Genomic DNA, 144179 nt, shown 5'->3' on the forward strand with positions numbered 1-144179 from the left:
TGTTTCTCAAAGAGTTGGTTTTACTGACCATAGGAACATCTGTCACGGAGTAAAGGGTTTTACTGTATTCATGTATATCTGTGACCATCAGGGTTGACACATGGGGGTAAGTATCTGTATAAACACAGGTTCTGTCCTAACACTGGTCAGAAGATGCTGAGCTGTAAATTAAACAGAGATGATTGATCACGTCCAGGCTTTTGATCCTTCAATGCGTTAGAAAATGATCAACTTTCACTATGATATAGAAGCTTTTCTTCCATGAAGCAAACCATTAATGACCACTTACTGTACCAGTAGCTGACTGTCCGGGACCTAAACTGAACGCATTGATTGTGCTTGATACACCAGGATGCAACATTCTGAATAAAGTCAATTGTAGCAATCCACGTCTGGACAGAGGTAACCTGACCTACATGTGAACTTAACTCCCTCCTTTGAAGAACCCCTACGTCTCTTTCAGTCCCCAGAGATAAGGGACCCTGAATCTTTCTCCACAACAGGAGACTGGCTTCTATCACCACAGGCACCAATTGACGCCAACATCTCAAAGGTCCATATCAAAGAATAAAATATAAAATAAAATGTAATGCCATAAAATGTGGAATGTGCTCATCAAGAGAACAAGAGACTTCATTTGGACACAGGTTCTGGTTCAGATGCACCAGAACTTTCAACTTCCATGAAACTGATGCCATTGTATTCTGTGGACAATATGTTTTCATTTGGTATTAGATTGGTTTCTGTGTGATGTTCAATGCCTGATCTACAGATTTGCCAGGAAATTCCTAAAGTTACAAAGGGACTTCAACTCATCACCATGCTTTTCTTTGTGTGTAGGCACAAAGTTGAAATAGAGAGACTCACCTTCTTTACTTCTTTTAATCTGTGCAACATACACATGGACTATTTCCACCAGCTACAATTCGGTATCCTCATTATTGTATCACATTTTTAAGTGTTACAATTGTCTAATTAGTAATGTCCAGATTAGGTCATTTATAATTTGATTTTGCTTGCATTTATTATTCGTGTATGTTTAGTGTTTACTGGGTGTTGCATAAGACAAGACCAGGCATCATGAATAACATTTAATTTGTTACAGCGTTGTAAGGGACCACATATAAGACCTTAATATTCTATGCATTTAATGTTGCTGTTTAACCATTCTGACTTCTCTGCTTATTTGAGTATCAAAGTGATCATTACATGTTTATTGCGTTATGGTGTGATGGAACTTTGAGCTTGATGAAAAGAGGAAAGCTTAGTTATCCCAGATTTAGGAGCGATCCAAATCAAATAGTTTGATTCCTGATCTAAAAGAGGTGGAACTCTTCACCACTGGTTGAAGTCATTTCTCCGCCCTGCAGTGACCACTGCCCCAGAGGTATTTAAACCAGTGACACCCTAGTGAAATCGGACTTCCCTCTATCTTCAAACTTCTTTCACTTTTTCTTTTTGCGTCGCATTACTTTTCTTTAATTTTCCTTTGTTCTTAAATTTTGTAAACCTAAGTTAAACTTAGAAAGACGAACGAACAACGATTTTTGTAACGTTAGAAAGTCATCAAGAAACTCAGCGAAACTGAAACTATTACAACCAGTCCTTAATTGACTCGCTATTTTTGATCGAACTAATTAAATTGGATTCCAGCCCGTTTCCCCTTTGGGCTAGTTTAAGTAGCGCTGACGCTTTTAAACACCTTGGAAAGTCCAGCATGGCCGACTGTTACTTCGGTGAACCCAAGCCGTCATCATCACCACGGGCGACGATTCCTGGCCCAGAGGCCGTGGCACCTGGACCAGAGAGGGCACGTCTGCTCAACCAACCGGTAACGGGAGACGCTGCACAGCGGCTACAGCTCTAAACTAAGGCAAGACGAACATCTCTGATCCTCTGAGAAGTCTGGTGTTTCTCAAAGCGCTAACATTGAACATTCCAAATTCATTAGTTATCCTTAGATTTGAACTAGTTAGAGACAAATACTCTTTTTACTTGATCAAAGCCATCACACACTCAGGTCTTGACCATTCTTTGGGTCTTCACTCATTGATTCATTCACTGTTCATCATCTCATTCTGATCGTTCTCTCATTTTCTGTTCTGTTTATTAGAGTATTTCCATATTATGTTATTCATATATCCAGTAGTGTTAGATTAATAAAACGTTAAAAGGAATCTGGTTTTGTGTGCATTGTTCTTCAGATTTAAGCAGAGGTCACTGAACCGCGACAAGAATTCACGGCATAAGAGACTGATTTGGTTTTATCACAAGAAAGTGGTTATTGTTGTTCATAACTGGTAACTCATTGAATTGATATCTGGCTTTGACTAGATTGATACAAGCGTGGTTTCAGCTTTAAAACAAACCTGGTGCCCCAACTTCAAGGTATATTAATGTTTTGCATTAATATCAAACTATTAATAATTTGAATCTGCTACACAATGTTTGGCTTTACACTCAACCACAGCCCAAGTTTAATCACATCTGTCACCACATACCAACAGACAGCTGTCAAATGCATGACTCAGGAGACACACATGTAAGGAAAATTCACAGATGGCTGTAGAGTTCAGGAAATGTCATTAAATGGACAGTTGAGTTACACAACAGGAAACGTGCTGAGCATCATCCGCACACAGTGTTGGGATTTTGACTCCAGACAGTACATAATCATTTAGATGAAGATGATGTGTGTCACTCAGGAAAGCAATACTTAGGACCGCTTTCACATTTGTTGATCTCTGACAGTCTGCATCAAAACAAAAACCTACAAACACTGGTTCAGTTCATCATCTTTCCGTTTGCGACGCTCACACCAGTACTGGGGTATCTTTTCTCGCTGAGCGTCTCCATGCTGGCCTGTCTGATCAGGTCGGGGAATAGACTCTTCACGCTTGATTGCTGCACTTGCCTGTTGCTGCCTTGATGCTTTGCTCCTCGTGCCCTTCAACGCCCTCCTGCTCTTAATCAGCAATGGCAGTGTCGACCTCTGAATCCAGATCAGTGTCTTTAAGTGCGCAGCAGTTTGTGGAATACTCAATCTCCTCAACGCACGGAGGCTCGTCGTCTTCAAAGCAGCTAGATGTGGGGAGAGGAGAAATGTGTTAAGTGCTGCTACTGTCTTCTTGTTTTTTCTGTTCATGCTATGATCCCAGATTTCACTGGTGTTTTATCTCTCTCTCTGCCACGTTTCCTGCCATGTAAAATAAGAATTTTTTTTACTACAGTAAAGACAGATCACCAGCTGGTCTCACTTTAAGTCCTCGTCAAGGAAACGCTAAATTAACACATCCCAGATTTGAATGAAAAAAATATTTTTATTTAATACTTTGTTTTCATAGTGTGCTGACAACAAAAATCATGATGTCCCAGATATGCTCATATGGATTCGGGTCTGGGAAATGGGCAGGCCAGTCCATAGCATATGTGCCTCCATCCTGCAGGAACTGCTGACATACTCCAGCCACATGAGGTCTAGCATTGTCTTGCATTAGAAGGAACCCAAGGCCAACTGCACCGGCATCTGGTTCTGACAAGGAGTCTGAGGATCTCACCTCGGTACCTAATGGCAGTCAGGCCATTACGGTATTAGGACAATTAAACACAGCAGAGTGGAATTATAACAGGCAGCTACTGTACCATTCAGACAAAGTGCAGCTGCATTTAAAGCGACACTCTCAGAGCAGAGCTCAACGTGGTCCTCTGACAGCAGGGGACCAAGATTGCAGGTGCCAGCCCAGCTATGAGTCACTGCTGACCAGGACTGGGCTTAGTGAGAGAATGTCATCTGGTGCTGAGTGCATGAGACAGACATAAACCCACAGAGGGAGCAAGTATCTTCTGTGGTGCAGCCCTACATGCACACTAAGCCCTAGTTAAGATTGCATAAACATCTAATAGATCTTGAGCACGCGTCCCAGAACCCAACTGTCAACAACTGGTCTGAGAAAGATTCTTCTGTTCTGCCCATGTTACTTATGGTGACCTAGTGAAGCCATGCTTTTAAATTGTCCCGTGCGTAGCTTTTTTAAACCCACTGTATGTTCCCATTCCTTACCTACTGTAGTGTTTAGGCTTATGTTTAGATTTCCTTAATAAAGGTTGTACCATCCACTTTTTGCCAGCTCCCTGGGCCCCCTGGGATGCTGTTTAACAAACACAAACTGTATTTTGTTAAATTCCCAGAGAAGAAAAATACAGGACATCCTAGGAAAATGTTTAGTGAGGAAAAGGTGTTCAGAATTTTTTAAAGCACTGTTACCTTTGGTTTTTCCAGTGTAAATGTGACAAATGTGACATTTGACACCGTAGTTGGCAAAAATTGCCTTTGTGCTTTTATTATCCATCACAGTCATAATGTGCTCTGTAGCTGGTTAGGTTGAACACTAAACATTCCTTGACAAACAACTATTCTCTTGTGACCTGTCGTACAGTATATCAAGACATCTTATGTTCTGTTTGATTGCCTCATGGTTTATGAGTCTTCTCTGTCTTTTACATCCTGGACTCTGGTTTGCTCATATCTGATTCCTCACCAGACCCAAGGCTGTAAAACTGAGTGCATCTTGTCTTTAAGGCTTGGTGTTCCTTCCTCTCCGATAACAAGACGCCAATGGTGTGAGAATGTAAACGTTCACACACACACACACAGCAACAGAGATGAGGTGGTACAAACTATTTGAATGGACCAAAGAGACATTACACACGACCAGGAAAAGGGAAAAAAAGGGCAGAGGATCGTTGGCTCTTTGCATCACACCTTCGTGGTGAATGCACTGATCTCCCCAGCTGGTTTTTGGTTTGTTGATGTGCACGATCAACATCCATGTTTTTGATTTGCTTTCCCCATTATTCTTATTTTCATAATAAATTACACAAAAAACAACTCTCTCATCAGCCTCCTAATGGGAAATTTCCACCACTTTCACTGATTCAATGTACTGTATTTACTAAAATTTTAGTAATTAATAATAATTTTAGTTGAGTAAGTAATAAATAATAAATGTTACTTGAGTAAGCAGTAAATGTTACACCCACTGGCCCCTTTTCTTTGGATCTGCAAAGCGCAGCAGTCCGGTCCCACTGAAATGTCAGCTGCCCGTTTGTCCAGTGGTCCACCTGCCATGCAGGAGGTTCATAGAAAAACTCTCCAGCAACATTTCTGATGGTCATTTCCCACCAAAGAGCTACAGGAGTGTGTGGCAGCTGCTACATGTGGTAGAGGGAAGTCATAACAGGTAAACTCGCTGTTCCCCAGCACACGTCATCCTTACGGGATCCCCCGCTTTGTGTCTTACGGATTCCACTTCCAGATGTTATCTCTTAGCACCTTACCTGTGCAATTTGTATAATAAACCTACTTTATGAGACTCATTTGTTTTTTGTAGCTTTTGGGTTTTGGCTATAATAAAAATGTGACCCTACCATTAATTACTCCTTTTTGCAGTAAGCAAATGTGCTTGGTGACACACAACCATGATCTAATTTCTATGTAAACAAACAGCAATCTTTACAGTATGTTTCTGTGGGTTGAGTATGGCAAATAACAGTAAAATGATGGAGAGCACTTTAGGATGAACAAGACAGACTACACCAAAAAAATGGAGAAGCAAGCAGTCACACGTCAGTGTCAGCAGCACAAATTCTTATTATCTCTGTGATTAAGCTCCTCTCATTCATGTCTGAATGGTCGATGACAGTTTATGAATAATGTGGCTTGGCTGTTCTGACAAGCATGCAGCACACCTCAAAGCAGACAACGAAGCACAAAGGCTGAGGACAGAATGATGAACCAGTGCAGAAACTGTGTTTCAGCGCCACCACTGAGGCCATTTCATTGCTGTCTGGAAATTTGTAGAAGATGAAGGTTAAACTATCACTGTAGGCATTTTATGAGCCTTCTTTTCCTTTCCTTAGTCTGTACAGTAGGTGTCACTCAGTGTCCCCGTTTGTATGTTCCAGACAGACCTACTGGACGAAGCCAAACCAAGAATAAGTTGGTTGGACTTTTAAGCATGTGCAGCACCACTGCACATACTGTAGTCCTGGACCTGATGAAGTTCACCTCCTGGGATGCCAGACAGTGACTGACAAAGCATCAGCAGGCAATTCCCTGAGACCGGAATGTATACTGTAGCTTTCAGGGCTCTTAACTTACTTGTGAGAAGCGTGGTCAAATTCCACGTGCTTGATGAGTCTTGTGCTGTAAACAGCCTTTGTGTCTTTTATCAATGACAGTAGACTGTGGCAGAACTTAGCCCCCATCTCCTGCATTTCTCTGGTTCCTGTCTGTAGGCCCTGGAGGTGCGCAGAAGACGTAAGAACAACAACACTAGTGAATCCATTAGAAAGGGTATAAAATCTAATACTTCATTGCAGAGAAATTACTTTTCCACAATGTATAGAAAAATGTGTGCAAGGTTTACATGTGGATTAAGAATAGAGACCCTGCCTCTTTTTCCAAGAAATAAATCTAGATAACATACAGTATACTGTGCCAGTTTCTTCTTACAGTATGTCCCAAAAACTCTTCATATGCCTAGCAATTATGATGTTGTTTGCTCATAAAACCCTAAGGTTTAAGGCCTGTGTCTTAAACCTTGCCTTGTAAAGTGCCTTGAGAAAGAACTTTGTTGTGATTTCTCACTATATAAATAAAATACAGTTGAATTAAATTGAATTGTATATTTAAGAGCTCAGGCAGTATGAGGCAGGTCATCACTTTTTACAGACACAGTATATATAATAATAATAATAATTCAGTAAAATACTGTAAATTGGATTATCACCTCACCTCCTGACTTGTTACTAAATACTAGTTTAAAAATTGTGTTTTATCACACATCACAATGGCAAACACTGAGCTACAGACATGAGGCCAGAAAACAAAGATCTACTGTATATATCTATTTGCTCATCACGGGGCATATTTCACACACTTTGTATATGCCTTGGTCACAGCCATTGTAGGTACTCTCCATGGTGTAACTTCTCAGCACACCTATCTCCCTCCACACAACCACCCTGGCTGTGGCAGAGCGAGACTTTTCCACCTGGAAATTCAAAACCAGATGTTCAGTTATTTTTAGAAAAAATGAAATATCAAAAGTACATACAAAGGGAAATCATAGTTAAAACACTGAAAGAGAATATATAAACACTAATTATTAGACTTGTGAAAACAATGAGAGGGATGTTTTTGTTAATATCATCAATCAATATATCAATATTTTATACTTGTAACGTAAATATAGGTGTTTCGCAGGACAGCTGGGTGAAACAGCGATCACACACACTTGACGAATTGAATATATCAATATCAATAATAATCATGGACATTGGGATTAACACGTTGGGTGATTGTATGCCAATAGTGACTACAGTATAACAAAAACATTCATTGATATTGTAGTTGACAGTAATCAACAAATATTGATCAGTGACAAAGTTAATTATTCCAATGAATGTGTGATGGTTAAAATTTGTTATTAATATTTGTCCCTACCAAATAGTTGCAGCTGTTGATTGAAAAGGATGGTGCAATACGATCCAAGATCTTTGCAAGAGTCTAGAGAAAGACAGACATAAATAGATTTGAATAGGTGTTAGAGAACAAAGACACATTGGCTTGTTCATTTGTCTGGTTTCACAACCCTAACTGCATTTAACCCACAGGCAACCAGAGCTATTTCTTTTTAAAGGACACTTAAATGGACCAAGTGGAAGAAATCTGCTATATGTGGTGTATGTCTCACTCTATATCCAGGGTCTTCCTTCAGTCCCACTGTGTCAACAGTAGAACCGGACTGCCACAGAGTTTCTTTGACACTACAGCCATACAGGAAAACATTCTTCTTTCTAGAGTGACCGTGGTAGTCACAGAAAATCTAGAAGACATTCAAGAGATACAAACAGAAGTTGACAAGGCTACAATAAGCATTTGTTATGATGTAGAGGCTGTGAATGATGGAACTATTGATGGGCTTTGTGTGCTGACTTTTTTCTCTGTCTTTTACAAGCTACTGTGGTTATTTACTCATTTTTATTAAGTGTCAGTCTGGATGTTAATGCTTTGCTCACACAGAACCAAGTTCTTACAACTTTCACCATTGGTTGCTTTATATAAATGTTAACTGTTGAAGATTACCTTAATAGCAGAGTGATATCTGAGACTGACTCAGACTTGAGATCAGGGAAAATGACTGATTCATACTGACCCGTAGCCTTGTTCTCATACTACTGTATATTTGTCATATGTAAAGTATGAAAAAAATGTATAATTAGCTAAGTGTAGTTTAGCAGTAAATTGGGTGTCTTTAGTGTTTTTAACAATGAAACTGGATTGCAATATGTTTCAATCATAGTAAATCTGTATTTGAATGACATTGTAGTGGGGGTCTATCCTGGTAACTCACCAGAGGAGTCCGTCCTATACTGTTGAGGTAGTACAGAAAGCCCTTGGTGTGATAGATGGTAGGACTGAGGATAGGATCCGGTTTGCACCACTGGCGATTAAGGTCCTTACCATTTAGATCACAGCGATTCCTGAAGAGACACATTGATCCTAGATTCTTTAACTGGTTGCAAACAATAAGGACATAAGTGTGTATAGTAAGGGAACCACAAGAGGAATGCTAATCAGATATGAATTTGGCAAACTGCAACTAACTCCAAGAGAAACTCTAAATATACACATAAACATACTGTACAGTATGTGCAGTACTACACACAGGACCATTGGGCAGGACAAAGGTAAGTTTTACTAACCTGAACTAATCTGTTAGCGCAAACAAGTGTCACGATCCGCCACACAATGGACACAGTTTATTCCCAACCAAACTCAAAACACTCCTGTAAACTAAACACAATACACCAGGAGGCAAAACATAACGTGGCTAACATAGGCAACCTGGGCCTGAACAAACATAGAGCTAGCAACATGGGATACTTCGAGAAAGCTAGCAACATGGTATGCATCAAACGGAGCAGCATGGCATAAATCCAACAGAGAGATACTGCAAGACATGAATCCATAGACAGGGGCCCTTGCACGTCTAATATGCCGAGCAACGCGTGACTAATGTGGCAACTTTACCCATAGATAGTTCATGTCCATAGTGCCAAACAATGGCGGTGGCAATGAGGACGAAAGGTCCAATTCAGCAGCTGACCTGACATGACAGACCTGACATGAGCAACATGGAGAGATGAGGTGACAATGACCCAGCACAGAGTGCTGTGCTGCAGGAATCTTTAAAGGGAGGCAGAGGGAAAGCAAAGAGATTGGACTGATTGCCAGGAGTCTACAGAGGAAGAGAGAGGGAGTGGGCATGGTGCAAGGCGTGGCATGGTGAGGGAGAAGGTGTGGTCCAGGGTAAAAACAGGATGGCTGGTAGAGCCAGCCCAGGGGCCTGAAAACAAGCTGTAAAATCATTCACATTAAGTGTGAGGACTGCCGCGGCGTGTGACGTCATACAGCTGGCCGTCCAACCTGCAGTCCAGTCCAGGCATCCTGAAGCTTTCTTTATGATGTCCGGGGACTTTAATCACACCAGCCTCGACAAGTCACTTCCTACATTCACCCAGTTTGTGAGCTGTCCTACCACAGGTAAGAAGACACTGGATCTGATGTATGCTAATGTTAAGGATGCCTACTCTTCCAATGCCCCCCCTCTGGGATAGTCATCCCTAACAACAAACCATGGGTCACTCGTGACATCAAAGACACCCCGAATGAAAAGAAGAAGGCATTCAGGTCAGGTGACAGGGAGGCAGCTAGGAGAGTCCAGAGAGAGCTGTCAGTCAAAATCAGGGAGGGGAAGGAGGCTCACAGGAGGAAACTGGAACACAGACTTCAGAGCGATAACATCAGGGAAGTGTGAAGGGGGAAGGGGGCCATCACTGGCTACAAGTCCTGCAGCCAGGTGACTGAGGTGTCTGTGGACAGGGCTAACGGACCTAATGACTTCTTTAACAGATTTCAGGTTGGGCCTCTAAACCCCCCACTGGCCTCGATATCCCCCCTTCACATCACCTATACACTCACAGCAGCTTAGGTGAGAAATGAGCTGAACAAGCTTCATCTGCAGGACCTGATGGAATCAGCCCATGGGTGCTGAAAGTCTGTGCTCCTGTTATGGGAAAAAATGTTTCTTCCTTATTCTAGGCAGTTATTATATGATTTATGACTTATGTTCTGCAATTAATATCTTGTGTTTTGTCTTCCATCTGTTTTATGTATTTGACATTTCACCTAGATTGTTTAATAGTTGTCTCTGCCTGATGGACTCTGGACTCTAGCTCTCAAAGCCAAGGCCGGGAATGTTGTGTCTCAGTCTGTTGAGACTTGGCGCTCCTTCCTGTCTGATATTCATACGTCGGTGATGCAGGTGTGACAATGTAAACATCTCCACAAAAACGGCGACAGGGATGAGACGGTGCATCAGTCTGATTGGGCCACACTGACGTTCCAACGTAGTTGGACAGAGAGGTTAAAAGGCAGAAGCAACTTGAGGATCGTGGGCTCTTTGCATCACACCTTCGTGTTGTATGCACTGATCTCCCCAGCTGTTTTTTGATTTGTGTGTGTTTTTGATTCGCTTTCCCCATTATTTTTATTTCCCCATTATTTTTATTTTCCTTTATTTTTATTTTCCTTTATTTTTATAATAAATCATCTCTCATCTGCCTCTTCATGAAAAATTCCCACCACAGCTCCCTAGTTATGTGGTGTCCTCCAACACATCTTCAACCTGAGCCTGCAGCTGGAGAGAGGTTGGGTGGAAAAAGTCATGCTTTGTGCCAGTGAATAAGACGCCACGTCCCAGAGTCCTCAACGACTGCAGACCCGTGGCTCTGACCTCTCACATCATAAAGGCTTTTGAGAGGCTGGTCCTGGACTCCCTGTTCAGAACTTCTCTGATGACTCTGCTACTGTGGGATGTATCCAGGGTGGTGACGTCACAGAGTACCAGGAAGTGGTGAACAGGTTTGTGGACATGTTGACAGAACCACCTCCAACTGAACATGAGTAAATGTAAAGAGCTGGTGATTGACTTCAGGAAACCTGTGAGTGCTGTCACCCCTCTCACTGTTAAAAATGAAGAGGTGTTGACTTAGTACAATTACCTGGGAGTGTACTTGGACAACAAACTGGACTGGAAAAAGCTGTGTCCTCAGCTGTGAACAAGAAGGCTCAGAGCAGGATGTACTTCCTGAGGATGCTCAGGTCCTTTAACGTCTGCAGCTCCATGCTGAGGATGTTCTATGAGTCTGTGGGTCCAGTGTTTTAGGCTGTGGTCTGTGGGGCAGCAGCATGAATGTAGCAGACAGTAACAGACTGGACAAAGTGATCAGGAGGGCTGGTTCTGTTCTGGGGTGGAGCTGGACCCCCTACATGCTGTAGCTGAGAGGAGGATGCTGGTCCAACTCCTCTCCATAGACGACACCTCCACCCCCACACAGTGTGTGGCTGGACAGAGGAGCACCTTCAGCCACAGCTGATAGGTATTAGATTCTCCATAGAACGCCACCAGAGAACCTTCCTACCGGTGCCAGCAGCCTGTACAACTGCTCCTCTGTAAGGGTTGATCTTAATCCATGCAATAACGTTTATAATAAAAGTTAGTAATTTTATGTAATTAGACAATACTAATTAGACTTGATGTGAGTTTGTGTAGATGTGTTAGCATTCTATTTTTAAGCTCCCGTCCTTTTTTTGAATCTTGAATCTAAATACTTCCTGCCACACAAGAGACAGACAATTATCCTATTATCCAATTATTAACAAGTAAAGACTCCTGGTAGGGTGACAACGTTCACCTCCAGTCAATTAGTCAGAGTCTGTGAACAACTGGATTTGAGATAAATGAACATGCAAAGAACCCCTCTTTGGCAGCAAGAATGATTATCAAGTCAAATGGTCACATGTTTGACAGAGAGAGTTTTTGTGTTGTATTGCGCAATTTTATAATTCACATTTTTTTTCTTTAGTTTAATCTTAATTAGATGTAATATTAGCACCATGTGTTTGTGAACTAAAAGCTACAGCTACACAGTGATGTCATAGTTTTGTACGGTGACTCTGATAGAATTCGGGAATAGGAAACCAGCTTTTCAAAGATTTGAAGGTTCAGAGGATACTTTGGCTCATGTCTGTGTCTACCACAACTTACTCCAAGTCGCGCTTTCCTAGAAGCAATTACGAGCTCAGCGAACAAGCCAGTGGGACAATAAACCTGTGTTCTTCCATGATGCTATTGATTTGCTCTCCTCTGCTTCTGTCTCTGCCTTCTCACATGACATTGTCTCACTCTCATCTCTCTGCTGTGGCCTCAGCATCAGCTCTGTCCCAAGGCAGCACACACACAAACACAGGGATGTAACACATCTTAACCTCTTCGTAAACTTTTTTTTCCCACATTGTTTGCTTCCTTCCGCCCAACACTGAATCTGCCTGCTCTCAGGCGTGTTTAACTGACACACACTGTGTGTATTTACTTGTGGTGACTATATAAGCAGTGAGTGACATGGGGAATTATTTGACACTGTAGGGTTGATTCCAATATACTGTTCACATTAACTTGGATTAGGAGGAGGTCCTATTTTATTCTCACCAGGTGTAGACCAGACAGTGTTTCTTTGTTTGGGTTTATGCACGTTAACTTAAACTATGCCCTTGTCATGCATTATGGTCAGTAGAGTACTGTGCTGGTCATTGACTGTTGTGTTGTTTTTCAGTGAATGGTAAAAAGAAATGAACCACATGTTTAAAATTCTAGCTACAGTAATTCTGGAGCAATATTAGTTAACCCCTTTTCTCAAAAATCCTTCAAGTAGTGCTCAAACAGCTAGAATGTGACCACACATGTAGGAACAACCTATATCAAGAGGTTAACACTTACATGCCATTGATGACTCCATCTGGATTGAGCATGGGTATGATTTTAAATATAAAGGCCTCCCTCAGACTTTGGGCCACTGGGTCATTGCTGCACAGAAATTCCAGGGTGCCCTTCATTACCCAGCTGGCATTAGATTCACCAGGATGGACACGGCCGGTCAGCAGGATACATGGACGATTACCTAAAGAAGGGCACAGACTATTTATACTGATCCGATCAGCTAAACAGACAAACAGAACTGGGAGCATTGGTTCTCTGATTGTCAGCCATCATTCAGTTATTCAGGTCTTTAATTAAAGCTGTGCTGATAGCGTGCTTTACATAAATGACCAATAATCATAGAAGTAAACCCTCATTAGTGCAATTAGAGAACTACAGACATTCCTATTTATTATAACACTCATTTGGTGTTAACAGAATTACACAGGTATATTTTTTCTAACCATTAAGAAACTGAAATGAAAAGTATTTTGTTGTTTGTCCATCTGTGTGACCTGCTTGTTTTAGACTCTGAGGTCTGCTACTTTGTATATGCATATCTTATCTAATCAATGAGGCTCTGAGAATCATGTTAATGCTGACAAGCTGTCACTGTATCATAAAGCATCACGTACTGTAACGATCCTGCAGTTTCACTTCCATCTGTTTAACAACAGTATTGTACTGTGTCGTAACTGCGTTCAGCAAACTCCTTCAATGGTGATATAGTTGACTCGGTTCACAGTTATTTAACTTACAGGGTAGAAGTAGAAGTACTATGTGTGACAACAGCATTGTAACCCATATTCTGGTACCTTTAGGCCATGTATGGAATGCTAAATTAGATTATGTTCAATAATTAAAGGTTTTGCTGAGGAGCTGTAATGGCACAAGAAGTCTTGTTTTATTAGAGTAGAAGACAAGAGAGCATCGTGAAGAGCACAAGACACAAACTACAGTACCTTAGAAATGGACCAGCTTTGGAATGTTCCATCAAAAAAGGTAAAAGTATGTCACGCTGCTGCCTTAAAACTACTGACAAGGCTGAAATGAGTATTCTTGTCTTCATACAGCTGAAGCAGCCCGAAACATACAAACAAACACACACACACATATCCTTGTACCTAAATGGAAGTAAGGACCTCTTTTGACATACACTGTAATGCCTTCCCAAAACTCTATTCTAACTTCAGCCCTAAAAATCAGATCTTAACCCTCAAACAGCCCCCCACCACCCACACACACACTCACGGAGCTGGTGCATGTCTTTCCAGGCCTTCTTGGCAGGGTAAGCTGTTATAGTGACTACTGGACACATGTTTCCAGCCAAACTTCCACAGAGATTCTGTTGCCGAAAATACGTAGTGGCAGGATCGACTGACTGCTGAAGCACTTTCAGGTGAACCTCGAAGAGACAAGAAATATAATGCATACATGCATGTACAGTACATAATTCACCAAAATTACCTCTAGTGTTGGTTCTAGTGTTGGAGCACTAAAAAGTAAAAATTAGCTAAAGAAGGAAACAGATGATGAGTTGCCTGAAATATTGCCTGATGTTATTCAATACAAAACAAATTTGAGTTTGTTAAGCTGCATGAGCCTTTATTTATCTGACTGAAGGAGAGATTTTCAGTGGTTTCACTGGTTAACTATTTTAACATAATTCACGGTAACTGTAAGCAGCAATGGGCCATGATTTTCAACTTGAACAAATGATGTGAGAGAGTTCAGAGAATATTCCTAAAGACTAAAGAGACCTAATCCATTATACGTTCACAATATGGATTATTGTTAAACAATTCAATGACTACGTAAAAAATGACAGTGTGTAAAATAAAACAATCACAATAGAGATGAAATGAAAATAGAAATGTACGGCTTCATCTGACACACTCCAGTGGTGGGTTGTGTTGGTGCTTGAGCACCCTGACTGTGATGGCGGTTTAGTTGTGGTTGGGGCCGAATTTTGATTATTGTGATTGTGACTGTTTAGGAACGAGTATTTATTCCCTTAATTTTCCTACGGTCCCTCGTCGGATCGTCGTCATTACTACAGGATTGCCGACCAGGGCCGCCCTACCTTGTTTTCGTTGGTGAAGTTAGAGACATTCAATTCAATTCAATTTTATTTATATAGCGCCAAATCACAACACAAGTTATTTCAAGGCACTCTACAAAGTAAGGTTTAAAACCTCACACAACTAAACCCAACAAATCCCACATACAGCAAGCATTTAATTTGACAGCAACAGTGGAGAGGAAAAACTCCCTCTCTAATGAGGAAGAAACCTCCAGCAGAACCAGACTGGATGTGGGCGGCCATCTGCCTCGACCGGTTGGGGTGAGAGGATAGAGAGAGAGAAAAGCACAGCAACAGCAACAAACAACAACAAGCAACAACAGAGCACAGGCAGGATGGTAGGACCAGGGACTGGATGCAGGCAGGATGGTTGGATCCACAGCTGCCCATCACAGACACCAAACTTTGAGTCCTATGATACCTGTAGGTGAGGACAGAGAGTGGGGGGGAGAGAGAGAGAGAGAAAGGGAGAGAAGCACAACTACTGAAGAGAAAGAGACAAGGTTAGTTAAACATGGGACAATGATGGGAGGTTATTGGAACGAAGTGGTAGAAGGAAACAGAGGAGTTCAGTGTACAAATTAAGTCCCTCAGCAGTCTATGTCTATTGCAGCTTAACTAAGAGATGGTTCCTGTGACTAACAATCATTGCAAGTGACCTGAACCATCTCTAACTATAAGCTTTATCAAAAAGGAAGGTTTTAAGCCTGGTCTTAAAGGTGGAGAGTGTGTCAGCTTCTCGAACCTGAAGAGGGAGCTGGTTCCAGAGGAGAGGAGCTTGGAGCTAAAAGCTCTGCCCCCTGTTCTACATTTAAACACTCTAGGAACCACAAGTAGCCCAGCGCTCTGAGAACGGAGTGTTCTGCTGGGAGCATAAGGAACTATAAAGTCTTTAAGATAAGAAGGAGCTTTATCATTGAGTACTTTGTAGGTGAGTAGGAGAATTTTAAATTCTATCCTACATTTTACAGGCAGCCAGTGCAGAGAAGCTAATGTAGGAGAAATGTGATCTCTCTTTCTAAGTCCTGTCAGAACTCTGGCTGCAGCATTTTGAATAAGCTGTAGGCTTTTTAAGGAGCTGTTAGGACATCCTATGAGTAAGGAGTTACAGTAGTCCAGCCTAGAGGTAACAAATGCATAGAGACATCAACAAGTTTTTCCGTGAGTTATTTCGCCGGGTTTGCTGTGTGGCCAGTGCTCATGATTTTCAGTGTGCTTGGACACGGAGAGTTCTAAAGACATTTATGGATTTTTGTTGGTGGGATTATTAGTCTGGTCGTTGGTGATCTGGATGTCCAATGCCCAGGACATATAAAGAAGATTGCATAGGTGAACGGGTAATGAGTGATTGTGCTACTGCGCTAGTCAGGGGGCGTTGCATGTTTTGTTTAATTCATAGAGCCAAGTGTGGAGTCCGTTCGTCAGATATTGCTCTGCGAAGAAAAATCCGGACAGGAACCCATCCACTGTTACCCTGCTGGACGCTACCCAGCAGCGGCCTCAGCCTCAACCATCTGACCTGCTTCATTTACCGGAACACATATCCTTCGCCATAACCTCCTCCACTGGTTCATACCGCATCATTCTACTCCGACAAACCCAATAACCGCACCCACTTCCTAACTTGTGCTTCAGTTATCCGTAAATTATACTATTATTTGTCTTAATATGCCTGCAATCAATCTCTGGGCTAATCACGTATCCCTTTTTTTCCCTAGTGGAGACGCGGCGTCATGGACATACTCGTTACGTACTATTTTGCTTTTGTTAATCTTTAAATAAATTTTGTTAAGAAAAAACGAGTCGATTCTGCAGACTATTCTTGGAGCCATTACTCGAGCTTGAACCGCTTGCTGAGCAAATTCTGACAGAACGATCCGACCAATATGGACTCCACAGAATCGACTTGTGAGACGTGGCGTGCGCGCGTTGAAAGCGTGATAGATGCGCAAAGAAATGGGCTAATTCAAAAGACTTGGTCATTCGATCAGTTGAACGCGAACGTCTCTCAGCTGTTACTGGCTTTCCAGCCAGCGCCAGTAGATCCTGCAGCTATTCCACTTGCGCAATCTCCCCCTCGCATTCAGCGTTTGGGTTCGGAGCCCCGGTTGCCTCCACCGGCACGTTATAGCGGTGAACCGGGCGTCAGCCGATTGTTTATCACTCAGTGTGAAATACAGATCGAATTACAACCTTCTGCCTTCCCTACTGAGTTGTCTAAAGTAGCGTATGTGTTATCCCTGTTAGGAGGTCGGGCGGCGGTTTGTGGTACAGCAGCCTGGAGGGGACGTAAGCCGTATTGTCAGAATTTGAGATTTTTTGGCGAACAATTAACACAGATTTTTGACCCTGTCAGACCTCAGACAGGGTCTCTTTACGGCCTGGCGTCCAGCAAAGAGAGAGACTCTTGCCAGGGAGCTCCACTTGGAGACCGAACCACTGAAAAGACCCCTCCAAGTGAGGTCTTTGAACCACACTACGCTGCATGTAGTTTGCAATGTAACTACATCTTTGTCTCCCTGGAGAACCACCATTAGCGAGCCACATTTTATGTCATGAATTCAGCAGATCCTCCTCTGGTCCTGGGAATACCATGGTTACAACTCCATAACCCTCAGATCGACTGGGTTTCTGGGAAGGTGTTGGGTTGGAGTGGAGAGTATCATGCTTCCTGCCTACGCTCTGCCCAGAAGCTCTGGAGCTCCATCGCACCCGAGGAGGCCTATCCTGATCTGTCTAAAGTCCCTGTCATTTATCAGGACTTGAAGGAGGTTTTTAACAAGGTCCGAGTGGTGGGTCTTCCTCCACACCGGCCGTATGACTGGGCTATTGACCTGATTCCTGGTTTGTCTCCCCCCCGTGGGCGTCTGTTTTCCCTTTCAGGACCTGAGCAGGAGAGTATGGAAGCTTATATTCAGGAGTCACTGGCAGCAGGTATTATCAGACCCTCAACTTCCCCGGCAGGGGCAGGCTTTTTTTGTGGATAAAAAAGAAGGGGGGGGGGGGGGGGGGGGGTCAGGCCATGTATAGACTACAGTTGTATGAATGAGATAACTATAAAGAACAGGTATCCTCTACCATTGATTGCCTCGGCTTTCGAGCTTTTGAAGGGGGCTAATATCTTTACTAAGCTCGACCTCCGCAACACTTATCATTGAATCCGGATCAGGGTGAGGGATGAATGGAAAACTGCTTTTAACACTCCAGCTGGACATTTCGAATATTTGGTGATGCCATTTGGGGTTGACTAATGCCCACGGCATTTTCCAGAACATGGTAAACGATGTTTTGGGGGATATGCTTAGTAGATTAGTTTTTTTTCTATCTGGATGACATATTAATCTTTTTACTCAGGGGCCGAACATATTCAGCATGTCATGGCTGTACTCAAGAGGTTGCTACAGAACCAACTGTTCATCAAAGCCGAAAAGTGTGAGTTTCACGTGACGACCACTTCCTTTTTAGGTTTCGTGTTAGGTTCGTGATCCGGCCTGAAAGAATTTCCATGGATCCCGACAAGGTTAGGGTGGTCAAGGAGTAGCCGGAACCTGAGTACAGGAAGCAGCTGCAACGTAAGCATCCATTTACAGTGTTAACCGATCCCAAAAACCTGGAGTATCTGAAATCTGCCAAAAAACTTAACTCCAGACAGGCCAGATGGGCTATTTTCTTCGAGAGGTCTTCTTTTAAGCTCTCTTTCAGACCAGGAAACCAGAATAACAAAGCAGATGCCTTATCTCGTCTTCATGTTCCGGCAGACAAGACCAAGGGGACAAAGTTCATCTTACCTGGTTCGGTCAGGTTGGGAGCGGCTCGTACAGAGTTGGAGGAGGAGGTTCTTCAGGCCAATCACGGTAGTGAAGCACTGGCTACCTGTCCTGACCGATGCCTGTTTGTTCCTCCAGCTATGCCATGCATTCCGGTTGATGGTGCATCCAGGAACTGCACGCACTCTTAAGGTGGTCCTCCAATGCTTCTGGTGGCCCTCCATCAGAACCGATGTCAGGCGGTATGTGGCTGCATGTCCTACCTGTTCAAGAGTAAAGTCTGAACATCATGCCCCGGCAGGGGCTGGACCCTGGTCCCATTTGTCTATGGATTCTGTCACTGGACTGCCCGAGTCTAAGGGCAACATTGCTGTGCTGACGGTGGTGTATCATTTCTCCAAGATGCTGCATTTTGTTGCCCTGGCCAAGTTACCTTCTGCACCAGAGACTGCTAAACTCATGATCGGACAAGGGTCTGCAGTTCACAACAAAGTTTTGGGCGGAGTTCTGTAAGTTGTTGGGCATCACTGTCAGTCTGTCCTCTAGTTTTCATCCACAGTCAAATGGTCAGACTGAGAGGCTGAATCAGTAACTTGAGGTGGGCCTACGCGCACTGTGTGCAGACATTCTTGCCACATGGGCGGATAACCTGTCCTGGGTTGAATACGCCCATAACTCGTTACCCACGACCTCCACGGGTCTTTCCCCCTTCCATGTGGTCTATGGGTTTCAACCCCCATTGTTCGAGCCACAGTGGATCGAAGCTATGGTCCCTTCTGCTGTGGCGGCGGTACATGCTGTCATGTAGTTTGGCGGAAGGCCAGACGGGCTCTGATGTCGGCGCTCTCCTCGTGTGCGCACCAGGCCAATCGTAGGCGACGGCTGGCTCCTGTGTATAGACCTGGGCAGAAGGTGTGGTTGGCTACACAGGACATTCCGCTAAAAGTAGAATGCCCCAAGTTGGCCCCGCGGTTTATCGGACCTTTCCCTGTCAGCAAGGTTGTGAATGCTGCGTCGGTTAGACTTCAGTTACCTCGATCCCTGAAGGTGCACCCTACGTTCCATGTTTCTCGGTTGAAGCCCGTGCATTCTAGTTCTTTGCTGTTATCCATAAGTTATCCTATTATTTTTCCTAATCTGCCTGCAATCAATCTCGGGGCTAATCACGTATCCCTTTTCTGACCTAGTGGAGATGCGGCGTAATGGATGTACTCGCGTGGACATTTCCTTTTGTTAATCGTTAAATAAATTTTGTCAAGAAAATCTAAGTCGATTCTGCAGACTATTCTAGGAGCCATCACTCGAGCTTGAACCGCTCGCTGAGCAAATTGTAACACTGACATTGCATAGACAAACAAAACATTTAGATAAAAAGGAGAGTGAGATGTTTTTTAAATGTACAGTATCACTTACACTACTAATTTCCAAAAAGAATTAAATGTCCAACTAAATGATAAACATATCTTCCTCAAATGATGACAAATGATGGATAAAACCATCAAACCAAAAGTTTTCTATGTTTACAAAATACACTGAAGTTGCTGAATACACTGAAAAGTCAGATAAATAAAGGCCACCGTTGTTTTAGGCTCTAGATAGAGTAGCACCTAACAGAAAGGCATGTACCTGTAGAGCAGAATATGTGTAGGGGTAGTGGTAGGCCAGGTAGCACACATCCTCAGTGTGTTTGAAGCTAACCGTAAACGTCAGTGTGTAAAAAGTTGCTCTTTGTCTGCCTCGAACTGGGCAAAAGTGGTTTCTGCAGGATGCAGTAAATGGTCAGTCAGCTTTTGCATGAACCACACTGGTACAATGCAATTAGGCACAGCAATGACATTTTTAGACTGCACTCCTTCTTAATGAGTCTGGTTGTTGTCTCGTTTACAGTTTATTCTGTTTGTCAAGTATTTTCCATACCTGAAATAACAGATTTCAGTTCCAGCCCTCACCCAGTGTGGTCGACCCTCCAAAGCTTCCTTAACAGAGTAGAGCACTGGCTGCATTCCTGCAGCACACACACACACACACACACACACACACACACACACACACACACACACACACACACACACACACACACACACACACACACAGAACAAAAGCAATAAAATGAAATTTAAATCATCAGTAGATATTAGACCTGTGCCAGAGAACGGGAATGTGCTGTCCACAATGAAATCAGGTTAGACCCATACAGCAGGTGGGTGCAGAACCACACAGAGCTTTAAAACAACCGAAGCAATGACTTGATGGGACTGGTGTTACGCTCTGGAACAAGAAATGGCTTTAGCAGCAGCTGAGTTCTGTCATCTATTAGTTGCATGTAAAAAAGGCCTCTGCCCATTTCATTATGTCTATCTAATTTAATTTTTCATATATGAAAATCTGAGATTGTGCGATGGCATCTGTGTGTCAACTTGTCCAGCCATACATAGCTGTGTATGTTTACGATAAATATGAAAGGATGCTGTATCTCCTGATAGCATACAGATATTAAAAGTCCAAAAAATGATCCACCAAATACCATTTTAAAAAGTGTTTAATAATTTGAAATCTAGCACTATCATATTTAGCTGCATTGTAGTATGGAAGTGACGGCCACATTAGCACTACTGGTGCTTAGTCAAAAGTGATGATGGTCCAGTTAATCAATTTGTGAATTCATCATAGCTTTCATTTTAACTTCTGTTTGTGAGCACTGGGACAGTTAGCAGTCCTTTGTTTGGAAGTTAGTAACACCATATAATTATACTGTACATCATGCATCAGCGGAAGATAATAAATGTAAAAGACACAAGACTTCTCACCGTAGTTGAACTGACTGTTGCTCTTCTCACAGTTGATTACATTGAAACGATAAGGGGTGTCTGCCACCATGTTACTGACTTCAAAGTAAAACCACTGAGTGTGCTGGGAGCAGTTAGCATCTGCGTTCAATATGAGGTCATATTCATATCTGGACAAGAGTGAAGAAAAGAGATGTTGATGTGGTTTTATACTGTAAGTGGGGAGTTTAGTTTGTTACAGCTGTGTTGAAGTAATACTGTACCAAAGTGTGAGTCAGTACCTGCGGACCTGCACAGCCTTCCTCAGGTTCCCACATTCAAACTTGGAGAAGAACTTCAAGGAATCGCACCGTGACTCAACACTGACAGAAAGACAGAAATGCGAATCAATTGGAGGCCACCTGTGTCGTCTTCCTGGACAGTAACTTTACTAAAGATGTTGTGGCCAAGCAAGTTCTGGAAAGTTCTTGTAAGGCCCATTGTTTTGGTTCTGAAGGAACCAGCTGTTAAAAACCGTACACAGTATATATATAATAGGTTTTAGGTTCTCCAGCTTACTTTCCTTTCTCTCCAGCCAATTCAGGTTTCTTAGCTTTGCATATTTATATTCAGTGAAAAAGTTTTTACAAAATAATTAAAGTAACGTAAGAGTCTGCTTAGGCACTTGCCATGAGGTGATGTACTACACACAATGTAGTTCACTTACCTGCTGTCTTCCAAGTCAAAGACTACTTCGTTTATGAGGTCAGCAAGATTCAGGAAACGTTGGATATCTTGGAACACTTTCTGCCTGTTAAAAAAAGCAGACGTTGGCAGTCAGCCATGTTCCCACATGAATTAAATGGATAACAAATGCATACTAATAAATATATACAGTACATTTACAAGCACTTGACTAGTTTTCCACGTCAGATCAAGGTATGGGCAAATGGACAATGTGCATAAACAGCCAGACAGCAGGTTTGTTTAACATTCATAAATGTTTTCAAAGAAAAGTGACAAGCCTTTATATCACCTACAAACAGAGTGTTAAGAATCCACTTAAAGATGAGATGATAAGTTGCCCATAAAGATGTGGAAGCTAAAGCTTTATTGACCATTAAAAACTAGCAAAAAAAGTAACCGGAAAAGTAGACACACTAAAAGGCTGAACAGGAAATGTGTTTAAATAAACAGAATGCTAATAAACAGAGATTAGAACTGACTGAAAATCACTGCACAGCAGGAAACTAACTAAACACATTTGATAAAGAAGAAAAACATGCAACACCAGCTAATTAAAATACAAACTCACTAACTAATACAATCAAATGCTGACTTACAGTGCCTCCACAAACACTGTCTTTTTTAAAGCTTTAACCTGTAAACCTGCAGCTAAGATGGCGCCTGCATGTGGTCTGTTGTTTGTGATGGGACACACCTCTGTATGTTGGCTTTGCGTGGGGGCATTGGTTCACATCCAGGTGGTGGAAGATGACCCCAAAAATCAGGGAATGCCAAGACGTTGAATCCTGGAATAGATTTAGTTTTGGTGGCTGTGCTACAGTACAGCTTGGGTTCGTGGTGGAGGATGCGGGGTCCATGTTTTTCCAACAGTCTGTCTATGGTTGTTGAGTAATGGGATTCTTCTTCTGGTCCCTCCACCTCATCGTCCTGCCCATGCTTTCTTTGACCTGGGGAGCCATCCTTATCCCTACGTATGAGAAAAAAGTTCAACTTCAGGAATCATATATTTTTGTTTCACCTTGTTTATGCTGTAACTAGCCTCTCGCTACCCATGCTCAGTCCATGTTTAGCCCTACCTTGGCCTTGTTTGTTCATGCCATGCCTTAGTTCCATGTTTAACGTTTTTCCTAGCCTTTGTTTATCTTATTTTAGTGAACATAGTTTTGTTTATTCATTGTTTTGTTATCTAGTATTTTCGTCCTCCTTGTTTGTTTTGGTTAATACCTTGTGTGCTTAGAGGAGTGTTTTTGATTTGTCATTTAATACGGATCTGGCCTATGCTTGTGCTCCTTTAATTTGACCAACTCCAAACTTTTTTTGTGTTACTCACAAAGACCCTGTACTGTAAGTAACTCTGGCACAATGATGGCGCGTCTGACTCCACATCAGAAGGTTGCGTGTTTAAAATCCTGTCACAGTCATCATATCAACTCACGTTATAAGTTGTTTATGATGTGAGCTCATTGTGTCAGTTTGTTTATGATGTTTAATCTCTTACTTGCCTATCACTATGCTTGTGCTACTTTAAATTTACCCTACTCCAAACATTTTTTAATGTACTCACATAGACTCTGTGGGGCAAATGTAGCACATCTGACTCCAGATCAGAAAGATGTGTGTTCAACTCACATACAGTAAGGGAAACTGTTAACTCATTTCATTATTTCTTGAATATTTGAGTTCATCACATCAAGGTCAGTTTCTTTGATGGTAAATATTTTATTTGTCAAGCACTATGCATGTGCTCTTTGACAGATCCAGATCAGAAGGTTGTGTGTTTAAATCATGTAAGGGTCACTATGTTAAACTTTATTTCATACCTTCATTACAAATTATAGACACTGAGAAAAGCTTTGTGCGAACACACTAGAGAAATTCAGCTTACGTTGCTGCTCTAACCATGGTCCTAATGCTGGGGCTGGTGCTGAGGGCGCTGCTCTGACTGTCCACATCACAGGCCTCTATCTGGGAAGTATCTGAGCACAAGGGAGAAGAAAAGAGCCTCTGACTGCTAAAGCAATCTCTAAAACAAATGTCATAGCAGTTGTTCCATACGGTTCCTGTATACATGAAAAGGTAGAAGGAAAAGACCAAAGCGTCACATTGGTCCATGCTGAGTACTAACATTTACTCACCTGTGTATGTTCTGGAGGCCGCTGTATCAGTGTGAGAGCTCAGAGAGGAAGTGGATGAATTGCTGCTCCGCCTCCTGCTTCTAGAGGAGAGTAGACTGTGGAGCAGCATATCTTCTTCATAAAGTAGTGATGATGAGGATGAACTCTCCTCTGACTCTGAACTCAGATCCAGTTCCTAGGAGACACACGCTGGTTTACAGTTGTTTGAGGTTTGCTTTGAGGTTCATTTGTCTTTAGTGCCAGAACTACACTTTTATGTTTCATGCTTTGTGCAATGATGAACTTGTGATCATTCATAACACAAGGTGGCCCTCCTACTGTACAGTATGTGGCTGCTTAACTGCTGATAGTCTTCTTACACCCACACATAAACACACGTGTACCTGGAAGTCATGAGACAGTTCAGGACAGAGGAAGCTGTAATATGGCAGCAGGTACTTTGGTCTGTCTGGATCAGGACGACTGAGAAGTTTATTCAGGTCAGTCTCCAAGTCTTCATCCTGGAGAGAGACGCGCGTACAATCATACTGATGAAATTCAGCTCACTCTGGTATACAGTAAATGTGTGTTGAAACGCTCTCCACTCCAGCATAATGGAATAATATTTACACTACACAATGAACTGTATTACTACAATGTTGTATGACGTGCTTGTTTCAAGCGACCGCCGGTGCATGGCAGCTGCTGGCATCAGTGTGTGAATGAGAAGTAATGTAAAGCACTGTGGATCCTGAAAGGGTGGTTAAAGCGCTATATAAGTATGGACCCTTTATCATTTGTGTAATGTAAAACATTTTATGTTTTAGTCTGACAAACATTGACAGTGATGCTAGAAGCAGGCCAGCCCCTAATTCTGTTTTACAGCATATACTGTATTGGCCTTAAGGGGCTCCTTCACAATTTCACGTCCTGATGCTTTGATTTGGTGTAGCGTCTTGAGAGAAGCATCAAGAATCTGTGTGAACTTGTTCCAGACCCTTTATTTATACCGGAACCAGAAACTTGTAGGAAGACACATAACAAACACTGGGATGACTGGAGTACCTGGGGCGCAACCAGGTATGACCCAGAACCAGACAACAGTCCAAAGAGGTGCCTATGGGTGGACGAACCTCCAGAATACAGCCAGTCATTTCCCACTGGATATTTACTGCTACAAAGACATAAATGGAACTTTGGGACATCAGTTTCATTTCATATACTATGCAGTATATGACTTTAGAAGAAAACATGTGAACATTCATTTGTCCTGTTAAAACAGCGAATGTTCAAAGATAATGTATAAACTGTCAACATTTTAATTCTAGTATGCAGATCAAAATACTTGGCCTCTTGTAGTTTACACCACTTCACCCTGCTATCGTAACACATCTTCTGGTGAAAGGGGCTACACGGAAGGCAACAGTCTGAGTGAGGACTGAGGAGCAGGTTTTAAAACACACATGCATGAATATTGAGCCACACACTTACATAGTCTCTGCTGTCTGTGTTCTGATTATTTTCATCATCTTCATCACTGTCCTTGCCGCTTTCATCTATAACCACACAATGCAAGTATGTCCAGCTGCTAAAGGATGTGTGCAATTAAACAGTGAGAAATGAAAGACAAGATTCTGTAAAACTTCAACAATTAGGGTGGTATCTTTCAATTTCAGTCTAAGATTTATTCCTCATGGTTGGTGGTCACCAAACCCCAATGTTTAAAGCAGTAACTACTACAGTATGACAGTAGTGTTTGCTTAGACTTGAAGTAAAACACAATATACTACTGTACCCAGTGCCGCATCCACATCAGCCATGCCATTTGACTTTCCAGGCAGGGGGAACGTGTATGCAGACAGATCTGATGGAAGTGGTAGCGGTGTTCTAGGAAGACACTTCCTCATCAGCTGCATAGAGGGCTCCACTAGAGATTCCAAACATTTACTCAACAAACAAGTCTGCACACAAAGACACAAAGTACATGGAAGCGTCACACAAATACATATATAACCAGCTGTTTACATTGTACAAAACAGGCATGAACACGAATTGAAACAGCTGTCAAAGTAACTCCCCCCGGCCTACAGCTTCTGCTGGACTCCAGGCTGAACTCAGGGCTAAAAGTATTAATGGGGTAGAAGTGATAGAGTGGGAGACCAACAACCTGTCCCCAGGGGTTTCCCGAAACTGCAACTTAGTGCCTCTGAGGATGAAGTACATCATCTATCCACAGGGAAAGGGAGGGGCACAATGGACAGAATTTCCTGTTCCAGACTTCTTGGAATAATCATCCTATAACATTCACCTGGACTCTGGATTTGTTATAAAAAGACTTTTTGCTGGTTGGTATTTGTTACAGCATCTAAGTTTGTTTTAAGTTTTCCACCTCCATCATTGTTCGTTTATTAAGAGAACACTTCGTTAGTATGTACTTTGTAAGTTTGCTATATTCCTTTGTTTAGTCACGTTTCTGCCTATGTCCCATATTTATAAAAAATGGTTTATTAAACAAATGACGTGAACTTTACCTGTGTAGTTTGATACAGCAGTGCAAGGCCTCCCTCTGTTATGAAAGCCTGTCTGCCTGCAGTAATGTGGGTGAGTTTATGGAGGCAGCACAGCAGCACGTGGCAGATTGCTGTGGCAACATGCTGAGTGTCCTTGCTGTGCCAGTCCTTGTACAGCTGTAAAAGGCCAGAGATGTAACCCTTCGACACCACTGAGCGGACATTGGCCTCTGTGAGGGAGACGGACGAACATGGAGGGGGGGTATCAGTAGGTTCACATCTTTGATCCATCTCCTGTTCACGATCTACTTCAATAATGGCTGATTGGACACAATGTGGACTGAGCAAATCCACATGAAGCCTGAACTTCTCTGCTCCATGCACAGAGAACACATCCGATTTACAATAATGGTCTGGTGTTATTCACTTCCTTACATTTGAAATTTTGAAGGGAATTTTGTGCTTGTGAATCACAAAGACACTGTTTTGGTGATTTGTGAAGTGAAGGCAGCGCTAAACGTTCACCTCTTTGCTGATAAGACTGTCATTCTTTTGGGTATTCGGTATAATATCAGCTCACCTTTCTGCCACTGTATGAGCAAGCATGTCAACAATCAGCGAGTGCTTCCAGAAGAGCTGGAAACTCGGGCAAATGTGGACAAATTTATTGAGAGCTAGTGAAGGCTCCAGACTAAACAGAGTCTACACCCATATAGTGTATGTGATGTATTTGTCCCTGTCACGCTGTTGGTCCTGTTTCTTTGTCAGTGAGCATTACACCCTGGCTTGTTGGCTCCTCTACTGAGCAGTGATTGTGAAGTCTAGTTGTTCCAGTTTTGATTGTTTGTATTTCAATTTGTTAGTTCCTGCAGCCTTTTTATGTATGAATTTCTTGTGTGTCATGTGGGTCGTCTATTTGGGCCCTCTGCCTTGTCTGTCTGTCTACTGTTGAGCTGGCCTAGTGCTTTTAAAATTCTCAGTAAGGCATTCCGTCTGTCTGCTGGCCTCTAGTGGCCAAGATATTTCCTAGTCTGTCCTTCAGGGGTTTACAGGGATTGTACAAAGTGTAGATCATCATGAAGAAATATTGTTGCATTGAAATATTTCAGATTTCCCAAAAGTTCTAAAAAGTGCATAAATGCTTGTGCATGGCAAAGGTGCAGTAATGACAGATGGAGAATCTGTAAGTCTGACAATGTGAAACGGCATTATGCTAATTCAATACATTCTTTTTTTACACTTAATAATCCATAAGAGAGATACTGACATTTACTAAAGACAAGTTTTAAATCTTTACTGTACTAACTAACATCAGCACATTTCACTGACAGGCTCCATGCGCTAATAAAATATGAAATTTTGATCCCACTCGTTTTCTCGTTTGGTTTCTTGAGACAGATTTTAATCAGGTCACACACAACCACGGTCACTTTAGATGATAAAAACCATAGCTAACAACTGAGAGCTCTTCACAGGCCACAAGCTCAAGGACACATACTGCATTCACTGTCTGCAGCTGAGGATGAAAAAGAATAAATTAGTGCTTCGCCCTACTGGAGAAAAGAGCATGCGGCACTGGTCCAGAGAGAGGGATTTATGGAAAAAAGTTCAACATGCATGCATATGCACGTACACATATACATTCATACATATGTATATGCAGATGTACATGCATACTGTCTGTGCATATTCACATCTAACAGGTGCTTGGAAGAGCCAGAGAAATAGAAACAAAATACAACAATGACCCCTGCAGGAAATATTGTTGTACTACAATACAGTACCTGAATCTGTAACTGAGTTACTTCACAATGCATGCTAAATGCTTGGACAAACATGAAAAATATTTGACATCTGTTATTTACATTCAGTGTGCTTGTGTGTTTATGAATGTGTCTGAGAATATTTGACACTATGTCTCACACAACTTAGGGTTCAGTGTAGAGAAATGAACTATCAATGCTATGATTGGTGGTTAAGAGGCAGAGAAGTCCCCCACTGCTGACCTAACTACATGTAAGCAGCTTGTGACAGTTTTCCATTTGCTGTAGTGTCTCGCTGAATCGTTTTTTCTGCAGCTTCGCTTTGGTTTTGAATGTCACTATGATCATCTCCTCATAGCCATCAATACAACAGTAATCACAGTGTGACAGAAAGAGGTTTTACAAAGCCAAAGCTACCACAGGAAATGATAAAGGTCAAAACTTACTTGTGCCCAGCAGAGCAGAAAAAGCATGAATGGCTGCCCTGGAAAAAACAGAGGAAGCAGTTAGCAGCTCCTGCACTTTGGTTACCACACTTTAAAATTCAAACTAAGGGTGCATGTGACATAATGGTGCATACAAATGGCTGTGGCATCAGTTTATTCTTAGGCATTAAAAACCACTGTACACCATGTTAATGTATGATGATGTCTGCAGGTCACCATGAAGCAACTCATTTGTAGGAATATGATTCTACACAAAATGAAATATAGCAGCCTCTCCCCCATGTTTGTTTAGCTCTTTACTCAACTGGCAGACTGAAATGTAATATAAAAGCATTATAAACTTCCTGCAAGCCTCAAAGACCATGTTTTACTGTGACTGACTTTTCATTTATGTCCCACACAAGCTCAGACTTGCAACAATTTGGAAAAAAAAAAGTTTGAAGATGTGCTGCAGTCCATCAGTCACCAGTGACGGATTAACTGCTGCTGACAGTTTAGAATATGGTTAGATTTAGTTGTACAGCTCTGGATAGTCTCACTGGCTACTTTAGAAGTATGGCTAGGAGCCAACCAGCATAGCTATACGTGTATAAATCAGTGTGACGGACGTCTGAGAGCCTTTCACACTTATGGGAAATAGCATATCTCTATCTAAAAATTCTAAGGTGACAATTCTAAAATAATATTAAAAGTAACAGCTAGCTTTGACTTCTGCAATCCCACAGTCCTCTAATTGTCAACACACCCGCTTGAAAAAGATACACAATATTTAGCCAGAGGGCTAAAAATTTATGAAGTTGCAGAGTCTGATTCCCTCCACCCCCCGGGGAGCTTCATGTTCACTCGTGGTTGATCAGGGGCTGATATTTCTGGAATAAGTCCAGGCAGAGAGGCCAAGACTCCGGGTCCTCTTAGCACGCCCCACTGGGTATACCAGAGGCCGCTGGTTATTTGAGCTGAATGCTATTAGTTCTGACAGAGACTGATGGGATGAGGACACATGACCCTGCAGGAGCAGGGTGGAGACTTAGTGTCTATGCACAAGTTAAGGAAAAACAAGACGATGTTTGGATTTAAAAATGATGCTTCTTTGAGATAAAAATACATGCGCATGCTGTATTCATGCAGCATGTGGCAAGAAACCCAGGTCTTCATAGCAGTGAAGTATTAAAGTACAGATGCATATATGGAGGGAGTTTAATGCCTTATCATTACTAATCACTAAATAAATTAAGCAAATTATGAATGAATACATTTATTCAAAAAGAAAAATATGAATATGAACACAAGTGTTTAAATGTATAAATAAATTAATTAATAAACTGAGTGCTTACAGCATAGCAGCCAAATACTGCTTGGTGGAGCATTTGGAAAGATAACCACAACTTCCCTGAGATAAACCTACCACCACCAACATCCATATACAGTCGTAGCACTTAAAAGTGTCAGCCTTTACCGCAATCAGCTTTTATTTTCACCTTGTTTTTACCGCGTTGGTGCGTGTGTTACGTCTTTTTGGCCTATAGGTGGCGACTATGCACACTAGCCCCTATGACGCTGTACTAAGATCCTGTTATATGGACCCACGTACAGTAATGTGACAATGCTTTGGTGGTGTAATGGTTCGTTATTGTTTAACAGTCTTGACCTGTCAGTTTCTTTGTTTTTCGGGTTCGAATCTCGGTGGAAGCAGAAGTTGTAATTACTGGGAGAGCGTTCCACAGACTAGGTGCAGCTGAGCGAATTGTTCGATTCTTTGAGTTTTGTCTTCGACTAAATAAGTGTAAAACAGTCCTTATTACTAATGCAAATTCAATATATGCAGAACAACCTGCTGCATTAATGAGTCTGAGATCTGCACCCTGGCGTTCTGGCATACCATAGAGAGAGTTTAATACAATTTATTTATTTTTATTATATAATATCCTCTACAAGTTAGCAGTGGTAGTCTGCCAGACTTGTGTTAAATAACATAAGAAGAGTGTTTAAAAAAAAGTGAAGTGAAAGGTTTTGGCGTCCCACAGCCTACGGGTGCAGTGATCACCAGCCCGGTCTCCCATGGAGCCTTTTCTTTGTCTCAGAGCTAAAGTATTTCACACCTATTGACAGAGTGGTGACAATATGTTAATGTCTCTGCCAATACGGAGTAGGGGGAAGGGATGTGAAGTTTGCTTTAGCGATTAAATCAATATCAGACGCCGTGTTTACGACGCAGAGCGAGTTCCAAATCCACTGTGTCGCCTGTGTAATAAAGGTTTGTTTATCTGCAGATATTGTGATTAATGTCATTCCGGTAAAATGTTGGAGCTTCCATTTAAAGAACATTGGCTATATCTTACGGGTCTAATTGTTCTCACAAACACCTTAAAATGGTCAAAGTGGTTTATGCTGCAGAGCAGAAGGAGTTATTTTGGTTTCCATCCAGTATAACCGTTAACATTTGAAAACACACGCATTTCTGATTCCTAGCCCAGCCTTGTTATCTTGTACCGTGTTTTTGCCCACCGACACCGATCCTGTCTAGCCCTTGCCTGTTTTGTACGCCTTGGCCTTAGATCCAGTCTGATAACGACCGTGCTTGCTTACTGACGACGATCCTGCCTCTGACGGAACGATACTGTAATCCTGAGCCTTTGTTATTAAACCTTGCCTGTCCCCAACACCGATTCTGCCTGATCCTTTGTACTGCCACGTATTGACCACCTGTGTATGACCCTGCCTGATCTGGACTCTCTGTTTTGGAATAAACTCTCATTTTCTATCCTCAAGCTGGTCTGTGCTGTGCATGTGGGTCTGTGCATCTACAACGCCCTGACAGAACAATCTGGCCAGAAATGGACCCAGCCAGCATCAAGAGTCTCCGCGCCGCACTCTCCGTTCTGGAACAACGGCTCAGTGAACAGGAAGAGAAGACAAACTCTGCACTCCAGAAACTGGCGGAGTGTGCGCTCCGTCAGGAGAACGCGGTGGCAGGACTCGTGGAGGCGGTTGGACGCCTCGCTCCAGGAACCCCTGTTCCCACTCCAGCACCAAACGCACGCCTCGGGGCGCCTACTCGCTTCTCCGGTGAGTCCGGCGACTGCCGGGCATTCCTCACGCAATGTGAGATTCATTATGAATTACATTCCCCCACGTTCCCCATGGAGAGAGTCAAGGTGGCGTACGCTGTCTCGCACCTGGCCAGGGAAGCGGAGGCTTTGGCAACTGCCGAATGGCAGAATGGTTCATCCTGCATGTCGTCATTTAGAGCCTTTGCTGACGCGATCTGAATGCCTTGATCGCGCTGGCCATCCAGATCGACCGAAGACTAGGGAGTAGTGAGCGAGAGCACTGCGGAGAGGGAGGATCGAGGGAACCGCACCAAGGCAGAACGGAAAGCTCCATAAAAGGTCAGTGTGACGTTGATGGGTCCTTAGCCTCGCGGACCTCAGGAGGGGCTCAGCCACCGGAGGAACCCATGCAGCTGGGCCGCGCTCGACTCTCCGACTCAGAGAAGCGGCGACGCCGCTCCCAGGGCTTATGTTTATACTGTGGACAGACCGGACATTTCGCAGTTAAATGTCCACTAAAAGATCAGGCTTACCATGAGCACGGAGGATCGTGGTGAGCCTAGACATGTTTGGAAGCGCCTCTGCCCGTTCGCTACCTACAGTCACGCTTTCGTCGGGTGCTCGCTCTCTCCAGCAGGCAGTCCTCATAGACTCAGGGGCCGTGCAGCCTGATGGACGCCAGGCTTGTGGAGTAGATGGGCATCACCACCTCCCCACTCGCAGCTCCGGTGGAGACAGCGGCACTGGATGGTCATAAGCTTTGGAGAGTGACCCACCACATGGAGGCCATAACCATGGAATTTGCGGATGGCCATGTGGAACGCATCCATTTTCTGGTGGTAGAGGCATGCTATCACCCGGTGGTGTTGGGTCACACATGGCTCCGAAGACACAACCCCAGGCTGGACTGAAGAGGTGGTGAGGTAAGCGAGTGGGACACGGACTGCAGGAGTACCTGTTTTAAGCCCTTGGTGAAGGCAGAGGATCCACCGGCCGGAACGGATCAGGAGAAGGTGGACCTGACAGGGGTTCCGGCGTGTTACCATGACCTCGCCTCCGTGTTCAGTAAGTCCAAGGCCATGTCCCTGCCGCCACATAGAAACTATGACTGTGCCATCAATCTGCGGCCCAGATCCACTCCCCCCAAGGGGAGATTATTCCAGCTCGCCCCGGCAGAAAGACAGGCGATGAGGGAATACCCGGACTCTGCTCTGGCTACAGGTATCATCCGGCCTTCTTCATCCCCCGCGGGGGCGGGGTTTTTCTTTGTCTGGAAAAAAGATGGCACCCTCCGACCGTGCATTAACTACCGCGGGCTCAACGACATCACCATTCGGGACTCGTACCCTCTTCCTCTTCTCCACTCCGCTTTTGAGCTGCTATCAGGCGGCAAGTGGTTCACGAAGCTGGATCTACGGAACGCATACCACTTGGTCCGAATCCGAGAGGGGGACGAGTGGAAGACAGCGTTCAACACCCCAAATGGCCACTACGAGTATCTGGTGATGCCATTTGGCCTCACCAACGCTCCCGCCGTCTTCCAGGCCTTTGTCAATGAGGTGTTGGGCCCAATGATTAACCGGTTTGTTTTTGTTTACCTAGACGATATCTTGATCTTCTCCAGCACAGAGGAGGAACACAAGAACCATGTCCGCCAGGTCCTAAAGAAGTTACTGGAGCACCGACTCTTTGTTAAGGCAGAAAAATATGACTTTCATGTTGACACCGTGTCATTCCTAGGTTTTATTGTGTCCCAGGGCCGGTTCCAAATGGACCCGGCCAAAACCAAGGCAGTGGAGATTCACCACCGCACCCGTGCTTCGCATGCCAGATCCAGCGTGCCAATTCGTGGTTGAGGTTGACGCCTCGGATTCAGGGGTTGGCGCGGTGCTGTCACAGCGTGACCCAGCCGAAGGTAGGCTTCAACCCTGTGCATTCATGTCCCGTAAGCTATCTTCGGCTGAGCGAAACTATGACATTGGGAACCGGGAGCTGCTGGCAGTAAAAAACGCGCTTGAGGAATGGAGACACTGGCTAGAGGGGGCAGCACAGCCGTTTTTGGTCTATACCGACCACAAAAACCTCAAGTATATTAAGACAGCCAAGAGGCTAAACTCCCGCCAGGCCCGCTGGGCGCTGTTCTTCAGCCGGTTCCACTTCCACCTGTCGTACCGCCCTGGATCCAAGAACACAAAACCGGATGCCCTGTCTCGGCTCCACGATCACCTGGACGCCCCAGTGGAACCAGATCACATATTGCCGGCAGGCTGCCTGGTCTGGTGGTCTCCCCAGACCACCTGCATGTCCCCCCAACCGTCTGTTTGTTTCCCCAGGTCTGAGAGGCGAAGTGATCCACTGTGCCCACGCTTCGACCGTCAGCTGCCACCCCGGGGAACCCTGCACCACGTTCAGCGTGGGCAAGCGATTCTGGTGGCCTTCCATGAAGTCAGATGTCCGGGAGTACGTGGCCGGGTGCCCCACGTGCTCGATGCACAAACCGTCCCACCAACGCCCCGCCAGGGTCCTGCGACCTTTACCAGTCCTTCATCGGCCGTGGTCGCATGTGGCAATGGACTTGGTGGTCATGACGGTGGTGGATCGGTTTTCTAAATGTGCACATTTCATCCCTCTACCCAAGCTCCCCTCAGCCTAACAGACGGCCCAGGCCATAATGGACCATGTCTTCCGCCTTCATGGTTTCCCTCAGGACATAGTGTCCGACCGCGGACCCCAGTTCGTGTCCCGGTTCTGAAGGGAATTCTGCACACTCCTGGGGGCCGAGGTTAGCCTTTCCACAGGGTACCACCCTGAGACCAACGGGCAAACTTTGTGGTTTCCATCATTGGAGAGGGAGGTCCACGTCCCATCGGCCCACGCTGTGTTGCGGCAATGCCGGCAGACGTGGCTCCGAGCCCGGAGGATAGAGGGCAGCAGATCACAAGCGGCCTCCGGAGCCCACGTATGCGGTGGGCGACCAGGTTTGGCTGTCGACCAAGGACCTGCGGCTCCAGGGGTCATCACGTCCATGAGAGTACACCTCACCTTCCACGTCAGCCGGCTCAAGCCCCACCGTTCCTGTCCTCTGGTCCCACCAACTCAGCTTCCGCCTCCGCCCCGGGTAGTGGATGGTCACCCGGTCTGCACAGTGCGGGAGACAGTATCTGGTGGACTGGGAGGGCTACGGGGCAGATGAGAGGTCCTGGGTCCCCGCTCGGGACATCTTGGACCACTCGCTCGTCTGGGACTTCCATCGGGCGCACCCAGAGGCCCCTGCCCCGGACGGGCTCCGCCAGGACACTTAGGCGGCGACAGGGGCGACACCTAGATCCGGTCCCTCCTCCTGAACCACCCTTCACCCGCCCTGGTTGGAGGGCCGGGGCTGTTTATTAAAAATGTATTGATATAATTGTTATAACATTGTTATAACAAGTTGCAACAATTAATTAGTGGTGAATATGGTGAATATAAAAAAAAACATACAAAACAGATCTTTAATAAATTTGAACAAAGATGCAGTATGCAGAGGTGATTCTCTGTGGGTGCATCATCTACTGCAAATATGGAACCATAGAGCAAGATAATGACCTGACCAAAATGACAAAATTGTGCGCTTTATTGCGAAATCTTACCTCTTATCTTAAGTAAGTAAATCAAGCACAAGCTGTATTGTTAGGAGGCTAGATCAAAGCAGGAGCCCAAGGTTGCTGTTGATAAGCAATCCTTCTCTTTTCCAATATTTTTCAAGCATGCAAGTCACAAGTGTGAAATTATACATACTTAATAGTGTGCAGGTGTTTGGTAGTATAGTGTGGGATGAGAGAAAAGATGACATCCAGTCCATGGTTTTCTCCTATTAGGTTTGCTGTAGAAACTGCAAGAAGAACATATACTGAAAAAAGTTGAGAAGGATAACTCAATAACGATAACAAAGGAGTGCTCTGCAAAATAACAGTCTTAAAGCAAGAACCTAAAATCCTCCATTCTGTTTCAGTATCCTTAAAACTTTGAGTGTGATTTCATTTCTGATGATGCTAGTTCCATCCAGCTATCCATTTTCAACCGCTAATCCGGGGCCGAGTCGTGGGGGCAGGAGTCTGAGCAAAGAGTTCCAGACTTTCCAGCTCTCTGGTGGGACCCCAAAATGTTCCCAGGCCAGCCGAGAGACTATGTCTCTGGCCTGGGAAGAGCTCCTCACCATATCTCTAAAAAAAACATTGTGGTTTTCGGCCTGGTCCTGGAATGCTGGACCAGCTTTATACCCTCAGCAGGGTGTTTGGAGCAGGAGTAGGAGCATTGGTTCGCATTGCAGGCAGTAAGTCAGACCTGTTCCAGGTGCATGTTGGACTTTGGCAGAGCTGCCCTTTGTCACCGGTTCTGTTCATTATTTTTAGAGGGTCAAGTTTCTGTAACTTTAACCAGCATGACCACAAAACACTGCAGTTCTTACAACAGTAACACTGAGGTCACTACAGGTAAGTATACTGTACTGTCAATTTAAAGTTTTGAAAAGCATCTTCATTTTGTGTTTACTATCTCCAAAACCTATTTTGCCCTAAGAATCCTTTCAATAATGTTGTCTCTCAAGGCAGAACCTCTGCAGTCATCCACATATTACTATTATTTTATTCATCAGTTCTTTTCTCTCGATTTAGTTCTGTTTTTCTACTGCCCCTATCTTGCCCACTGCACTGTATGTCTTGATTGATGTTAAAGCTTTTTCAGTTTTGATTATGTGAATAATTTTACAGAACAGAGCACAGAAGAAATTAAATAATTAGCATTATAAAAAATGCATCCCATTAGCTGCTGTATTTGACATCCAGCAATTAATTTAATATCTTTTTCAGCTTGTGCACCACATGTTGATGCTGACACAAAGACATATACTGGCTTTTCTTTACTTAATAAAATTTACTGCTACTTTACTGACATCTAGTGGATTAGCTTTGCTGGGGCTGATTTGATTCATACGTAGCCCCACAGTGTATGACAGTACCTGAAGAGGAGAACACCTGGATCGCCCACAGGCAGGCTGCAGCCCTCATGTCATCTTTGACATTGTGCCTAAGCAGATTCAGAGTAAGCAAAACAGCTCCAGCCTCCTCTGCCTTCATGCCAATACGACAGTCTGCACAAACAGAAATAGACAAAATATTCATCAATCTGCAAAACCATGCAGTTATTGTGTGTGTATATATATAAATCCTGACCTCTGTATCCAACCTTAGCCAGCAACTGTAGCAGTGGAAGCAGAACAGTGTAGTTAGGACTGAAACTTCGGCCAAATTTAACCAGTGCAGTCAGCAAGGCCTCGCTACCACCTTTACTGATCATATAGTGGAAGCGACGATCTGTACCTGCACAGAGATGAAAAAATAATGAAGTCAAAAACTGCAAACAAAGTCAGTTATCATGCTATTAGTCATTATCAGTCTGTACAAGTGATTGAAATGTTACTCATTACTGATAACTGGACTTGACAATGGCTTCAATAAAAGCCACATTAAAGAAGCTCCGCCAGTTCAAGGAAATGCCTACAGAAGTGGGGACCAGTACCTGTACAGGCGGGCTAAAAACAGATTGACAAAAGAGATCAAGGCAACCAAAAAGGGGCTACTGTGAGAATCTGCAGAACAGCTTATTAATCAACTTCAGGAAACCACTTCCATACCCTGTAGCTAGCTGTCATAGATCCAGCATTTTGGTCATGTGTGTACTTAGTTTCCAGTCTTATTTTGGTATTTCCTGTCTTGTCTCCTGCCGGCCTTAGTTCTTGTTTACTTACCTAGTCATGTGTCACCACTTCCTGTTTTATTTTGGTATCATTTCCGTTTTTGTTCTGTTCCGCTCAACTAGTCATGTGATTTCACCACCTGCCTTCCATTAGTCATTAGTTGATTACTTGTACCCCTGCACTTACGTCCTTGGTTTGCCAGATTGTTTGTTTATTCACCCGTCAACTCTCCAGCGTCATTATCTAGTCTTTCCTGTGTACCGGTTCTAGTTCCTGTTTTTTGACCTTACCTTGCCTTGCCTGTTCCCTCGATTCTGGTTCTTGACTCTGCCTAGTGTGTATGACCTTAGCCTGGAGATTGATCACCGTTGTTGTCTGATCCTTGTCTGTACTGGTGCCTTCATCCCGGCCTATCTGTATACCGACTTTTGCCTGCCTGACCATAGAGATGGCGAAATCGAAGCCTTATGAATCACTGAGCAACTATGACACAGTTGGGCTGAAATCGACACATTGCTCGACACCATCACGACACAGTCAGAACAACGACATCTGCTGGTTGTGCATGAGAACTGCTTGAGCAGACTGACCATCAAACCCTCTCTGATACGTGGTTGTTCAGGATCACAGTCTATGTTTTATTGTCAAATAAAACTTATTTAATCAAAGGTGTGTAATTGTGTTTCTCTCTGGATAATAATGTATAAGTAGCCTTGATGTGGCAAACATGTTTGATGTCCAATGTTATTAGAGCTGTATTTGTTTTTCTGCAACTCTGTTTATTATTACAGTGAGGAGACATGTTTGTCAGTTAGTTTAATCAGAGACCTTTATTTCATTTTATTTTTCCACAGAACATGACTTTAATCACATTCTCACCACCTCTCCAGCTTTGGAGAATAGCCGTTTGCACGGCACTGATGTCTGACTAATAAAGATATTTGTATTGGAATTGCGACTTGTCAAAATGTAGTTTTAGTCTTTAATTACATTTTGAACTTGTCATCAATACATTACAGAATGTAATGTGAAACCTGTCCATCTTATAGATCATCTATCATCTTATAGATCATCTATCATCTTATACAGTAGATCATCTGCGGACCGCTTGCCACGTTTGTAAAGCTCTGACATATTAAAACAACCGTCCGTTCAAACTGCACTTATGCCGCTCGGCAGTCACGTGACGTACCGACACCTCTCGCTCTCATTGGTAACGTGATTCGGAACGCGCTCGAGATTCTGCTTGACGACACTTCCGCTTCAAAAGATAGACGCTGAGTCGAGTGGGAGGTCTCGAGTTGAACATCTCTACCTGACCACGATCCTGAATAAAATCTCACCTACCAGAGTTCATGCAAGCTGTGCGTGTGGGTCCTTCACCTTGAACCGTGACACTAGCAAGGAGATTAAAAATAAGAATGCTAACAAAGATACACAACTCTCATCTAGTTTGTAGTTAAAGTTTTATTACAGATGTCATTGCACAAATGAAGATCAACATTTACAGAGAGGGAGTATTGTACAGGCTGATGGACACCGGTAGGAAGGATCTCTGGTTGCGTCATATAATACTGATCTTCCTCTGGCTAAAGGTGCTCCTCTGTCCAGCCAGAACACTGTGTATAGAGTGGGAGGTGTTGTTTAGGATAGTTAGGAGTTTGACCAGTATCCTCCTCTCAGCGACAGCATGTATGGGGTCCAGCTCCACCCCCAAAACAGAACCAGCCTTCCTGATCCAGTCTGTTACTGTCCGCTACATTCATGCTGCTGCCGCATCAGACCACAGCGTAAAACACAACACTGGCCACCACAGACTCATCATCATCCCCAGCATGGAGCTGCAGATGTAAATGACCTGAGCCTCCTCACAAAGTACATCCTGCTCTGAGCCTTCTTGTACACAGCTGAGGAGTTCTTTTTCCAGTCCAGTTTATTTCCAGTATTTCCAGTCCAGTTAAGTACACTCCTAGTTGTTTGTACTCATTAACAACCTCCAGCTCTTCCTTTTTAATAGTGAGAGTGGTGAAAGGACTTCCAGATTTCCTAAAGTCCATCACCAGCTCCTTAGTTTTACTGATGTTCAGTTGGAGGTGATTCTGTCCACATAAGTCCACAAACCTGTTCACCACTCCCTGATACTCTGTGATGTCACCACCCTGGATACATCCTACAATTTCAGAGTCATCAGAGAACTTCTGTAGATGACAGGACTCTGAATTGTACCTGAAGTCTGAGGTCTACAGGGTGAAGAGGAAGGGAGACAAGGCTGTCCCCTGTAGAGCACCTGTGCTGCAGACCAAGGTGTCAGACACACAGTTCTGCAGGCAGACGTACTGGGGGCAGTTGGTGAGGTAGTTCATGGATCATGGACTTTTATATAGTTCATATTTCACAACACCACTATTAAAAATAGGTTTCATACGTCTAACCTCTCCAGACCCGTCAGGCACCATGCTGGCATCGCCGTAGGCACTGGATCCAGACGGCCACCTCTGGTGGAGTGGCGCTGACGTGTGGTTGACTGGTTCTCCTCACGGTGCTCACTCTCACTGTTCCATAATCTTCGGTCCACTCTAATGGCCAAGGCAAAGAGGGAGTTGAGGTCCGTCGGATAGCTCATGCAGTGCCAGGCTGTTGTTAATGCGACAAGAAAGCGCCTGGAGAAACATGTTACACAGAACAGTGGAATTCCATCCAATTCCAGTAGCTAGTGGCCGAAACTCCACAAGGGCATGCACGCAAACCGTTGTTCCATTGCCCAGGACTCGGCATTTCCGGTTAGATGCGAGATGACGTAGACCAATTTGGACCGCGATAAGCGGGAGCATGTTGTTCAAATTGGATTTCACGCTGAGTGATGAAGGTTTAACAATCGCCTGACTCACCGGAGAGCCAAGATGGGCATGCGGAGCAGGAACCGTCGGCACTGGTGTGGCGTAATAGAGGCAACGGTTGCTGCTGGTGTCCCTGGTGTGAGCTGTGTGAACCACGTCACCTGCTCGCTGAGCGCGCCATCATGGCGCCGTGGCATGCCGCGTAGCGAGCTAGCTCCAGTAGAAGGATTGGCTTGAGGATGGCTGGGCCCATTGTTGGTCAGATTGTCCTGTCAAGGCGAGCAAAGTTGTAGAACCCAAAATCACAGCACGAGGCAAACGCCTATGAGGTTTTAATATCAACAGGATAGTCAGACAGGCAGTGGTTGGTACACAAGCTGGCAAAACAATTTGCGACATCGGCAGCTGCCATTAGAAAAATACAGCTTTTTCAACACATGCCACGGCATCTCCGTAAAATGCCACGGCATCTAAGGAACATGCCACGGGTCTACGGCATATACCTGTCACGGACTCAAGGCAGCGGACCCACACGCACAGCGGAGACAAGGCTCAGTGCACAACAGGGTTTATTCACGCTCGTGGTCAGGCAGGCAAGGGTCGGTACACAGATCAGGCAGGTTCAGTACAGACAGGGTCTAGACAAGCGGTGGTCAAGGCAGGCTAGGGTCAAACTCACGGCACGGCAGGATCAGAGATGAGACGAGAATCTGGGTCAGGAGAAGCGAGGTCATACACAGGTTCACGATCATGAGAATAACGCTGGATTGCTGGCTGATACACAAAGACAATCTGGCAAGGTGCAGGGCTGAGGGGTGGTGCTTAAATACTGAGTGAAGATGATGGCTGGATAGTTAGCAGGTGAGTAATTAGTAACAGGGCACAGGTGCGTCAAACTAAAACCGGAGGTAAAGCTGGAACTGAAAACATGGGCACTGAACAGGAAGTGGTACAAAATAAAACCGGAAATGATTGAGTGCAGTTGCTAAATGACCTGGACTGTGACAATACCACGGCATCTGTGGCACATACGGGCAATGGGCAAAATTACGTATTTACTGGTGTATTAAGACAGCGTTTTTACAATTACTCGGACACTGGGTCCATGCCTTAAACCTTCTAACCCATTTGCTTTGGAAGCCTATTTAAGCCCTATTGATGAATTAGGAGCCGATTTGGCTTATTCAATGGTTGTAGTTCCTAAATAGTAAGAGTTACAATATTGACCTTGGCGTCATTGGAAAGGAAACTCCTTCTAATTTTCAGAAAAAGAAACAGACTTTGTTAGAGTCATACAGGAGAAAAATAAAAGAAACACAACCCTGAAATAACTTTTTGATAAACGCTCGCCTGGATGAATATCTCCCTGGTGACTGGTAGCAGGACTAAAAAACATTTATATATGAAGAAATAAATCAAATAGTGTTAAAAACAATATATGGAACTTTTTGAAATTAAATTTATGATTCGCCCCCCCCCAAAAAAACGCCTGGGCGGGTTGGAGATCATTGGCTAGAGGTTGCCTTGGTTACCCCATACAAGGGCATTTTCCACCTGGTTTGGTCTAGATAGAAGCGAGAATCTTGCTGCCTCCATCTTGAATCCTCTGTACTAGCTTCGGTTTTAAATTTAGCGAGTTATGGCTCACAGAAGTGGAAAAAAAGTTCAGGAGTTGGAGCAGAACACTTGCAGTTTTTACGGACCATTGTGGATATACCATGTGTTTTGGACCGGTATGCTTTATTGGATTACATTCGCTGGGACAAAATGAGAGCACACACAATGTGAATGAGTGATGTTTTGAGCTCAGAAGTCGTCAAAAGTACGTGATGGAAAATGTATGGATTTATGGTTATTGTTTTTTGATTGTTTGGTGACTGCGCTGTGATTGTTGTAGCTGGAAATGGTATATATCGTTGGAAAGACAAGAGTCTAGAGGGTGCCCAACTTTTTTGGAACAAACATCTACTGTCAGTGTGCCGAGATCCACCAGACCAACTACAAAGCCAATCACTACTCATATACAGTAGTGATACATACTTACATATTTATGTTATGCATGAAATAAAATTGGAAAGTAGTCTCTAATATTCCATATATATTAAAACATAGTTTAATTCAAGTTACATTGAAGCTATTTCTCTACTTTAGTGGGACCTTTGGCACTGGGAGGAGGCAGCTAGTTTCTCATAGTTAGGGCAGTAGGAGCTGGTTGCAAGCCATAAGCAGGCAGCAAAGTGGTCATCAGTCATTACAGATCTGTACTTTGACTTGATGAAATGCATGTGAGAGAAAGCACACTCACAGATGTGAGACAACAAATGGAAAACACAGATAGTTAGCAACAGGCTTCAATGGATGCAAAATCAGTAAAGCGTCTGTCAAATTCTAACAAGATGCTCTGAACTTGCTCCTCATAACGTGAAGTGTCAATCTGTGCAAACACTTTGCCTTAACTCTGAAGTTCTGCCTGCATGTGAGGGTCACAGTGTTGCGGCCTATTTGAAAGCAGTTGTAGCTTTCAAATAGGCTGCGTTCACTGAACTGTTCACTGAACTTATCATGTGCATTACATGTTTATCTTTACCCTGCAGCTCCAAATTAAAATAAATGTTCAATTCAATTCAATTTTATTTATATAGCGCCAAATCACAACAAAGCTATCTCAAGGCGCTTTACAAAGGTTTAAGACCTCACACAACTAAACCCAACAAATCCTACATACAGCAAGCATTTAATTTGACAGAAACAGTGGAGAGGAAAAACTCCCTCTCTAACGAGGAAGAAACCTCCAGCAAAACCAGGCTGGATGTGGGCGGCCATCTGCCTTGACCGGTTGGGGTGAGGGGATAGAGAGAGAGAAAAGCACAGCAACAACAAATGTAAAGTCAGTGAGATCAGTCAAGAATGCTAAATCCAGTAGCCACTGTGGTCCTCTATCTGCGTATATTCTGCATGTTTAGAAAGTTTAAGAAATTCTTTGATTTAGCCGGGAAATCTGTGCCATAGCTTTTGTGCAGAGTCTTGAAACGCTCCAAATTGCCCTTCTTTTGTAAGGCCACGCTGACATTGCAAATAAGAAAGATGGACCTCAATTTTGAAACAAAAAAGTAATCCTCTTCCCATTCCGAATGAAAATGATATGTTTTCATTTTTTAGGCTTCTGCCATAGTTGCGATTTACTCTGCTGAAGTCGCAGCTGTCTCCACACTTAAACAGTGAGTTCCTGCTAATAACGTAAGGTGCATCTGTCAGTAAATATCGAAAATACTTTACAACCAATAAAAACCTTTAAAAGTTAAATCTCGTTACTCCATTGGACTTTCAAACAAAACCTCATAGTTCCTTGCAGTTTCGGCATACGCTACAGCACATCACTGCTCGTATTAAGTGATCTTGTAAGGTTAAGTAAATTACTTTAATAAAATAAGTACAGCGTTTTGTTTACTCATTTTTTTAAACTTGATATGTAATGTAATTGCAGTCCGAGATGTGGAAACGGTAAAGAGAGAAAGGGTATATCAGAAGGCAATTGACTCGCACGATCGACTGAAATGATGTCTGCGATCGACAGGTTGATCGTGAACGACAGGTTGGGCACCCCTGGTCTAAGCTTTTCAATGGTGTGCAGCTTGTGTGACTGAGGTTTAGCAGCTGGACTGTACACAAATCATAACCCATGGGTACTAATGCCATTAAGTAGCAAAGTTCCAAACGAAACTTAAGGAATCTTTTTTGTGGCATAGGCGTAAGGATTATGCTTATATTTAGGCTACGTGTGTAGCCAGCTGTGCAATAACCGTGACTGTCTTAAGTATGGTTTACTCAGTGTGTGTTCACCAATTAGTGTCAAAAAGGCCCCAAAGAACACCCTCTACTGACATGCTTAATAATAATAATAATAAAATACAGGTTCAGCTTATAACAACAAAGTTTTACTGTTTATTAAATATTAAACCATTAAATGATATACTATGATATAATATTACGCCATATTGTGATGGACAGCTTTGCTTTAAAAAGAGGGGTATATATAAAATATATATCTTCTTGATTAATGGTTTATTTAATGTTTTATTTAGCTAATCCCAAATATGTGTGATGTTGCTGTGTTGGTGGACAGGTTAAGTTTCTGCTTTAGGGGGGAGGTAAGGGGAGCAACCAGCTGCTGAAACCAAGTAAATCTGTTAGGTAAACAATCGGAGCAAAATAAATAAGTAGGGATGTACCTTAGGCAGACACATTCATAACTAAACAACCGTTGTACTGTGGTTTACCTTGCAGATTAATACTAATACCAATAATAGTCTTAAGGTATGTGCACATACTCATACAAACATATACACATCATATACATACACATATGCATTGTTATACATATCCCATACTACTTAATAAAAGTCATGACATACAATACCACAATTTCCATATTCACACATTATTGCAGAGCTGCAGCAGCCGCAGAGACAGCACCCGAGGTGAGAGTGGGCCACCGTGGGTCAACGTTGTCCGCCCCATGAGAACCAAAGGCAAACACTCCCCCCGGTGGAAGGGTCGGCCTGAAAGAGTGGAGCCCGAGGCCCACTAAGAGACGCCCCCGCGCCCAGAGTGGGGCCAACCCCTAGTCAACCACCCCTACACGAGCGGAGCGGGGCCGACCCCATCGGCTCAACCATATCTCCTGGCACCACACCGGGCCCGCAGCACAAGGCCAGCAATTGGTGGGGGTCAGCAGAAAAGAGACCACCCAGGCAGACGGTCCTCTTCCCCCGGGCGGAAAACCGCCCATTCTAACCGCACCACACACATACAGACTCACACAAACACAGATGCATACACCTACCCACACACATACACCATAAACTCTCTTACAACAAACTAGTCAATTGTACGTGAACCCATGCACTCTCAGATACATTCTCGCACCCACACCATTAGCTTGATCTCATTCATGGGGAGGGTAGGACTCCGGCCTGCCGCCCATGTGGCCCCAGGCAGGGATCGCAGCTCCTCCCGAGCCCCGCCCAACTCCCCCAACTCGGGAGCAGCAGAGGGCAGCGGAAAAGGCACCCCAGAACCCTGCGACCCAGCTTGGACGTGAGTGTGTGGAACTAGAGTGCACTGACAGTGGGTGACACCTCCAGTAGCACAACCGCTGGCTGACGGTGTGTCCCCCGGACAGTTACCCCCCCCCCACCCTAAATGTCTTTTTGCAGGTAAAACCCTTTGGGCGAGGCCACAACTGGCCTCAGCCCCATGCCCCAGTGAAAGAGCCCACCCCCGGCCCTAAATGTATGTATATGTGGCTAAGTATGAGGAACTTTGGGAGATCGCCAATTCTCCGAGGGGTCCAGCCGACAGAGCCATCAATGTGAAGGCTCCGTCCATTGCCCCCACCCCCGGAGGGAGCTCCCAGATTCCTGGATGAGCGTGTATGACTAATGCAATTAAAACTGCAGAGCATCACACTTGGGAGGGACGAAACCACTTTCCGGTAGCCCACCGGGCAGGACGCCCCTTGCAGACCTAAGTGGATGAATGTGGAAAAATGTAGTTGGGAAGCAGAGCACCAGGGTCCGCAGAGCCAGGTTCCAGCCTCTCACAACCCCCAACCAAGAAGACACAACCGAGACCCAGGGACCGCAGTACTACTGCCCAGGCACCACTCGCAGCACAGCCAGAGCCATCCTCACCCTTCTTTCACACTTACCCATTCTCTCGCTCAAGTGTGCCCATGCTCGCCCCATGTAGTGCTACACTCAAACCTTTACACATACTCTGCGGTTGTGCATTGAGGGCCAACCTACACCCAGGGCTCAATGAAGGTAGAAAAAGGGACTTTAATAAATGCTTTGGTCAAAAAAAAACAGAAACCCAACTATGACACTTTCTTAAGGAAAAGAAGTGGAATGTTATGCAATGGCCAAGTCAATTACCTGACCTGAATCCGACTGAGCATGCGTTTCACTTGCTGAAGACAAAACTGAAGGGAAAATGCCCCAAGAATAAGCAGGAACTGAAGACAATTGCATTGGAGGCGTGGCAGAGCATCGCCAGGGATGAAACCCAGCGTCTGGTGATGTCTATGCGTTCCAAACTTCAGCCTGTAATTGACTGCAAAGGATTTGCAACCAAGTATTAAAAAAATGAAAGTTTGATTTATGATTTTTATTCTGTTCCATTACTTTTGGTCCCTTACCATAGCACATATGCAAACTGTTGTCATTCCTACACCGTTCACCTGATTTGGATGTAAATACCCTGAAATTAAAGCTGACAGTCTGCAGTTCAAGCACATTTTGTCCATTTGAAATCCATTGTGGTAGTGTATGGAGCTAAAAATGTTGGAATTGTGAGGATGTCCCAATATTTATGGACCTGACTGTATATGAATAACGATGACCCTACTACCCATGTATAAAAAGAGCACGAGTTTCAAATTGGCTGAATAGACAGTGATATAATTCAATATATATAACATAACATGAAAAGTTTTATTTTAAAACTGTTTTAAGTGAAACAAACAGAGGTTTTGAAGAGATACAATACTCCTGCTAGCTCAGTCAATTGATTTACTGATCAGAAGCTGCAACACTTGTGTCATGTACAGATGCAGGTCATATAAATTAGAATATCAACAAAAAGTTGATTTATTTCACTAATTCAATCAAAAAGTGAAACTTGTTTATTATAATAATTCATAACACAGACTGATATATTTCAGATATTTACTTGTAATTATGATTACAACTAAAAACTAAGAAAACCCCCAAATTCTGTATCTCAGAAAACCCTGTAGAGGACTGTGAAAAAAAAGCCATTCAAAAATGTTGGGGGAGATTTACCAAGAGTGGACTGTAGCTGGAGTCAGTGCTTCAAGAACCACTACGCACAGATGTATGCAAGACATGCATTTCAGCTGTCACATTCCTTGTGTCAAGCCACTTTAGAACAGTGTCAGAAGCATCTCACGTAGGCTAAAGACAAAAAGGACTGGAATGCTGCTGAGTGCTCCAAAGTTATGTTCTCTGATGAATTGGAAATCAGGGTCCCAGAGTCTGGAGGAAGAAAGGAGAGGCACAAAATCCACGTTGCTTAAGGTCCAGTGTAAAGTTTCACAGTATGTGGGCTCTGTTGGGTTTAGTTGTGTAAGGTCTTAAACCTTATTTTGTAAAGTGCCTTGAGATAACTTTGTCATGATTTGGCGCTATATAAATAAAATTGAATTGAATTAATATTCAAATTTTCTGAGATACTAAAGTTAGGGTTTTCGTTAGTTGTGAATTATAATTAACCACAATTAAAGAAATAAACATTTGAAATATCAGTCTGTGTGCAATAAATGAATATAATATAAAGGTTTTGATTTATGAATGGAATTAGTAAAATAAATTATCTTTTTAATGTGTTCTTGTAAAATATTTAGCTGGACTGTATGAGCTAATTATTGCTGGAACATCACATCCATTTTAAGAGTGAAGGACCTTTATTTTGTTAGTTTGGTCTGGTATTCTTTGAACAAACAGTACAATGATAAACACAGCAGTACTAGCTTAGCCTAGCTAACTACTAGCTAACGTGCAAAATAGTTGCGTATGTGTACAGTACATATAAATCGTGAGAACAAACAAATGTAGCTATTGCGGTAAATGTCCGTGAACCAATCCACATAACAATCAAAATAACTGTTGACTATCAACGGATCGTCTATCCCCTTTCTTCACGCAGATCCGAAAGTTAACGATCAGTGAAACTCACAACATTACGTACCTATGGCAACTGTTTTCTAGGACCCCTTTACTGTCCTGTGAGATGCCTGACTTAAAAAAAAAACTAAGACGTTGGTATACAACAATAATAACTAGAAAAATAGGAAAATGAAGAACGAATGCTTCCATGCTGCATGTATTGCTGATGAATTGCTGAAAGTAGCTAAAAATAGGGCTATTAAAGCTAAAGATTTGGATGGGTGCTCGTATTTTGAAAGGATTCAAAGGAAGTGTCTGATTAATTACTAAACATTCAAACAGTGTAATGAACTAATAAGTAATATGCATGACCTGCTACACTGAGCATCAGGAGTTTGAGTCAAAGCTGCAGCTGCGCTGTTGTCTTGGAGACAAAAAAGCACACTTCTCCTTGAGAAGCTGATTGTTTTGATATTTGAATGGTTTCTGTAGCTAAACATATGGGGGACTAGTTAGATGCAGAAAAACGTACAGAATAATAATAACTAGATGAAGCATTTACATAGGAAAATGCACAGTGAATGCTGCCATGCTGAAAGTATTCCTGGAGAATTGCGGAAAGTAGCTGAAACACTTAAGACAGTAACAGTAAAAGAGTCTTAACTAGTGATAATAAACCAGTTGAAAGCAGAAATACTGCTATTTTTAGCTAAGAATTTGGATTGGTGCTTTTATTTTGAAAGGATCTTAAGAAAGCCCATGCAGATAATTGCAAAACAGTGAAGTATAATAGATCAATTGACTACTCACAATACACCAGTTGAAAGCAGAAATACTGCTATATTTAGCTAAAGATTTAAATTGGTGGTCTTCTTTTAAAAAGACAAGGACAAAACGTGCAGGTAATATTACTAAACTATTGTCACGTCTACGAGTCACATCCTGTTTTATTGCATAGCAGTTCGGTTTCCTGTCACTTCTCATTAGTTCCAGCCTTACTTCCGGTCCTCATTAGTCACACCTGCTCCGTATCAGTAATCACCCACCGTGTACTTAAGCACCATCAGTCCCAGAACACCTTGCCAGATCGTTGTATGCTAGACATCACTTTCCAGCACTTAGTCATCCTGCCCGCGCGTTTCCTGATCCTGTTTGTTTCCTGATCCTGACTCTCGCCTGCTCCTGACCTGTACTGTTGCTTGGAAAGCTCTAGAACACCAAACCTGACCGCCCGACTACGAGACAGCCTACTCCTGAACGGTACTGTAATCTGTGTCCTCCCGTTACCGAAACTCTGCCTGTCCTTGGATCTGAACCAGCCTTCCCCATCTGTACCGAAGGCCCGCCATCTACTGTGTATGACCCGGACCGTCTGTGATATCGAATACTGAATTAAACTGTTAAACTCTACCTTCTGCCTGTGGTCTCTGTGCTGTGCATGTGGGTCCGCGCTCTGCCAAAACCTGACAACTATAAAGTAGTCTCATTAAATAGTCATATTTAACCAGTCAAACTTTTATTTTTATATTTATATTTATATTTTAAAGTATTTGGAAAAGGTGTGTGGACAATTGATGAACGCTAAAACAGTGTTATTAGTTAGCAGCCATTACCCATTTAGAAGCATAAAAATGACTACAAAAGCTGATAAATTAAATTGGTGCTTTTATTTTGAAAGGATTTTAAGGAAGCCTGTGCAGGTAATTGCTAAACAATAAAGTAGTCTTATTAACTAGTCCATATAAACTAGTTGAAAGCAGAAATATTGTAATTTTTAGCTTAAGATCTGAATTGGTGCTTTTATTTTGAAAGGATTTGAAGGAAGCCTGTGCAGGTAATTGCTAAACAGTTTATTAGTCTAATTAAGTAGTCATAATAAACTAGCTGAAAGCACAAATATTGCTATATAGATTAGGATTGGGGCTTTTATTTCATAAGCTATTTTATTTCATAAGCTATTGAGCACACACAGCTGTGTGTGCTCAATAGCTTATGAAATAAAATAGTGCTAAACTGTGCTAAACTGTAAAAGTTTAAGTCTCATAAACTAGTCACAATTACCCATTCAAAAGCAAAAATATTGCTGTTAAACCTAAACATTCGGATTGGCGCTTTTATTTTGAGAGGATTTAGAGGAAGTTTGTGATTAATTACTGATTGATTAACAATCAAACCATTTAATGAACTAATCAGTAATATGCATAGACCTGCTTTGCAGCATTCACTGTAATGTATTGATGACATGTATTTTTAATGTATTTATGACAAGTTTAAAATGTAATTAATGACTACAACTACATTTTGACAAGTCACAATTCTAATAAAAATATCTTTATTAGTCAGACATCAGTGCCCTGCAAACGGCTCTTCTCCAAAGCTGGAGAGGTAGTAAGAAGGTGATTAAAGTCATGTTCTGTGGAAACGTTTTTAAAATAAGTCTTGATTTAACTAAATGATAAACATGTTCCCTCAATGTAGTAATAAAAAAAGTTGTTAAGCACCAAAATATAGCTCTAATAACATCTGACTATCAAACATATTTACCATATCAAGGCTACTGATGTATTATTAATATCCACAGAGAAACACAACTACACACCTTTGATTAAATAAGTTTTATTTGACAATAAAACAGGGACTGTGATCCTGAACAACCATGTATCAGCGAGGGTTGGATGGTCAGTTTGCTCTGATGCAGTTCTTACACACAATCAGCAGATGTCGTTGTTCTGACTGTGTCCTATGGGGTCGGGCAATGTGTCGATTTCAACCCAACTGTGTCACAGTTGCTCAGTGATTCATAAGGCTTCGATTTCGCCATCTCATGGTCTAGGCAGACGTTGAGAGCGCAGCAAGAGAGTCCAATAGCAAAAGGTAAGGTCGAGTCGATGGCAAGAGCAAAGTTCGGTAACCCAGGCAAGTGTAGAATGACATGGGTTATAAATACTGAGAATTAGTGTCTGAATACATTACTAAATGTTGTTTGAGGAGTTCTGTTTAATATCGATATGAAGAGATGCAGCAAACACTATATCTGACCATTTTCCAAATGTAGTCTATAAAGCCAAAGATGTTCAGAGGCATGTTCTCCAGCTGTGCTACACTCAGAGAAGAAGTCGCTGGACCCGACCTCCTCATATCAGCTGCTCCAAAGAGGCGCAGGTATCACGTCTTATTTGCATACTAAGCGACACAGTCCAAGCTTGTCCTGTCAGTCAAGCCAGGCAGCAGATCTACACACACACCTCCAGGTCTAATATTCTTTAGCTTGAGAAGGTGTAATAAGGAAACTTTTACCATAAAACATAAACATTATCAGATGTGCTGTAAGTGACAAAACACTGCTTTATGAGCTTACCAGCTGAAAGAAGCTCATCCAGGACTTTGAGGACATTTAAGGTGCTTTCCACATCTCCTGCATTCTGCAAAGACAAACATTTAAGAACATGAAATTATCTGATAAGATTATCTTACCTAAAAATATTGCAGAGCCTCAGTCAGAATCCTTTTCCACCAGCCTTTTAATAGGCCACATTTGGCAGTATTTACCACAACCGGGTCATACATGCATTTAGACATATAGGTTTACATGTGCCTATCTGGTGTCTCAATTTTTCCACATGTTGAACGTTCACTCTGTCCTGATGACTGGCTTTCTGCTCCTTATCAATGTTTAAAATAGTCTTAGTGTATCTTAATATCTGCTGGTGCAGTCATCTAAAATATATGGCTGATTAAATTCTGCAGTTTCGACAAAAATCTCTTGGTGTGGCCAGACATGTCCCTCATTAAAGCATGTTGTATGAAGATCTCCTCCACTGGCCAACTATGTGACTGATATAAATAGCTTAAAGTGCTGCATACAGACAGCCTGTGTAGGTGGCCAACAATCTGCCTATTTACAGAGCGAGACAAACAGTTCAGAGCTGTGTTGATCTACTGTAATAAGAGACTGTTGCTAAACAGAGGTACAGTGAGGGAAACAAGTATCTGATCCCCGGCTGGTTTTGGAGATTTGCCCACTAAAAAATGAGTCTATAATTTTAATGGTAGGTTTTCTGCAACAGTGACAAGCAGGGGAACACAAAAAATACAGAATAGTGCATTTCAAAAAAGTTATAGTTCAGAAATAAGTACTTGACTCCGTCACAAAACATAACTTAGTACTCGGTGAGGAAACCGTTGTTGTCCATTACAAGTCCAAAGACAGTGAGAAACGAAAAGAAAAGAAATATGTTGCTTTTCTAGTCAAATAAGAAATTCCTCTTTTCAGGGTTGAATCAGTCATGGCCGTCAGAAGAACTGGAGGCAGGTTGAGTTACACTCTAATATTATGTCTTGGAAATAACATCTTAGAAGCAGAATGAGCTTTAACCACTGTTTAATATTTATATTTTAGGTCTAGGCTGAAGATAATTCGTGTTATCCGCTTTCCTCTGACAGTTTGTTTGACACTTCGTCAGCCTCTTTTTCTTACTGAATGTGTTCAAGGTGTTTTTGAACATCAGGTTTTACTGTACATGTAGCTCTCTTAGCCTTTTGAGCTCCAAACCTAATAACCCTTCAGACAAGCCTGCCCTAACAAAACAGAAAACATGAGAGAAATGTATTTACAGTTTCATATCACATAGTGCAGCAAAGTGATTCCTTGTTATTGTTCATTCTATCTTTATGATGCTGTGGTGTTGGAGGAGAGTGAGACATGGTTATGTAGCGTGAGAAGATTTCTTTGATTTGTGTCATATGACACAAATTTATAAAACATTTAAACAACAGTACAAACAGTACTTTGAAACTGTTTCTGTCTCTTTTGATGGATCCAGTTAATTTAGAACAACAGTCTTGTCTTTACTGTATGTTAGAGCAGCGCTAGACATGAACCTGGTTGATCGAAATGCTGCAAGCACTCACGCAGTGCGTTTATTGTCCTGAGAGTCCAACCCTGTATCAGAGATAAGAGGAAGATACTGTCCAGACATTATATTAATATTATTATTATTTTCATGTGAATCAAGTTTAGTTCACATTTAAACCTATTGTGATAAACCAATAACCCAGAGCCCTCCAGTAAAAACTAACGTTAAGGGTTTATCAAACGTTATATTGTTTTTTTTCCTCACCGGACAACATACACTGTTGTTGCACAGTGGTTTTGATTCTCTCTTCTGCAGAAATTCTACTCATGGTTTGACAATGACCCCTACAATACCTATCACTCATGTTCCAATACCTTTGCTGACATAATCATCATATCAATAATGGTCACAAATGAAAGGTGAAAGTCTGTAACTTGTCTGTAACTACAGTGGTAGCGGTTCAAAGTGACTATCGTTTTAATTACAGTAGCGTTGCGTCGCCACGGTGCAGCGAGTGCGTCCCTGACTAAGGATTATTTATCCTGCAGCCATCTGAAAAAAATCAGGACGCTAGTCTCGTTTTAACCACCAGGTGGCGCAGCATTGATTAGAAGCCTCCAAAGCACTACAGCGTAACTGAGGTCCGACTGTTCATTTCTACCTGTAACACACATATATTACACCAGACCTATTTTACTATTAAGTATCTGTGTGTGCTCAAATGTGGGGAGTATGAAGCGCAACATCAAATAAATATTGTCGCATTCAAATCCATGGCTAGTCATTGTACAGGGTAATTCCTATATCCTCTGACAGTCAGTTGTCTTAGCTGAGTTGGCGTGAGTTCGATCCGTTGTTATTGCTCTTACTATGCAATTTTTTTTCTGAACAACATAGTTGATGGCTTAGTTATTTTCTGTTCACTGCAAAGTTATAATTGTTTTGTCTAGTTTAAGACACACCTGCGCCACAGTACCAAAACATTTTTGTTTTCATTTTCCTCTAATTTTTCGTGTTTTTAAATAGCAGGCATCTCTTAAGAATATGTATGCACAGACCAACCATACAATATATTGGCTTCACATAATTCCGTGATAGGAATAGGTCGTGGTTTAATTAATATAATTTGAATGCGCATGGCCAAGTAAAGACGTAGAGCGCAATCCATCTGCGACTACAGCCAGTTATTTAGGTTTTAAACTTTCACAACTTGTAAATGAATGTTTTCCAGTAGTTGTAGATTTTACGTAAATAACCGTAATAATCATAGGAATTTGTTTTACAGAAGTTGTCGATCATGTCTGACAGGACGGCAGAACTCAGCAGATCTACAGTGACGCATTACAGCAGCATGTTTGTTCCTACATGTTTACTCTGTGTCTGCAGAACTGCAGTTTGACTTGTTTTGACTGTGCGTGTCATTGTAACTGAGTGGCTGAGATCACTTAATTGGTCCATGAACGTTTCAACAGTTTGATTCCCGTCCATCCATCCACTTTGACAAGCTTTCTTGTTTCTCTTGCTGGGAGCGGCACACAGATTTTAATCAAAGCACCGCCTTACAAACCAATAAACCAGGCAAAAATATTTGTTTTTCACAAAAAGACACGGAATTGGATTTAAAATGTTTTATGTTTAAAGAAAAATGGAAAACAATAAGAGTTGTTTTCTCGTTACCTCTGCTTATACTTTTGTTTAGACATCAAATGCTTAAAAGTTACACAAACCTTAATGGCCTATAGTTTGCATACACGGCCAATCATTGACTCTGAATAAAACGCAAGACATCGGATAATATGACACGTGTTCTGAAGTCATGTGTCCAGACAGAGAGTGACCAATACACAAATGTATGGATGTGCAAATGCAGGCTAGGAGAGAAACGGGGGAGTGGTGCACTAGATGTAGCGAGAATTTGTTTCGACTGTGCGTGTCATTGTAACTGAATGAGGGGCTGGTGTGACTTATTCGGCCCGTGTACGTTTCAAAACTTTGACTCTGATTTCCCATCCGTCCTTCTATCCGCCTTCACCGGCTTTCTCCTTTCTCTTGCTATGGGCGGCAAACACATTTGAATAAAAGCACCGCCTTACAGACCAATAAACCGAAAAAAATATTTTTTTATTAGGATTTAAAGCTGTTTCTTCGTTTAGAGAAAAACAAAAAACAAAAAACCTCTGCCTTTAATCTGCTCATCCGTGGATGGGTCGCGGGGCAGCAGTCTTAGCAGAGAGCTCTAGGCTACCGCTTGAATGAAACACGAGATCCAATGATATGTGATGTGTTTCGTACTCAAATGACTTAGATCTGAGTTTGACCAAGCTTTTGTTTGTCTCATGTTTGCTCACAGTCGCAAAGGCAAACTTCTCATCCCTCCCCTCCTTCGTAGAGGCGCATAGACATGCTAATGTGTTGCTACTACTCGATCAGCAGGTGAGAAATACTTCAGCTTCAGGACAAAGCTCTGTGGGAGACTGGGCAGCATCGGGCGGCGTGATCAGTTGCAGGTACAAGACTCATTAATGCAGCAAGTAGTTTGTTCTACATACGTTTACTCTGCAAAAATAAACGTATGTATTTATCGTAGCTTTCTGGTCTAATTTATTTGTAGCAATTTGACATTTGTTTAAAATATGCAGTTCTTTTTACACTGAAATTATTATTATTATTATTTATTACCTTTATTGTAAACACAGTATTAATTGCACAATTTGGACTGGCGAAGATTTGACCTTCTTCGATAATAATCATGGATAATCAAGGAAGAAACTGCAGTTCATAGATGTTATTCAAGGACGGTTTGATAAAGATTCAGTGTGTTTTTTTCAACTGAACTGTCAGCCAAGGTACGTGCATTATCAAATGAATGCGCCTTTCAGCGGGGAAGACATCAACTCAGTTGCTCTTCAGTCGCTGCTGCCGTCTCCTCCCCAGTTCACACAGTGTCATAACCGCACCAGATTAACTGGTGATGCCGTGCTGGTTGCTCTCAGTAACAGCAGCTGTTTTGTCGTCTGTACACAATCTCGACAGCCTTTACAGTTTTACAAGGTGTAATATGACACTTAAGTTTGATCATTGCTCAAATTCCATTTACGGCAGTAGCTAAAAGACCATGAGGACTGAATAATTGGTACGATCTTCTGTCAATAAAATATAAAATGTTAAACCTCTGAGTCCTGACTTTTATGTCTTCTTTGGATTAAAAAACAAATGTTGAATGTTCTCAAATAATATAATATTGCCGCCCTCCGCAGCTCCTAGTGGTTTTTTTTTTTTCATTGAAAAAATTCATTGCCACAGACGACCAGCGGTTTGTAGTCTTGCTGATCCATGCACCAAATAATACTGATATTGTCTCGTGGGTCAAATGATAATGATGAGACGCTGTTTTTCCAATAATTAAAATTGAAAGACTGCTCTCACTCAGACTCAAACCCGGGACAAAAAGCTTTACAGCAATGCATCTTAACCACTAGGCCACCCAAGACTTGATCAATGGTCATTCCACAAGAGGCTATATAACACAGTCAACTACGACGTTTTAGGACCAAAAGTGGGAGTCAATCGCCATCTACGGGCTAAAAGAACGTAACACACACTCTCACGCGGTGCAAACAAGGTGCTGACGCAGGGGAGATGAAAGCAAATCACAGTAGAGGTCGACACTTAATTGCTACCACTGTAAGTTGTAAATGTTTACTGGAACTACACTAACGTACTGCTGTTTACAGAAGGATTTTGAATCACTGTACATGTGCTCTTATACTACTGTTTTAAATAATGCTGGAGCCACTTGTCAACATGGAGCAAATTCCTAAATCTACTGGGGATAGAGTAGTAAATCTGGTCGTGTGGCTTCGTCACATAATACCTCGGTCATTCACATGACATTCTCTTTGCACACTATGTATTTAGCTTTGGTCAGGTAAAGACATTTTATGTCATGCTCATTTATGATTCAAAAAGGAAAGTTAAAGTAAATATTAACATTTTGACGATGACCACATCACTGTGGATCCCTACCTGAAGGGTGGAAAGGAGGACCTCTAGACCACTGCAGGAGCTTGTGATGGCTGTCATGCTTGTACGCCTTCGCTCTGTCAGTCAGTTGGACACACAGAGAAAAAAAAGCCAAGAAACTGTTTAACAGTCCTAGACACTGAGCTCCTTCTGTCTCACACTAACACCAGTGTATACATGCAGCATTACAGCAGTGTCCAAGGAGAGAGAGGACAGCAGGACCCAACCATACCAGCCCAGACTGGGAAAAGCGTCCAGAGCCAGTCAGAGGCCATGTGGGTGTCACTGCTTTATATGCTGCTCACCATGTGCAATGTGTGTTAGTAGGTTTCCTCCTTGGTCTGTGCACGTGTGTTACCCATTTACCTCCTCACTGTACAGACATATGATGAACTATTGTGTCCAAGCTTTTGCGCATGCTTGTGCACATGTAACCCTATATTTTTAGGATAAAGTGCTCCACAAAACATTTCTACTGTGGTGTTGAAAAGGCAGCAACTATAAAAAGGTTCCTACAAGACCAGCTGGACAGCTGCAGAACAGACTATATTCAGCCTCAGTTTTTAACTAGTACGCCTCTGCATGATATTAAAATAAAAGTCAAACAAAGCACTTTGTATGATACACGTTTTTAGATTAGACACTTAAAGTCCATTTTTGTATTTGGTGCATTGAACAGCCGCTAAAAGATACATGAGATACAGGTGAACAACACACTGGTTCTCACAGTGTAAATCAATGCACCATTAATCCCAACATGGTTTGTCAGATACATGAGGAGTCACCTTGATGCTAAATCCACAGGTGGAATCACACAGGATTTACTCTGCTTCACACACACACACACACACACACACACACACACACACACACACACACACACACACACACACACACACACACACACACACTAATAATGGGGGATACCCGCATGTTGTTGCAGCTGTCAAGTCTGTTCCACCGATGAGAGGAGCCAACAGGCGGTGACAGCAACAGTTTCCATCTTTAACTCTACTCTCACCATAGTAATAAACAGCAGCACATTGTATTTGTTGACCAAAAAAGTCAGAGCAGATAGATCTACCTCAGAGAACATCGGACGGACAATGGCACCAAGTCTGACTAAATTACCCTGCTTCTGCTTTTATTTAATTCCTTGGCTTAAGACACTGTAAATATGACTCTGCTGGATAACATGGAAAGCACTATTATTAGTACTTCTACAGGATCTTTTTTCTTGTGATTTATGTCTTATGTTTAGGAATTATGAAGCTTCAATTGTTGTCCCATATTATTTTTTAGTTCAGTGCTGTAACAATTATTTGGTTCGCTTACTCCCTGTCATTGTTACATGTTAAACTCTCCCACAGGCAAGCCTACATCCCGCTAATGTGATTCTGCCCACGTGCTATTAGAAAACTATTGTAACTTGGAGTCAGACCTCTAGATGTTCATCTGCTGCCTGTCTGTGGTTCTGGTGCAGCACTAACATTGTGAGGTGTGAGTAGTTTGCCCTGAGCTCTGGTTGTTAACACTGTTGTTGATGGTTCTTATATTATTATTACCGCTGTTATTGTCACTTTGCTGGCTCTACTTTGAGCAGCTTGGCTTTCGTCTGTTCGTCTCTCTGACGCTTTCCATCTTTCCACCTGTCTGATCCTGATGCTGTTATAAACATATTGGGCCATAAATAAACACAGGTCACCAATCAAGGGGAGCATACTACACCTCAATAAAGCAGGATACAACACCCCAAGCCAGGACTCCATGTTGCAGGCTGAGCTGTTGAACATATGGGGTTGAAATTGATAATTTAATAGTTCTTCCCCAAAACCCTCTGTTATCTGACCTTTTCTTATTAATTTTTGAATTTACCATAATTGACCTTTCAGCAGCTGGAAAGAAATCGTACTATAGCAGGCGTTTATTTGACAATGCTGTTGCCAGATTCAAGCAGTGAGGCTTTTGCCTCATTTTCTTGTAGATACACAGAGGAGAAGAGAAGAGTCACCTTAATCCTTATGAACAGGTTGCAGTCTTGTACTATGTACAATGTTGTGAATTGTGTAGTGAATCGGAGGAGGTTAGCTCCATTGTATAACTAGATCCGCAGCCTAAAGCACAGGACCAGACAACTAGAGAGGCAGTGGCGTTCTAACAAAATAAATGTAAACTGCATAGCAAGACAGGACAGTCTAATAATATATAAAAAAGCACTTTGTGCGGCTAGAAAAACATATTATTAAAAAATTAAAAAATCGTAGCTAAACAATTATCTGACCACCTGAGTGGGAATAACCTGTACAAAGATTTTCAGTCAGGATTTAGAAAACATCATAGCACAGAAACAGCTCTGGTTAGAGTCACTAATGATCTTCTATTAGCTTCAGACAATGGTCTAGTTTCTGTCCTTGCCCTGTTTGATCTTAGTGCTGCATTTGATACAATTGATCATAAGATTCTATTACAGAGACTACAACATAGAATTGGAGGAACAGCATTGGGATGTTTTAAATCCTATTTGTTGGACAGATTCCAGTTTGTTCATGTTAATGAGAAATTCTTGACATGCACAAGGATTAGCTATGGAGTACCACAGGGTTCTGTGCTTGGTCCAATTTTGCTTAGCCTATGCATGTTTCCATCCATCCATTTTCCAAGCCGCTGAATCCCATATGCGGGGTCGCGGGGGTGCTGGAGCCTAACCCAGCTGTCTATGGGCGAGAGGCAGGGTCCACCCTGGACGGGTCGCCAGTCCATGGCAGGGCAACACAGAGACAGACAACAATTCACACACACACTCACACCTACGGGCAATGGAGAGAGTCCAATCAACCTAATGCACGTCTTTGGACTGTGGGAGGAAGCTGGAGAACCCGGAGAGAACCCACGCAAACATGGGGAGAACGTGCAAACTCCACACAGAAAGGCACCAGGGCCGCCTCAGGGAATCGAACCCAGAACCCAGCGACGGTGCTACCCACCGCCCCACCGTGCCGCCTGCAATGCATGTTTCCCCTAGGTGAAATTATAAGGAAGCATTCTATTAGTTTTCATTGTTATGCAGATGATACTCCAGGATACTCCACAAACTATAACTAGTGCTTCCTGGTTTTCTTTGTACCTGCCCCAGCAACAGTCAGGCTGAGAGGAGGCAGAGCTAGCCTGCTGGAGCATAAACCCTTCTCTCTGCCATTGTTTTTCCTTGCATACTCATACAGCACTAATATTCAACCCCCAGTGGACCTGCTCTGGATTATTTATGATATGGGTTTTACCTGTATTTACATGTATTAGTGCAGGCTGTCGCCTCACAGCAAGAAGGTTTAGGGTTCGATTCCCTGAGGCGGCCCTGGTTCCTTTCTGTGTGGAGTTTGCACGTTCTCCCCGTGTTTGCGTGGGTTCTCTCCGGGTTCTCCGGCTTCCTCCGACAGTCCAAAGACGTGCATTAGGTTGATTGGACTCTCTCCATTGCTCGTAGGTGTGAGTGTGTGTGTGTGTTGTGCCCTGCGATGGACTGGCGACCCGTCCAGGGTGTACTCTGCCTCTCGTCCATAGCCAGCTGGCATAGGCTCCAGCACCCTGCGACTCCGCATATGGGATTCAGCGGCTTGGAAAATGGATGGATGGATGTAAACAAAGCAGCAGTTGTAACTAGCTTCAGGATGTCAAGGACAATCCAGACAAAACAGCCAGGACAGAACGGTTGAATGAGCACCAAGTAAGTATATATTCAACCATTTATTGTTTTAGTTTGCGTTGTGAAGTTTGAGTAAGGTTACGAGCTGCTGCTTTGTTGTTAGCCTACGTTGCTAAGGAAGGGACGAAAGAAAGGAAGTGACAACTGTCTTGTTTTGCCAGCCACTAACAGTTTTCTAGATGAAAAAAAGAGGATTGTGGCTAAATGAAGAGTCTGTGGCTTTCTAACCACTGGCTGCTTTCATTCAAAATAAAAGGTTGCTAAACAACTTAGAAACAATGTCTTTATTCAAACACATTGTTCAAAACGTAAAGCAATGTGTAGTCTGTAAATTGGAGGAGTCAAATAGGTCTAATCACTGCAGGTTGGGAGATTTGTCAGAGCGCAGTGCATTCTGTCTGTTTAGGTTAGGATTTGACCATTTTCAGTCGAAACACATTATACTCCCACTTTTTCCTGTTTTCTCTGGACACAAAATAAATAGTAAACGTTTTTGCACATTTTGGCTAAAAAAATGTCTAATTGTTATAATACAACTTGCTTTTTAACTGTAAAGTATCCCTTTAAACTCAGAGCACTGAAAGGCTTCATTGTTTGATCTAGCTCTATTTACACTGGCTGTGATTTTCCTTTACTGTGATCACTTCTCATGTCTCATTAGCCAAATGGATGCTTTGCTCCTGTCTGCTATGCCTTTGAACTGACATCCCATTACTGAGGCACGACACAGAATTCACACTCGCATTCAGGACATAGCACAGATAGCACTGAACTGGACCAGCCTTGGGAACACGAGCCGTGCCCGGCAGGCAGCAGCCCTATGACCCACAGGACAAAGCTTCTTTCTGTAAATGTGTGTGGTGCTTTCACTCTACTACTCACGCCACTATTTGTTAACTGGACTGCTCATGCATGTGGCCATAAAAGCCTGAGCAACTTCTGGAAAACCTCAAGTTTATATTATTTATTAAACTTGAAACTGGTTCAGTATGAATATGGACGCAAGCTGTAATCCTGCTCTGCTGCATAGCGGTGTAGAGGGATTCAGAAGCAGACACACACCAACACCCCCCCCCCCTTGCTTTGAGATCTCACGTGACTCAAGCAGAGGAGGACACAGATGAAGAAGGATGGAAGCAAAAAAAGTGGAGCAGCGTGTGGTTATATTATTGAGCCGAACATTAAATATAATAACGGCAACTTGTACAATCTGCAAAAAGGCTGTTAAATACAGTGGCAACACCACCAATTCATATTATATATTTATATTTACTTTGTCTGGGCTTTATTTAATTAATACAATGTAAAACACAACACCTGAAAGTCATAAAAATGTATTTATATTTGATAATGCATTAATTGTCAGTATCAGCTATACTGATCCAGTATTTACTTGATATCGGATCAACACCAAAGTTTGCAGTATCGCGCACCCCTAACATGAAATCTGCAGTGCTTACTCTCCCTGTATATGAATACGTAGAGTAGAATACGACAAATACGAGGCATGTTCAGTCTCAATATGTGCCTACCTGCACAAAACACTGGGCAGCTGCCTCCAAGCTCCCTCAGACTTCCATTCCACGTGAAGTTATTTCGACCATAACCAATCATGGTTGATTTTTAAACTAGTTGGTCTGATACAGGCAGCTGTGGTTTTAACCACAGGTATACAACAAAGACATGTCACTTCCACTGCTGTGCTTCTCTTCTCCTGTGACCCACACACTTTTGCATTGGAGCAGAGTGAGAGGGAATGTGCAGTTCTTATAACCACCCAGCTGAGCTTTAAAACGCTCTTGTGCCTCTTTGCCTGCTCATTGGGTGCAACTGCAAATGTCAGACAGCAATGTGGAGTGCAATGTATGTGTGAGTGTGATTGTGTGTGTGTGTGTGTGTGTGTGTGTGTGTGTGTGTGTGTGTGTGTGTGTGTGTGTGTGTGTGTGTGTGTGTGTGTGTGTGTGTGTGTGTGTGTGTGTGTGTGTCCATGTAAATCACCCCTGTCAACAGAGCGTGTCTGAGGCTCTAATGTTGCTGTGAAGGACGTCAGTAACACTCTATTTGGAAGGGAGGATTCTGGTGCAGAAAACTACAGAAAGGACTTCGTTGTGCTCACTCCTGTTTTGTAGTATTATTCCACAGGCATTTTAAGTTTTTCATTAACTCTAATAAAAATGCTTTGTTTCAAATTTCTCTGACTAGGCGGGTTCCATGTTACAGGTCAATTTTAAGCCTTTCTGCTGGACTCCGGACACTCAGGCAACACTAATCTTGAACTAGAACCCATTCTACAAAAAAACAATCAAAACATGAAGCACACATTCAGGTGATTGTAGTTTCTATAAGTATAAACCATACACTTAAGTCATCTTGTTAGATGAAAACCCATAACTCACCGAGTTTGACTCGCAAATCACTGGGTTTTATTTATGGATCTCTTGTTTCCAGGTCCCTCTTACACCTAAACTCAATACTGATTAAATAAATGTGAACTCCATTTTGTTTTTTAAAAATGCTGTCTAAATACATATTCCTTCAAACACACAGTACACACAATAGAGAGACGACTTTTCATCAAATTAAATTTTGATAGCTCTAGGACAAAGGTCACCTGTCCTTTCACCCTGACTCCTAAGGTCATAGGTCGCCCTCCAGTGTCAAGTGTTAGTAATGTCAGTGGTTACCTGCACTCTAACCCTAAATGTCAAAGGTTCACCGTGTTAAAGGTGAGCTGACCCTGCACCCTCTCAGGTTAGAGATCATCCAGCCATGTCAGCGGTGTGCTGCACTCTCGCCCCTCTCACCCTGTTCCATCATAGATGGATCTCTTTTTTAGCCTGTGTTCCCAGTATCACTGGTGCAAAGCATTCTTCTTTCCCCCATCAGGCTTTAGTAGGCAATCATGCCTCTGTGTTTACCCTGCGCTTGCTATTCGGTTGTTTGAAGATTGTTTGAAACTAGGGGCTGGCTTTGTCATGGGTCTATATCCAATGAGAGAGCAAACAGATGGTAAAACTCTGAGCAGTCAGCCTTTCAGTATTAGCCCCTTAGCTCATCCAGCATATGCCCTTGCTTGTGTTGATAGCCCATGGGCCTGTTGGTCAGAGGTTCTCATTCAGCAAGCATTTGGCTATCAGGCAGGGACTCCATCAGTTAAAGAGCCTTCTCACTAGACATGCAGCCCTGTGCAGCAATCGGCCATATTCCATCTGGAGTGAACCCAACCATTTGTTACTCTTTTATTTGAAATAACAGGTTTCGGGATGTTCTTAGGTTATTTCCGGGGCAAGAGGTCGTTTAGGATGTAGTCATTCTGGATTTCTGGTATTATTTAGAGCGAGTATGTCAATATAATAAACAGTTATAAACGGTTCAATAATATATAATAAAAAAGCCTATCTCTGACAGAAAAACAGGAGGGTGCCCTTACGGGGAGCAAGCAAGACACGGTCAAAAGCAAGATCCAAGGTCGGTACACGGAGTGTAGTGAGTGTGGTGAGTGCTGGGTTTTAAATGAGTGACTTGATTACAGATTGACTATAGCTGATGAATTATGTCACTGGAGAGTAAAACAGGAGAAAACCAGAGCAGACCAGGAACTAAACAGGAAGTTGACGAAATAAAACAGGAAACCAGACATCAATATAATGAATAAAATGTTCTAGTAATCTAATATTACTACATAATGCAAGTATTAACTTTAACCGTCATAACACGATCATTATATGTCGTTAGGAGGAGTGATGATTAGCCTAGATTAGGAGACGGTATCACCACTTTAACCTGTTACACTGACAGAGGGGCATGAGGGGTCTCACTTGAAAAAACAGTGTAAAAGCAGAAGGCGTTAAGGTGTTAGTATCAGCGGGCTAGGGGTCAGAGAGGTGTGCAGGGGCTCGGTCCCCCATCTGTAAACCGTTTGCATGGTTCTGAATGGAGGAGTTCTGAATTGAGTGCCCGGCAGCCGGTGAATATTTTAAACTGAGGTGTGCCTCAGCCCATTGTCTTGCAAAACACAGGGAGAGGTTGTGGAGGCCTGTAGCGTAGAAACACGCCATCACATGTGACATTCACAAGAAATGTTACTGTTTCATTGACTAAACAATCAAAGCCACATGAACACCCCAACGTTAAATGCTGTATCTGTGGTGGGATCATCTATGCGTGAACCGCCGAGACTCATACATGTTACATACAGAGTCTGCAGACTAACATGTGAGGACATAACTGAACTTAAAGTTATTTATGTCATTTATGTCAGTTATTTAAGTAGAAAATTACAGCAGTTTTGATTACAATGCCCTTTAGTCAAACATTCAGTCAACATCCACATAGATGTTTTATTTGTTTTAGTTGTACTACGTATTACTGTATTGTAATGTTTAGCACTAAATTAACTGCCATTGTTTTTTCAACCAGCCAGGAATAAATGACAACAGACAAAGACCAAAAGCTTCCTCAGTCTGAGGGAAGTTCCATATTATCCTCCAGTTTGGCTTCACTTCACACTTGCAAAGAACTGGCTCGTTACGTGAACAAAAGACACAAAAGTGAGTAGGTGTGAGGAACCCTCCCCCAAGAAGGACACCAGACTGAAAGAGTTGACATGACTCAACTTCCACACAACTTCACCTGAGCCATGAAAACCAGATATATTTGCAAATTGCTTAACAAGAAAATAAAATTCTTCATGGATCCATATCTTTAAAGGTACCACTCAAATCAAGGCTCTGTTAACATAATGCTGTATGAAGGAATTTAGTTACTGTCCATACAGTAGGTCACCCTCAAAGGACCAACAGCCTAGTAGTTAGGGCACAGAAGCTCCCAGCTAAAGACTCCTGGTGTAAACTTGCTTCTGGTGTCTTTTATTTACCACAGTAATTCAAGTGACACAAAATACAGAGATCTGTGCACCCACTTTCTGTTGACAAGGTGAGAAACATCAGACAAGGCAAAGCACATCAGTGCCTCAAGAATGGATAGATGTTGGGCCTGGTTGTACAGCTGGAAATCATCATCATCATCCACCATATCCAGTAATAAATGGACATCTGAATACATATATGTGTTATAAGTTATACCAGATGATATTCTTTCAGTTCTGTGTAATTTCAGTCACCTGTTAATGCCAAATGTCACCACAATCGGCTGATTGTGACTGTTCAAGAATTTTCAAGTTAACTCACATACGTTCTTAAAGCAAAAACATTACCAAAAGTGCAGGAACCTTTAGTCTGAGTAAAGTTAGGCATTATCCTCTATTTACAATAGGCTTCACTTCACATCTGTAAAGAACTGGCTCATCAGTTGAACAAAGGACTGTGAGAAGGTGGGAAGACCGCATCCCCCCAAGAGGGACATATATTGTAGAAGCTCTTCTGTTCAAGTAGTTCACAAATGTATCTGGGTAAATCACATCAGGTAACGGCACTGCAGGACTCTGGTGCTTTGGGGAGAAAGGGGTGGTGTGAAACAAATCTAACTACTGCTGTGGATTGGGGGTTCTGTCTGAAAAGAAGCTCTCTAAGCTTGATTAGAAGATTCAAATGTTCTTTTTTTTCTTTTAACGAACTCCCGAAGCAGGCAGACTGTGTGTGTACACTACATCCAAGTGAATATGGCCAAATATATAGAATGAGAATTTAAGTTAAATTAACTTAAGTTCATTAGGTACATATGTAAAGTCCAATTCAACCTAATACACCCAGTAACTGAAAAACCTCCAGAAGATAGTGTGGCATTATCTATGATTAAAAAAGTAAGTACAACATTCAACTCTGACATGAAGTCAACTTTTCAAGTTTTCTCAACTTTTTAGTTCATTGTTTGTTTGTCTGTCTGCCCTAGCAAACAGTGTAGAACTGGCAATATCAGATCTATGTCCTGTTCTCAGAACTGTGCCTATGTGCCTGTGTTATTTGACCCTAACTACACAGGTCAGATACTAAAGCTCCACCATTTGGTTTTACCCTGGAATTGCATCTTTGTTGCTTTAAATGGAGGTGGCCTTATTAACATTTTTAACACCTTCCCCAGACAGACCAAGGAGGGGGGCTGCTGACAGTTGGCTAATGAGGGTGTGATAAGTGTGTGATCAGTGCTGGAAAGGGCGCTGACAGTCGACTGAAATCAGCAGAAACGCACCGCTCCATCTGTAGACACTGTCTGCAAAAAGGCCCAGCAGAGGTTGTACTTTCTGAGACAGCTCAGGAAGTTCAACCTGTCCCAGGAGCTGCTGACCATCTTCTATACTGCCATCATCCAGTCTGTCCTCTGCACCTCCATCACTGTGTGGTTTGGTTCAGCCACCAAGCAGGACAGAAACAGACTGCAGCGGGTGGTCCGGTCAGCAGAAAAGATCATTGGGACTGAGCTTCACTCCATCACCATCAACATCTGTACCGGGCCATACTCAAAAAACGGGCTGTCAGCATCACTGCTGACGGACTTAGTAAAAATATGCGAGGTGCAATTTTTAATTTATTTTATACTTTTCTTTATTTCCTTTATGCAAATAATGTATGTAAATAACTGTAATTGATATGTAAATAATTACTGTTCGGTATGAGGGTATGAAAAGATGGAGTTAGACCGGATGCAAACCTGGCAAATAAAAACGATTCTGATTCTGATTATGGATGCGATCAAATGACTCGAAAGAAATGTTACGATCTTATGGCGTGGTACACCACAGTTTGTGATGGCACATTTGATTTAAAAGCAGAGGCTACTTCTGAAATGATACAGAGATTCTCATAAAACCTGCTTTGCATTTAGAGAGTGCTTTGTGAACAAGACATCTCTGGATCCGTTCAAACAATTGACCATTGCGTCCGCGTGCATGTTTGTTTTCAGTACATTCCTTGCCCATACTATTACAAGTGCGCTTTTCAGGCGCAAGAGATATCATTTAATTCAGACTGAAATAGTGAGAAAGCCTGAACTAAGACTCTGAGAATTTGTCTCTGCTGGGCCTAAACGTTACGGGTATCAGACATGAGGTAGCAGTCGAGGTTAAATTGGGATCACACAGACGTTTAAATGTTGTTGGCACATAAATTTTGACTCTGTTGAAGATTTGGTGGAAAACTATATTGAGACAAACGTAAATTTTATGGAAAGTATGAAGACGCAACCAGGCAGCCACGCGGCTGAGCGCCTCAAGCGGAATTTACCCCTCCTAAAGGTATCTGCGGCAACGCAGAGCACTATTGGCTGTCTGTTTAGCCATGCTTCTGATTCTTGTGAGCAGTTTGATACCACCCCACCGCTAGATGATGTCTAGTCTCCCAGCAGCAGCAGCTGAATCGGCTTCATGACACCAGCGGTGGGGACATCAGAGATAGGGGCAGAGAGCTAATTGGACGAGCAGATGAGAGTTGTTTCAGAGCAAAAAAATTTAGCCCCCGATAAAAAGATTAAAAAATACACTCTCCTGTTACATCGCTACCTTAATTTGGAAAAGCAGCAGAGGACAAAGAAAGAGAAATCTTCGGCAAGCTTATTCTCTCTCTGCCAAAAGAGCCGGAGCCGGCTGCAGCCGGCACTGACGCGGGGTCCTCTATTGAGAAACCCTCAATAGAGGAAAATTGTTCAGGATGTTGTGACAGGCGTTAACCCACCTTTTCAAAAGAAGGCCGGCTACATTCTGGAAAAGATGGCGGCTGCGGGGGCCCCCGGGAGGTGGAAAGACTCAGGAGAGTTTATTCTCAACAATAAGCCGTGACAGGCTTACACTTTATGGATCTAATTAGACATTTTATCTCCAAGAGGTAAGGATTCCACAAATAGATGCAGAGATAGGTCTCTGCGTGGTAGTAGTGATGTGCATGATGCATTTGAGCCAAGGAAAGTTATTCATAGCCAGTGTAACAGTCCATATGCTGTAAAGACAAACCTTGGATGGACTGTAAATGGACCACTTAGAGAATGCAGTGAGCAGCAACATGAGGTTTCTGTGAACCGGATTTCAGGTGAAAAGGTGGAAAAACTGCTCATGCAGCAGTACAGAGCTGACTTTCCTGAACATCACTGCAATGACAAGCTAGAAATGTTGCAAGAAGACAAGCATTTTATCAGCTTGTTATCTAGTTCTGTCATGACACATGACAGTGAGCACTATTACATTAACCTCCCAATAAAAGGACAACTGATCAATATGCCAAACAACAAAGATGTTGCAAAACAGCGTGCAATAACTCTCAAGAAAAGATTTGGGTTTTCCAGCAAGAGTATAAAAATCGTATTGATGAGCTGTTAAGTCATATGCCGTCAAACTACCACAGGAGAAGTGGGATCGGCAGAATGGCAGAGTGTGGTATATCCCACACCATGGAGTATACCACCTGCAAAGGAAAAAGCTCAGAGTGGTGTTTGACTGTGCAGCTAGGTACCAGGGAACATCGCTTAACCAAGAGTTGATTCAAGGCCCAGATCTCACAAACACTCTTGTTGGCGTATTAACAAGGTTCAGACAGAATTACGTTACATTAATGGCAGACGTAAAAGACGTAGTGAGAGTTCCAGAGGAGGACACAGACTTGCTCTGCTTACTATGGTGGCCAGAAGATGTGACACAGGAAATGGTGGAATACAAAATGGTGGGGCATCTGTTTGGTGCTACCTCTTCTGCTAGCTGTGCTAATAGCTCTGAGGAAGTCAGACGAAGATAATAGAACTGGGGCATCACCAGAGACAGTTAACACAGTTCTTGAAAACTTTTATGTGGACAACTGTTTAAACTGTCTGTTTAAAAAGAAAGCAATGACTCGGATGCAATCATGCTGAGAAAGGAGCTCACATCGTTGTGCTCTTCAGGAGGATTTCACCTTACCAAGTGGGCAAGCCACAGTAGAACTTTATTGCAAAGTATCCCAGAGCAGGAAAGAGCGAAAGAAGTCAAAGATCTGGACCTGGCTAAAGACGCTATTCCCGTTGAAAGAGCATTGGGTGTGTTGTGGTGCATTGAGACAGACTGTTTTAAATTAAGGGTTAACCTCTGTAAAAGGGCAGACAAGAAGAGGTGTTTTGTCAGTGGTAAGCTCTCTATATGACCCATTAGGTTTTATGACTCTAGTTAGCTTGTCAGCTAAGATCTTCCTGCAGCAGCTTTGTAAACAAAGGTTGACATGGAACAAAAGCATCCCAACTCAGTTTATGCAGCTCTGGACCAGCTGGGTTAATCAACTGCCTTTGCTTTTAAACTTCAAGATAAGGAGATGCATCAAACCTGAGGGTTTTGGCCACATTGTCAAAGCACAGTTGCACCATTTTGTCGACGCCAGTGAGGTCGGATATGGAACTGGGTCATTCCTAAAGTTGACGAACGCCAATAAGGAGACACATTGTGTGTTCATGATGGGAAAGGCAAGGGTGACCCCACTGAAACAAACTACCATTCCTGATTCCAGATGAACCTCCCTTTACCAATGTAGGTATGGATTACTTTTGGCCCATAGAAACTAAAAGAGGACGTGGCACTATTAAAAGATATGGCGTGCCGTTTACCTGTATGACAACCCGAGTGGTGCATCTGGAGATCGCAGACACATAGGACACGGACTCATGCATAAATGCAATCAGACGTTTCATGTGCAGAAGGGGTCAAGTAACTATTATGAGATCTGACAACGGCACCAATCTGGTCAGTACAGAAAAGGAGCTGTGTTTGACCATGCAGCTGTGGAATCAAGCTACATACACAAGATGTTCTTGCACAGAAAGAAGTGCAATGAATCTTTACCCCACCTGCAGGGCCTCATTTTGGTGACATGTTAAATCAGTAAAAAGGGTACTGAAGTCCATCCTGCATGAGCAAACAACAGACGATGAGGGCTTACAGACCTTTATGTGTGAAGTTGAGTACATACTTAATAATAGACTGCTGACTGTGTGATCAGATGACGTAAATGACCTTGAGGCGCTGACGCCATCTGCCGTCTGCCTAAACCATCTGCTCTTGTTAAAGAAGCAACCTCTGTTGCCGCCAGGATTGTTTCACAAAGACGACTGCTATTTTTGGCACAGGTGGCGGCAGGTGCAGTACCTTGCCAACTTGTTTTGGAAAAGATGGGTGCGTGAGTATCTGCCCACCTTACAAGAGCGTCAGAAGTGGCATACAATCAAGCAGAATCTCGCACCGGGAGACATGGGGATGATTCTGGACAATAATGCCCCATGGGGATGTTGGCTTAAGGGAAAGGTGGTGCAGACAATGCTAGACAGTGAAGGTCTAGTTCGTAGAGTGTTGGTTAAGACCAAGTCTGGTACTATGAAGAGGCCTGTGGATAAACTGTGTCTCTTTTGTAAAAAGGATGCATAAATAATGTTATGTGATAATGTTGTTTGTCATTCTGAATGCATGCTCGAAAATGTGTTGTGAAATGTGTTTTTACCGTACGCAAATGAGCTAAAATTTGGATTAAAGTATTGGAACAAGCGTCCCCTGATAACGGAAGGTGGAGCCAAGGGGATTTATGTGGGGCCAAGGTGGACCCACATAAATAGGACCAAGAAGAGTTGACAGCATGTCAAAACCAGACACCTAGCAAGCTAAGTGGCCTTCAGATTTGTGGACGTGGTAAACAGCCACTACAAGCAACGTCTCAGTAAGATCGAGGTAACGCTTCCTCTTCGCTGCTACATAAAATTCAATAGGGCCTCAGTCTGTTATGGATGAGATTGGAGAAATCTTTGTCCTCTATGCTGAGCTGCAAAAAGGGACATGAAAACAAGTCCAGCCCAGACATGATGCATTTTGAAGACTTCTTGTGTAACAGCGCTATCACGACTACAAACTATCCCCGCTCTTTACAGAGGAGCTCCGCTTTTTACACCGTCCCGAGACGACTGACCTTTAATTATGAGCGCTTCTTCTTTTGGCAACTCCCGGTAAACGCTGCCCTTGGGGGCGTTTCTTGGCTCTATGGGCTAAAACCATGATACTAGAATCCTCCTGTGGTTCTTCAGGATGCCGATTAATTTACTAACGACTGTGCTCATGTTCGAGGCTATGTTATTAGCGGCCGCTGTTAGATGGGACTTGGCCACGCTAATTCCTCTCTTTACCAGATGCATTACAAAATGAACCAATTTTGAAAACATAGAGTCTATGCCTCTACTGTACTGCGCAGGGGCTCGCATAAATCCTGAAAAGCCAGACCCTACATGATTGTCATAATTGACAAATCTACAGGGGTCAGCGTCATGTTTTTAAGGGCCTAAAGTTGCTGCGTTGAATCTTTCTCCACCACAGGAGACTGGTTTCTATCACAACTTATCTGGTCCTATCTGGTTTCTATCATTCCAAAATGACAGACTATAGGAAGACTGAAACCGACTGAAAACACTGCTGCTGTCAAATTTATCACTGAGAAGCTGCCTCTCCCAGAACTTGGATCACCAGCCATAAAATGTGGAATGTGCTCATTAAGAGACTTCATTTGGACACAAGTTCTGGTTCAGATGCAGCAAAACTTTCAACTTGCCGGACCCTCGTAGGCAGTTTGTGGTGGAAGTGGACACCTCGGACTCTGGAGTCGGACCAGTCATGTCCCAGCGAACCACAGAAGGTGGGCAATTACATCCTTGTGCTTTCTTGTCCAGGAAACTGTCCCCTGCCGAGCGAAACTACGACATCGGAAATAAGGAACTTCTGGCTGTCAAAGTGGCCCTGGAGGAGTGGTGTCACTGGCTGGAGGGGGCAGAACAGCCATTCCACGTGTTTACAGACCACAAGAACTTAGAATACCTAAACACCGCCAAACGCCTGAACTCTCGCCCGCTGGTTCTGGTGGCCGTCAGTAATTAAGGATGTTTGAGAATATGTAACCGCCTGTCCTGTCTGTTCAGTCCAGAAACCCTCTCATAGACCACCTCATGGGTTCCTTCAGCCGCTTTCCATTCCGCGCCGTCCTTGGTCCCACATCGCCCCATATTCCCCCATCCAGAGGCAACACCGTCGTACCCACGGTAATTTACCGATTTTCCAGACTTACCCACTTTGGCAGCAGGACAGCGTCCAGCAAAGCAGCAACCTTATCATGATGTGAGATAGGTTTGCAATCAGACTTAAAAAGCTTCCTATGCTTCTACAGAGCATCTGTGGAGTCTGTGTAGATGGTAACAGACTCTCCTTCTGCTAGTTTACTAGCTTCAGTCAATGCGGTCAACTCTGCAGCCTGAGCAGAGTAGTGTCTTAGCAAAGAGCCAGACTTCAAGACGACCTCTTGATAGTAACGTTCAGCATGTTGAGTAAGATGGTGTTGCATCTAAGCTGTCGGGCTGTAGAAAGATGTGATCTATTCCAAAAGAATCAAAGACACAGTATGAGGACAAAAAAACAGAAGTCGTAAAACCTGATTTCTCATCCACTGTTTCAGTGAAAGGTCGCGTAGGGTCAGATCAGGAAGACCCAAAGTAGGAGTCGACTGAAGAGCAAGCATGAGGTCAGTGAACGTTGTTCAGCCTCAGACGTCCACGTGAGACAAGAAGTGGACGATGAAGACGTCTGCATCAGAACCCTGAGTGGGGCCTCAGAGAAGGTAAAGTTAGGACTGAAGGTCCTACAATAAGAACAAAAACCTAGAAAAGATATAAGCTGTTTTTACGTGCACGGTTTAGACAGGTTTCAAATTGCTTCAACTCTGTTGGGTGAGATGGATTTGCCATCAGCTGTAATTACAATGACCCAGAAAATAACCTTTGTCTGAACAAACTGTAATTTAGACAGGCTCTCTTTGTGGCCTGTAGCATCCAATGTTTCAGTAGCTTAGTGGTGTCTGCAGTAACGCCATCTATGGCTTCCTTTAAGAGGGTGGTGTTGTTTACATGGTCTGTGGTCAGATTTAGGTGTGATGACCACTGGTTCACATCCTCTGATCAAACCTACATCATGTCTGTGTGTGAGCCACAGGGAAGCAGGGCTTCCTGTGAGGCTGAGTGTTGTCTCAGAGCGTCCTCTGAAAAATAAAAATAAAAACGTAAAAAATGTAATGTGTGTCATTAGAATGTGGAGGTACCAAGTTCACTGTTTGCTGCACATAACGGGCAGAATAAAAAAAAAAAGTTTTCTAAAAGTATGCAAAGTAGGTAAATACGTCACATGGGGTCGGAAGTCGTTCACCAGTCTCCACCCCGTTAACATCTGTTCACGAAAGGACCCGCGTCCTGCATCTGTCTCCATCATGTTTTCACAGAGGGACGTGTGGAACTGTAGAATAAAAATCAAAAATCTTTTTGTTCATTAGTAAATGAAATCGCAAGCGCAGACCTGTGTTCATCCCAAAAGAGGGAAGTTGAGGCCAGTTTGTCAGTGTGTGTGTGTGAAATCATAACTCTATAAACTCATCATCAGGACCAGAAGACACATGTGCTGTACAGGACAGGTCAGATGCGTCTCTGGAGGTCGTATCACATGGAAACAAGCTGTGATGCAGCCTGTGTGAGGGCCTCAGTTACAGCCCCCCTCAGCAGCCAATGATAAGAGCACAGCTGAGCTGAAGTTAACACCAACAAAAGAGGGATTATTTAGAATGTCTGTAGATGTAACCTGCACTCCGTCTGGAGTGGAAATCAATCAAATACCTAAACTACACATGAGATCTCTTCCTAAAAATTTAACTGGGCATAAGTTGAAAGCAAAAATAATGTTAAGGTGTCTGATGTCAGATGTTGCACAAGACAGTGAAAGAATAAGATTTTCTTTAATAGTCTGGTTCGTACAGTAATTATTATTACTTCTCTCTAATAGTCATTAATAGTCGGTTTCAGTCTTCCTATAGTCTGTTTTTTTGTTTTTCTACAGTCTGTTTTGTTTTCCTATAGTCTGGCCAGACAAACCTATAGTGTGCACAAATATAATAAAATAATAAAATAATAATTTAAATAAATAAATAAATAAATAAATAAATAAATAAATAAATAAATAAAAATAATTTTAGAAACGTGGAGGATTTTATTACTGACTTTGTTGCAAATTGAAATAGATTAAACCCATCAGACTGTAAAGTCATGCAGCAGTTGTCATTTAGCTGTTTGTTCTCATTTTGAAATCACTCTGTGGGATTTTTTTGCGCAGAAAGCGATTCTTCATTGCGAGCAGATAAGCATGAACATGAATTTGAGCGTGTATCAGCTGTAAGCGTGTTTCTTCGTTGCGTGTATGAATGTGTGTGTGTTTGCGGTACCGTCTTGTACGTCACGTGAAAAGGAACCGTCACCTTCCTCCTTCCCCAACCATCAGTCTGATGTGAGCGCCAGCGGGTGAAGCCTTTCAATGGGACAGTTGTTCCTCGATGACAGACCTTTCCTGGATCCTCACATGCAGCTCTTTTGGGCCGATCACGTCTGAAGCCTCTCCTGTTGTTTCAACCAGTGTCTGTGTCAGAGCACGTCTTCTCTGCTGTTGCTCTGTGCTTGTTTTCCTTTGCTGATTGTCATAAGCAGGTGTCTGTCAGACACACACGCTTGTAGTAGCTGGTTCATCTGATGAGCCCAGAACGTGATGGCTGCAGACGTTGTGGGAGTCGCTGAGGCGTCCATGCTGTGGTCTGTGTCCTCCAGCTGCTGTGGTGTCAGAGCTTCCACCCTGTTCTGGTTGTTGGTCGGCGCTTCTTCTCCTTCGGTTCTTCTGCTGATGGTGGGAAAGGAGTCCAGATCCGGATTTACCCTCATCGCGCTCAGTTCTGCATTAGAATAGAGAGCAGAAACAATGGGAGCATTTGCTCTTGGCATGATGTGTGTGTGTGTGTGTGTATGTGTGTGTGTGTGTGTGTGTGTGTGTGTGTGTGTGTGTGTGTGTGTGTGTGTGTGTGTGTGTGTGTGTGTGTGTGTGCGCGCGTGCGTGCGTGCGTGCGTGTGTGCGTGCGTGTGTGCGTGTGTGTGTGTCAGAGTGCAAACTACTTTTGTCCAGAGTTGTTATCTCTGTTTTTTTTTCTGTTACTCTCGTCTGTCTTTTGTTTCTTTTATGGGGTTAGTTTTGATAGTTTTGCTTTTTCAAATCTCTCTCCTTTACACTAAGCGATTTTTCTTTTGAAGCCATAATCAGTTTCCCACTCATTGAAACATGAAACGCACTAATAACCATTATTTAAATTTGAGTTTGTGTATCTCTTCAGAGGTGATCCTGATGGGTAGATCAGTGCACACACCACGAAGGTGTGATGCAAAGAGCCCACGATCCTCAAGTTGCTTCTGCCTTTTAACCTCTCTGTCCGACTACGGTGGAACGTCAGTGTGGCCCAATCAGACTAATGCACCGTCTCATCCCTGTCACTGTGTGTGTGGAGATGTTTACATTTTCACACCTGCATCGCTGACGTCCAACCATCAGAGAGGACGGAGCACTAAGTCTCAACATACAGAGACACACAACTCCCCGGCCTTGGGTTTGGGAGCTAGAGTTGAGAGTCTATCAGGCAGAGACGACCATTGAACAATCTAGGTCAAATGTCAAATACCTAAAACAGAAGTAAGACAAAACATAAGATATTAATTGCAAAACACAAGTCATAAATCAAATAATACCTGCTTAGAATAAGGAAGAAACATTTTTTCCCATAACATGGGCCAGAGACCTACCCTTGAATGGTGTAGGTGTGGCCATGTATGGAGTGCATGAGTTCACGTACGATTGAGTAGATGGTCGTGGAAGTGTGTGTGTGTGTGTGTGTGTGTGTGTGTGTGTGTGTGTGTGTGTGTGTGTGTGTGTGTGTGTGTGTGTGTGTGTGTGTGTGTGTGTGTGTGTGTGTGTGTGTGTGTGTGTTGGGGGGGTCTGTGATGGGCAGCTGCGGGTCCAACCATCTTGCCTGTGTCCAGTTCCTGGTCCAACCATCCTGCCTGTGCTCTGTTGTTACTTGTTGTTGTTGCTGTGCTTTTCTCCCTCTCTATCCTCTCACTCCAACCGGTCAAGGCAGATGGCTGCCGACATCCAGCTTGGTTCTGCTGGAGGAAACCTTTCCTCTCCACTTTTGCTGTCAAATTGTAATTAAAGGCTTGCTTTATGTGGGATTTGTTGGGTGTAGTTGTGTAACGTCATGTAAAGTGCCTTGAGATAACCTTGTTGTGATTTGGTGCTTTTTTAAAAAATAAAATTGAATTAATTTAATTGAATTCACAAGTGGCATTGTTTATGCACCATCGTCTGTCTCACCCTTTTGGTGAATAATGTTAGGTTACAGCTTTACTAACCTTGTAGCAAGACACTCAACTCCAGAATCGATAAACAGACATCCTAATCTTAGCTGTAAGTACTGCTTCCATTCAATGATATCACTTCAGAGTCACTAGAGGCAGGGTTATCACTTAAAGAGTTTGTTCACATTTACCTCTTCGATGGCAAGAGGTATGAGGGGAGTGGGGGACAATGAGGTGTGAGGTTGTGTGGGGGGATCAAGTGGGGCCATGGGCCTGCTGCTAGACAATGGCTGGGGGGTGTTAGGACTGTCTGTTGCCTGTTCAAAGCGGCAGTAGAATGTACTGTATTGAGGTCATTGGCCAGACGCAGGTCATTCAGACAGTGGGGGGCTCTGGGCTTGTAGTTTATGATAGTCTTGAGTCCTTTCCAGACAGAGGCAGAGTCGTTGGCTGATAACTGCTGTTCTAATCTCACCATGGGCTGATTTAGCTTTTCTCAGCTCCTAAATCTATGCTTCGCTTCTTTATACCTGTCTCTGTCCCCACTTCTGCAGCTTCTTTCTCTGACCTTAGCTGTCTGAGCCTTGCTGTGAACCAGGATTTGTCATTGTTGTACCTCAACCTGGTGCGTGTTGGAATGACACTGTCCTCAAAAAGTATAGGACGGCACAGTGTCTGTGTACTCGTCCAAGCTGTTGGTGGCAGACCTGAAAACCTCCCAGTTTGTGCAGTCCAGACACTCCCGAAGTTCCCCCACAGCTTCACTGGTCCACTTCCTTCAGGTCCACAACCGGCTTGCAGAGTTTTAATTTCTGCCTGTAGGATGTAAACACCGTAAAGGAAAAATTAGGAAAACTCACGGGGGGAGTTAAAGAGCTTGCAGTTGATGGTGAAGGTCTCGAGGTCCAGGGAACAAAGATGAGACACTTCTGAAACATTGCTGCACCAGCCGCTATTAATGTAGAAACAGCACGGTCAGTTTTTCGGTTTGTTTCACTGCTGAAAATCAAGTTGTGTTATAAAAATGTTACATTTTATTAGTCAAAATGTACAAAAACGTTTAACATTGATGGTCTGTGTCCAGAGAAAACAGGGAAAAGCGTCAGTATTACGTCTTGTGGCTGAAAAATGTCATATGTAGCATATGCCTACACAGCAGATGCCACGTGATGCGCAAGCACAGATCTAAATGGGCCCGCAAAATCTTGCGGCAAACCCTGTGAGAAACCTCGCAAGATTTCCGACATAAACGGCTGAAAAAGGACAGCCTAGAAACGGCAGGGTTACACCCTCCCCTCTTTAGTTCATGCACGTCCCTGTTGCATGCATAACTACAGGTTCAGGGTGACTGTGGGAGACAAGGTCCACTGCAGGGGCATGACTGAGAACCTTCATATAGGTATCAGATAGGCCTTTAAACACAGCCTGGACAACCGAAATTAATGGGTTACCCAATACTGAATAATGCAGTCGACTTGGTGGTTGACATTGCCGAGTAAATATGACGGCTGCCTCAGCCTCTACTGGACCAGCAGGCATGTCAACAGAACCAGGATTTGCAGCACCTACTGATGACTCAGATTGGTCAGGTTCCAGATCTCCAGCCTCGGGCTGCACAGAAAAATTGGCATCAGGTAAGGTCTCAGACACATCAGCGAGAACTTCTCCATCCACAGACAGTTCCACAGCTTCAGGTAAGTAAGCTCCAGGATGACTCGTTGCCAGACGTGGACCGATCTCCTCCCTCGGATAGAGACACAGATCCCTGGACCTTAAGCAAGCGATGGTCAGGTGGTATCACAGATGCAGGAGCTGTTGTTGGAACGGGTGGCAATGGATCGGAGTCTGTGCCACTTGGAGATGATAGAATGAACTCCCTAGTATCACTAGACACTGGTAATGGCTCAGGCCGACTGGATCCTACCACAGCGAACGTAACTGGTGGCTGGACAGAACCTTCTAGGAAGGCTGCATTAGCATCCTCTTCCTCCAGACCAGCGAGTTTGGGGTGGTTTTGTGTTTGGCTTTGTGTCTTTTGTCTGACAGCAGGAGTAGCTATAGGGAGGTCTTCAAATCAATCTGCTGGAGGGAACCAACAAGGCAGAAGCAAGTCTCTATGGAGTGTGTGGGTTGGTCCATCCCTAGTCTCGGGTTTTGCAGTGTAGACAGGGAGGCCGCCTGCATGCGTAGTGACAACATATACCTCTTGCTCTCATTTATCCTCCAGCTTGTGTTTCCCATGTCTAACGTTGTGGACGAGTACATGGTCCCCAACCTCCAGACTGCAGTGTGTTACTCTTCTGTCTTTTCTCAGCTGACTTGAGTGTATTCCTTATAGCTAGCTTATAGCTCTCCTCAAGGCGAGATCAGAGGTCCCGGACATACTTGAACTGGTAAGCCAAAAGCTAAATCAACTGGAAGCCTTGGCAATCGACCAAAAAGGAGTTCATAAGGAGTGAACCCTTGTGACCTAATTTCTTTGTACAGTTGTAGGTGTGTTTAAGGGGTTTCACGTACTCTCGCCATTTAGCCTTTTGCTTAGATTCAAAGTTCCCAGTATGCTCAGGAGGGTCCGATTGAAGCGCTCAACTGGATTTCCCCGTGGATGATAGGGAGTAGTTTGAGTCTTCTTGATTCCGGTTACCTCGCAGAGTTCCTTGATCACTTTTGACTCAAAGTCTGGCCCCTGGTCTGAGTGCAAGCACTCTGGAATGCCATAGTAGACCATAAAGTCATTCCAGAGACACTTAGCAACAGTCTTGGTTTTCACGATATAGGTAGAGATCTCGTCTGCATCGCCAGGCTTGCACATTTGCTTGGTCAAGTGTTGAACCAGCTCCAACTCCTTACAAAGATGATCCTCTTCAGGCACTTCTCCCTGTGATCGCCTTGATAGGGCATCAGCATCGAAGTTGTACCGACCAGCACGGTACTGCAGCTTGAATGAATATGTAGAAAGCGCAGCTAACCATCGATGACGGGTGGCATCAGGTTTCGCTGATGTCAGGACATATGTGAGGGGATTATTGTCCATGATAACTGTGAAGTTAGCACTATAGAGGTAATCACGAAACTTCTCTGTTACACTCCATTTCAAGGCCAAGAACTCAAGCATGTGAGCCGGATATCTTGACTCACTTTGGGACAGGCCTCGGCTGGCATAAGCGATAACGGGAAGCTGTCAGGAACACACGGCTGAGGACCCAAACGCACAGCGCACTCGAGAGCTTGATGATCGTGAACAAACAATGTTTATTACTCCAATCGTAGTCAGGCGGTCCAGGTCATACACGCAAAGGCTCAGTACAAAGGCACAAAAAGAGGCAGGCAAGATCAGGTCCGGGAAACATGCAGGAGTTTGGTACACGGTTAAACACGGCAGAGGTACAGATGAGGGCTAGACAAAATTCGATGGTCAGGCGATCAGCAACGTTACCACAATATCCACAGCGAAGGTACAGACGAGGTTCAGGCAGGAATCGGGGGTCAAAGACAGGCGCGATCAGCAAACAAGACACTCGATAAGAACGCTGGAATGCGGTACAAGAACTCGACAATCTGGCGAGGTACTGGGGTGAGAGGTGAAGATTAAATACATGGTGAACTGATTGCTAAGGAAGTGCAGGTGTGGATAATGACTGGTGGAAACGGGAACAGCTGTGACATATGGTAAATGGTCCTTGATGAAACGTCTGTAGTAAACAGCAAATCCCAGGAAAGATCTCAGCTCCTTGAGGTTTCGGGGTACAGGCCAGGATTTTAATGTGGAAATCTTCTCTCGATCCGTTCCCACACCTTTTTCAGACACAACATGGCCCAAGTATCGCACGCTGGTCTGAAAAAACATTTCTAGGGGGGCAATTTCAAACCAAACTCTCTTAATCGGTGAAGTACTCGCAACAATCTTTTCTCATGTTCCTCAAGAGAGGCGGAAAAGATGATGAGGTCGTCGATGAATACAAGAACTTTGCTAAGATGCAAATCTCCTATGCACTTCTCCATTAAACTTTGAAAGGTGCTTGGGGCGTTTGTTATTCCCTGAGGCATCCAATTCCATTCCCAGAATCCCAGTGGAGTGACGAATGCAGTCTTCGCTTTGTCTTCCTCATTCATCTCAATCTGGTAATATCAAGACTTCAGGTCCAAAACACTAAACCATTTGGAGCCAGTTAAAGCTGAAAAGGATTCCTTCAGGTTTGGGAGGGCATAAGCATCCTTAACTGTCTGTAGATTTAGTTTCCTGTAGTCGATGCACAGCCTTACATCACCGTTCTTCTTACGGACCATCACAATTGGTTATGTTTCCACACGGCTTCAAGACCTTGCAGATGAGTTGGACATGTGCGGTGCTTGAAGGGGGTCTCATCATGGAGCTTGATGTGATGTTGGACCTTATTTGTCCAGCCAAAATCCAGGTCGTGTTGGGAGAAAACGTCCGACATGTTGTTCAGCTTGGCTGTAATACGCTCATTCCATTTGGGTGGATTGGGTGAGTCAGCAAAGTCAAACTGTATAGTCATTTTCCTGCTGGCAGTAGGAGCAACGACTTGCTGTGACAAGATGGTGGGAGTCTCACAGATGTCAGCGATAACAGACAAAGATGAAATCAAAGCATCTTGTTCAGAATCATTCTTGATGATGACAGGGATCGTATGTGGTGAATGACATGGAAGAGTGATTAAGCAACTCTGCACGCACAGCCCCCCAGAAAAAGATGAGGATGGATGCTCAATGAGAGCCCACGTGACTGCAGACGGGGTATCGATCTTGGCAAAGCCCTCCAAGACAGTGGTGTGACCTGCATTAACGAGTATTGGCGTGCGACTGTTTAGTTGTACCACTCCTGTTCTTCCCACCTGGCTCTTCTGGTACTGTAGCTCAAGAAGTTTCAGCACAGCTTGATAGCCATAAGCACGGGGCTGAAAGGTGTTGAATTCACTGCCAATGTATTGTGCATATAGTACCTCAAGGATGTTCATACCAATGAGCACAGGTGATGGGCTGTCTGGATGGACATCTGGAACCACGAGAGCCAGTGTTTGGACCTCAAAGTCACACCCTAAAAGGTCTTTAGGAAAGGTGATGGTTGTTTCAACGTAGCCCAAGTAAGGTACAGATTGTCCTGCAGCACCTTCCACTTCCAACAATAAACAAACTGCACATGGGTGGAAACTTTCTGCTTTACGGACCCCAGGTGCCGCTTTTGCAGCTTCCCGGTCCTCTTTGGTGCGCAGAAGGAGGAGCAGTTCAGCACAGGTGGGTGGCTGCGCCTTCTTCTGTTTAAGCTGGAGCTCTATGAATAAATTGTCATCCCAGCATCCATGACAGAACTGGTTCAGCAGATGGCGGTTGGTGTCAGCTTCTGCAGCTCCTCCCCTCTTCACTGCAAAGTTCAGTGTGACTTGGAGGCGTTGAAGATAAGCTTACACTCTTTCTCCGACATTCTTGAAGGTGTCAATTAATTTAGCAAATAGCTCATCACCATCTTGGACTGTGGCATATGCAGAATCCAATATCTCCAAATACACAGCAGGCATAGTATCAGGACTCAAGTGCTTGATAATATCAGCTGCTGGAGGTAAGAGACTGTCCATTATTCGTCTTGAGTGCTGGAGGTCAGACACAGCTGGATCCTTCAATAACAAATCCACTCCAGTACTCCAGTATTAAAAATCAGCCTCATGATTGGATCTAGGCACACGTCCTGAAAACACTCAGAGTCGTTGGTGGTGTATTGTGGTGTCCTCATTCTTCACAATGTGCTCCACGAAATAGCGCGGGACCTCAGGGGGATAAAGATCCAGACTGGAGGTGGAAAGTCGTGAAGGTCGTGTTGCAAGACTCGCTGGTTGGCGTGGTTCATGTCAGCCAGTTTGCTGTGCGGATTCAGGCGCTTGTCGGCATGCTACAGTCCTGGGGGCAGGAGTTTTAATTCTCTTTAGATACATTAATCTATGCTTTACATGCTTCAGCTATATTCACTTATGTTTCAAATGTTTCAGCAATTCTTCATCATAGAATCATCGTTCAACTTTCTAAACGTATCATCTTTAGGAGATGGGGACTATTACTTTTTACATTTTCAGCTTTTCAACTTTTAACGTTATTCAACTTTTTTCAATGTTTTTTATCATGGTCGTCTATGGGAATCATCGTTCAACTTTTTATCAATTTTCCTTGTTTCATCAGCTTATGTCATTGTCATACTTTGGCGTAGAAACATCATTTAAACTTCTAAAGCGTTGTATTATCATTCAACTTTCTCCTTGTAAATCAGTGTCCTTGTATCTTTTATAGTTCTCGACTTATAAGCGTTTAAATATTGTGTGCTTTTCAGTGACTTTTCAACATTTCCATTAGTGTGTCGTACATGAGCTAGAATGCGTGATGTCATGGCTACATTGTGAGGGCATGTTTTTTTAAGCCAGAATTGTTTATTTAACCTGTCACTATAGTCACAGTTTTCACTGTACCAACGTAATTCTTTCTCTCGTTGGTAGTCATACTTGTCTTCTTTCTAATGATGTGTTTGGCTAAGCCGTCAGACAAATACTTCAGTCCCTATCGACCTCAAAGCACAGAGAGATCCTGAAATTCTCCCATAGACTCTAATCTTTAGTCCTCAAACATAAAATTCAAACCAGTTGTTAATTGAAGCCTTGGGATTCTTAAAGTGAAGTTATTTCTGTCACGACTATTATGGTTTTGCTGGAACAGGCCTCTTTATCAGCGTTGAAACTTTGACAGAGTAGAGTGAGCCTGATTTTCCTGCCTTTTGTCACCATGGCAATGGTGCAGCTGCAGATTTAACTGACAGGTCCAATTCCTGATGCTCAGTGTACAGAGCAGTTCGGTTTTCATTGTTTTGTTGTAGTCAACTTTTTGACGTCAGCAGGTTAATCAGCTTTTGGCATGGTTGCAGCAGCAGATCAGCTTTCCCACAGAATTTGCGTGTGGCTTAGTGGTAGAGCGTTGGTTGGGGGAGCAGAAGGTTGCAGGTTTAAACCCCCACCAGAGCACCAAGCGTGTCCTTAAGTAAGACACTCTCCACTAGTTTCCTCAGGGGTTGAGTGCATTAGACAAATGTCATTGTATGTAATAATGACCAAGAAAGGCTTTTTTTTCTAAAGGAATTACTTTTTCTAGTTTATATTATTTTTATGTGTAGAGAAAAATAAACCTCAGAAAGCCTTACTAGGATAGTTAAGGATCCAGCTCCTTAACATGCATAAGACACATACAAGAATGGTCTAGAGATAATGTTGAAATAAACACATAAACACTATAAACACTCAAAAAAGTGGGTGGTGGTGCAGTTTATTGGGATTTTAGCACATATACGCATCAAGAGTAATAAAAGTGCAGATAAAGTTTGGGGAATGATAGCATGTAGTGAACAAAAAAAAAATTAATTGTAGTCAGTAAAATGAGATTCAGGCATGCAGGAGCACAAGAGGAAGATATGAGTGTGAAGTAGAGGAAACTGTAAAGCATTTTCTGATATATTTTCCATTATATTGTCCAGTTGGATTTAAAGACGCTATAAGGTCTGAGGTTAGCTGAGACGCAGTACCTACTCCAACATATGGGTGGCGGTAATGCGCTACCGAATAGCCAGTAAAACAAAAAGAAGAGGAAGAAGAAGAGGAGGAGGAGGAAGAAGAAGAAGAAAAAGAAGAAGAAGAAGAAAAAGAAGGCGAACCAGAAGCGGAAAAAGAGTAGTCGGGCACATGTCAGTCATCTCTACCTTATGCTGGTGCTCGTTAGCTCGGTCACATAATGGCAACAGAAGCGAAGCGAGCCAAGGTTATATTTTTCAGTTTAATAAAGTAAAACTGCAGCTGAAACATGGGCCATTAGCGCGTGCCTGCTTGTATTTTGTGTGTAGCTGCTGCTAGCCTCCAATCATTTGCTGACACCTTGTGTTGTAGTTTTTGTGGTCTAGTTTTTGTAAGTTAGCTAAGTGACTGAAATAGGGGGAACCCGCTGTGTTCTTAATCAAGCTTTTCCTCTGTTTTACCCTGCTCCTAACAGCTAGACGATGACTCCGAGTTTAGCCCCCTGCACAACTTTCTGAATTGGTGCAACCAAGTTGGTCTAATACTCAGCAATAAGGTGTGTTTCTATAACCTGACACACGTGATCAGTCTGATGCCACAACCAGGACAGGTGTCGTGCCAAAAAGTGACTGTCTGCCAGAAAGCGATTTCCGCACGCGGGAGCGCGCACCGCCTCACGGCCTTTAGCTCGGTTTGTGTAGGACTACAGCTGCTTATTTCGGTTTCAAACGGCCATAATTACACTTTTTCTAGTGGTTGTACTGATGCCACGTCTTTTACTGGTTCTACTGGCCTCAGGCACGTATAGACAGTGGTCAAGTGAACGTAAATCTGTTATTACTAACACGAAAAGCTTCATGAACTTAAAGTAAGGAAGAAATAAGCTTCTTATCAAAAGATATTGGCATAATTGACTGGTTGTACTGGTCTCAGACAGGTACAGACAGTGGTCAAGTGAGCAGGATGCTCATTAAATCTGTTAATATAAACCAGCAAAGCGCCATGAACTTAAAAAAGGGGGAAAGCAGCTTTCAGTAAACAGATATTGGCTTTAATCACTTTGTGGGAACAGTTACTGGTACTGGTCTTAGGCAGGAACAGACAAAGATCAGATGGACTGGATATTTATTACATCTGTAAATATAACAAAGCAGAGCTCAATATATTTCAAATAAGGCAGAATTAAATTTCTGCTCAAAAGCTTTGGCTCTAATAATCACATTTTGGCAACAGGAAAGCACCTTACTGGTTTAACTGGTCTCATGCAGATATTAAAAGTAGTAAAACAACTCGGTGGTCACTCGTGCAGTTTTAATCAGATACAAAATGGAAGAACAAACATGTTGCATCAACATTGGGTCATAGATCTGAGTCCTAGCGTCATGGAGTTAAACAGTCACGATCAACAGTAAAAAACGTGGCATCACTACGACCACTAGAAAACGTGTAGCAGATAATATTTACACGTTTGAAACCGAAATAAGCAGCTGTTGTCCTACACAAACCGAGCTAAATACCTTGAGGCGGTGCACGCTAGTGCGTACGACAATCGATTTCTGGCAGACAGTCACTTTTTGGCATGACACCTGTCCTGGGCGCCACCGTGTCGCCCACCGCTCCAAGCCTTCAGAAAAAAACCATGTACGTTAACGCGCCCGGAGCAGAGGAGAAGGGCGCAAAATCACGCCAACAATGTGTTGATCCCATAAACATCAAACATTTCATAATGTTTTGCTTTCTGTGCAGGTACATGTGTGTAAAGAGGGGACTGTAGCAGAGTATGGGATGATTGCTAAGGACAAGATAGAGGAAGGAGACATTCTGTTCACCATTCCCCGGTCAGCTCTTCTCCACCAAGGGACAAGCAAGATCTCTGCTCTGCTAGAGTTAGGTAACTACATCTCAGCTACAGAAATTGCTTTCTACAAGTGAAACTGGGTAGAAATAATTACTCTGTATGTCCTTTTCCTTCATTAGAGAAGTCATCTTTGGCAAGTTCATCTGGCTGGGTCCCCCTGCTTCTGGCTCTGTTGTATGAGTATACATCATTACAGTCCCACTGGCAATCCTACCTTTCTTTATGGATGGACTTCAAGACATTGGATCAACCAATGTTCTGGTAAAAAAAAACAAGATCAATGTTAGCTTGTTTTTTTTTTCAGCTTTTTTGTTTTTACAATAATTAACATTTTGTCTATAAAGGTCTGAAGAAGAGAGAGAGGGGCTGTTGAGGGGAACAGGTATCCCAGAGGCTGTTAACACAGATTTGGCTAATATCCAGAAGGAATACACAGATGTGGTCCTACCCTTCATTGCAAGGCATCCTGACGTCTGGAACCGAGACAAACATACACTGGAGATGTACACAAAGCTGGTAGCCTTTGTTATGGCTTACAGGTACAAATATAACAGATACACACTTATAGACTAACCTTGTCCTCCAAGGATGGGACAAATGCAGAGAACTAGTGGTCTGGTAGGTAATAGGTTGAGTGTCGGGCCTTGAGCAAGACCCTTCACACTAGCTCCCTCTTGACACTAGCTCCCTGGGTACTGCACCATGGCTGCCCACTGCCTCCCCAGGGGTGGGTCAAATGCAGAGATAAATTTCCTGTGCTGCTGGGGTCGTTGAAGTTCCATTAAGTAATGTTATTTATTATTCTTTGTTTTCTCTGTCTTTTGTCGCATCCACCTTTTGTTACTGTTTCCGCCATCGTCTTCAGTTTTCAAGAGCCACAGGAAGTTGATGAGGATGATGAAAAAGGAGGGAAAACTTGCAACCCACCTATAATGGTTCCTATGGCTGATATGCTCAATCACGTGTCTAACCACAATGCTTGTTTGGAGTTTACACCAGTGAGGATGCACAAACACTTCATGGTTCAGTTATATTTTTGTTTAGCAAAGACGTTATGAGTATGAAGTACTTTAGAAGTCCGATGACATTTCATATATAACCCTGTTATGTCCTGTCATTGATTACACTTTCCTCAGAACAATTTGAAGATGGTTTGTGTGCGCCCCATTTATAAAGGCGAGGAGGTCTTTAACACCTACGGGCAGATGGCCAACTGGCAGCTGCTCCACATGTATGGCTTTACGGAGCCGTATCCAAGCAACAGCAATGACACAGCTGACATTCCCATCAGCGTCCTCTACAAATCCGTTGTAGAAGGTAAGAAAGAGACAGATTGTTGAAGGTGTTGATACACAAGAGTGGTAGTGGTGGTAACAAGCAATGTTTGCATTTTACAGCTATGTACAAAGATAGTTCTGTCAGTAGAATTGATCACTGACATTCCCCTTTCCTCTTCTGAAGGTGGTCAGTCTAATTTGGATCAGCAGCTGGTTGATGAGCGCTGGGAGATGCTTTGTCAGATGACACAAAACAGAGAAACCTTTGTCTTTGGCAAACAAGGTTGTCTCACAGACACAGAGCTTCATGCTTTCCTCAAGGTGAGATCGTGTAACATTTGTATATTTGCATGAAACCTGAAACAACACAATCTGCTGCTTATGTGGCTGTCTGACTGAAGTTTTGCAAAAAAACAGGTGCTGTGCATGTCTACAGAAGAATTTTCAGAGTTCAAAGAAAATCAAGTATGGGAGGATGTGGATGAAGATTGGATTTCCATCGCTTTCTCTAATGAGGGACTCCCTGGACTAAAGGCCTCTTGGAAAGAGTTGATTCACAAAGCAGCTCACCACACACTGAGGTCCTATAGTGTGTGTGGGGACAGTGACCAGTCGCTGATTGAGAACAAAGCAATACTCGCAAGACTGAGCAGAAGAGAACAGAATGCAGTGCAGGTACGATACGGACAAAAGAGCATCCTGTACAGACTGATGGAGCTTACCAAGTGATTACAGCTGAGAAAACCACAGTGGGAGTTTTATTAATTAAAAAAAGTGTAAAATTCATGCATCAGTTTAATTTCTCCATTGTACAATGTTTGAATAATTTCCATATTTAAAATCAGAAAATTTGACAAAATAATTTCTTTTACAAGCTGCTCACACCTACAGCATACAAACCACTCAAAGGTACACCCTCATGTCAAGTACAGAAGTGTTTGGTTTCTGAGATCATAGCAACCTCTGCTCAGAATGGGGACATGATACAGGTCTAACCTCACAGTAAGCTCAGTTTATACCCTACACCTTTGTATAGTGTACAGAGTTCACAAGTACAGCAATCCATATGTTGCAACCATATCAATAATTTGAGGTCAAGCCAAACAACCTGGACACACAATATTCAAAATGACAACTTGTATTTTTGCACACAGTAACCTGTACTTGCCTGTCTCTGCAATTGCAAATTGCACACCCAGTTTTCAAATAACTCCACAATCTCACCATTGTCCTGAAGAAGTACACATGCAACGCAGTTTAAATGCTTTATTTTGTGTATGTATGCATACTGCAGTTAAGTAGCAAGAACTAAAGGCAAACTAGAAAGAACTACAAAATACAACACATGGACCAATACATTTACAAAACATTCAAAATGTTACAAAATGGGCTGCATTGGTCCTTCTATTGTTCTTCAATTTGGATCTTTGTACAAATAATCAAGATACAATGTCACCATCACTTTGCACAATTTTACAAGTGCCAGGGAGAGACTTCCAGAGCCCAATTCAAATGGACATATCAGTCAACGGGTCTCCAACAACATATCAGGAGCAGAGTCCCCCCTTCGGAAGATTAAACTTAAAAAAAAATATCAAATGGAAGTAGCAGGCAACATTTTCTCATCAATCATCTACCATTCAGTCTGTAAGTCAATGAAGAAAAAAAAAGTCTGGAAAGGAAGCAAACCAAGGGTTTCGGCAGTGAATGACAATGTTTTGATGTCTAAATTGTCAGGACCCATCTGACATTCATTGCTTTCCCTAATCCTACCCACCATCTCCCTTTATTCCAATATTTACATCAAAGCATAAAAAAAAGTATAACAGCATGTCCCAATGCGACGAACCTCAAGAAAAACTAAATGTAACTCTTCAGATCCAGGAGCAGTAGTCTTTCCATCCACATATGTGGCTGACAGTTCATCCAGTGCCAACAATAAAGAGGGAGGTGTGTGGTAGAGCGAGTAGGTCAAGGCCACGGCATCTCTCCTGAGGGCTCAAGCTGGTTGGTACACAGACTAACTGGCACCGGTGCCCTCCATCACTTGCTGGGCTTGTTTTTGTCCCATGCAGCACTGAGCTACTGACTGGAACAGCCTGGGGACAGAGGGGAGGTGAAGGCAGTTGAGACACACATTTTAAAAGCACACGTAAAAGCATATTAACAGGCCTCAAATGATTTCGTAACCACTTTTATAGTTTTGATGTAGTCAAATGCAGGACCTACTTTTCGATTTCAGGGGCACAGTGCACAAAGTCATGACTCCAAAACTTAAAGGCAGGATTCTTGATCAGCTCAATGAAGGTGATCAGAAGACCCCAAGGATGTGGCCTGTTCACTATCAGCCTCTCCAATAGAACCCTTGAAATGAACAGTTTAAGGATGTTGGTGGTCACTCAGTGAATCACAACAGTAATTCCTCTGTCTCTCATCAGACTCACCGGGTGATCTGTTCCTGGATGGCCTCTGTGTTGGCCTCGGCAAACAAATAGAGCATGGTGCAGCTGAAGTAGTGTGTGTGGCTGTTGGGGTAACGCAGCTGATTTGCGATTGCATTCAAGAACAAGTAACGACCTGTGGGTGGACAAACAGTTACATCCTGTTTGTTCAGATAAACATCTATTCCTATCATCAATATTGAAATCCACTTAAGTCATGTATCAAAAACTGATGTGGCAAAGCAAATGCCTAGATATTGTAACTCTGACTTGTTTTATTTTGACTTTGTCAACAGACAAATGTTTCCTAGCATCTAACCTTCAGTATCCAGGTCCACAGCCAGGTTCTGGAAGATGTCCATGTGGGCCGAGTGAGTGATCGTGCTCATAGAGGGGGTGCTGCCCTTATTGTGGATGTGAGCAATAGCTTGTGTGCCTACATACAGCACTAGAGCATTAATCAGCTGGATGTTGTAGCGATTTCCTGGCTCATTAGATACCTGTGAGGTGAAAATATACATTACAAGTGTTTTGTTATCAGTTAAAACTAGTTAAATTAAGCAATCAGACTATCTTACCTGCAGGTTGCTGCGTAGCTCAGACAGAAAAGTGACAGGTGAGCGGGTCTTGAGGTATGAGTCCAGATCCTTCTTGAACTGGGAGGGCATAACGCCAGTAAAGTTGGTGAGAATACGGGGAGCGATGTTGATTTCACTCAGCATGTCTACCTGCAAAAGATAGAGGGGGAGGGGGGGGAGCTGAACCTTGGTAGACTGTTTAAGCAAAGTGACAATCATGACCACCAGTAATACAAATATTTGAAATCTACCTTAAGATTAGGTGTAAAAGGGTCGGGCAGCCTCATATTGCGTGGAAAGGCACTGAGGATGAGGTTGCGTAGCTGAATGCAATTTGGTGGGATAACATCACAGAAGCCATAATGATAGTCACACAGGAACTCTGGGAAATCATGGAGCAGGACCAATAGCACTCTCAGTGTACCCTGAAACAAATTACACATGTTAATAGCAGTTCAGATCTAGCAATGTTGAACACACGAGACTTAAGTCAAACCACAAAATACAGGTTATTACTCCACCCAGACAAAAGAAAATGAAATAAATATATATAATAATCACCTTGTAGAGGATTTGCATAGGTTTGTTAAGTTCTACATTCCTCAGGAAAGGGGCCAGGTATTTGAAGAGATCAATCAGCAGCTGCGCATACATAGGCCATCCCTGGAGGGCATGCAGACAATATACACATTTGTAAAAGACACCACAACACTTCCATATTAAACAAGCCATATCCCACTTATAATGTTTTTAAACACATTCATACCTTTTGCTGTGGTGTGTGCGCTAGCATCCTGGCAATGAAAATACGATGGGAGATAAGTTCCAGCCAGGCGTACACAAAGCCAGGTGCTTTGGTAGGTCTCAGGATGTGAAAGGTATTGCTGCAGATATAAACCACAGAGTGAGGCTCTGAGGATCCCTTTTGCACAGTCTTAAAGCTTCTAAAGAATAGCAGGTATTAATGTTTTACCAGAAGGCGGTGAGAGTCTGGAAATTAATGGTCTCAAGGACATGTTCAGGGGCATTAAGTTCCAACAGCAGCATAATGAAAATGCGGTGATATGGGAGCTGCTGGAACTCTGTCTGCCGGACATCATGGTCCTGGATCAATACCCCAACTACGATGCCCAACACCTAGTTTAACAGAGAGCAATGAAGACCAGGTGCAGTTTCTCACACACACACACACGCAATGGAATCTCCTCATACTACTGTACCTTGTTGAGGAGGTTGATTTTTGTCACGGTGTTGGTGGCTTCTCCAGAGTGTTTGACCAGAAGGGCTATAAGCCTAACAAATGCATCCAGGTTGTGGTAACACTTAGCTCGGATGATGGCTGCGCTGGCAGCTGGATTGTGCTGCTGCTCAGCTTGTGCTCTATAGCTTATTTCTACACACATTTCTGTGCACAGCCGAAAGAACCTTGTAATCAGGTCATCTGTCTTGAGAATACCTTGTTGGTGCATCTTAAAAAAAAAAAAGTCATCAGAAAGACTAATAATAGAAAATAATAGTTGTCAATGGTAAAAGATTGTTTACCTGTCCAACAAAGGCAGAAAAGGCCTTGGTGCTATCCCTACCAGCAGCAGCTGAGTGATACAGGTTGACCCATTCCCTCAGGAGGTACTCTGCCTTCTCCCTTAGGCCTGGAGGATCATCATATTCTGAAGCCTGTGAAATCCCAGAGTGCATCATGAAGTTGGGTCCACCATGGGCTCTGTCAATCATGGCCTCATAGTTGGAGCGAACAACATCCATCAGCTGGGGAAGACTGAGGGGAAGAAAATTGAGAGAGCAGAGTACTTTGTTACTTTGTTGATATCTTTCTCCAACACTCCACTCCTTTCTCAATATCTGCTGTTATATGCCCCTACCCCTTTTTCAATGTCTTTTTTTATACCCCCAACCTACAAACGTACTGTCTTCTGTTGTCATACAAAAAGTATATAGTATGTAAAAATGTTTTTACCCCTCTGGTGCGTTGGCTCTGGAGTGTGCACAGGTCCTCATTAAAGTCTCAATTGTGTGAAAGAGGTCAGCCTCTGTGACATGGCTGACACTGCGTTCATCCACCAACAGTAGTTTTACCAACTGCATGGCAAACGCAACTGCCATGTAGTGCAGTCCATTTTCCATAGACTGAAAGAAAGCGAAGAACATATAACATAAGATTTGGCAACAATTCCTTTGGTTTATCAGGGTGCAGAACCTGTAGTTGCTATGCAGCGTTTCAGACAGCTAGTATAAATTAAACCATTCAACAAAAGAAAATGCAAATGTAATCCTTGACTGTTTAGAGATCTGCCAAAACACAGTAATTGACATTTTGTACCTGGGCCAAGTGCAGGTCATACTGCTGCATATTCACAAGATGGTTCCTGATCAGAAGCTCCACAGCTTCAACATTGTATTTATACTCATCACGGCATTCAATCAGACATCTGGGAACAAAAAAAAAAAAAAGGCAAGCGTAGAATATCAAAAAATTCTTCAGAAAACGACATCTGAACCAGAAGAGTTTACATTAAACAAAAAAAACACTAGATGTTCATGACCTGTACCTGCCTATATTTGGCTTACCTGGTGATCTGCTTATTACACCACTGTGGCCCATAGGCACGACCATCTTGTAGGGCTTTAAGCACCAACAAGTGGCACTCCCTATAGCGAAGCAGCAAGTCTGCATCAGCCCCGCTCGTAGCATCTAAGAGACCTTCGACAGCCTGGAAGATAAAAGGAGATAACTTTATAGTGAACGTAGTTTGTGGAATAAATTTCTTTCCTCACTATTTTGACAGTCACAATTACAAGTTCAAAAAGTATTAAACCCACCTTCTGCAGAAGGCCAAGTGCAGCAATACCATCCCTGGAGTTCCTAGCCAATGCAACAGCTTCTAAGAGGCTACGCAGAGCCTGGGTCAGAGGATTCATGGCCAAGGCAGGGGAGATTGCATGAAGATGCTGTTCCAAGTCTGCCATGCACTTATCATATATCTGAGCCACATCGTCTGTGGCCCATGCCTGTTGCTGTGAAGAGACATAATCAGTTATTAGTTTAAAAAAAAAAAAGAAGTGATGCTTTTAAAATTGGTTTAGGGTCTGAGCCTCACTCAGGTGATCTTATTTCAGTCAAACACTGAAATTGACCTGACTCTGGGCTAAGGTACAAGAAGTGTAGGGGGGAAAAAAAAAATAAATCAAATCACCTTCATGGGCTGAGCCAAGAAGCCTGTGGGCTGGGACAGATCATTACTTGGTAAGAAACCTGGAATGTTCCTGGCAAACTCCTCATATACAGCTAGTTGCTTGGGGTCCACTCCTCCCACCTACAACACGTGTGTATGGATAATCAGTCAATAGATGCACAACCATTGTGAAGTTAGATGTACTATTAACCAAGTTCTGCTCCAGTTAATAAAAGGAACTACATCATGGCTTCCATTTGTGACTCTGACCACCTCATGCGATTACCTACCTTCAGTCTAATCTGTTCAGGCATACGTTCTGCCTGGTAAGTCAGAACAACAGGATCACAATAACGACGTCCTTCTTGGCGTGCATGTTTTCTCAGCTCAAACTCCTGAAAAAATGGTACATTCAAAACAATTTAAACTAGACACCTAATGCAGGTATTTCTACAAAACAAAACCTGCCTCTTCACCAAATGTATGAAATGTGTCCATTTCTTTTATATTAGTACCAAAACTACACCCTAGGCAACGCAATTTTTTTGGCACCAAACACAAACCAAGGTATAAGTCTTGCAGTAAATGTCGAAAAGAAAGTAAACAGTAACAACTATTTAGTTAGGCACCAATTTGTATTGTGTATTTTGTAAGTATTGTGTCCAAGGTTCTGTAAAAATACGAACAGATATCCTTATGTTTACCAACAATAAGGGGAGAAATCAGCAGTAATGCAATCCTGACAAATTAAAATGTTTTTAACTGTAGTCCACAAAAGGCTAATGTTGATGTATTTAGGCCAATAGATTCAGCAAATTCATAACTGATTACAGTTTAGCAGCAAGCAAGTGAGAGTGTGTGAATTTGACTGCTTGACTTACAGTGGCCAGTCTCTTATCCATTTCAGGGCCAGCCTTCTCCACAGCAGTTTTCTGTATAAAGCAACAAGCCAATTCACAGTTGTCTTGAGCAATTCTGGCAACAGCCTCCTCCATCATTTCCCTCTGCTGAGGTGTTGGTGCCTAAAAGAAGAAACAGTAGTGCAAAGTTACATGTGCTGCTTGTTAATCAAAAGAAAAAAAAATGTTCTTAATATAAATTGGAGTAAAAAAATATTAAGTCCTGAACAGTGTCCGTGGAATGAAACATGTACGGACAAGCTAATAAAGTAAACTCACTCTAAGGGCAGCAGCAAAACTGTTCTTAAGATTAGTGGCAATGCTCATGAGCAGGGGCTCACGGCAGGTGATCATGGCCATCCCAGCAGTCAGATTTCTCATCATATGGTGAGCAGCTACACGCATACGGGACTCCTCTGAATCCAAGGCAAAGTCTTTTCTGATAATCTGCTCACAGGTTGTCATTGCAATTTTAATAGAGCGCTCAACCACAGGATGAACTAGTTCTTGGACAGCCCGCTCAACAGACTGCCGTACACACTGCTTCAACTGAGGATGGGCTTGTAGCAAAGGGATCTGAAAAGAGACATAAGACATGAATAAAATAAAGTAGGAAAAGGGGGAAATGTAACAATGCAAAATTGTGCACATATTTAAAGTGAAGAATTGACTTCAACATTTATGTTAATGGTCTGCAGGACCAAATACTCACATTGACGTTTATGTTAATGTGGGGGGCAAGGCCTGCCAATGCATAAACATTGATGTCATGGTAACTGAACTGTGGGGTAGGGGGCCCGGTGGTTGTGCAAGTAGTAGTGGTGGAAGCTTGAGTCGAGGGAGTAGCTGGAAATGGAACAAAGTCTCCTGTTGGTCACAAAATGCTGACTCAATTAAAACCGCAAGGCACATCAAGCACACATTTAAGTTTATTACACAAGGCTAAATTGGTTTTAGTGTACAGTTTAAATAATGTACAATAATGTATTGTGTTTATCTGTTGTAACTTTGTTACAACAGATAAACCTTGTTAACTAAGATTTAGTTGTAATTTAATTAATCCCCATGATTTAAGTTTTAAAATGGTGCAAGTTAAAATTTCAGCATTTACCAGTTGTAGAAACTGATATCATCTCATCTGGAGGCTTTGCATCCTTCTTTGGCGCAGACAGTTGCTCCTCTAGGTTCTTTAACTTTTCTTTGTCCTTCAGCAGGTTCCCTGGCTTGAGTTCATTGATGTCAAGAGACAAGTTCTTACACAGAACTTCAATCTCAAACTTCAAATTGAGCTGCAGTGAACAGAAGAACAATTTACTAAGCAACTTTACTTGTTTTTGTCAACTGTAGTATATAGTACACAGTTCCTTTGTGCAATGAAATATCACTTTTTCTAGTTATTTTTAATCATCAATACTCAACTGCAACCTTTACCAGATACTATGGTTATTCAATTTGCATCTATATGTAATAGTACTAATAGTAATTTCACAGGACATGTAATGGTACTTTTCAGACATTAACAATATTCATATTTATAGTAGCAAAAATCTTTATTATTTAGGTAGAATACATCAATTAGTCTTTTGTAGCCAGCTTTAAGAACAGCTTGTGCTTACATACCTTGAGGTCATGTTCCTGATGTAATTCAGCAAGAACATTCATGATGGCCATAGTCCAGGGATTCTGAGGCCTGAAAATCTACAAAGACAAAGTAGTTGAACCAACAAACTAGCAGAGTTGTAATAATATTTAACTGTCTTATATGGACTTAGGTTGTTTGAACCAGAGGCAAGATGAAATCTGAAATGCATAGTGACATCTCAGGCTACATAAATACTAACCATACTTCGCACACTGGATTCCAAAACTTTGGCCACGAACGGAACCACATAAAGCAGCTCCTGCTGGCCTTTCACATAGGCTTCCAGTAGCAGAGATTTGACTTCTAGATCCTGAACGCAGAAAATCAAAAATGAAGTCCATATGAGGGGGGCATGTTGACCCATGAGCCTACTTGTGCTTCTATAGAACCAATACATTTCTTACTGTATAGAGGATTGGCTTGTTTTTAGCCAAAGTAATCATGCCTAGCCAGTGGCCCAGGTTTTTCAGAAGAGAGCGATCAGAGAAGTTGGCAGCTGCTTTATCAGAAGTTAGTAAAACCTAAAATAAATGGCAGGTATTCAGAAGTGTTATGAATAGTAAAATGTGCATACTGTTTAAAGCTTTAATTTCTTACCTTTATATTTCTGTAGGTTTCATTGAGAACCATCTTGACAAACTCTGGGTTCTTTAGAGTGTCCAGAAAGTTTGAATACAGACTGTGGAAGTTTGGTTCAATACTGACACGCTTCATTACCAGGTACTGAGACACCCAGGGCATGAATTCCTCCTTCACTGTCTCCTTCAACTCTTCAACCTAAAAATAAACAAAAAAATATAGGTTTAAAAAAAAAAAAAAAAAAAAAAAACATTTTTACACTTCTTGCATATAGTAAACTTGTGTATTTCCCTTTACCTTCTGTGTCATGTTGGATTGAGAAAGGTTATTGAAGATAAAAGCAATCTTCTCTTGTACATTCTCTGGAGGCTCCACTATCCTTTCCGTTTGATCAGTGGCCACCAGTAGGGTGTCAATGTTGGTAGTGTTTATAGAGGGCTATATATAGGCACATGAAAAATTATCTTTAAATATAGATATTTTTACACACACACACACAGACACACACAGACACAATTACATTAAATATAATTCATTAATAAATAATATAACTTTAGATCCAGACGCACAGGCACATCCTTCTTGAAGCCACTGGGTGTTGGTCTGGTGATTGTGGTAGTCTTTGCTGGTGTGGTAGTAGTACTAGTTGTTGGGGTGACAAGAGGGCTGGGTTGACCCGGTTGTGAGGCTTTGGGAACACCAGGTTGTTGCGACTGAGCTTGAACTTGAGCCAGTGCCAAACTTCCAGGGGTGGTAATGGAGCCTTGCATCTTCACCGGAGGGTCCCGTGACTGTTGGCCATACTCAATATACTGCACACACGATATTGAAAGAAGCAGAGCAAGAGATTTTATTTATCTGCATTTGGTATGTCTTGTCTACAAGGGTGGAAAAGAAAAGCCAAAACTTTTAAATTGTCATAAAATTAAGGAAACCTGTTTACCTCTTGTAAATGGTGTGGAAATTGTAAGAAGTGACCAATTGAAGCTAGGTGTTGACAATATTGAGGGTAGTCCTTAAGTCTAGAAAAAGAGAAAATGTCAGTCTAATAAAAGCTTATGAGTCACTTTGGAAGAAAAGATTTCAGTACCTGTTTTTGAACCTGTCTAGGGCAGCAATTCCAAAGTAATACATTTTTGAACCAAAAGGTTTTCTTAATGCTTCAAGAACATATCGAAGGGCCAAGCCTAGGGCCATGTAGGTTACAAGACCCTTCTCAATTATGCCACCAAAGAGACAGGCAGTGATGTGCAGCTCTTTGTCTGGATATTGGGGAAAGAATCTGTATTCTTCAAACAAGTTCCGAAGCATACAGTTAAAAACTTCTCGTTCGCGCTTGATGGTTGAATCTTTGAATCTTTGTAGCATTTCTAGTACCTGAAGGGCAGCAACAACAACAGTCAATGTCATGAAGGAAGCAAAAATTTCATAAAAGTCAAAAACATGCATTATTACGTACTTCATCCACAGACATAGTTGGGTGAGGTGGGTGGTTATATATGCGCTGGAAGTAACTGTTTGCTTCATCATCTATTTCCTTACTAAAGTGCTGGTTTGCTTCAGGCCACACCTGAGAGAGGTCATCTGAAAAAATGAAAATTACGATTTTGTAATCAAAAGTCCTCCCATGCTAAACCACTCGTGGATTACAGCATTGGAAAATTAATTCACATATTTCAGCAACTCTGTGGGGCTGTAAGCATAAGCAGACAAGGAATGGAAGACTGATCTGTATTTCCTCTATGAGAGTCGTTTAAATTACAGTATAAGGTTTAAGGACAGATTATTTTTGTAAAAGACATTACAGCCAAAACAACTATCTTCTTTTGATTTGCATATTAATTTGTAGAGGAAATACAGTGCTGAGCAGCGCAGGCTCTCAGTCACACCACTACCACCACCACTTACAGGCCTTCATCTTACTCTGCGGAAAAGTAGATGGGTTTAGGCCTGGTGTGCTCATCTTTCTTGTGCCAAAAGGGTCTGCGTTCACTGTTGGCATCCCCAGACTGGAACCTATACCAGAGCAAATTCCTGGACCCAAAGGACCTGGAAAAAAAACACATCACTTAATTCAATTCACCTTCAAGAACAGCCATTTCTATCAAATACTCTAGTATCTTAACCCTAGTCCAGCTGCTTTGACTTTATTTTTACATAGCATCAATCTTAAATGTAACAAAATGTGAAAGGTCTAAACAAAGCCATACTTTCAGATTTAGAATGTACAGAGATTGTTACAGTTAACAATTGAAACATAACTGTATTACAATGTGTAATGTGTATACACTGAAAATGAAAAACTAAATAGAAAGTTACTACAGCTTAGTAGGACTATCTTTTGTCTAAAGCAAATAAATAAATAGCATAGTACCAGAGTCCATACACCCAAATGGTGTGCTGGGGTTGGCATTAGAGAGGGGAGGAAAGGCCTTTGCAGGGGATTGAGGATTACTAAAAGCTGAACTTAGCATGCTTGAAGTGTGTGAGGTGGTCGTATTGCCTAGGTTCAAGGAACCCATGGCAGAGAGTGGGTCCATCTAAAGAGCAGCAGCAAAACAAAGTGAAAAAAAAAAGGGGGGGGGGGTCAGTCAGTGTTTGAAGAACACATTTGTTTGTTTAAGACACATTAGATGTCCAATATAATAATTACTTTAAAATGTGTTCACCAGCAGACAAAGATACCTGAACAGGTGAGATGGCATCTAGGCTGCCAGCACTAGGAGCACGTCCCTTTGGCATTACCCCTGGTGGTGGTTGCCGGGCTTTATTCATGACGTTACTGCAGTTAGCAACCATTGTCAGAATAGTTTCAGACAGCTCCTGGGACACACTTCTAAGAACAGAAGTTAAATAAAGCTTTAAAGGAAAAACATTTATGCAAGGAAATTATGTCAATATGATTATTTATATCTAGCTTTGTTAACAAATATAATCAAAATAAAATTTTGAGACTCGATCAAGCCTTTTTTGAAAGTGTAAAGTAATTTAAAACTACCCCCCAAATTAATGATTATAGCAGCAGATACGAAGGCAGCCTCACCCAGCACAAGACTGCAGGCAGGCCAGCATGGTGGCTAAGGTCTCTGGCGGCAGCTGGGCACTTTTGGGCTGGTCCTTGTCTGGGGCCAAACCCCCCATAATTGATGGACAGCGCCTCTTCAGGAATGTCACACATGCTTGTATAAAAGGTTCCTGGAAGTCACAAAAAAATATATATTTTTTTCAATTAACATCAACATTGTTATCTCAGTATTTAAGTGATCTGAATTTAACTGCGTGCCAAAAGCTTTACCCCATGCTCTCTGATTTTGTCAGTAAGCCATTTGTCAAGTTTGAGGTATTCACGTCGCGAGGCAAGGGCAGCAAGGTCAATAACAAAGGCAAATGGAATACCATTCAGCAGCATTGACAGAGACTGCAAAAAAGACAAGCAATATTTTGGTGAAAGGAAAATATATTAAAGACATATGACATACAATTCATTCTTACAGGACCAGCACTTATAAAATTAGAATACCAAAAAGTTGATATATTTCACTAATTCCTAATTTACGAGTTGTGGCCACAGTCGCAATTTAAAAATGACACCTTCCGTACTTTTCCTGAAAAGCCTCAGACAAATGCATTAGTGTATGGGATCAATTTTGGAACACACTGCGCTTTGAGACAGATACAGACTGAAGTATTGCTCTGAGGGCTTAGCCAGACACATCATTAGAAAGAAGTATGACTACAACCTAGTGAAAAAAAATGTTCATAGAGTGAAAACTCAAAAAAAAAAAAAAAAAAAAAAAGAGAAAAGTTCTATCTTAAAAAAAAAAAAAAAAAAAAAAAACACGTGTCCGCACTCTAGCTGTGACATCACACAATCTAGCTCACGCAATACACTAATAGAAAAGCTGAGAATTCCCTAAAACACCCTATGTTTAAACTGCTATAACTCAAACTATTAGAAAGCTGAATAATAGATTAATAGTTGAATAGTAGTTATAATAATAGTAGTTCAAAAGGTCTCTGTAGCTTAAAGTATGCAGCGGTAGTAAAGTTGAAAGTAGACGGTAAATAGTATGAATGAAGCTGAATATTTTGATATTTGGATGGTTTCGGTAACTTAAAGTATGCAGGAAAACGTGCTAAAACTGTACAGAAGAAAAGTATAATAAATAACATACAAGAATAATAAATAGCGAAGATATCATGGTGTTAATTAAATTTTGTTTAAAAGACATCAAATCCTGGATGTCCCAAAACGTACTACAGCTAAATTCAGATAAAACTGGGTTTCTTTTCGTTGGGCCTAAAAATCACAGACACACTATTGAACCACAGTTACTTTGGATGACATAACATTAGCTTCAGGTTCTACTGTGAGGAATGTTGGTGTCATATTTGGCCTAGAAGTAAAAATGCGTAAATCTGTTCTCTCTTTGAGAGAGGATGCTTCCAGTTTTTAAATTCTGGTTAGACTACTTCAACTCCTTACTCAAATGCCTACAGCTCATTCAAAATGCTGCAGCCAGCGTTCTAATGGGACTCCTGAGATCACATTTCTCCTACATTAGCTTCTCTGCACCGGCTGCCTGTAAAATGTAGGATAAAATTTAAAATTCTCCTACTCACCTACAAAGTCCTCAATGATAAAGCGTCATCTTATCTTAAAGACCTCATAGTTCCTTATGCTTAGCTACCAAGCTTCTCCCCTGTGGAACCAATTCCCTGCTCAGGCTAGAGAAGCTGACACTACACCCACAGGTATAATCAGACTGAGGGGTTTGTGTCTGATGAGCAGCTACAGATCCAAACATCCTGCCTGTGTCCAACAATCCTACCTATGCTCTGTTATTGCTGTGCCATCTGCCTTTTCTGTCAAGGCAGATGGCCGTCCACATTTAGCCTGGTTTCACAAGTTTTCCTCTCCACTGTTGCTAGTTGTGAAGTGCCTTGAGATAACATTGTTGTGATTTGGCGCTATATAACTAAAATTAAATTATAAATATATATATATATATATATATATATATTTAAACTGAGATACTAAATCTGGGGTTTTCATATTTAGGTATAGTCATCATCATAGTTAGGTATATTCATCATAATTAAAGAAAAAACATTTTAAATATGTCAGTCTGTGTGTAATTAAGTTTAATCAGTTTTACTTTTTGAAATGAATTAGCAAATATAAATAAAATTTTAAATTATACTCTAATTATACCTGCACCTGTATAATTAGTAGAGTGAATTCAAATTCACTTAAGTGACAAGCCAAAAACCTAAACTAATGAAAAATTAAACTTAGAACTTATTTCCCGAAATTAGCAAAATAATTATTTCACTTTAATAGCAGATAGCTTTTTGCTTGCATTTGTTGCTTGTTTTCTACCAATATATATTTCAACAAGTTGCTAAAAGCGTTTGCAAAGCTGACAAAATTAATATCACAGGAGGTGGTGCTGCACATTCTTTAAAGGTTCACCATATAAAACTTCAATTTGAAAAATAATGCCATTGGAACCTTAGTATGCCCTTATGATGACAAATTAAAAGATATAACACTAAGTTCAGTCATGTGCACAGTACTTGGTCTGATTAGTCTTAAACTTAAAGGCTGAATTAGTATTTATGTCAATGGCTTTCTCTAAAATACCTTCAAGTCCTGGGCCACATCAAGGATGCGAGAGAGTTTGGCCTGGTCATACTGCTCCCCTCTCATGTACCACTCAGCCATTGAATGCATAATTAGCTGACGAATGGAGGGGGACTGCCCCTGGAAGAAAAAAAAAAACAAAAAAAAAAACACCCAGTTTAACAATTACTACACAAACCACATCCACCTTGAGATCAATGCGCAACAAGTAAGCTAGACTAATACCAACCTGTCCATGCCAGGCATAATGCAGGATTATGGCAGAGTTTGGGTGGTTGCCCAGAAATATGGGCATAAGAGTTGAGATGAGCTCATGGCGCAGTGTGTGCCACGAGGTGGAGATCTGCAGTAGTGCCAGCACCAACATATCTGGGCAGTGTTTGATTGGGAAACTAAACAGCTGTTTCACCTGCTCATACTGGCCCACCTCTGACAGCCTAAGCAGGCTCTCCACCAAGTCCAGACTTTTCCTGAGATAAGTTACAGAAGTCAAACAGTATGAGCTATTACATTAAATTAAACCACATAAAATTGAATTGAATAACATTTCCTAATCAAATTTCAGTTACCACATAACATAGTTGATCAGGTGTAAATGAAAATGTACAGTTTACCGCCCCCCCTCTTAAAATCATAATCATTTTGAAACTCTACATCAGGAGGGGCATGCAGAAGAACAAATAAAGTAACTCCCTCAATGAAAACAAAACCCTCTACAAATCAAGAAACTTAAATAGTAAGCATAAAACATACCAGGTGGCAATCTCCCGGTTGTCATCCTCTGGTGGGGCCTTAAGTATGTCAATGGCCACAGTGTGGCAAGGGTAGTCAGCAAAGCAGAACACTTCTGGGCTCATCAGAGAGTGCTGAATGAATGACAACTGAATGACAAGAAATGAAAAGCAATGAAAAGCAATAGACACTTAGTCCAGAATACTGAAAAATAGTGTTTTGATATCATGCAGTCTAACTAATTTACAAAAGATTCATCTAGATTTGCAAATTTAAAACAATACATGTAATAATACTTTAGCATGATATGGAACACGGGTCTGCAACCTTGGTTCTCGAGGGGCAGTGTCGGGCTGGTTTTCCACCTCTCCCAGCTAATACTGATCATGGACCAGGTGTGTTTATCTAATCAGCATCTAACTGCCTCTCAAGGACCAGCGTTGCAGATCTGATATAGACAATGTCATCATTTCATACCTGTCCTTCTGCATGTTTCCATGGCCGATAGATGAGATCAACAGGGAAGACCTCCAACGTTCCTAACCCTCTCTGAATGCCATACACTACTGTTTGTAGACCTTTACTGTCACGAATTATAAAGCCAGGGTGGTCCAACTCATAGGTCACCTCTTTGAAGTTTAAGTTGGGATTCTAAAATGCAGGTAAAATGAGATGCACAATGACAAACAACATAGCTTTTATACAGGTTAGTATCAAATCTCCTAGCTGTGCATTTTTCTGGCAAGTGTAATTTGAGTCTCACCAGCACCAAATCTCAAAAGATACACTTCAGATTTTGAAATCTCTGAGTTTGTGACATTACAGCCAGGGTCACTAAACAAGTAGTAATGATGATCAGTTTCACTGCAAGTTGAAATACAGTCCATAACTACCGTAGAAAAGTCTTAAGTGGGTGAGGAACAACACAGTCTTCCTTAACCTCATCCTGGTAACAGTTTAACCCTTACACCCCCCCTCTAAAAAACTCCATTTGTAGACCCACATGGCCTTTTTTGCCAAACAAAAACTGCTATAAAATCATCATACATCAATATTTTTTATTTTGTAAATTACTTAAACAACTTCAGACCCAAAGCTAAAAAGTGTGTAATCATTTCAGGATTTTAACCCTTTAAATGCTAGTTTTTCGAGTTGAAGTACTGCTTTTTTAAGCAAAAACAAAATCTTTCATTAAGAGTAGTAGGAGGATGGGTAATGTATGAATGTAATGTCAGCATTTCATCTTCCAAGTAGTGATATTTGACATTTTACATGTATTTAACTAGAATCAGCCTCTTTCCCATTGCCCATTAAAAAAGGCATGTAACTACCAGGGGACCCAAACATAATTTGGTGTGTGTAAGAGAGTGAACGAACGACAGTGTGTGAATCAATAAGCAATCAGTGATCATTCAGGGGTCAGAAAAAAGTCATAATTTGTCTGATGGCTTAGAGATGTTTCTTTCATGAGGTGCTTGAGTAAATAAATGGTCTCGACACAGTCAGGTGAATATACACACACCAACAGTTGTTTACGTATAACAAAGACAAACATGCAGCTTGGCTGAGGGTTGTTTTGTTAGTGAGCAGAGAAAAAAATAAAATCATTTTACTGCACAAGCAGCTTTAGAACATCCCCCACACACCCCGTGTTATTTTGTCCGATGCTCTCTCAAACACACATTGCATATTCTAACCTGGGATATGTCTGTTCCAAAATTTATCACCTATGTTTTGTGTTCTCTCTGTTGTTGAAGTTGCAAAGATGTTGCACAAAAAAGTTCTTTCATATTTCGTCTGAAGGCTTAAGGAGTAAAGCAGGATGAAGGCCTTTCAATAGGTGCTATAGTCAATACATGGTTTCTTGACTTTGTTGGGTAAAGTAGTGATGACATTTTGACTGTATTCCACTAGATTCCGCCGCTTTCCCATTGTAACTGATGCTTAAAATCCTAGTATTTTTGCCAGTTATATTATGAAGGTGAGACTACAAGGGGCAGAAAAAGTAAACAGTTTGGCGTGTGTTGAATAAAATGCACAACTGATGAGAACATTTACTGTGCAAACTGCAAATTCAACAACCAAGAGAACACAAGAACTTTTAACCTTTATTGAAGGAAGAAAAAAAACAAAACAACAAAAACCCTGGAGAACCAGCCAACTATAGGCCCATTTCAAATGTACCATTTATGTCTAAGATTCTTGAAAAATATTCATAGCTAAACAATTATCTGACTACCCGAGTAGGAATGCTTAAGAATATTTTCAGTCAGGTTGCGTAAAACATGGCACAGAAACACCTCTGGTTAGAGTCACTAATGACCTTTTCTTAACTTTAAACAATAAAGTCTGGTCTCTGTCCTTGTCCTGTTAGATCTTAGAATGTTGTGATCATTTTATTCAAAATGTAGCTCTATTACAGAGACTAGAACATAGCATCAGAATTAAAATGAACAGCACCGGGATGGTTTAAATCTTTTCAACAGATTCCAGTTTGTTCATGTTAATGACAAATCCTCCACATGCACAGCAGCTCCTTACAAAGCCTACAGCTAATTCTAAATGCTGCAGCCAGAGTTCTAACGGGACTTCGAAAGAGAGATCACATTACATTAGCTTCTCTGCACTGGCTGCCTGTAAAATGTAGGATAGAATTTAAAATTCTCCTACTCACCTACAAAGTACTCAATAATAAAGCATCTTCTTATCTTAAAGACCTCATAGTTCCTTATGCTCCCAGCAGAACACTTTGTTGTCAGAGTACTGGGCTACTTGTGTATCCTACAGTCTAAATGTAGAATTGGAGGCCGAGCTTTTAGCTACCAAGCTCCTCTCCTCTGGAACCAGCTCCCTCTTCAGGTTTGAGAAGCTGACACTGAGATGGTTCAGGTCACTGGCAATGATTGTTAGTCACAGGAACCATCTCTTAGTTAAGCTGCAATAGACATAGACTGCTGGGGGACTTAATTTATACACTGAGCTCCTCTGTTTCCTTCTATCTCTTGTATACAATAACCTTCCATAATTGTTCCATGTTTAACTAACATTGTCTTTCTCTCCAATAGTTGTGTTTCTCCCCCCTCTTTCTTCCACTCTGGCCTCACCTACAGTTATCATTGGACTCAGCTGTGTCTGTGATGGGCAGCTGCCAATCAAACAATTCTGCCTGTATCCAGTCCCTGGTACGAACCATCCTGCCTGTGCTCTGTTGTTGCTGTGCTTTTCTCTGTCTATCCCCTCACACCAACCCCCTGCCCAAATTCAGCCTGGTTCTGCTGGAAGTTTCTTCCTCGTTAGAGAGGGTGTTTTTCCTCTCCACTGTTGCTGTCAAATTGTCATTATTACAGGGATATTAGGGACTTGTTGGCTTTAGTTATCTGAGATATTAAACCTTACCTTGTAAAGTGCCTTGAGATAACTTTGTTGTGGTTTGGCGCTATATAAATAAATTTAATTGAACATATGAAATATAATCAATGAAATTTTAGAACAGAAAGATCCAGGGTTTGAATATGCAGTGTTTGCTTAAAAAAGCATCAGAAAAATAAAATGAGGGTATGCGTGTGCATGTTCTAAAGCCTCTTCTGCAGTGAAAGGCTTCTTTTTATTCCTCCTCTGCTCACAAATGAAATGACCCCTCCGCCAAATGCTTGTCTTTGGCAGTCAGGTAAATATACACACCAACAGTGTTTTTTGTTTATGTACAACAAACTCAAGAGACCATCTATGCTACATTCTGCATGTAAACGACATGAACATGCCAAAAATGCCAGAGGGCGGTATAAGGGTTAATGTCACAGGTTATTTGCCACAAAAACCTGAGCCCAGCAAAATAGATATACTGCATCAGCTGGGTCTCTACATGGCAAAAAAAAAAAAAATGTCAGCAGGTGATCTGAACTGAAGACACAAAAAACTGAAATACTTTCCTTCAATAGGTGGTGGTTTGTAAAACAGGACACATTGTCACAGTCAATTTAAAGGTTGGGGCTGCATAACAACAGTGTTGAAAATTTAGTCAAGATTAATGACTCAGTGACTTGGGTGGTCACAAGTACAGATTTATAGTCAATTTTTCATCCGTTCATTCACTGCATTTTGTATACTCAAAAAAAGAAAAACACTTGACAGCATTTGGCTATATCTACCTAATTTTCTCTAAACAGTATTTTTATATACACTGATTAAAATCATAGGTAACTATTGGGGGTAACCTAATTGTCCACTTACCACTTCTTTGACAACATCAATAAGAACCTCAACATTCCACGTGTGTGCCTGTGAGCCATCATTTTTATCCTTGCCATCACTCCAGATACCACTTCCTGGTGCAGAAATTGACTACAGGAGAAAAAAAAACACTCACATGCTCTGAAGTATTAAAAAACCCAATAAAAGGTGCCTTAAACATTACCTTAAGGTTTAGTACAATTACTTTAAACAAATGCATTTAGTTTCAAAGTTGAAATATTTTTTCCCCATTCTGAACCCTAACACCCATTCAAATTCTAAAGCTCTAATAACAAAGCTTCAAATTAACCCAGAGAGCATTATGGTATGTAGAACAAAAAAAACAAACAACAACACATGACTCACTTGTAGTGGGATGCCATCAGTTAAGCCAGAGTGAGTGCGAGCCATCATGCCCAGGACTCTGGCTACCTGGCTAGCTGTCACCTCCCTCACACCATACTGGAGGATTATGTTTCTGCACTCATCCACACTTAAAATGGGGAATAAACATGACAGTTCAAGCATATCATCTTTAACATTAATATGAAAAATCAATAATATCAAATACGCACGTGAAAAAACAAAAACAGTAGATGTACCAAGTGTTTGTTATTATGCAGTCGCAGTCAAAGTCAAAGTCAAATAAGTCCTCACCACACAGCAACTCATGTTTTTTTATTAGATGTCTTTTCATCTAATGTGTAATATAAGATGGTGGCGATAACACTTAAACAATGAAGACAGAAGAATTACCTAGCACAGAAGCCATAGCCAACTTCTTGCATGAATTCTGCAAGAGAACTCTCCATCATGGTCTTAGTTAATTCCCCTGAGTCTGGAAGGATCCTGTCCATCAGAATGTCCCGTTTTTCAGGGTACAGCAGTGGTGCAAGCACCACAGGACAGCGCTCCTGGGGAAAATCTGAAACAAAAATTGTGTCACAAAAACACGGACAATTTATAAATACAAGTTTGCCTTCAGTCTCAAAAAATGTACATATAACCTACATTGTACATGTACGCCTACAGATATGACACATACCTCGGCAAAGTGTCTTGAGGAAGGCGTCAATCTGCTCTTGTCCTACCCCACTGGCTCCCTTCTGGCCAAACAGTAGATGGGAAAGCAGTAGGTGCAAGACCTCTATTGCAATGTCTTGGAAGCCACCTTCCTGATTTCCTCCGAGATCTGCGTCAACGTATGACCGCAGGAGGTCTGGAAGTTTCTGTTTGATATACTGTCCAGCTAAGAAACAAAAGGATTTTTTTTTTTCTTCAAAAAGGAGAAACTCTCTATTTGTTTTTTTACCAATTGCAATAAACAAAATAAAGCTAATAAGAATACTTACCAAAACCACGAAGATCAATATTACTGGAATTAAGTAAAGCAAGACCAAATATCACCTAGGATGAAGCAAATATTATGATTACTGTCTTCTCTTTGTTGACTACCATCATTATTGGGTTAACATGCGTGAAGGCTATAGGTTACCCATCTACGGAAAGTCCCTTGCAGACCTTACCTCCTGAACCTTGCTGAGCTTAAGAACTTTACTCAGTTGAGTGAATAAATGTGTAGATGGCTTCAAACTCTTAAAAAAAATAAAAAGAACAAAGCATGTCATTTTATGTTATAGCATGTCTTTACATGTTTCTGTTAAAGCAACCAAGGTAATATGAAATTCTATGATATGCTACTTACCTTTTGGTAATGCAGGGGATTGTCAATGGCGTAACACAGAGTAGAGATGAAATTTGGCTTTGATATCAATGAGACACACTCTTGAATCAGAAACTGCGTCTTGGGCAAGTTGAATAAGGAGACATGCCAAGGAGGAGAGTAAAGCAAAAAGTAGCAAGTGAAGAGCAAAATTATTATAGCATGTGTTACATTAGTTTGAAGCTGTATGTCTACACAATCTTAAATATTATATATAATATTTGTGTGTGTTAAATGTTAAACACCATTAGGCAACTATATCTGGTAACAGCTTTCCAGACACGTGTGCATTGTGCACTGCACTTTATTCCAGCATTGCTGTCAAATTCTGAAACAAATATTCAGTTTTATAGGCTATGACTATGTGAATACAGCTCCCCACTTCAAATAGGCCTTTGGTAGAATGCGTCAAAGCACTTGTAATTTATGTTACAACAGGATCTGTGTCTGTATGCTAACACAATGCTACTGAACACTTCCTATTCAAATAAGTTGTAATGTAATTAATTACCTGATGAAAATCCTTGCCACTACTTTTACCATCGCCACTGAAATCCACATGGGAGAAGAGACAGCGTAGTAAATGCCTGTCTGCCTCAGGTCCGTGACGATTTACAATCTAGTGACGAAGAAAATCAATGCTGGTTGAAACAATTCAACAAAATTGTCACAGTTAAATATATTAGCAGTAACTCACATGCTGTATTTCTTGCTGGCTGGCTCTGTAATTTTTTTTCGTTAAATTGTCCACCAGATAGCTGATTTGAGACAAAGCCAGCGAAAGCGAGTCAAGATTCATTGCTGGTTGGGGCGGAAGCAGGCGGCCGAGCACGGCGCAAAATCACCATTATTCCCCTTTAGTCACTTCAGAGATAAGTTACTTCTGCTCCCCCCCCCCCAAAAAAAAGGTTTAAAAAAATGTTAGCTTCCAACAGATTGTTCCCAATAATTGGCCTCCGGATCTAGGTAGAGTCCTTCAATTTAACATCAAGTTCAGCATCTGTAATAAAATAGACAAAAATTAGCATGCAGCAATAATTTTAAAATAAAAAAAGATAAAAGAATGGACTAGATAAATAAAAACATGACTTTAATCAGGTCTTAAAGAAGAACCTCTTTTTCCAAAGTGGTACATACTAAGTACACATGATTTGACCTGCAAAGTAGGAATTACTACAATTCTAAGTAGCACACTTCATTTGACTAGTACATTAGAACTTAAAATACTTCCGTTATGTCATTTGGAACCGGCCATATGCTACCAAGTCCCAGCAAACACACCTGTTGCAGATTATATAATTACAGAGCCTGATGAAACCACAATGCAAACCCTGAAAAGACCTCAACCCAACTTGTGAGACAAAATTCACTCTTCAAAAACCCGAATATATAATATTACCCTGCTCCAGCTTCGCCCCTAGTAGAGAAATTATATTGTTGCTGACCATGTACGTAACAACAAAAGTCAGGCATTGAGGCCTAGATACAGGATAAACCCAGGGTCACATCAAACCCACGTCCTACCAGAGAACCTTTCTATAAATAAATTGTAAACCTTGGGACAAAGTTGTTTAAAAGCGACGACGTTCGGTATCCCAGTCCTAATCAGGTCTGAATAAGTTATACAAACTAGCCGAGCTAGTAGCGTGCACTAGGCCGCAATTGTACCTGAATACAATTTCACCGCTGGTTGATCAGTATCTTACTTTTTAATCTAATGCCTTCCGTAGCTTTGTGGACCGATATAAAGTTACATGACATCAGAAGAAGCTAACCGAAAACTCTCCTAAATGGAACAAAGACCAACTTTACGAGAGTCACCGAGTGAAACAAAGAAGCAGTAAATGTTAAATCTAATGTTAGCTAATTTTCAGTAAAGCGCAACCTCGTCGAGCAACGTAATTTTAAATAACCGGCTAATGCTGTGATGATACTTTAAACAGAAGTCACCACCTTTCCGATTTCGATCACGATCTTGTAGAAGTGGGGCAAACTAGCTAGCCATTTAAGCTATTACTGTGATACTTCCAAGTTATTATTAGCAAAGACGTATAACATTACTAAATAATTTAGCTTGATTACTATTTAAATGTATTGTTACATGCCATCACTTGTGTAAATGGCGTGTTTGCAATGAATTTAAGCCAATCAGCACATCTTCCTGTTCCTTTACATTAACCACCGATGTTACTCCCAGTAGGCTGCGAGCTAGCTAGATGGCAATGAATTAGCATTTGCACATTAGCAACATTAGCAATAGCAATACAAACGCTTTACAGGCTCGCGAGAGAGAAAAAAAGTTAATTTAGGGCATTTAAAAGTTTTTGGTGCAGCTCATTGAAGCTAAAAACACTTACGCACTGGACTGTTACACATGCCTTCACCCAGAGCTAGAAGGCCCCGAGCAGGCGTTTTACTCGCACGCATCTGCTAACGTTAGCACGTTAGTTGCTAACGTTTGCTTATTTCTGGGCTCCGACTAGTCTATGGACTTGCAGCACTGTAGTTTAAAATGCTAACTACCCCGAAAAAGCATGTAAGCGTTTAACGGAGACGATGTCAATATCGCACCCAAAACCAATTCAGTCTGTTTAACTAAATATAATTTGCAGGAATACGTTATTATTGGATTGATGATTTCGTGATGTGATTAGTATGTCAGCTCAATTTCAGCAAATATACCATTCCTGCGGCGAAGGCTAACGGCCATCCTAAACAACAATCGTTGCTCAGTTATGTCCTATATAAACCTATCGACAGCTGTTGAACAAATATAATTCTCACCGTTTTCCCGAAAAAGTAGATCAGACGGTCATCCTTCTACTTTCCCCCAATAAACCAAACGAAATGGAAGGATCGCTAAGCGTCCACTTCAGTTTGATTTTCAAAATAAAATGGCGACTGTCACCGCCACCGCGCGCTCACGTCCATTGCGTGTACGTTTCCGCGCGACACAAACGCGAGTACTTGCTCAAGCACTCCACGTAGTAGACTTTCATATACACCCCCCCTTGTTCTTCTTCTTCTTCTTCTTCTTCTTCTTCTTCTTCTTCTTCCGCTTCTTCTGTTAAGTGTTTATTGGGGGTTGGCAAATAACATTATGGTGCATTACTGCCATCACCTGAAACGGAGTGTGGGTTATGAATTTAAATTTATCACGTAAAAACAGAAAATTCTATATCCTTCCTATCAAGCTACTTGGTTTCAGAAACAAGTAACCTGTGTGCTTCCCTATCCTGAATAGTGGGCCATACAAATCTGTTTTTAAATCTAAGCCTTGTGATTTGGTAGCTCAGTAAGTAGATCATTAATTTGGGAAGCAGAACATCCCTTGTAGTTGAATGTTTTGGGAAAAGTGGGTAATGAAAAAATGTATGGAAAAAAATTCCCTATTCTTTAAAACATGTAAAAGAAGTTGATATACCACCATAATTATACCACGCATAATTTCGCAAATATACAAGAAAATGCATTTCAGCTTTTAATTGAACTATGTAGTACATGCTTAAAGGGAGTAGGAAGAAGTTAGACTTATCTAACCCATAACCTCACCTTATATACCACCTAATAATATAACATTCATTTAGATGCATAGTACTGACAATTTTTATGAGGAAAAGAGAAGTAGCGAAAAGCCAAAACATAGTCCTCCAACTTTTTCCTTGGACAAAGGGTGTGTCCCCAACCTGTCAGGGAGTCTGCACTGACCAGCTGGCACCGCTCTTCACTCAGATATTCTGCGTAAGAAGTCCACCATCAGCAGCCTGAACGACTACAGATCTGTTGCCCTGACTTCTGTGGTCATAAGGTTGTCGAGAGTATGGTGCTGATCCACCGGAAGGACATCACAGACCCCCTGCTATTCGACTACAAAAAAAACAGGTCGGCTGATGATGCTGTAAACACAGGACTCCACTACATCCTGCAGCACCTGGATCACCCTGGCACGTATGTCAGGATCCTGTCCTGGACTTCAGCTCAGCCTTTAGTAGGATCACCCCTGGAATTCTCCACCATAAATTGACCCAGCTCACCGTACATGATCTCACATGTCAGTGGATCAGAAGCTTCCTGACCGACAAGAGGCAGCATCACATCTGGCACCCACACCATCTCCCAAAAATGTTGCCTTCCAATAGATTGTTCCCAATAATTGGCCTCCGGATCTAGGTAGAGTCCCTAAATTTACATCAAGTTCAGCATCTGTAATAAAATAGACAAAAATTAGCATGCAGCAATAAGTTTTAAATAAAAAAGATAAAAGAATGGACTAGATAAATAAAAACATGACTTTAATCAGGTCTTAAAGAAGAACCTCTTTTTCCAAAGTGGTACATACTAAGTACACATGATTTGACCTACAAAGTAGGAATTACTACAATTCTAAGTAGCACACTTCATTTGACTAGTACATTAGAACTTAAAATACTTCCGTTATGTCATTTGGAACCGGCCATATGCTACCAAGTCCCAGCAAACACACCTGTTGCAGATTATATAATTACAGAGCCTGATGAAACCACAACGCAAAACCTCAAAGACCTCAACTCAACTTGTGAGACAAAATTCACTCTTCAAAAACCGAATATATAATATTACCCTGCTCCAGCTTCGCCCCTAGTAGAGAAATTATATTGTTGCTGACCATGTACGTAACAACAAAAGTCAGGCATTGAGGCCTAGATACAGGATAAACCCAGGGTCACATCAAACCCACGTCCTACCAGAGAACCTTTCTATAAATAAATTGTAAACCTTGGGACAAAGGTGTTTAAAAGCGACGACGTTCGGTATCCCAGTCCTAATCAGGTCTGAATAAGTTATACAATCTAGCCGAGCTAGCACGGGCTGTATGTCGTCTACCCACTGCTCTTTTCCCTGTACGCTAACGATGGCAACTCAGGGGACCTGTATGCCTGTCCATGAAACTCTTGAAGTACGCAGACGACTTGACTGTCATTGGGCTGATCCAGGACAGTGATGAGTATGCATATAGGCAGGAGGTGGAGCAGTTGGTCCAGTGGTGTAGTCAGAACATAGACACCACCGCAAAATGTCCCATCAGAGGTCGTACTTCCTTAGACAGCTCAAGAAGTTCAACCTGCCCTAGGAGCTGCTGACCATGTTTTACACTGCCAGCAACCAGTCTGTCCTCTGCACCTCCATCACTGTGTGGTTTGGTTGAGCCACCAAGCAGGACAGACACAGACTGCAGCGGGTGGTCTGGTCGGCAGAGAAGATCATTGGGACTGAGCTTCACTCCATCATCATCAACATCTGTACCGAGCCAGACTCAGAAAACGGGCTGTCAGCATCACTGCTGATTCCACACACCCTGCACACAAACTCCTCCACCTGGCAGATGCTACAGGGCAGTGGCCATCAAAAGCGCCAGACACAGACTGAGGTTCTTCCCCCAGGCTGTGTCTGAGCTGAACTCTCTACCCACTTAGAGCAAGGACTTAGTGCAACGATCACATGTCAGTGTCATTTTGTGTAAATAATTGTAAATAAATAATTATTGCTAATAATAAATAATAAATGTTTAATGCCACCAGAGAGTACGAAAGGACAGAGTCAGGCCGCATGCAATTCCTTATTTGGACTGTGCAGACTTAGCAATTAAATCTGATTCTGATAAAAGTGAAAAATTAAAATACCAGGAAGAGATCAAATTTTTAAAAGTTAAAAAAATGCTATCAACAGGCTTGAAAGGATAAAATATAGTCCTGCCCTGCGATGGGCTGGCGACCTGTCCAGGGTGTGCTCCACCTTTTGCCCATAGCCAGATGGGATAGGCTCCAGTACAGTATAAAGCGGTAGAAAATGGATGGATGGATGGATGGATGGATGGATGGATGGATGGATGGATGGATGGATGGATGGATGGATGGATGGACGGACAGCGGGACAGACAAACTAGAAAAACAACTTGGACGCAGGGTTTGCAAGCCAATGCCAGCCCAAGCCCCGATAAATGAAAAGGGTTCCATCAGGACAAGTATCAAGGATCCATTAAGGATCAGTCAAGGCCTGGGCTAACCACGATCATCACCAGTGCTTTTGACCTACAGGGAGCCGGTGGAAATTGAACTGCTCCTGGTCAAGGAAGGGGAGGAGGATGAAGGGTTCGTAGACAGAGCGAGAAGAGGAAAGGCAGGAGTACAGGTCTGAGGACAAGAACACTTAATGCGCACACAAGGATAGGAAAAGGCAGAGAGCCGGCAGACATGACAGAGAGAAGAGAGGTGTTGTGTAGTATGAGCAGACAAGGTGGATGGGCTGCAACACACGTAGTATTGGAGGAGGAGACAAACGGTTCTACCATGGTGTGGATAGTGGTGGAAGTGATCCTGAAAGGGGAGTTTGTGAGCAATGTTTTAGAGGTGAAAAGAGTCTCAGACAGACTCTTTAGCCTGAAGTAATCCAAGGGGTGATGTTGAATGTAGTTATGCTCCACATGTAACTGTGAGATAAAAGAGTTAGATGAGGTCATAGAGAGTGTCCTTCCTCAGAGTATTCCATACAACTGTCTGTAATACCAAATAAATGTATACATGTTTGTTTTAAAATTATTTAAAATAGTTTTGCCTTGATTGGGCAGAACCAGTGAAAGCACGTGCGTGTGGTGGAAATTTCACATAAAGAGGCAGATGAGAGAGTTTTCTTTTGTGAGATTTATTATAAAAATAAAGGAAAATGAAAATAATGGAGAAAGCAAATCAAAAACATGGATGTTGATCGTGCACATCAACAAACCAAAAAACAGCTGGGAGATCAGTGCACACGCCACGAAGGTGTGATGCAAAGAGCCCACGATCCTCAAGTTGCTTCTGCCTTTTAACCTCTCTGTCCGACTACGGTGGAACGTCAGTGTGGCCCAATCAGACTAATGCACCGTCTCATCCCTGTCGCCGTTTGTGTGGAGATGTTTACATTGTCACACCTGCATCACTGGCGTCTGACTATCAGAGAGGACGGAGCACCAAGTCTCAACAGACAGAGACACAACTCCTGTCCTTGGGTTTTGGGAGCTGGAGTCCAGAGTCCATCAGGCAGAGACGACCATTGAACAATGTAGGTGAAATGTCACATACATAAAACAGATGTAAGACAAAATATAAGATATTAATTGCAGAACATAAGACATAAATCATGTAATTATTGCATAGAAATAAGGAAGAAACATTTTTTTTACCATAACACGCGCTCTACACATATAAGCAAGGAACTGTGCGCATTAAGCTGTAGTGGCGCCACACAAGGATCCAAACCCTCAAAGCCTCATGAGTTTGTCCAGTTCCGCCGTCCAGTATGTGGCGCTACCGGCCGAGGCAGCTGAGCGAACTAGCAGAAGAAGAACTCCTCTACACCCTGAGGAGGGCTTTGCTAAGGACTCCGTAACCATCACAGACGTAGCAGGAGGAGTGCTGTTCTTATTTCGTAGGGATCAAAGCAGTGGCTTGTCTGGCGAAGCGACGGTGCAGACAAAATGTCCTCTTGGGCCAAGTCGTCTGCAGCTGCCAGACGCGCGCCAGCCAACCCGAACGGAAGGTAGGCCCTAGCTAGTTAGCATCGCCAGCTAACATGCTGTGGTGCGGCAAGTCAAGGCGTTCCAACACAACGCACGCGGGCTCTCCTGACACCTGCTCTTACAGGTACACATTAGTGGACCCCAGTCGTGCTTATTAAAACGCCTTTGTCTCGTGCAGCGCTCAACAGCTGCGCCTGTTTCGGAGAGGAGCGCCGTACCCCAGCAGAGAGGAGCGGACCGAGGAGCTGAAGGACGCGCTGGAAAGGTACTGGCGTCCACGGAGGCGTCCCGGACGCCTCCGTGGACGTTCTTCGACCTCAGAGCAAGTTTAAAATGTCATATTTCCGCAGTTAATATATGCGGAGTAACTCAAGCTATTAAAACAAACCGAACCATACAATCAAGGTTCTGTTTCCAGGCGACTGCTGAGTGTCCTTTCATTGCAGTGAGCATAAATGGAAACTATTGTTTGCATTCACGTAATTTACTTTCAGTTATGAAGAACTAGAGCAAATTCAAACCTACAGTGGAAATGTGAAGTACGAGGGATACAAGCATCTGCCAAATGGTGAGTTTTTTCCTAAGTTTCAATTATTTAAGCAGATCAGTAGGAAAAAATAAAGATGAGCATAATGTTGCAAATACAGTCGTACTGCTTCATATCCAAACAATGTTATTATGCTCCTACAGATCACACAGACCCAGTGTTTATTTCAAATGAATAAAATCTGTGGCTGCATATCCCTCTTACCCTTTTATCTCCCACCACTGTTCTTCACTCATGTTCTCCTGACCTCACCTCTTCATGCTCCATCCTTTAGCCAAGCCAGAGAGTAGCAGCCCAGCAGACAGACGTAAAGCCCTGTATCAGAAGTTCTACAGACAGGTGCAGGAGGAGAGAAAGCCAGCTGACTGTGTGGTCCTCTCTGTCACCAACAAGTGCCTGTAAGTAATCATGGGGGGGTTAAATGGACTACAAGTATTTCAAGTAAAAAGCTGGGGAACATTTACATGCATCTTTTTTGCTTTCGTCTGACGACTACATTTTGTAGGCCCTCGTTTGTGTTCGATTATTTTCCAGGACCCACATCAGATTGACTACTCTTTCTTTTCTTTGCTATAAACAATGCAGATTAAATTGCTCTAAGAAGATTGACCCAAAACAATGCTTTGGATCTTTTCTTGTCTCGGGTTTTAATTTGCTGTTCTCGCATTCACGTTTTTAACGGTTGCGAACATTGTTTATTTTCTTTCATTGTAGTTCTTGTTCCATTTTAGATGGTGGTGTGCTAAAGTGCGGAACCAGCACAACAGAGAACTATGACTTGAATCATAGTTCAGGATTCATTGTTGATAATTTTCAATGAGCGTTTAGAGGTTATGAATTGTTATTTCGATCACTGATTAGCCTAATTCTAAATGATCTGACTGATAGTGAACAAATAATTTACGTTCATCAAGAATTAGGTGGCCTGGTAGCTCAGTAGGTAGAGCGTTGGCCTGGGAAACAGAAGGTCCCAGGTTTAAGCCTTTGAGTAAGACATATCTCACTAGCTCCCCCTCGCTGCACTGTGGCTGCCCACTGCCTCCGCAGGGGATGGGGGAGCAGAAATACATTTAATTTCCTATGTACTGTACATGTGTAATGTCAAATTTGAATACTATTCTACACTAATTATGTAGCCTTCTTGACTTTGATAACGGCACCAACAGTGAATTTGTTTTGTGTAGGGGATTGACAGTTTTTATGCTGTTGTGTTGATTGATTATGATTTTTTTCACTGATTTGTACAGAAAGGGTAATGTGTTTGTTTTTCAGGATAGGGCCAATTTAAAATTTCTTGTGAGCATGAGAAACTAGTGAAACATTCTTGTGCACAGTCACAGAAAGCAGTCTTGTAAATCTAAGTATTATCAGTGTTGCGTCTTCTAAATTCAAATGCTGTAATTAAAGGAGTTTTATTTTAATTTTGGATTGAATATAAGGACATCACAGCTTTGCTTGCTAGTGTTCACCTATGTATTAATGTGGTCTAGTGAGCTGCTGTTAACCTTTGTGGTTAAACCAGTTGTTACTATACATTAAACTCACAGATGAGTTGAGGAAACTCTACTTCTTATAGAGTTGAAACTTTCACTTGTCCTTTTACTAGAAGAAGTTGTTCAGTGGTGGTCACTCAATATTCAGACAACATCAATAGATTCACAAGATAGTTTTATGTGTGCATGAGAAATATAAAACAGTCATGACATAACAATAATTTTACCCTCTCCTCAAAAAACAAAATGTGTCCCTTTTATGTTTTCCCTGAATTAGTTTTCTTTTTATTGTATTGCCACAATAAGGTAAAACATATAATTGTACTCATCTTTTAGTTTTGATAAAAGCATATTACAAACTTACTACAAACACACATCCTACTAGCATCCTAAACGTGGTCTGTTAAAAAGAAAATATGATCAAAAAGGATTTCACAAACATTAGATTCAAATTTCACCTGCTTAATTTAATCATCAGAGTTGTCTGCTTTTAATGACCTTAAGATATCAAGAAAGTAATATCAATATTAATCGATACATTGTGTGTACTGTAAGCTGTGAAAATGAAAATATTGTGCATTTACATTACTGCACACTATTCTACTTGACCATACATATGTACAAATTTATAGCATAGTCACATTTTTGTTTTCAAACTGCTTATGTCGAGCAGAATGAAACACACACCCACAGATGTTCCTGAATATGGTTTCTAACTAAAAGCCATTAAAACACTCCTAAAACATTTTACTGCACATATCAAACATGCATTTGTGCTCACATTTTAGCTCTTCAGTTTTTTTACAAATCATGCATAAAACATATTACATTTGGTACATCAAAATGTAATATAGTAGAGGTTTGTATAGAAATAGTAGATCTGAGTTTGTACCTTTTTTTTATTTTGCAGGTGTGTCTTTCATATGTTTGACCTTACATATTATCAGAACGCAACAATTACCATAGCATCTCCATTCTAGGATAAGTGTTTCATTCACAGAAGATTTCCAAACCTTATTTGCACCAAAAATGTCTGTTTCTCTGTATAGTGCAATACATTTTTTAATGTATGACTCATATTGTTAAAAAATATTTCCTCTAGTATGATTACTACTTGTCTTAATAAAAAAACCAAAATCTCATTTGCTTAAATATTCACATGGACTGAAATGAAAACGTGACATATTAGAAAGGCTTGAACCAAATGATATATTTATCCAAACGAAGCCCTTTACATAACATACAAATTTACAGATTTTTTTTTTCTTTGGCGAAACAAAGTTTTGTGCTGCTTAAAAAGCTAATTGACTCGAGTGTTTTTTTATAAAGTGTTTTACCGAAAATAAACTACACAAGTAAACACACAAGCGACCCAGAGACTTGTGCTAATGCTGCCTGAAGTCAGTTACAGTCATTATACAGGAAAAGCATACACGTATAGCATACCTTAAATAGCATGTAGGGTTCTCTACATGGTAGCAGAGTCACATAATATAAAAATGTCAAGTTAACAAAGTGTTTTTCTTCCTCTCAAAGGGATTACCCCAAATCGCTAAGCCAGTGCTTGCAGGAGCGTGGCCTGTCAGTGGAAATGTTCTACCTTCAGGAGGAGTCGGGCCTGACCCGGGCTCTACAGGATGTCCGCGCAAACGGCTCCCCGTTATGTATTCTGGTGGAGCAGACAAACATAGATCTGTCCTCCTGCACTGTTATCATATTCTCAGAATCCCTCAAAAGTAAGTCCCCCCCCCCCCCCCCCCCCCCCCCCCCCCCCCCCCCCCCTTCAAGTTTAACCAGGGCACCTGAATTTACAAGCCTCCGCGCTCAGATCCCAATGCTGTTTAATGTATGTGTATATCTTGTAAAAAGATAGAACTAAGCCTAAAATGGATAGAGAAGAAAATTCAACCAAAAATATTGAATACTCATATAAATCAAAAACAAAAACATTATTAACAATCATAGAATAATAGAGGTACCACATAATCCTTAGCATTCATTAATTATTTACATTTACAGCAGTATGTGATATACTGGCCACTGGCTTTCAAAGTGCGTCAAAGTTAACAAAACCCAAAAGCTTTCTTTGAGATCAATATTAACAATCAATAACGTCTGTCTGACAAGATCTGAATCTAGAACATCTACCTCAGTCTAGAATTCAGTCTAATAACTTCCTTTTTTTTAATTTGTGCATACATGCAGCAGACCAGTAATCCGATTTAAATGGTACCCCAAATCTTTGTGCAGAAACGGCTACCTCTCCTTTTTAATAGTGACATTAGGTGATCGTCAACAAATACACAAGCATAAGTGAGCTCTGTTGATGTTTAAATGGATTATAGACAGACTTGAGTCCTTGAGAAATCCTCTTTTTTATGAACATGGCACTGGTTACAAATACACTGATAGGAAAACAAATTAAACAAATTAATTGGTTTGCAAAAGTTGTCTCAGTGTTACACAATGATATATACAATGATATAGTTGTTTCCATAGCGATCATTTCCATACAGCATAGAGCCATACAGAATTTCAACCTAAACCACTGGGTATGCTTTCGTATACCCTCACGACAATAAATGATACTTTTTTATGTAAAGTTTTACACATGGATGCATTCATTTTAAGTAGTTAATCAAAAAGAATGTTGTTGTGCAAAGTATACAAACAAACCAAATATGCACTACATGAAGCATGAACATTAAAACTGTGCAAGTGAACTAATGGTTTAATGATTCTACCCTGATTCTACCAGATACTCTAAAAACTTCCAAAATAATAAAATATAATAAAATTATAGACTAAGATAGTCTAAATATACCATTAACTTAGATAACACATGTTTTTTGTTTTTTTTTACTCCAAATACTACATACACACACAAAAACGAAGTAATTGTTCCTAACTATCAGATGTCTGATACTACTTCAAGGTTAATTTGTCCAAAAAATGTAATGCTATGTTGTTTTGGGGCATCTTTGGCTTTTCTTATTTCACCTTTCCTTTGCAGCTTTTTCCTTCACTTTTTATACCTCTCACATCTGCTTCTAGTTCATCGTAACATGCCCAAAGACCAAGCCATGGACTTTGTTGCGACAGAGTATGGTCGTGGTCTAGCCAAGGAGCACCTGCCGAGGGATCCCGCAGACATTGCAGCACAAGCGTCGCAGCTGCTAGATGACTTTATAGATCGAGATAAGATCGCACGACACACTGTTTCCTCTGAAACCCGTCAACTTCTGCTGCTGTTAGCTGAGGGAGTGCATCTCTACCCCGAGGAGCTGGAAACTATCTCAGATTATGTCCGTTGCCGGCTGGAGCACATACAAGGTGTGGTGGACTGAAAAAAGCGGTGACAAGTGACTTGCATTGCTTTGTTTAACTTTCCCTGTTCATTGGAAGTTATTCCTTTTTTTTGGATCATATGCATCTTAATGGTTGTTGTTGGTGGTGGTGGTAAGTTTCTGTCTTTGTTTCAGTCTCCAACTCAGAGGGGGAGAGGGATAATATGTTACCTCCAGGATTAGGGAAACCGCCTCCTCTACTTCCTACTCCACCTGGCCCCCCACAACTCCAGTCTGGGTCCGCAGGTGGTTCTATGGTGAACCATTCTACACCCACACCTCTCTTGCCTTTGCCAGGTTAGACAGCATCTGTAATTTTATTTTGTCAATGAAAGAGGGTGAAAAGCAAATGAAAAGGAGAAAAACTTATTGATTATGAACCTTTCACTTAGACACCTGCTGTTTCTTTGTCCTAAGGTTCATACCCCAAAACCAAACCACCCCCTCTGTTGTCCTTGCATCGACCTCCTGGTCTGTCACTAGGGGCCCCACCTGTACGAGGCCCCCTGCCATCCTCACACAGTCTGTATGGTGCACCTTTATCTCGTGGGCCCCTACTCCCCCATCCAGGACCCAGGGGCCCACATGGCATAAGAGGAGCCCCTCCTTCTCTAAAGAGTTCTCGCACTCCACTTCTGTCTGCTCCAGGTGCATAATTTGCTCCACACATTTTCTCTGCTTCAGTCTTAAACAAACAATAAGATTTCATGTCAACTTTTCCCTTCTTTTCACTTCTCTCTGCCTGATTAGGTCCTTCTCTTCCACGACTGGCTGGTGGCCGACACTAAAAAGTTACTGTTTTCATCTAACTCGATAGCAGAAATTCCGCGTGTTATCCTTCTCACGAATACAAATAAAAACAATTACCACAGGATGGATTGTCACAGGATCAATATCTGACTTAAGTTAATGCATAAAAAACACTGTGGACGTAACCATGATATGGGTCTAATATCTAGTGTATATTATTTTTCAAGGTGGTGCTAAAAATTCCTCTGAAAAATTGGTATTGATTTTTACATAATGGTTGTAATGTTAATTGCACAATCGTTCCCACTTTTTATGGCATTCTATTTGTTTGTTTGTGATTTTGTGATGTCCATGTTTGATATATATATTCTTAACCCTTCAAACTTTTTGTGGCGAGAGAATGACTGGAGTTCAAATGCAAAATATTTTGTGTTCTATCAAATACGTATGACAACCATGGTGTGTTGTCAATTTGCTGTTTTTTCAGCCTTTTAAATAACATTTAAATAAAATTTCTTTGCTGTACTCAGCCAAGTAAACAGTTCAGAATTTATGACTTGAATATTGCTCCATTAAAACCAGTTGTGCTATAGTTTTCTAGTTGTAAACTGTTTGATTTTAACTGGTTAAAATGTGAATTGCTCTGGTTTGGTAACATGCTCATTTATTATACTCTTGACATTTGTTAGTGGGACGCTGGCCTCCTGTGTGCTGATATAAATCAACAACAGTTTACAAAAACTGTCTATGCTATGCTGATCTCTCTTGAGAAGGTGTGAAGGCTCGAGCCGCATCTCCGAGAGTGTAGTTTGATGTGTGTGGTGGAAATTTTCCATAAAGAAGCAGATAAGAGAGTTGTCCTTTTGTGCGATTTATTGAAATAATAAAGAAAATAAAAATAATGGGCAAAGCAAATAAAAAGCATGGATGTTGATCGTGCACATCAACAAACCAAAAACCAGCTGGGGAGATCAGTGCACACACCACGAAGGTGTGATGCAAAGAGTCCACGATCCTCAAGTTGCTTCTGCCTTTTAACCCCTTTCTCTGGCTCTGGTGGAACGTCTCTCTGCAGCAATGGAACTGTTTGTGCCACTTTATCTCGCTGTGAGTGAGAATGTTTGCTTTCTCACTTCTGCATCGTCATGTCTTGTTATCCAAAGGAAGGAACACTGAGCTTCCAAGACAAGATGCATTGGCTTTAACAGCCTTGGGTCTGGTGGGGAGTCAGATAGGAAGGAGCCAGAGACCGGTGTAAAACACAAACATATATCATAAATTATTAGTCAGTCAAATGGAACATCAGATGTTTAGACTTGATGTACGTCAGGGCACAAGAGATTAGTTGTTTGTGTAAGAATGTTCAGTATTGCACCTAACCAGCACATGACGAGTGTGTTGGACAAGAAATAGCACAAAGGGAAAATTTTTCCATTACATGTGCTTCACAGAGACATGTCTGCATGATGATATCCCAGACTCCCAGCGTTAACGTTGACGGTTTCAGCGCCTTTGCGCTTGCATGGGTCTCCATCCATATTACTTGCCCAGAGAGTTTCCACGCGCTGTACTTCTCGCCGTGCATGTTACGCCATCCGCGAACGCTGCCGCTGCATGTGACGTCATACAGACGATCACCTCCAACCTGCAGACCACACATCCTGACGCGTTCTTTATGATCGCTAGGGACCTCAGTCACGCCTCTTGAACTCACTTCCTACATTCACCCAGTTTGTGAGCTGTCCCGCCAAAGGTGAGCAGACACTGGCTTTGGTGTATGCTAATGTAAAGAGACCTATTGTTCCACTGCGCTCCCCACTCTGGGAAAGTCGGATCACAATTTGGTTCATCTGCTGCCACAATACACACCTCGGGTTCAAAAGCAGCCTGCGACCAATAAAACTGTTCAAAGGTGGACAGACAGGGACTGCGTTGCTCTGCAGAGTTGCAGATTGGGAGGCTCTCTGTAAACCTCATGGGGAGGACATTGATGGACTGACAGACTGCATCACAGATTATATTAATTTCTGCGTAGACACCCATGTACCTGGTAAAACCTTTCGCTGCTTTCCTGACAACAAGCCATGGGTCATATGACATCACACGACATTAAAGCCATCCTGAATGAAAAGAAGAACGCATTCAGGTCAGCAGGGAGGCAGCCAGGAGTGTCCAGAGTGGGCTGTCAGTCAAAATCAGGGAGGGGAAGGAGACTTACAGGAGGAAACCGGAAACTGCATCTGGAGAGAGTTCCTCTTGGGTGGAAAAAGTCATGCATTGTTCCAGTGAATAAGACGCCCAGTCCCAGAGTCATCAACTCCTACAGACCCGTGGCTCTGACCTCTCACATCATAAAGGCTTTTGAGAGGTTGATCCTGGACACTCTGCGTTCTCTGGTCAAACCTTTAGTCAACCCCTTCAGTTTGCATATTTACCCCAACTAGGAGTGGATGACACCATCATACATCTGCTTCATCGCACCTACAACCACCTGGACCAGCCTGGCGCCACAGTGAGGAACATGTTCTTTGATTCAGTCCAGTGCATTCAACACCATCCAGCCTGCGCTGCTGGGAGAGAAACTGAAGGACATGCAGGTTGAGCCTCCCTGATCTCATGGATCATGGACCACCTCACCAACCGCCCCCAGTCTGTCCACCTGCTGAACTGTGTGTCACAGCACAGGTGCTCCATAGGGAACAGTCCTGTCTCCTTCCTCTTCACCCTGTACCTCAGACCTCAGGTCCCACTCAGAGTCCTGTCATCTCCAGAACTTCTCTGATGACTCTGCTACTGTGGGATGTATCCAGGGTGGTGACGTCACAGAGTACCAGGAAGTGGTGAACAGGTTTGTGGACATGTGGACAGAACCACCTCCAACTGAACATCAGTAAAACTAAGGAGCTGGTGATGGACTTCAGGAAATCCGTGAGTGCTGTCACCGCTCTCACTATTAAAAAGAAGAGGTGGAGGTGGTGACTGAGTACAAATACCTGGGAGTGTACTTGGACAATAAACTGGACTGGAAAAAGAACCCCTCAGCAGTGTACAAGAAGGCTCAAATGGTAAATGGTCCATATTTATACATTCCTTCTGGGATCCAAAGCGCTTTACAGTAGTAGTCTCATTCATCCATGCACTCTCACATTAACACACGCAGTTAGAGGACAACCTCCCTCCCAAGCGTTATTGTGGCTCAGAGCAGGATGTACTTCCTGAGGAAGCTCAGGTCCTTTAACGTGTGCAGCTCCATGCTGAGGATGTTCTATGAGTCTGTGGGTCCAGTGTTTTAGGCTGTGGTCTGTGGGGCAGCAGCATGAATGTAGCAGACAGTAACAGACTAGACAAAGTTGGGCTGGTTCTGTTCTGGGGTGGAGCTGGACCCCCTCCATGCTGTAGCTGAGAGGAGGATGCTGGTCCAACTCCTCTCTATAGACGACACCTCCACCCCCACACAGTGTGTGGCTGGACAGAGGAGCACCTTTAGCCACAGCTGATCAGTATTAGGTTCTCCATAGAACGCCACCAGAGAACCTTCCTACCGGTGCCATATATATATAGTCAGTCTGGTGTATACACCAGAGATAACGAAGCCAGACGAATAAACCGGCTGTTCGCAACACAACCTGCGAAAGTGTACTCTCAATGGCAGGGTAATAACAACAGTGTACAGTGGCTGGTGGATCTGAGGGAAGACCACAGCAACCTCCCTGAACAGAATCCAGTGACTATCACAGTGGCAGACATCCAACATAGAGTCTCAGGTATGAAAAACTGGACAGCACCCGGCCCTGACATGATCCACGCCTACTGGCTAAAGAAACTCACTGCAATCCATGAGCGCCTGGCAGCAAAAATGAACCAGCTGCTAAGGGATGGGACTCACCCTGAATGGCTAACCGAAGGGCGAACGATCCTGATAATGAAGGATCCCTCAAAGGGTGCAGTCCCATCCAACTACCGGCCAATAACCTGCCTCTCCACAACATGGAAGCTCATGTCAGGCATCATTGCGGCTAAAATAAGTGGGCACATGGCTCAATACATGAGCGATGCACAGAAGGGCATTGGTAAGGATACAGGAGGAGCCACAGGAGTTCATTGCAAACTCGATGAGGTTGTGGAGAACCACCCTCGAAGAAGGGGTCTCACTCCCAGAAGGAACAATAGCAGACATTGAGGACAATTACAAGTACCTTGGAATACCACAGGCGAACGGCAACCTTGAACAGGCAACAAGGAATGCAGCAACAGCCAAATACCTCCAACGAGTAAGGCAAGTCCTAAGAAGCCAGCTCAATGGCAAGAACAAATCCCAGGCAATAAACAGCTACGCCCTGCCAGTGATCAGATACCCTGCAGGAATAATAAGGTGGCCAAAGGAAGAGATACAGACCACAGATGTTAAGACACGAAAGCTCCTCACCATGCATGGAGGGTTCCACCCCAAATCCAGCACCCTGAGACTGTACGCTAGCCGCAAGGAAGGAGGCCGAGGACTAGTGAGCGTGAGAGCCACTATCCAGGATGAAACATCCAAGATCCATAAGTACATCAAGGATAAGGCCCCGACAGATGACGTGCTGAGTGAATGTCTCAAGCAGTGGAGAACAAAGGATGAGATGCTGGATGAGGGACCATCATGGGAGGACAAGCCCTTACACGGGGGATGTACCACCGGAACATAACTGAAGTGGCTGATCTCAACAAATCCTACCAATGGCTTGAAAGGGCTGGGCTGAAGGACAGCACAGAGGCACTCATCCTGGCCGCACAGGAGCAGGCCCTGAGCACCAGAGCCATAGAGGCCCAGATCTACCACACCAGACAAGACCCAAGGTGTAGACTGTGCAAAGAGGCCCCAGAGACGGTCCAGCACATAACTGCAGGGTGTAAGATGCTGGCAGGGAAAGCATACATGGAACGCCATAACCAAGTGGCTGGCATAGTATACAGGAACATCTGCGCGGAGTATGGACTGGAAACCCCAAGGTCAAAGTGGGAAACACCTCCCAAGGTGGTAGAGAACGAGCGAGCCAAGATCCTGTGGGACTTCCAGATCCAGACTGACAGAATGGTAATGGCGAACCAACCAGACATTGTGGTGGTGGATAAAGAGCAGAGGAAAGCCGTAGTGGTGGATGTGGCAATACCAAGCGATGGCAACATCAGGAAAAAGAAACATGAGAAACTAGAGAAATACCAAGGGCTCAGAGAAGAACTGGAGAAGGCTTGGAAGGTGAAGGCCACAGTGGTGCCTGTGGTGATCGGAGCACTGGGGGCTGTGACCCCCAAATTATTATTTATTATTTTATTATTTGGCTGAGGGGGTTCAGACCTATGCAGAACAGCAGTGCATCTCCTTGGTATATGCCACATTTGATGGATACTTGGGCAAGTGGCTTCCCATTGGCTTCAAGGGTGGTTCTCCACAACCTCATCGAGTTTGCAATGAAGGCCCTTAGAGTTCTGTTGTTGTTGTTTTAAGCTGTTGGACACAAATAAGTTAAACTTTGAAGGGTAGTAGAGTACGGCATGCATACAAAGGCACTGCTGCTATAGCTTTATTAATTTACAATATATTCAACCACATAATCATAAGTATTAAACACAATGTTTCCTGTATTTTTCCTGTATTTAAAATAAATAATATTTGTAATATTAATATTATTTTTCAGTGGACTTAATTAGTTGCAGAAACTGACTAAATTTACCAATAATATGTCACAAAGTCCTGAGACCACAATAAAAACTGTGATGACTAAGGGTCCCCAGAGAATAAAAAATGTAAACACAACAGACAGGCACAGCAAACTAATTAATCTGGCCTGACAAGAGTACATAGAGATTAACAGGAACTGAAGTTTAGAAGGAGTGAACATTAACATGTCTATTAGTATTATAGTGTTTTTTTGTGTTCTGTGAGCACCTAATACTAATGCTGAAGGTGCTCCTCTGTCCTGCCAGTTTTAAAAACTGTGGTTGCAGTTTTGCTGTTTACCTTTGTAATGCAAAACTCCAGTCATTTAAGGGGGAACTCATACAGAAGGACACAATGTAGATACGTAATGAAGTTAAAACATCGCATTGTGGACAGTCCGACTTGTACCCTTCACATCTCCTCTTTTGTTCCACCCCCGTTATTGTGTCTCTTTCTGCATTCTCGTCTCCCTCTCTCCTCCGCCCTCCTCCCACCAACCAGCCACACCCCTCCTCCCCACTTTCCTTGCTCCCCACTGGATATCAATCAGAATCTATCACTCTGACTATTCCTGCTGCTGTTGTGTCAGAATTCACAGGAACTTCATCAAATGAGAAACTGTTTCAGTGTTACACTGGACTCTCACTGTGCATTTGCGTGTGAACACTTTGTCAGGACTGCCTGCCTGGCAGAATTCAAGCAATGCACATACACACACTTCACCCAGCATCACAACAAGGTTCATACACACAGACACCCTCCTACCAACACCATCGCACACACATACATGCATACACACATTAGGGTGTTAATTGTTGTGATAACGCCTTCCAATAACAAGGCTCTAATTACCAACATGTTTGGCTGTTGGAGTGTGTATCTGGAACTTGTGTATGGATCATGGGGTGAGGGTGTGTGTGTGCCAGTGTAAGGTGTGGCACCAAGGGAAGAAGGTTTGATGATTTTGAAACATGCTGTGTGTGTGCACAGTCTCTGATTTTGGGTGATGATGTCTCAGTCTCAGTCCACATTTGCATATGACAAGTGGTCTTTTTTCTTCAGTGAATTGCAAATTCTCTATTTGAGACATTACACTATTGCATTGCATCTATTGCTTTACAGACAGTTCTCACATGTTTAGTGCAGCAGATAGCCCTGGAGCCCTACATTTCATAAATCAGGCATGTACAGGTATAAATGAAAAGGACAATAATGACAACTTACAGGAACTCCAGGAACTCATCTCGGGTCATTGGTAACATGCAACAGTAATTCCATGCTGGCATGTGTCAATACCCTATTTCTGCATCACAGTCATCATCATAGCGCCCTCAAGAACAAAAGAACACAAGAGCGGTTTTTCACCCTGAGTCTATATCAAATGGATAGTAGGTCTCCCAACTAGGCAGCTGGTTGGGTTCCTGGCTGACTGACTGTTTGACTGGCTGCGGGAGGACTTCAAGGGTAGCTGGCGACTTTCCCACCAGCCTAGCTGGTTTTCAACGGACTGGCTGGCTCTCTTCCTGCTTGGCAGCCTGGCAGACTCAGCTGTGTTCCAAGCCAAGCCCCTACGCCCCACCAGATCTTAATTGGGTTAAGTTTGTGAGTCACAGATAACACTTCCTCTTTCTTCTGAGAGTATGACAACGAAAAATGGCCCTGGCAGTAATGACACTCTTTTCTTTTTGGGTGCAGGAAAATTAGGATGAAGGGGGTGGTTTCCCTGCAGAGAGAGATCGTCAGGGGAAATGTGGCATTGTTAAAAGCCAAGCACTCAATGAGATTGGAGAATATAAAGAAAGAAAGAGCAAAAGGAAGTCTAATATGATTTGGGCTGCGGTGCTGTCATATTACCCGTTTGTCTTTTAAATGCTTATGGTTGAAGCAAGGTCCTGAAAGATGTGTAGCTCATTCACAGGAATACATCTGCGCCTACATGTGTGTGATTTCTGTTTGTCTTAAACCCAGACAAGTTTGATGATCACTGTACTGTATTGTATAGACAGTTTTGCATTAAACTCAAACATAATCAGCCCCCTTATCAATTCATGTTTTTCTGAAGCTGTGTGAAGCATTCACAGTATTTATAAATATACAGAACAAGAAATTCTAGCCCTACTGATGTCCTACTGATCTAAAAAAGCCATTACTTCAGGTTAGACATCACTATTAAGATGCACACACTTTGCACCTTTGGGACAGTGCTCCAAGCACTCCACACTGAGCAAAGACAAAAGAATATGGCTTTGTGGTATTTAAGCCAGTTATGTGTGTAATTATTCCATGTAAAAATAGTTGATATGTAGGGCATAAGCAACGAGATGGAACATTGTTGTCTGCAGAGGGCAGACCTAGTGGAGCTGGCGAGAGTAACAGTAGAAGACCAAGACAGAGAGAGAGCTAGAGGGAGGGGGAAATAAGGAGTGTGCTTTAGGGTGCATTAATATAACAGGAACTCTATACACTAGTGACAGGCAAGCAAGCAGCACAGTGGACGTGCTTTGTGAGGGCGTGAAGAAGAGTGCTGCCCCCTCACCTCAGGAATCTCAGGCTTTGATACCTGGGAGACAGAGAGTGTGGTGTGTGTGTTTCAATGCACTAAACCGATGCCGTTATTCCACAGGTTCACACTCACGTGAAGAACCTGCAGTCAGCTCTCAGTAGTTTGCGACCCTGACTCTGCACTCAGCCAGCACACTGCTTCTAAGGACTCTAATGTTTGCTAATGACACACAAATCCTGCATTGTGTTGTCACTGAGTCAACGTGCTGTACTGCTGGTACAGCGCATTTGTGTTTCTAACTCCTTATACCACAAATCCTAATACAAAAGGCTAGTGTATAGAGCTAAATTATTAGGTAAGGTTGTGTGTATTATTAACATTTTAATACCTTTTTGTTTTTATAGCTTCAGTATAGGCTCTAACTGGCCACATTTAAATAGAGACAACAATGTTTGTTTAGATGCTTTAGAATATTTTTCCCTGGTAATAAGTAAACCAGAAATAAAGTATTCATAATATATATTTTTATTAAATAAAATGCAAAACAATTCCTAATGTATATACAAAGCAGATTCTGGACAAAAATAGATGTAAGCGTGTAAGAAACATTTTTAAATAACGACAAATTAACTCTTTTCATTACAGATGATACTGTTTGAACAATTATTATAATCCAAACAGTAACAAACAAATCCAAGTACACACAAACATAAAAACGAAAGGATAGATTATTTGATCACCCCATTTTCCTAGAGAATCGGTAACCTAATGACAGGTGGTTTAAATAATACAAATTCAGTTTTATATAATGGAAAAATTGCAGTTACTGTATCTGTGTGCAGATTATAGTAATATACTAATATTTCTATTCACAATTGTCTTTATATACAGCTAATAAAGATCACCAGCACCAGTCTTTACTTACACTACTATGTTATTCACAGTTTATTATGCAACCCATGGAATAATAGCTCAGACTTAACTTATTTCACATGACATGATAAACAATGGATGGTGAAGGAGAATGTTTGCACATTTGGTGTATTTAAAATGAATTATGAAAACCTAAACTTCCACTTGTGTCCTATCTGTCTCAGTTCCTACTGCACGTCTGTTGGCTGACTTATTCAGAGGGTGCTACATAATGTTTTCTTGTTGTATGCATAAGAAAGCCAAATCTGTGCAGAGATGACAGAGGGTGTAATTGCTAGCTATGTGATTCAACAATACGACTCTTAGAAGCTATTCAAACAGAGGCCTGTCCTTGACCCTTAAGCAGCTTGTAATATGTTTTTTTTTCCCACTCTTTGTACTTACTGGCAGAAACAGGGAGGGAGGGCAGCGGGGACCAACCACTGAGAGAGGGCTTTGCCCCTCCATGCCAGCAGCAGACACACACACACACACACACACAGGAATGTACATATGGGTCTCTGGGCCTGCACTCATTCCATAGGGAGGGAGACGTGAAGCTTGGAGGGTGAGGCAGGGGATACAAGAGAAGAGCATGGAGACAAGAGGCCCCCACCTTCACAAACCTTGATGGGGGGTCAGTCCTAAGGCTGCTATGCTCCCTGTGGGTGGTTGGGGGAGGTTTGGGGGGCAGGGAGACTCAATCTATGGAGGGCAGTGGTCCTGCTGGTCAGCACAGGGAGCTCCACGTTACCCAGTTATCCATGACAACCAGAGAGAGAGAGAGAGAGAGTGAGCATTTATGTGTGTGGGCATGTGTGTGTGCGTGTGTGTGTGAAGGGGGGGGGCATGTAAAAGCTCAGCTGTGGCCAGAGAGCGTTCAGTTAAAGCATAGAATAAAGAACAAAGCACCCAGTGATTTTCATTTTTCCCCCTCTTTGTCCGTTTTATTGTCCACAGACATTTCTCTTCTTTCTTAACTGGAGATAAAGAAGCTTTGAATTAAAAAAAACAGACAGACAGACACACACACATAGACTTACATTTGTGTGGCTAATTGAAATGGCTTATTTTTCGTGTCAACACTAATGTGAAAACATTGTCCAGGAGAACATTTCTTCTTCAAGCTGCTAAAACCCTACACAAATCGGAATTAAGATTTAAACTGTTGATGCTACATGAAAACAGTTGATATTTAGTGTGGACTGGAACATTTTCATTATGCATCGGTAGGTTCTGCTCTGACTAAATGAAAGTGTGTGTCACAAACTAAAACTGTCCTACCACAAGTGAATTAAAAGACAAATTCTCGAGAAACAGGACCAATTTCAAAAATACCCTCATGGTCCGTCGACAAATTCACTCCAACTCCACGTTTTCCACACTATTGTCGGTGGCGTCTCTGTTGTAGTTGCGCCGCTCGGCCACAGCTGGGCGCTGTTGCCCCAGTGTCCCTCTGCCTGCGCTCTCTCTCTCTCTCTCGCGCTGTCGCGCGCTCTCGCTCGCTCGCTCGCTCGCTCGCACCAGCCTCCTCTCTCCAGCCTCTGTCTCAGCCAACCCGGGTTGTGCCGAGCTGCTCCCTGCGGGATCAGAGCGCTCCCCCGCCGGGACCCTTCTCTCACATCCCCCTGCTGGGACGCGGCTACATTTCCAGCCAAGCACTGCCTGCCTTGGCTTTATTATGTGTGTCTGCGCCGCAGCCCCGCCAGCAGAGGCGGGCAGAGGAGGAGGGAGACTGGTAGCCAGAGTCAGGACAAAGAAAAAGCAGGGAGACAGAGGCTAGCGGAAGGTTAGACTGCACGCGCGTCTAACGGCTGCTAACGGGCACATTCAGAACAGGGAGCGCGGGCAGAACACGCAGTGGCCCTCAGGGTGGAGAACGGCGGGCGAACGAACGGCGCAATGTCCCCGCCACCAGAGCAGTAGGACCGGCGGAGCGAACCCGGGCTCGGTCCGCTGCAGCCAGAGGACGCCGTCGGCTCCAATAGTTCCGATAAAGTCAAAAGCCAGCGCGAAGCCGCGAGGACGCCAAGGCGTTCGGGTTTGAGCCATTTCCCCAACACTGACAGTCGCCTCTCGGCACCCACACCGTCACGCGCCGCGCTGCTTTCACCAGCTCCTTCTGGCACTTCTGCTTAACGGGGAGCGGAATCTGCTCAGGTGTTGACCGCGCGCGTGGCGGCAACTCGCGCTCTGATCTCCCGGAACCTGGAAGACGTACGTCGGAGTCGCACGAGGGCAAGGACTGTACGGGAGAAGGCGAAGCGCGTGCAGAGGAGGGGGGTCCGAAGCGCGGCTCACGTTTATTCCACAGGTTGCTCCGGTCCCGGCGGCGGAGGACGACGCGAACGCGTCACTCCCGGCGTGTGGTACCAGCGACGGTCGTTCCCCACGCAGACGCCGAAGCTGCCGCATTGCAACAGGCGAACGGAGGAGGAGGAGGAAGCGGAACCCGCCGCTGTCCGCTGAAAGCGTGGACCGGAGCGAAAACAAGTGGACACTTCAAAAACAAACAGTTCGGCGCTCGAGATGTCCAGACGCAAACAGGCCAAACCGCGCTCCGTCAAAGGTAGGAAACGTCCGCTTCACTCAGCAAAAGAGCCAAGAACGCGTGAACAGAACCGGCACCAGCGCTTCGTGTCCAGCTGTTTGCTAATTAGATTTGCTTTCAAAAGGGTTGCAGGTACTTTGTACTTTTACAAAACATTCAAATCTACTCCTCTTTGCTGTAACTGGTCACGACTCTAAAATTGTATGGAATAGTCAATTTGTGCCCTAATGGTTTCCAATGCAACAAGAATCCAAAGAGCTCCAGTGTCTCTGCACTGGTCCAGAAGGGCAATGGTTTTCAATTAGCTGCCAGTGTCAGAACGTGAAAGATGATACACGAGTGCGCCGTTTCACTGACAGCGTGGGTGCTGCTTTTTAGCAACTTGTTGTTATTCACTAAGTTAATGGAATCTGGATTATTCTCATATTGAGAAGCAGCCTATTGAATTTGTCCCAATTTGCCCACTGTTGCTTTATTGTGGTGCATTTGTCTGTTTTAAACCATATAGTTTCTTTTTTCTCATCTTATCAGTATTTTACAAAACAAATGACAATATTCACCGTTAGGAAGGCGGTGGTGGGAGTGGTGCTATGCAGACATGCATACACGTGTTTTTCTATGCAGACATTTGAATGTTTTACCTGATTGCTTCAAAACTGCCCCAAGTGGAAAATTTAACTTTCTACTTTGAAACAATATCATCCAAAATGGGGTACACGAGATCTGATTAGACCGTTTAAATATTTTCAAGTCTGTTGAATTTCTATAACTTATATGATTTCTAAAAATGTTAACAATTATTTTTTTTTATTTGTTAAAGCGTTAAAGTGTTAATTACCCCCAGCACCATAAGATAGCATTCATATCATGTGTGCATGCAGATGTGGGCATAATACATGAGGGCATGTGGTGGCCTTGGACTCCATGTTTCCTTTATGGGACCCAGATGGGCAACGGGACTGGCTGACCATGTGGTTGTCACCCCATCCCCCATTTCCTTCTAGCTGAAGACTTTTCCTTGCTGTAATCATCTCACCAGATAGTTTCTGACTTTGATTCTGTGTGGGTGATTAATTTGAAAAGCTTCATTTGGCGATTTCAGCTCTTCCTATGGCTTCTTAAGTTAAGTCTCTTTCACCTGAAATATGTTGCGATTAATTTTCATTATAGTAAAAGAGACTACTTAAATGTAACACTGGCAGTGTACGATAATATGTTTACTTTGGTTGTAAAGTGTAGGTTGTTGAACATGACTTAAGTATTCCCTATAATCCTATAATTTACTGTAAAGCAGTTTTCAGTTGATTGATGCACCCATCTAATAAAATATGATTTGTCAAATAAAGAAATGCTAATTGTTAATATTTGATCAAGTAAATGGCTGAATCTGTGCGTTAATAAATCATGGCAGAGGCGCTTAAAAAGCGTGTCCTTAATTCTGTCTAGTTTTAGCATGCATCTTGTTTATTATTTTATTTAGAAAGGCAAATGCGAGAGTCTTGGTATCCAACGCATCCATTGCCTCCACCTTTTCTGCATTTTTCTCTGCACTTCTAGACGTGACAGTGAACTCTAAATATATTGATTCTGAAACACACAGAGTATATTGAAACATGTCTGTTTTGTAGACACAGCACATCACTTCTGGCAGTGACATGTGGTCCTCATCTAAGATGATCATAAATGTATTGTAAACAATTATAGAAACATATAACCTGTTTGGGAGCAGGGACTAGAGCTGGTGTTTCACTCTAAATCAGAGCACTACATGATTATGGCCTTTTTAAAATCAAGAAAAAAACAAGTTGTAAAATGTAAAACAATATTAATTGCAATCCTGAATTTGTAGTTGACTTGGAGGTTAGAAATGTGAAAGATGTATTTTTATGTGTTTTTTTACGTGTTACTTGCAGTGTTGGAGTATTTCAGTGAACATATTAGCTGCTGTGGACAAGTGAATCTGCTGCCTGCTACTCTCTTGGCGCCCTTTAATTGTGTAATCATGTTTTGTGCATGCCTAAGTTCGTAAGGTGTGTATTCTTGTATCTATTCACATTCATCATGAACATGCACGCCTCGTGTGTCACCGAGGCAGCCTGGTCTCAGCAGCCTGGATAACCAGAGCTTAGCTTTAGTTAAGCAGCCAAGTGAAGCAGAGCGAAGCGAATCAGAGGTGGACGACCTCCACACTGTGTCTGTGTTGTCTATGGGCAGCAAAGGTGACATAGCCCTTGTTGTCAAGCTTGCATAAGCACCATGTGTTTTGTCTATGTCTGTGTGTATACATGCATGCTGCTATCTCCCTGCCACACCTTGCACACTGACAGCTTGGTGAGAGAGAGAGAGAGAGAGAGAGAGAGAGAGAGAGAGAGAGGAGAGAGAGAGAGAGAGAGAGAGAGAGAGAGAGAGAGAGAGAGAGAGAGAGAGAGAGAGAGAGAGAGAGAGAGAGAGAGAGAGAGAGAGAGAGAGAGAGAGAGAGAGAGAGAGGCATTGCAGTGGCACTCAGTGAGTGGCGGGTGAGTGGGCAAGGGGGAAGTAGTGATGGAGGCCAAGATGAGGTGAGCATCACAAGGGGATTATCTGTGTTTTTATGTTCTCCTGTCTTTCACCTGCTCACCCGACTCTGACTGGCTGGCAGGCTTATGGACTGCCAGGCATGCCAAAACAACAGCAAAGAGACCCTCTCATGATTTATAGCTCATGATGGTTTATGACTCATGGACACATGGTTGTCCTGAATAAAGAGATCATAAATGCGAAATACTACTGCAGTATGTAGCAAAGTATGCTTTGGAGCCATTCCTTCATCGTGTGTGTGTGTGTGTGTGTGTGTGTGTGTGTGTGTGTGTGTGTGTGTGTGTGTGTGTGTGTGTGTGTGTGTGTGCGTGCGCGTGTGTGTGTGCGTGTGTGTGTGTGTGCGTGCGTGTGTGCGCGTGTGTGCGCGCGCGTGTGTGTGTGTGTGTGTGCGTGTGCATGTGCGTGTGTGTGCGCGTGTGTGTGCGCGTGTGTGTGTGTGCGTGTGCGTGTGTGTGTGTGTGCGTGTGCATGTGCGTGTGTGTGTGTGTGTGCGTGTGCGTGTGTGTGTGTGTGTGCGTGTGTGTGCACCATGACCTCTCTCAGTTTCAGTACTGCGACTAAGTTCCTCTGATGGATTTACTTTACCAGTTCAACATTTATGGTGATTAGGCCTTGTCAACAGTAGTGGGACTTGACTAATTGCGGTGTGTTAATTGAACATGGACTAATGGCACGATGATGGACCATGATACTAACTGAAAAAGGAGGGGGGCAGGGGGAAAGAAATGAGTGAGCATGACTTCCCTTATCAAAATAATATTTCAGTGTATTAATCCGTTTTTAATGTGTGTCTTTAGTGGGGCGAGAAGCAGAACTCTACTTCTCTGTCTGCTCCAGCCGCCTCGCTATCCTATCTTTCTCTATTCGTTCTCTCTCAGCTCTTAGCCCCTTGAGTCTCTCATGCATTATGTAGTGATGATTATTACTTAATTACACATTAATAAATCCGCTTCATTTGCAGGACATTAAACTGGAGTTGAGCTCATATGACAGGGACACAGAGGAGTGCAGGGAAGATTGTTGAATTAAATAGAGTACTTACCTTTTTACTATGTGTTTGGTTTGTTTAGAGTATTTCTAGTCAGCTGAGCCAAAAGAGCCCTTCGACCATGAGGGAAAGATCGTGAGTTATGGTTTGTTGTCAGTATTTGTTGAATGAACTACCCTGGAGTAATTGACACCCTCCCTCACTATACATATATAGTATATAGTATCTTTCTCCCACTTCCACTCCAGCCTAAACTAGAGTTTAGTTGTATGATTTTGGTTCAGCTGTCTCATGATACTGTCGATACCGTAGTTGCTCTTTGCAGTTACATAGTCACACCAGTCTTCTACAAGTTCCCATTTCTGAAGAGCATGTAGAGCATTTATCCTGTTGCTGAATGTGTCAATAGAAACGATATGCTTAATTTATAAAAAAAAATGATAAGGACGAGTCTTTATTCTAGCAAAAACCTTAAATGTCAGTTTGAAAAATCACATTTCACAACAAATATTTTGCAGTTTATTCTATAGTACTAAATGAGCAAATAACTGCATATTCTGATGAATGGAACCGTTGTACTTTTGCTGTACTTTTTACTGTCTGGGACTACATGATATTTCATGGAAGTGTGATTTAAATGTAGTATGAGACTTTGGGATAGTAATTATTCATTGCCTGGAGTCAAAGTTATTGTCAATTAACTGTTCAAGAATGCAATTAACAACCTCCAACCAGCCAAATGTGGTTACAATTTAATTGTGTTGGGAAATGTTATCAAGTTACATTCCAGTTTAGCAATTGCTGGATTAAAAAAACCCCGAAATAAGTAAATAAGTGGGACTATAGCAATCGGCAGGTGTGTTAGCCTGTTATTTTAGTTTTTCTAATGTTGTATGGTATGAACATCTGGCAGTAGCATCAGTATAAGGGATTGTTGTTCAGTTAATCTCACATATTGCTTCTTCTTAGTCTCCTGTCTTCTTCCACCTCTCTCTGCTATCTGCCATAACCATTAGATTAGATTTTCACATGGCTACTGGCTCGCTCACTAACTTGAAACATGTATCTTTGATTTATTTATTTAAGTTCATCTGAGTTATGTTAAAAGACTCTGTATAATACTACAGTATTACAGTAGCAGTAGTACAGTCAGCATGTGTACTGTCACATTGAACACTCTTCTATTGGCTTTGCATCAAAGTCTGCTGAACCATCAAATGGCTTTCTGAGAGCTTTGTTAGGAATTCTATTGACTCATCTGCAGGGGGTGAATTTGAGATTTTGGCGGTGTTTTTGTTAATGGGACAAAACAAGCTAATGTAAATGGTGATTGGTGGAGCCCAGCAGTACCATGACACTCATGTCAATTTGCACCGAATTAGAATCAAATTACTGTACAACTTAAGGCTCTGAGTGCAGCAGAGTTAAATAAAATAGGTGATGTATAAGGGCAAGATTTAGGTACTACATATCACAGCAGCCAAATAACACACAGGTGTGAAAAAACGGTTTTCATTTTAAAGTGATTGTGAGTAGGTCACATTGTTTTACTGGATTTGTTAGGTTTTTATTGTTTGTCTGTGCGCTTAGAAGGGCGAAGCCCCTCAGTGAGGTGTGTGGATGCCAGCAACAACTCCTTATCAGAGGGCAGCATGGTGTGGATGCACATATATGTGTCAGAGACCAGGGCATCATGGGCCAGGACTGTGCCATTGTAGAGGCTCAGCTAGTCTCCTTTTATCAGCTGCAAACTCACTGGACCTTAACACACACTCTTCCCTCCAGACGCACGCACGCACGCACGCACGCACGCACGCACGCACACACACACACACACCGGACACACACACACACACACACACACACACCGGACACACACACACACACACACACACACACACACACACACACACACACACACACACACACACACACACACACACACACACACACACACACACACACACACACCTTGATCTTTTGAGATGATGCTGGTGTGACTGCATGCATGTACACAGGTACACAGTCACCCTGTTCAAACCCTTATTCACCCGCTACTATTAAAAAAAAAAAAATCTTTCCTTTGCTGTAGTTCTCTCCTCCCAGGTCATCCCTCTATTATTACCCCTTCTCTCCTGCTATTTATGCCCCCCTCTTCTGTACATTAAACATTAGTGGTGGGGGCAATTAGCAGTGACCCTCTGCACACCTGGATGATGCATAATATATTTAATGGGCTACACCTGCACACACAGATAAAACTGTTGGTGTGAGTAGCGCTTTATCCTGCTAGTCTGACCCCATATAACCTTTTTCACAGTTTTCAACTTGAGGCCTGGTTCAAAGTCACTGTTTTGCAATCTACCTTATCTGATTAGCATCCATATTGCTATTTTATGTAAAACATAGGTGACTTTAATGTATAAGTCTTTTCCTGCCTATATTTATAGTGCTGTGCATGCATGATTTGTAACATACAGTATAGAAGCATTTTTTCTACATGTTGCTCTGTTAGTGAACCAAAAACCTTCAGGGCCCCAAATAGGTTATGCATATTTTTTATTCATTCATTTATTTATACTTTTTCTGGTTGCCTTCTGTGCTTGCACAGACACATGCCGTTAAACAAACAGACCGTAGGCCGAGACTAATGTGCATTTCGTGGATTTTTCAACAGAATAAGCTGCTGGTGTTGTGTTCCCTTTTTTATTGGACACTCTGTTGAGTCTTTGTAGTGCAGCCCACTATAGACCTGCCCTATAGATCTTTTTGATGCTGGAGTCTTCAGTTGGTTTTTGTAACTCCTTTCCATTCACCTTCCAGTCAAAAGGCAAAAGAGTACCCTGCTGTGACACTTACAAGCAAGTACAAGCAAGAGAGAGCAGGAGATAGAGCCTTTATACTGAATCTACTAAAATGATGCTAATGAATTTAATCTTAATCTTAGTCACTAATAATAAAAAAATGAAATTCCTTGAAATTGTCCTTAAATTTTAATGTTTTGTATTTGTTTTTTTAGTAGATTCAGTCTAGCTTATGAGGCCTTGTATTCTGAAAGTTTGCAGAATTAAAGATTTACATATTTTAGATTTTTATTTCTCAACATAAGTGTAAATTAAAAAAATAATTGCTCATGTTTATTTCCAACAATATTTCTTGCCTTAGTAAAATTGTCGTCCGCAAAGTTGCGTTTCTGCAACTACATTAGGTGCGCTGGATAGCATTAAAGATGTTAGGGAAAATATGCAATTCTATGACTTATAATCAGCCTGAAAAAGTGGCTTTACTTGTCCTGTTTTGAAACAACAGGAGAGAGGAATGAGGTGGTATTTTCTGGTGTATGTCTATTCCATATAAAAAGGCTTTATGTATTTATATTTTGTGGTAGAATATAATAGACAATGTTGTAGAAAAGTTATAGGCAGAGCAGAAACAGAATGAAGTGTAAACAGAAGAGTGTGTTGTGTATTGAGTACTGGTCTAGGCAAGCTAAATTTAAAAATGCAGAAGTACTGTCGACCTTAGACTCACAGTCTGGGGAATAGAAAACCCAGGCTTACACTCTACTCTGAGTTTTATCCTGTCCTTAAAAGCACATTTACAAGCTAAGACAAAAGTTTAAAGTAGGGGAATATTTTTCCAATGCTGAGCCAAAGAGTTGCAAATTGTTTGGTACAAGTAGACCATGTGTTAAACCGTTGCACTCACACTACATTATATTACATGTAACTTATTGCAAATTTTATTATAGACATTTTCGGAAGTGTTACAATAGTTATTTGTGAATACTGCAGCCGAAAACTTTTACTTCTAACTTTGTATTTGTACATATTACTTACTTATGTACTTATAACTATTGTAAACGTGTATTTTGTTGTGTGAGTGGAGTAAGATGATTGATTATATTTCTACTCAAGCAACTTACCCGCCACGCTCTAAATACAGACATGCGCATGTATATTGCACCTGGTACTCCTGGAAGGAATGTGACAATCAAGTTAATCTGTGCTCCAGTGATATACAATGTCTTTGCGTCACCGTCTCTCTCTTCTTTCTCTCTCTCTCTCTCTCTCGCTCTATAAAGCCTAATAAGTTTGTATCAAATAAACAGTACGCACACACTGTATGTCAACATTTGAGGTGTGCTGAACTTGATATTTGAGCTAGTCTAGTAATAGTGGAGGTCTGGGTCAGTCTGTAGTGGGAGCGGACGGGGACTTTGAGTTCAGTTATTTCTGGAGCCCTCCCCAGAGTCAAGGTACTCCCGAGGAGAGCTGGTGCCCTCCTTCACCTATTATTCTGCTCATTGGCGCATCCTTATCCTTATCCTCATCTCTCTTTCACCCTTTTTTCTTGTCAACTGACTTTCCTTTTTTTCTTTTTCCGCTCTCTTAATCGTTTCTTTGACTTTAACTTTCCACTATCATACTTTGCTTATTTGTTGTGCTCTTACTGTACCTCCATTGTCTGACAGACAGAAAAACAAACGTCAGGTCAGAGAAGATCTTAAGCAGTGTTGTTTGGCCCTAAATATCCACTCTGAACTTGTTTGTCTGGGCATGTGCATACGTGTGTGTCTTCTTTTCTGTGGATGTTGAGAGGTGAATTTTTAATAAGCAGTTCCCAGTTTGTGTGCCTTTCTGTTTTGAACATGAAAACAACTATGAACACAGCAACCTATTTCTTATACATACATACATACATACCTAAATAGGTTTTGTGTGTGTAGTTTAGTCAAGGGGAATTTACTGATGTTTGAGAAGTTGCGTATGAACTTATGTCACTCATTTGTTTAGCACAGCATTGAATAAAAACCTGATTGACATTATATGAACCTAGAGAGAATGTGTGAGGAATAAAATGGGTGAAATGATAAGATGAAAGTATTAGTGTAATCATGCCAATTTAGGCTAGCAGAAAAATAAGATGAAAACAGTGAGGATGGAGATGGAAACAACGATTCAGGAAGAAGACACTGGACTAGTGAAAGGCACTAGAAAGAGCAAAGTTAAAGAGGGCGATGGAACTTGTCTGCCAGGCCTTGTGTGGCTGTTGTTCTTTCTGTTAGTGCCATCCATCTCAGTCCTCTGCCACCTCACGCACTCATAAACAAGAAAATACATGTGCATACACACTGTCCCAAACGCCAGACTAGCTTGGTGTTTCTGGCCAGTGGCTCAGTGCTTGGGATGTGTGTTCGTATGAGTGTCTATGTATTTTAAGGCTGTTTTGTTCAGAATGCAGGCAGGCAGAGAGAGCAGTTTTACTGCTGATAAAAGTATTTGGTTAATCAGCTTCTGTCCCTGTCCCTTGACTAGATGTGTGTGTGTGTGTGTGTGTGTGTGTGTGTGTGTGTGTGTGTGTGTGTGTGTGTGTGTGTGTGTGTGTGTGTGTGTGTGTGTGTGTGACACAGGCCATTGAAGTGGGGGGGGGGGTCCCACGGGGTGGGCTGTGGATGGAGATTGGCATCAGCCCTTGGCCAGTAGCGTCACAAAGTTTTTCCTGAGGGAGAGGAAGGGCAGCCAATGACAGATTCCCTCTGGAACTATAGGGGGAAAACAGATTAGGGAAAGAGAAGTGGGCGCTAGGCTAGAGAGAGAGGGAGCAAGAAAAAAGTGACTAGGATGAGACTGTGACAGAGAGAGAGTCGGATGACAATTACCCTCTTGACTTCTGTCCAGCACAAGTTGTCAATCAACCCAACCCTCCAGGGAGGGAACTAGCATATCATTGGTCATGCTGACCCACATCCCGCCTCCTTGGGTTGCCTGGCCAATGTATAATCTGTTCGTCAAATAGATCTGGGGACAGCAGAGCCT

The 144179-nt window shown here is 42.5% G+C and overlaps 5 protein-coding genes across 27 annotated transcripts in view; 3 read left to right on the forward strand and 2 right to left on the reverse strand.

The window, feature by feature from the left end:
• Window positions 1-2442: 2442 nt before the first annotated feature.
• LOC114857795 (cytosolic carboxypeptidase 4) lies at window positions 2443-62709 on the reverse strand. Of its 3 annotated transcripts, none has more exons than XM_029154629.3 (27): window positions 62500-62708; window positions 57271-57344; window positions 51747-51810; window positions 37340-37486; window positions 37126-37257; window positions 35907-36000; window positions 29080-29117; window positions 26892-27100; window positions 26156-26321; window positions 25852-25916; window positions 24765-24881; window positions 24382-24556; window positions 24132-24222; window positions 22941-23213; window positions 22227-22310; window positions 21802-21882; window positions 21542-21690; window positions 20652-20739; window positions 20361-20493; window positions 14136-14289; window positions 12906-13086; window positions 8418-8547; window positions 7758-7889; window positions 7508-7570; window positions 6942-7055; window positions 6161-6300; window positions 2443-3081 (listed from the first exon to the last, which is right to left on the reverse strand). In XM_029154629.3, exons 1-27 carry the CDS (start codon window positions 62579-62581, stop codon window positions 2967-2969), a joined length of 3291 nt encoding a protein of 1096 aa, XP_029010462.1. In that variant the 5' UTR covers window positions 62582-62708; the 3' UTR covers window positions 2443-2966. The 3 variants fall into 3 exon arrangements, with proteins under 3 accessions (XP_029010462.1, XP_055365774.1, XP_055365775.1); XM_055509799.1 differs by lacking the exon at window positions 62500-62708 and adding an exon at window positions 57457-57540; XM_055509800.1 differs by lacking the exons at window positions 26892-27100; window positions 35907-36000 and having other exon boundaries at window positions 62500-62709.
• Window positions 62710-84692: 21983 nt separating this feature from the next.
• On the forward strand, window positions 84693-88584 carry setd6 (SET domain containing 6, protein lysine methyltransferase). 5 transcript variants are annotated; one of them, XM_055509575.1, is made up of 9 exons: window positions 84693-84836; window positions 85139-85219; window positions 86410-86554; window positions 86641-86782; window positions 86866-87060; window positions 87387-87543; window positions 87658-87838; window positions 87983-88119; window positions 88216-88584. In XM_055509575.1, exons 3-9 carry the CDS (start codon window positions 86449-86451, stop codon window positions 88525-88527), a joined length of 1230 nt encoding a protein of 409 aa, XP_055365550.1. In that variant the 5' UTR covers window positions 84693-84836; window positions 85139-85219; window positions 86410-86448; the 3' UTR covers window positions 88528-88584. The 5 variants fall into 5 exon arrangements, with proteins under 5 accessions (XP_055365550.1, XP_055365552.1, XP_029009007.1 ...); XM_055509577.1 differs by having other exon boundaries at window positions 84751-84910; window positions 88200-88434; XM_029153174.3 differs by having other exon boundaries at window positions 84752-84910.
• Window positions 88585-89050: 466 nt separating this feature from the next.
• Window positions 89051-112456, reverse strand: cnot1 (CCR4-NOT transcription complex, subunit 1). Of its 9 annotated transcripts, none has more exons than XM_029153173.3 (49): window positions 112242-112456; window positions 110155-110457; window positions 109969-110076; window positions 109440-109532; window positions 109261-109329; window positions 109087-109141; window positions 108780-108983; window positions 108491-108659; window positions 108101-108227; window positions 107735-107845; window positions 103982-104155; window positions 103526-103653; window positions 103002-103242; window positions 102773-102892; window positions 100421-100543; window positions 100169-100320; window positions 99811-99961; window positions 99500-99665; window positions 99049-99174; window positions 98585-98709; window positions 98216-98502; window positions 98069-98147; window positions 97695-97937; window positions 97423-97563; window positions 97144-97323; window positions 96951-97067; window positions 96746-96856; window positions 96525-96602; window positions 96016-96193; window positions 95617-95750; window positions 95184-95480; window positions 94887-95027; window positions 94296-94400; window positions 94027-94146; window positions 93653-93847; window positions 93401-93543; window positions 93153-93261; window positions 92790-92959; window positions 92360-92591; window positions 92038-92286; window positions 91791-91954; window positions 91584-91701; window positions 91379-91480; window positions 91069-91242; window positions 90818-90967; window positions 90559-90739; window positions 90243-90375; window positions 90028-90162; window positions 89051-89897 (listed from the first exon to the last, which is right to left on the reverse strand). In XM_029153173.3, exons 2-49 carry the CDS (start codon window positions 110254-110256, stop codon window positions 89819-89821), a joined length of 7089 nt encoding a protein of 2362 aa, XP_029009006.1. In that variant the 5' UTR covers window positions 110257-110457; window positions 112242-112456; the 3' UTR covers window positions 89051-89818. The 9 variants fall into 9 exon arrangements, with proteins under 9 accessions (XP_029009006.1, XP_055365547.1, XP_029009005.1 ...); XM_055509572.1 differs by having other exon boundaries at window positions 95617-95771; window positions 97695-97946; window positions 99034-99174; XM_029153172.3 differs by having other exon boundaries at window positions 109440-109538.
• A 4328-nt stretch (window positions 112457-116784) lies between these two features.
• si:ch211-216l23.2 (uncharacterized protein LOC565061 homolog) lies at window positions 116785-123982 on the forward strand. Its single transcript, XM_029154339.3, has 9 exons — window positions 116785-117011; window positions 117170-117256; window positions 117486-117559; window positions 117813-117936; window positions 120568-120767; window positions 122086-122364; window positions 122514-122675; window positions 122796-123026; window positions 123129-123982. Exons 1-9 carry the CDS (start codon window positions 116950-116952, stop codon window positions 123164-123166), a joined length of 1257 nt encoding a protein of 418 aa, XP_029010172.1. The 5' UTR covers window positions 116785-116949; the 3' UTR covers window positions 123167-123982.
• A 9514-nt stretch (window positions 123983-133496) lies between these two features.
• The window catches only part of znf423 (zinc finger protein 423), a 128786-nt gene continuing 118103 nt past the window's right edge, over window positions 133497-144179 (forward strand). For 3 of the 9 annotated variants that reach the window (XM_055509814.1, XM_055509815.1, XM_055509816.1), the window contains exon 1: window positions 133500-134813. In XM_055509814.1, the coding sequence (XP_055365789.1) occupies window positions 134774-134813 (40 nt within the window). In that variant the 5' untranslated portion in view covers window positions 133500-134773. Of the gene's footprint in view, window positions 134814-144179 lie in introns of all 9 variants that reach the window. The other 6 variants (XM_055509812.1, XM_055509813.1, XM_029154893.3 and 3 more) reach the window with 4 other exon arrangements.

This window comes from Betta splendens, chromosome 6 (assembly GCF_900634795.4).
Source record: "Betta splendens chromosome 6, fBetSpl5.4, whole genome shotgun sequence".
In the NCBI taxonomy this organism is placed as follows: domain Eukaryota; kingdom Metazoa; phylum Chordata; class Actinopteri; order Anabantiformes; family Osphronemidae; genus Betta; species Betta splendens.

Bases quoted from the DNA above. Each gene is read 5' to 3' on its own strand.
- setd6 (XM_029153174.3), top strand. From the start codon at position 84,884: ATGGCAACAGAAGCGAAGCGAGCCAAG. The intron at 87,061-87,386 runs GTACAAATATAA...CATCGTCTTCAG, and splicing joins GCCTTTGTTATGGCTTACAG to TTTTCAAGAGCCACAGGAAG. The intron at 87,839-87,982 runs GTAAGAAAGAGA...CCTCTTCTGAAG, and splicing joins CTACAAATCCGTTGTAGAAG to GTGGTCAGTCTAATTTGGAT.
- si:ch211-216l23.2 (XM_029154339.3), top strand. From the start codon at position 116,950: ATGTCCTCTTGGGCCAAGTCGTCTGCAGCTGCCAGACGCGCGCCAGCC. The intron at 117,257-117,485 runs GTACTGGCGTCC...ATTTACTTTCAG, and splicing joins CTGAAGGACGCGCTGGAAAG to TTATGAAGAACTAGAGCAAA. The intron at 120,768-122,085 runs GTAAGTCCCCCC...ATCTGCTTCTAG, and splicing joins ATTCTCAGAATCCCTCAAAA to TTCATCGTAACATGCCCAAA.
- cnot1 (XM_055509571.1), bottom strand. From the start codon at position 110,256: ATGAATCTTGACTCGCTTTCGCTGGCTTTGTCTCAAATCAGCTATCTG. The intron at 103,243-103,525 runs GTATGTTTTATG...AACTTATCTCAG, and splicing joins AACCGGGAGATTGCCACCTG to GAAAAGTCTGGACTTGGTGG. The intron at 100,321-100,420 runs GTAAAGCTTTTG...TGTGACTTCCAG, and splicing joins ACAAAATCAGAGAGCATGGG to GAACCTTTTATACAAGCATG.
- LOC114857795 (XM_029154629.3), bottom strand. From the start codon at position 62,581: ATGATTGGTTATGGTCGAAATAACTTCACGTGGAATGGAAGTCTGAGG. The intron at 27,101-29,079 runs GTAAGTTTTGAC...TCTCCCTCACAG, and splicing joins TTCTGCTCTGCTGGGCACAA to AGGCCAATGTCCGCTCAGTG. The intron at 24,223-24,381 runs GTGAGTAAATGT...CCTTGTGCTCAG, and splicing joins GGCCTCCAGAACATACACAG to ATACTTCCCAGATAGAGGCC.